The sequence below is a fragment of the Panthera onca genome, chromosome A2, assembly GCF_046562875.1.
Source record: "Panthera onca isolate mPanOnc1 chromosome A2, mPanOnc1 haplotype 2, whole genome shotgun sequence".
NCBI classification, from domain to species: domain Eukaryota; kingdom Metazoa; phylum Chordata; class Mammalia; order Carnivora; family Felidae; genus Panthera; species Panthera onca.
This window is the reverse complement of record NC_138340.1, coordinates 109,547,019-109,691,197: the sequence shown is the minus strand read 5'-3', so window position 1 is coordinate 109,691,197 and position 144,179 is coordinate 109,547,019. Positions and strand designations below refer to the sequence as shown.

The 144,179-nt window shown below is 38.2% G+C and overlaps 1 pseudogene; it reads left to right on the top strand.

Annotated features, from left to right (window-relative positions):
• Window positions 1-41,724: 41,724 nt before the first annotated feature.
• On the top strand, window positions 41,725-105,419 carry LOC132676659 (histone H3.3-like; annotated as a pseudogene).
• Window positions 105,420-144,179: the final 38,760 nt, after the last annotated feature.

Here is a 144,179-nt window from a genome sequence, read left to right as displayed (position 1 = left end):
CTCTTTTCATTCCAGAACGTGTCAATCAAAAGTCACTAATCTGCTTATGTATTCAATGCATTGGTTAGTTTCCCACCTTTGGTCCAAATAACTGTGTTGTAAGACGTGGGGTCATCACATGGTACAAATCATTCAGCCAACTACTGTCCCTTCAGCAATATCCTTGATAAAGTATTTCCATTATAGGTCCCCATGAGTATGGCAGAGTATTGTGCCCCCAGGACTTAAGATTTTAGAACTGTAAAACTGAGACTATGGTGGAATAGTTCTTATCAGAATAAGAATACTATCTTACCCCACTGTCAAAATTATTCTTTAAAAATTAAGAAAGTAATATTGCTTTGTTTCAACTGGAAAGAGATGCACCCATTGTTTTGACAGATTTCTTGATTCATAATGGTAACAATATCCTCATATTTGTGTAGAAATTTACAATTATCAAAGTAGGTTTAGCTAAGTATGAACTGTTACCCCAATTCTAAGTGGCTTAAATACAAAAGGTGTTACTCTGTCACATAAAAGAAGTATTGAGGTCAGTACTCCAAGGATGGCTTGTCATTTCTATTAATTCATCAGAATTAATGCATTATACAAACTTTCATGCCAAAACTTTAGAGAGAAGAGACTTATCCTCACCCTGCAAAATGGTGGCTAGGGTGCCAGCCATTATATACATATTCCAGGAAGTAGGATGGGATGGAGGAAGAAAAAAATAGGACCCTGTGTCCTGCCCTTTAAAGAAGTACTACCTCTAACATCTCATTTGCCAGAACTTTGCCACATGTCTGCATAAGGCTATAATGGAGACTGAGAAATATTATCCTTTAGCTGAGAAAACAGATCCCCAAAATGAAGTTAAGGTTTTATAATTGAAAAGGAGAGTAAAATGGATGTTCATGAGATAATCAGTGGTCTTTGTTACAGTCTGTGTTTTTAGACTTACCTCCATCTATATGTACTCCTTCTCTACAAGAATACACTCCCTTCTCCAGTGGACACAACCCAAAGTCTTCCCCAGCTACTGCTTTGAGTCTAGGATCTCTGGGTGATGCACAATTCCCTCTGTCAAGTAAGGTGGTATTCCCCTTAGCCTGGTGACCTATAAACAGAGAAAAATCCTGCCTCCAACACACTTGAAACACTATGGCAGAAAAGGGACAGCATAACCGCAATAAAACCTTCCATTGGGAAGTCGGAAGAATGGGCCAACACACCACCTTCACAGGTCCAAACAATTATAAAAACAATTATAAAACTAATGGACAGAATTGAAAAGGCACATAGCTCTGGCAGTGGAGTAAGTTCCTTACTTGGTTCCTCTGGAAGTCTCTGGTCTTTCTTTCTGGGAAAACACTCTCATCTTGTCATTTTCTCCTGAGAGAGCTACTCATGTCCACTACCATCACTGGACGTGCTGAAATAGGTCCTGGAGCATATGATCTTCTCGGAGCCTGCACAGCTTTCAAAGCCCACTTCCAGCAGAGCCCAAAGTTCACTTAAGGGTTTGCCACCAGGTGTTGAAGACCCACTTGAGGTTATCTTTGCCAATATCATTTCCTTACATCTTAGTAGGCTTCTTACATACTAGTTTATGGTTAGTTCTACATACAAATAAAACCAAGATTTTGCCAATACTTAGTTTTTCAGCCTGGTAACTCTAACCTTTTATTTACCACCTTCTTTATTTATTGCCCTCTCTCTCAAAGGAGTGAAACTTGGACACCACTTAAAAACTAAGTCTGGATGAGAAATTGAGAACCCGAAGCTAGTACTGTAAGTCAATCTAGTTCTCATTATCTGTTAAGAGCTCTTGCTACGAGCTTTGGTGGTACCATATTATTTTCTGCTAATAGTACCACTTTGTAACCATCACTTAAAAGTGATTTAATTTGAGCTATAGAAGGGGATTTTCTCTCACCTTCAATATCTCATGGGCAATGTATGCTACAGGCTGCTTATGGAAATTCTCTAAGAGAAGAGGTGTTTCCTTCTCTCTGCTTGAAGTCTGACCACCTTGGAGCTCATTTCTCACTCCTTCCAGACTTTACTAAAATGCCAAATACCACCCAACACACACCAACATTCTGAATTCTTCCTGCCATTTCCCCTAGTGCTTTAGCTCCAATTCATATGTGGTTTGTCTTCCAAAGGACGAGTGACAATACAAGAATTTTCTATCCCATTAGAAGAGTTATTAATTGTCCAGCCTGCAATATCTGACCCCTCACTACCTCAATACCTCCTTACCGCCAAGACAGTCATGTCCTCAATTTCTGCTATCGCACTCTACCTCAAGATGTCAAACTCTCTATTAGATAGAATTCAGTTTGGCTGTCTATAAACAACAAAATAAAAACCAATCTATCAGAGTCTTAAAGAAGATATGGAGGCAAATATTCCACAGAGCCTGCTGAAGCAAAGAGTAAGCTAATCTCTCTCTTCTGAGCAAAGGTCAGGCATTCTTATTGTCCATTACAAAATACTTTGGTTCCTTAACTTTGGGGTTCGTCTCCTGTAATGCAACCCACTGCAGGTGCCTGTGTCATCTGATCTGCCTCTTGTAGCCCCATAGGAATTGCAGTTCAAGGACCCAATACAAATGCCGATGATCTGGCTACTGCTGTGACCACGAGTAAGAAAGCTTCCTGTATCTGACCTGAGAGTCATGTATCTTCTGTCAGCATCCCTGAAAATGTGACAGGCTAACTTGTTTGCTTACAATTAGAGTAAAATCTCAGACTCTTCCCAATTCTTGACAGGTAAAGACAGCAAATATTAATTCGGTTTCCTGGGTGAAAATGATGCTGAAGGAAATCATTGGGCTTACCTCAAATCACACAGCAAAAACAGAGTGCATTTCTTCCCACTCGTCCTCCAGCATATGTTGCTACACCCACAGCTGCTCCTAAGGAACCAGGAATGGTCTTGATCAAGGTTATAGTCAGTGGCTGTTTGTCTTACAAGCAGGGATGGGATGAGGATGGTGCAGGTATGGCTCCCCAGGTGCAAAAATTAAGAGGCGCTCACTCCCAGGTGCCCGGTCTGCACTCGCATGAGCCTAAGAGTGACGCCACCTCAGATATTCTCTCCTGAGACACTGTATTATGTGAAATGGAATCATCAAAGAAAGACAAATACTACATGCTTCCATTGGTATGCGGCATCTTTCAGACTCACAGAAGCAGAGAGAAGGGTGGTTGCCAGGGTCTGGGTGAAGCAGTGCTATTCGACGGATATAAAGGTTCAGTAATGCAAGATGGGTAAGTTCTAGGGATCTACTGCACACACTGTGCCAGTTGTTAACAGGCAACGGACACTGCAGATGTGTTAGGAGGATGGATATGATGTTAAGCATTCATACGTCCATTCAGAGGTGGCCAATGCTAGAATGTGAATCACAAATGATAGCTAACCATTTTTCAGTTCTCAAAAAAGATCTCTTGGGCAGCTGTAGGTGAAATGGAAAAGAGAGTTATTCTATTCTCAGCGAATGGTCCAGACGTCCCGATTAGAGCCAAATGGTAACTAAAATAGGCATCTTGATTTTCAGTGATAAACAGTGTAAGGCTCACTTAATTGTGTTTCTTTTTATAATAGATTTTTTTCTAACTTTTCCACCCAGAATTTTTAATGTTTGAGAATATAAGCAATTGATTTATTATATATTGACAAACAATTTGTCCTCCTGCCAAAAATAAATTAAGAAAATTTGAAGTTGTTTTTTTATTAGAATTTAAACTATTTGTATTTTATATACCAACTTTTGACTCCCAACCTATTTTTTTTCGGAGTTAACTTCCTAATGTCCCAGGACTTGTACCTCGCACTTTCCCATAAAGTTGTATCCAGATAAGTCACTTTTGTTTTTGGAAAATATGTAACATAACTTTCATTAATATTTTTTATTAAAATTGGAGCCCACATGGGGCTCCATGCAGACAGTGCAGAGCCTCCTTGGGATTCTCTCTCTTTTCTCTCTGTGCCCCACCTCCGATTTCTCTCAAAATAAATAAATAAAAATGTTTTAAAATATAATTAAATATATACATATATTTAATATATTTATATTATATATTTATTATATTATATATATATTTATTTATTATATTTATTTATATTATATTTATATATAAATATATATAATATTTATATTAATATATAAATATATTTATATAATATATTTTATTTATATATATATATATATCTATAAAATTTAAAAAAGTATGGTTGCATAATTAAAAGTACAGTTAGGACGGGGAAAAATATGTATATATTGGTTATGCCCTGGGAGTCTCACTGGCTTCACTTTACTCCTGACCCTGCTTAGAAGTGTCCAAATCCACTACCTTTCTTTCCTGACTTCAGGCTCATTTTCTCTCCTTCAAACATGCCCTTACTCTTTCTGATCCCACCATTAATTGTCCCCAGAAACTATACTCTGAAAATATATTCACACCAGGGTCAAACAACCAGTAACAGCCTAACAGGATCCTCCCAAGATGGCTGGAATTATAAAAGTAAGCTTTTGGCAAAGTAATGAACACTGAACATAGAATGTCAAGTATTCTAACTTGAATTGTACTCTTTCTATCGGCTTTCTGAGGGAGGATTTCTGTTTGTGAGGAGTACCGCCCAAACCTTTCTGACATGTAAAGTCAGATCGTCCCATATTGCCAGTCACCTGACATGTTTATCACTAAAGTCTGTAGTCTAGTATATGAGGGTTATTAATGGCAAACACTATTTATTTTTTTAAGAAATCATGTCATTCTGGTTCCAGAAGCAGAGATGACTTTGTTTGGCCCTTTCAAAATGGAGTTAAGTGAAGTCCGAGAGGCACTTGTATTCAGTCATTCTTACTTTAGTGAAGCCACCAGATGAAAAGAACGACTTCTCCATCAGCCAGATGGGGCAATCAAGAAGTCAAGTGAAGACAAACCCCTGATTCTCTGTCTGCCTGGAAGCCACTGGCATCTCCTTCCAAGTACTGAACAAACAAGCTTTTGTGTGCACTCACGATGGATCCCTTTGAAGCTCTGGCATCCTGATTGGCAACTTTTCCTATCTGCCCATCTTGGTACAGAGGAGATTGGGAAATGGAGAGGGGACAGACCAAGAGAAGGAGGTGGCATGGTCCTGGCTGCGAGCCCACTGGGTAAACACGTTAGCTCCCTTTTAACACAGATAACTTTTCAAAAATGTAAAGGGAGTGTCCAGCTTCATTTGGAATAAAGAGGAGGAAATGACTCTCAGCTATCCACACACCACTCAACAACTGACCACTCCAGAGGAGTGAGAGCCTTCCATCCAAGGGGAGACCAGACGGGATTTCTTTCCCAGATTCCAAAATGTATGTTCAACAATGTTTATATCGCCCCTGTCTTCAGCAGCTGGGGCCGCGGACATTTTAACAAGAGCGGAAGTCTCTACTTGCTGCAATGAATAACACTGTCACAAACTTACCTTCAGGACAAGAGCACCTTTGCCTTTCGGGATGCTTTTCTTAATCTAAGTATACTGATGGAGGTTGTGTGGCCTTTTGTTTTGAGTTTAGGATTCTAAGTTTGAAAGTGTGAGGTGCAATTTTTTAGTTTCAGGCCTAACTTCTTGTGCGGCCCTTCACAAGCAATTATCTCCTGCCTTAGTTTTCTGGATTTTTAAACGAACTGATGATGATGGGGAGAAGAGAAGATAGGGATATATCCAGATTTAAATATTTTCACCTGTTATCAAGACCGTAATATCAAGTATTTATCAAGTATCTACTCTCAACTTAGCAGTGGACAAAAAAAAAAAAAAAAAAAAAAGATGAAACAATTATCAAAGAAGAAGAATATAGGTAAGATGCATTCAAGAAACTTATAAACTAAACTTCGATATGACAAAGTTAAGTAGTTAATATACATATAAGAATTAGCAAGGCAGTGTCCAATCAAATACATCACTGGTTAACACTGACTATATGAATTTGAAAAAAAGTATATCTCATGATTAGCAGGGTTATTTAGACTGGGCTTTAATGAAACAGAATGGGCTTTAGGTTAACCATAGGAAAAATGATACTAATATTGACCTGTAAAAAAGTTTTTTTTTTAAAAAGTAGTAATATTTTCCAGGTATAAAATAAGGCACAAATAGCTTTATCATGCTTAACATCAAGGTTAACCAAAACATGATCTCATTCTCCTTAGTAATTCAGAGACTCATTACATTAAAAACAAATGCTTAAGAAGAGATAATTTGCTGAATTATTAGGGAGACTATAGCAGGATTATCACATAATAAGTGACTTTTTAAGATACTGAACCATTGCATCTGGTCCCCAGACTCCTAACTTCACCCAAAATAATTTTTTTACCTACGGATTCTTCCTACTTCTGTCTTCTGTTTGCCAAGATGCAGCCTTGTTTAAGGGGTATTATAAAAAGTAAACTTGACCATTTATATTTCATCCAGTATCAAAGGTCATTGAAAGTACCTCTACATGAAAGCTATAGCAACAACACATCATTTCTCCCATTTTCTTGTAACTTTGCTAGAAACCAACACACAGCCTCATTTTGTGCAGATTGGTGTCTTGTGAGAAGTCCTTTTCTTTTAAAGTTGTTATAAGTTTACCCTATTTTCAGTGTTGCCATGTTATCTGTGCCACTCATGTTTTTATTTTTACCATATACAACACACACACACATACACACACCCACACACACACACATATTTTTTTGTCTCAAGTTTAATAGACCTTAAAAGAGCTTTCAGTGGAAATCAAACATAATTGAGAGGAAACATCAGTCATATTCAACTCTATCGTGATACATGAAGCAAAACTTACTTTTAATACTGGATAAGGCTAAACACAAGCCTAGAACAAAGTCAACTGCATTTATACTCACATATCTCCTAAGGACTACTTACCCTAAAGTTTACCCTAATACTATGTACTCCAGAGATTCAGCTATAAAAAAAGAGAGAAGAGAGAGACCTCATACAATGGAGACTATAATTTCAAACTGCAAATTAGGTTTTGTTTTATTTTTGTGAAAAGTCAAATTCAAGACCAGAGGGAGCCATCATGGTTATCAACCAGTAGCTAACTAATCCGAGAAAGACACCTGCACTACCATTAAGGAGACTTGCCAGCTCCCACTGACAACTACCTTAACAATGATCTTCTCTACTGCTGAAGATAGTAAACCCATTCCTCAGTATAGAAGATAATATGTGTCTGAAGTCATGAGAAATTTTTAAGGAGACAGTGATAAAAAATGTTTTCCAATTTAAAATCTATGTGGTTGTTTCCAGCCAAGGTGAAGTAACAGGGACTAGATATACCCTCCTCCTAAAACAACTTCAGAAATGAACAGGGGCTCCTGGGTAGCTCAGTCAGTTAAGCATCCAACTCTTGATTTCGGCCTAGGTCATCATCTCATGGTTCATGAGTTCTAGCCCCATATCAGGCTCTGCACTAACAGCTCAGAGCTTGCTTGGGATTCTCTTTCCTCTTTCTCTCTGCTCCCCCCCTCACCGCTGCTTGCACACACGTATGTGTGATCTCTCTCTCTCTCTCTCTCTCTCTCTCTCTCTCAAACAACAAACAAACAAACTTCTAAAAAATGCACAAAATGTATGAAACAATCGTTTTCAGACATTGCTATCGGGTAGCAAAGGACAGTGACTTAAGGATGGGAAACCAAAAAAGTAATCCTTGTGGTTGCCCTGGCTTAGTATTTGGAGTGAGTTCCTTGGCCCAAGCCCAGGAAGCTGGAAGTCAGGTGGAGCTTGGTAGAGTCCCTGAGACGAGGACGCGGAACTAAGAGTCCCAGAGGCCAAGGATTTACAGGCAGATTCTCAAAGAAGAGAGATACACACACAGACACAAAGAACACTCCAGAAATTTGCAGAGGGTCCCTTTTGAGTCTTTACCTGTATTCTGGTCAGTGTAAGAGTGAAAACAAACTCCCCAAGCTTGGAGGAAAAAAACCATCTAAGGGAACAATCCTCAGAACTCATACAGAGACATGCATAGCTTGCTTTCCCCCCAACAATGGAAAAAAAAAAAACTGTAAAATTCATGGGAGGCCAAATTGAACAGTCAGGAGGATATCACCTCCATGGGGGTGGGGGTGGGGGTGGGGGGGGAATTGGTCCTCAAAACTGTTCTAATCCTACCTAATAGAATTTAAAATCTACATAGTTACATAATTTATTTCTCATCTTCGGGGATGGTTGTCTTTTCATCTGGTGCCTCAATACATTTTGACTTTGTCGCTGAAGAGATGTTGACTTTGTCCAGATTTCAGCATCTAACTTCCTAGTCACACGAGTGCAAACAAAGACTTGGGTGAGAACATCATGCAGGTGCAACAAGGCATATCATTCCATTTGTTCTTTCTCCTCGACCTATCTTGTTTTCCATTTAGCAGCACAGGAATCCAACACTCTGGATCAAGTTCTAAAATCTAATGTCCCCATAAGCTCAGTGAGTGTTTAGGGAACTTGCAATGGCAACACTGGAAACTGTTTACTTCCTCATTTTGAACAATGTACTGATTGTTCGGTAGCAATACTGCATCGCTGTTATGCAATTATCCACACATCATTCAGGCATTGCACTTCCCAGAGACCATGCTGTTGATTTTTCCACCCATGACATTTGCTCCTAGCTCAGTTCCTCTGTTCATTAAAGCATGAATTTGATAAACTTCGTCATGCTGCTCTTGGAGTTGTAAGTTCGTCTTCAAAGGTTGGTCTCATCCACTTTTTACTGAAATGATTTTTTTTTTCATTTTGTAAAAAAGAATCTTCAGTGGTCTGACGAGAAAATCAAAAAAACAAAGTTGTGATTTCCTGCAGGATTTCCCAGCTGTTGTGATAAAAATCTGTGTTCCTCAGAAAACCCCTGACAACACGAAGCTAAGTTGGTAATAATGCCATCTCAAATGAGCATGGGAGGATACAAGATTGCCTGGCACCATGGCTGGAGTTCTCTGGTACCTGAATCCAGTTGTTATGGCCACAGAATGCCTGCTGAACCGCCCCTTGATGGATTCTATTTTGAGAGTTCGCCTGGGAGGCAGTTGCCTACAAAATTTTCAGGGACTGCCTGGCTAACATATGAGCCCAGATGCTCCTCTCTCCTGCCCTCTAACTGCTGGCAATTGTTTACCCCTCCCTGAGGGTCTGCACAGATGACAACAAGCCTTCGGAGAGAACCACATTTTTCTTTGTTGATATTTAACCATCTGATGAAATGTCAACAGGCGGCTCTATTATCATTGGGTCGTGTAGAAAATCACATCCTCATAAGTCCTCCCTGGATTTAGCCAAAGAGCAGATAAAGTCATCAAGTCCAAATACAAGTCGTCACAGGGTAGGGGAAGGGAAATTTAGAAAGCACCCCCTCTGGCTTTAATACACTCCAGCGTGCATTGAGCTCCTATGACCTTATGAGAGGTAACTGAGAAAAGGAAGAACAAATCAGAACCTGTTCACTCCCATCCAATTTGTTTTGAAATGTTGCGCTCACTTGTTCATAATGCTGGAAAGATTGGTCTTCCTTTGTCTATGATGTAATTAGCACTCTGTCTTGCAAAAAGAACAGGCTTATGTTAATTCACATCTACTTAAGAATATATTTCAAGAGCACAGAGTAAAAGAAAAATGTAAAATCATTAATCAAGCCTAGGGGCTTAGGATAAATTGCCAATTTGGATTTGAGTTTCTTCCATAGACTTGTTAAAGTGTATTTTTATAAATATTCTCAAGATTCTTTAGAACTTAGTACCTTTTGTGGTAAAGGAAATTTTATCTGGAAGGCAGAATTTTCTTCAGTTATGCTTTATGTTTTTCTTTTATTAAAGTATAACACTAAGTGTACATTATTTTTAAATAGCATTATAGTATGATCACATTTTATGGTTCTGTCTATGTTTTTAGGGTTTTCTCTGGTTTTGTTATTTAGGAAGCTGTGTAAAAACTAAAAATCACCCTGTTTTCAAATCTTATTCAAAATATAGTGGTTTTATTTTAAGAGGAAAAGCCAACAATTGAATTTTGAAAGTCCTTGTAAAAACATCAAAATACTTAGGGACTCTTTGAAAAATGTGTTTCCAAATACTAGCTAAGGGCTGTAATACTGAATGTAGGTTTGGATCTCTAGATAGATAAAACTGGGAGAAAACCATTTTGAGAGAAGCAGTCACCTCTCTCTTCAGAGAGAGCACACACTCGTCTCAGACATGAGGGCTCTCAGACAAACTACAACTAACTTCAAATGACGTATTTTTTATACATGGCCTAGATCATACCCCCAACATTTCATCCAAAGTTCTCCCCATAAATGGAAACAAAAGCTTAGTACATTACTCAATTATTAATTTCTACCTGTCAAGTGACAATTTAACATCCCAACTGCCTCCTCAATTAATATCTGGTTCAAGCCACTTAAGCTCTGGTACCCAAGAGACTCAGAGTTCTGAGGTTGTCAGTGGTAGTAGATATTGTGACAAAAAAAGGAGAGGACTTTAGTATTACTCTGAGATTCTGGGACAAGCAAAAGAAAAGGCCCTATAGAAATCTAGACAAGACTGGGAGCAGGGTGAAGAAACCCTGAGATGAAGTATACAGAAAAACAGACACTATCCTTATGAAATGAAAGGGCTATTTTTCTAGAAGATATCTATGATCATCCCACATGAAGCTTGAAAGAACCAGGAAATTGCAAGAGTGTGCTCAAGTTTAAAGTGTAAAAACGTGGGAGTCATCATGGGGGTAGGGGATTCTTACATTTAGAAACATATTTTCTTAATTCTGAAGATTTTTCATTTTGAGCAGCTTCCCAGAATTCAGAGAGTAACTAGGAAAACCATGAAAGATGCGTAAGAAGTGATGAAGAAAAAAATGTTAGTACATGTTTTATTCTTTGAGTTACACTGTAAAGTTTTTCAAGTAGAAAAAAACATGTTCCTTGATTCCACACTAATAGGACCACGTCTTGAATTGTAGCACCTTGAATGATCACTTAATGAGAGATCAAATAATCTTAATAGAAAAGCAGAAAACATGAGATCAAACTTGGAGAGAGAAGATCAGATACTACACTTCAAATAGGAGTCTATTTTCAAGAATCAAAAATAAATAGAACATAATGTTAGGTTGTTTACTCCTCAAAACATTTCCTTAAGCACCACAGAAAGAAGGAGCTAATGTATTAAAGGACCGTTATCATCAGGACAATTAGAGAACATTCAGTCGGCCTAATACGTGAGTATCTTTTACATGCATACTGACATATCTACAGCATTAACAAATGTTGGATACCTGTCTATTTTCAGCCAGGGCCAGGAAAATCACCCACAGCCACAGAGCAATCTCTTCCAGTTGTCCAACCTGTTTAAAGGTGGTTGTAATTGGCTGGGGATAAAATTCTGCTCTGACTGAAGGCATGTCCCTCTGCATTTACCACAGAAGTGTTAATTCTGAAGCATGTGGAAGTTTCTCGCTTTTATCTGCTCTTTTCTTCAGATAATTGAGACATCGTTCTGTTTAAGAAAGCTGCCTCCTTTGTCCATTGTAAACTCCAGGAATTCTAATTTAGGCTCAAATCTCTAAGGGAAAGTCTGTCCATCTGCAAAGCATTTCTTCTGTGGAAATCTCTGATAAAGAATCTAACTGGCTCCATTTCTTTTTGAACATTTTCATGTTTATCCACCTAATTATCCTGGGAAAACAGAAATGCTTATCAAATTAAACTAAACGATTACACAGAAGAGACCAATAAAACAGGGTTTTCAGGAGGAGCCACACCCTTATTGGCTTGAGAAGTCTTTGTCTTGTTGAAAAGAGTATCATATTCAGGAGTTTAGGAGTTGAAAAGAGAATTAAATTCTCATAAAGGAAAGGGTACATCACTAAACACAGCTATTAAAATGGAGATTGTTTTATGAACCATGTCATCATTACAGGTTCACGTCTATCACCATAATTCAAATGGAATCAGCATTCATGTAACAACATTTATGAGCTTGTTTTATTCTGATTCCTTTAATAGGATCCCCAAATTACGTTTCGGATACTGCTGTTCCACATTTGCTGCAGAACAGTGCCCTCTGCTGATTACAATGAAGCATTACATTGCAAGGGGACAACCTCAGGGGAAAGGATGGCAGGAAAGAAAAGGGAGAGAAGGGCAGAAGGGAAGAGTAAGGAAGAAGGAGAAGGGAAAGCAAAGGGGGAAAAAAAAGAAAATAAAGTAAATGAAAAAGTAAAATTTCTATTTATAATCTTTAACTGGCTTTGGCATACACGAAAAATAAAGTATATTTGCCCCATAGTTAGGATTGTTAAGGAAAGAGAGACTGCACCTTTACTGCAGAAAGTCTGTCATACTTGAAAGATTAAAAAAATCTTGCTGTTACTGAAACTGCTCTAAAATTACTGTCTTGTGATGTTAAGTTAATTTGAAGATTTACAAATTCAAGAGTTACTGAAATACCAACTAATATTGGTTATGATTACTACTAATTAATATTATCCCTTCCTGTCCCCCTCTAGTGTCACCCCTGAGGACAAGATTCTCACATTTTAATGAGCACCCAGAGCCTCTTAGGGAGATTCTTAAAAATACAGCTGACCATGGGGCGCCTGGGTGGCTCAGTAGGTTAAGCGTCTAACTCTTGATTCTGGATAAGGTCAAGATTTCATGGTTCATGAGATCAAGCTCCATGTGGGGCTCTATGCTGACAGCGTGGAGCTTGCTTGGGATTCCCTCTTTCCCTCTTTCTCTCTCAAAATAAATAAATAAGTAAACATTTTTAAAAATATAATTTATAAAAATACAGGTGGCCAGGGCTCTACCCTTAGGACCACCGTGCACCTGGTCTCTCATCAGGGTACCAGCACCTGAACCTCAGCGCTCTACGGAGATGTACTTTACCCAGGTGTCTGGACATCATCATCATCGCCACTATCCCCATAGTTGCTGTAATTAATTGAATATTTCCCATGTACCAGGCACTATATTCCCATTTTCCTTAGACAGTTTTGGCTTGGAAAATGCCTCTGCCTGCTTTCTTTTTAGCAGCAAGTTCTGCATAAAAGGAACCTGGACCACATTGAAAACATAAATGACCCTCAACCAATGTTAGTTTTGCTTTCCTTCCTTTGTGTCCCTTACTGTCTTAGATTGAAATGACTGTTTAACCATATCAAGATCCTAATTATTCCTGGAGAAATTCAGAGTTGCTTTCCATAGTTGCTCAAAGTCCAAGTTCTAAGGAATAGAGACATCATTAACTGATCCCTGGAGAGGTTTTAATTGCCTTCAAAACATTCTGAAAGAGGCCTACTCCCATGCATTTTCTGCAATGCATTTATCTGTGCCTGTTCTACTTTTCCTCTCTGTGTTCCTTACATGCTGAGATAAGGAGAGGCAGCAGAGATTGAATGAGATTGAGTCCAAGATGAGACCTATTGCTTTATTTCATGTAAACACAGAACCTGATGATTACTCAGAAGCACCATTAAATGGACACTGACAGATTAGAGGTTTTACTATGTAATTATTGCACACCCAATTCATATAATTCAACTAGCCCATGTAGGGTCATCTGTATCAAATAAAACTGGTACATTTCATTTAACAAATAAGGAAAGAGAAGTTGGCTGGTGCAATCAACAAGAATCCAGAAGTGAACAAACTGAATTGATGAGGACTCACTTCAGTACAAATTGCATAAATTGAGCTCAAACTTGCTTAACAGGGAAAAGGATCTTTACTGGCTTACATAACATACAAGTTCAAGAGTAGCACTAGAATTAGGGTAGATTCCTATCCTCAGAATGCTCATTTAATCCCTCTCACTGCTTGGCTTTCTTCTGTGTTGGCTTTATTCTCAGACAGGCTCTCTCTCTCTGTGGGATGGTGGACATGACCCCAAACAATCTCAGAAAGAGAGAAGGGGTCCCTTGCACGGTCTCCAGTGAAACATGTCAGCCAGATCACTTGCCCATGCCTGCAGCAATCATGATGAACAAGAAAGGAGAACATACTAAACTAGACCAGGGTCACATGCCCAGCCCTTACAGAAGGAGGTAGAAGCTCAGGCTGAAACACTGAAACCCTGATTGATAACAGGGCAAAAAAAAAAAACTGGCAGGAAGAGACGAATGCTTCCTACTAGATACAATCTCTTGAAAACTTAGGGAAGATAGCTTTTCAAAAATGAAAAGGAAAAAAAAACTTAACTGCATGATCTACACATGTGGACGTCAACGTGACTCGGCATGGTTGGAGAGCCGGCAAATATGCTGCTCTGATTGAGCAACTGCTAATCTCCAAAGAGGACTAAAGAGAGGAGGAAGCTAGGGAAGCCAGTGTGGAGACACAGACACAGTAACAAAAACAAACATAAAACCTTCTTGAGAAGGCTGAATTTCAAGATACAAAACGTCTACTTACTTCTAAGGTCAATAAAATGGATTTATTGCTGATATCTGCGGCAAAAAAGTAGTCAGAAATACTAGACTTACTTAAGACAAATGTGTTTTTGAAGGACAAGAAGAGACAACCCCTCAACTCCTACTTACTCTATTTTCTAGTTTTAGCAGACATGGCTCCTTGCCACCCAAAAACTGATCTCACTTTCTGAGTAATACAAACCAACTTCCAGTGGAATTGTGGTGCACCTGGTCAGAGATGGCATTTTCCGTCTTCCCTGAAGTTTTGTGTGGCCATTTGACAAAGTTCTGGCAAACAAGGATAGACAAGCTGTTTTAAAAATGCTGGCTCAGCAGTCTGTCTCCTTGCCCCTTTTACTTCCAGCTGCCTGAAACATGTAAGGGATGGATGGAGTTCCTGTTGGACCTTGAAGCTGAAACCCAAGTACTAAAATGACAGAGGAGGCGTATGTAGAATTTGAGAAACTTAACAGATGACCATAGCGGAAGGGAAGGAAAAATAAGATACAAAAAGAGGGAGGCAAACCACAAGAGACTCTTAAATATAGAGAACAAACTCAGGGTTGATGGGGTGGGGGTTTGGGAGGGATGGGGAAAACGGAGGATGGGCATTGAGGAGAGCACTTGTTGGGATGAGCACTGGGTGTTGTATATAAGTGATGAATCACGGTACTCTACTCCTGAAACCAAGACTACACGGTATGTTAGCTGACTTGACAATAAATTTAAAAAACAATAACAAGATAAATTCCCATTTAAAAATGTAATGTGTCATTTATAATAAAATACTATTAAAATCATTTTTATTTAAGAGAAAAAAAAAACAAAAAAAAATGATAGAGTAGAAAGAAAGAAGCTGGTTCCCTGCTCACTCAGGACCATGTTTCCCCTATTTGTTGAAGGTGCTGTGGTATCGAGATAAGGAAAGAATCATTTGTCCAAAATGACAAAATAGGCTTTGTGTCAAGACTTGGCTAAGTCCTGGGGGGGTGCAAGCCCTACACTAGAAGGACTTATACAATTACCTAAAGACTCTTAATTAATTAATTAAGGAAAAGCCCATGAGGGTAGCTCAGAGTCTTAAAATGAGATATGATGATAATTTAACAATCAAAAAGCATAGCAAGATACAGAAAAGCAGGATGTGGGGAATTTATTCTGATTTTTTTTACAACAGAAGAGATAATTTAGAAATGGTAGCTTCGCATGTCAAGGTTCTAAGACAGATTATTTAAATGATGGTTTCTAAACAATGGGCAGGAAGGAACTGATAACTGAAATGCATTTCAGATTTACTAAAGATTAGTTATGAAGAATGATTTTTATTTTCTTCTTTGATAAAGTAATTGGTCTATGGAGTTTTCGAGAAAGGGTATGTATGGTTAGATGTTTCATAATATCTTTTAAGAAAAGATGGAAATCCGGGCCATGTGTTCAGACAACTAGGTGGGTTTGCGACTTATTGGACAACTATGAGTGGCTCCAATTAAAAGGTGGGCATCAACCTGAATGGAGATTTCCAGTTGCAATTCACAGGGGTCCCTTGGGCTCTCTTGGCCCATTTTCATCACTACCTTTAATGAAGTTAGAGAAGACCCATTCACAAAGCACAGAGGAAACATGAAATCAAAAATGATGATGAATATGTTGGATCACAGATTCAGAATTCAAACTATTTAAATAATAGTTCTAAGAACCATGTACAATATAACATGGATGAACATAATACACTGATGTGAAGTTCAGAAGTTCACTATGTGAAATGGAGCAGGAAGTGACTTAGCATGATCTATTTAAAACTGCAAGATTCTATGCCATAATTTCAGTCTAAACTCATAGTACGATACATCCACACACACTCAAAGCTGAATTCATTTTTAGGTTGCAGTATCAAAAGCACCAAGGAAGAGCTGAGGGAGAAGACCTCATCTTTGGGTCTGGACAACACATTTCAGTCAAATTAGAGACGGACTAAAAGAAGAACTGACCAGCCAGGAAATGAGAGGACTTAATATCAAATCAGAGGCAGGACAGTTGGAAGAATCGGCGCTGTGATCCCCGAAACAAAAGCAGCTGAGAATTATGTGACAGCTTTCTACAGTCAAAAGGGGAAGTTTGGGTTGGCGACCTCAAAGGCTTGGCACCGGAGGCGAGCAACGAGGCAAATATCAGTTGAGTAAGAAGAAATTTCTGTCAGGTCTGTGCAAATACAACACAAGCTGCCTCAGGATGTATTGTGTTTCCCATTGTGAGAGATGTTCAAGGAGAGGACATTTGTACATACAAAGGAGAAGTTACCTTCTGGTCCCTCCCAACACTGAGGTTCCGCGATACTTAATTCTGTCATTTTTTAAATATTAAATGTCATTTGGGTTTAAGTTTATAAAGCATCTGATTTTTGTGAAAGCAAACCATGAAACCCTCAGGTCATGATTGATGTCACTGTTGAAAATGTCAGAATCTAAGAAGATCTTACATATTAGAAATACTAACCATTCATTCACATAAGAAAGGATCAAGCCTGCAGAATGGCTCCATGGTTTGTTTGTTTGTTTTTTGGCCTTAGAACTAACTTGCTTGAAAGCCAGGGTTCCAAAAGATCAAATTTCAGCAGAACACAGGGAAGCAGTCCCTGTATGTAGGCATAATCTAAGTGCATAATGATAAGCTACATGAACCTTATGGAGAGATTCACCCAGCACCTAGGAATTCAGATGATGCAGAAGCCTAAACTTCAGCAGTGAGCACAAATTGAGGTAAGAGTCACCTGCACAGTAATTACAAAAGTAAAAGCACCTGGAGAGCTCAGTCACTTGAGCAGCCAACTCTTGATTTCAGCTCAGGTTGTGATCCCAGGGTTCTGAGATCAGACCCCTTGTCAGGCTCCTCACTGAGCATGGAACCTGCTTAAGATTCTCTCTCTTTCTCTCTCTCACTCTCTCTCTCTTTCTCTCTGCCCCTCTCCACAGCTCGTGGCATGTTCTCTCTCTCTCTCTCTAAAAAAAAAGTAACGATAACCACTCAAAGCAAAGGGAGGATGGCCAGAAGGAGGGATGCCAGAGGAGAAGAAAATGAGTAAATGCAGAGTGCCTGAGATGGGGAAGGACAGACTCTATACATCAACCTTGCCTACAGAGGAAATGAACACTGGTCATCTTTCTCCTGCTAGACCTTCTGAAAAATTAAACTCAATGACTCATACATTGGTTATTTTGTGACCTCCCTAACAGATTAATATCAACATCATCTTTTGTGTTTGCTCCAGGATGTCCAGAAGGGAGACAAAATCAACAACGCAGAGATCTGTCAGTGCCTGGAATGGGTCTGCCTGTTCCATTTGAAAACACCAAAAACCATCACAAATTGAAAACCAAATCCTTCAATTTTCCACATATAAGAAATCTAAGCTAAATGAGAGTGACATACAACCAAACAGCAATACTTGCCTAACAGAAAAAGAAATTCGAAAGGCATATTTGCAGGGGAAGAAATGCTTTCCTCTAAGCCTTTCTTTACTTTTCAGATCAAAGCCATCAACTTACTCAGCCATCATGAGAACACACTCCAAGTTTCTAGAGCAGCCAGTAAGCTGAATCATTGCAGATTAAATAAACATGCTGAGTTGAATCAAAAAGTAAATAAAAGTCCTCTTCTGACATAAGTTTGTATTTACAGAAATCCTGTGACTAAAAGCAACTTAATTTTGGATCATTAAAAAAACAAAACAAAACAAAAGAACGTTCCTCAAGTTTACGTTAATTATACAATGTATTCAGAAATCCAGGGCCTGCCAAATTCTAAAAAATCAGGTGATTAATCAAAAAGTATTTTCAAGAAAAATACAACTTTAAAAAAATTAAATGTATTTTCAAACTAATTCTAACTATTGATTAAAAAACACATCCAAGGGGTCCTCGGGTGGCTCTGTGGGTTAAGAGGCCAGCTTTGGCTCAGGTCATTATCTCAAAGCTCTTGGGTTCGAGTCCTGCATCCAGCTCTGTGATAACAGCTCAAAGCCTGGAGCCTGCTTCAGATTCTGTGTCTCCCTCTCTATCTGCCTTTCCCCCACTTGTGCGCACGCTCTCTCTCTCTCTCCCTCTCTCTCAAAAATAAATAAATAAACTTAAAAACATATTTAAAAAATACACCCTCATCATCATTATGGCTCTAATGAGTATGACAAAAGGTAATGAAAATATTACAGTTGCCATTATTTACGAAATTCAGCATCCACTTAAATGAAAACATGTCTGGTTACTTTGCAATAAAATATTACAGTAGAATTAAACAATCTATACCTCTAAATAAAATTAATTTATGGCATATCCCAATATTTAGTAAACAATTTGATCTAACTCTTCAATCTTCAAATATATATGTGTACACACATATATATACGTATATATACGTATATATACACACATATATATACATATATATATACACATATATATACACACACACATATATACATGTATATATATATACATATATATACATGTATATATATTCATCTCTAAAGTAAGAAAAAAACAAAACAAACAAAAGTAGAACCTTCAGAAAATCTGTTGGAGAATCTCAGCTCAGGAAGATCACCCTTAGGTAGGTCTGCCCTTAGGTGCCAAGCAACTTACTGCTCCCTAGAGATGCAAAGATGTTAAGTAAGATATAACACCTAGACCCTATAGGAGTTAGGAAGTGAGGAAACAGAAAACACCAGTCCCTACAGGGAGAGAGTATGATGAAGCCCTGAGGAACTCAGAGTCTAAAGTTATTAATATCTTTTGGGTGTAGTTGAACATTAAGTCATGGAGTTACACTGAGGAACTGACAGTGTCAGATAGACAGGTTAAAGGACAGTGGAGGAAGCAAGGGGGGCAAAACTGGATATGCATGCAAGTATGTGGTCTATTGCGATAGTCCCTAAGCAAGAGAAAGTGAAGATCTGATCTACATACTGGCAGTTAATAGAGAAGGGAGGGAACAGATAGAGGAAAACCATGTATTGGTTGGTGACTTTGGTGCCCTAATACTACCAAACATTGACAGATAGAGAGAGAGAGAGCCCCAGATACTGTCAGATACTGTCAACTGGCTTTACTTTTCTCTTCCACAGTCAAGATAGGTAGATTGTATTGTGCCATAGACTTATTCTTTAGCAGTATCATCACAGAGAATTGTTAATTTGTCCCTCTCTGGAGCTGAGAAGTGTCCTTGGAGCAGAGTAAGTACTAGTAAACACTTACTTACACGTATATTTTCATGCCAACACTCAAAACAACAGTAACATTGAAGCAATCTTGAAAGTGTTCACATGTAACTGCACATATTTACTAATCTGCATCTTCATACAAGTTACTGCACACTTTTGAAAGCTTTGAGGATTTTAAGACTCAATCCCTCAAGCTGTTTGAATGCTATTTCCAAGCAAACAACAACTCAAATCACTTCTAAACCAGTTCCAAGTTGTTAACACAAACTATCATCATAGTACAACTAACTGTCTTTTCTCATTATACAATTTAGACAGCATTAATGGCAAAGCTTTGCCTATAACTCTTGCATGAATGCAAGGAGAATCTCGCGTCCACAGGTTAATCAAATACAAATTTCAAGTTAAGACTGTTGGCAGTATTCCAAAGGATTTCTTCTAACTTTCTTGCTCTTTGGTTTGGCCCAATAAAAAATCAAGCATTTTAGAAAAAGGTGGAAAAGGCATTTTGCAAATTGCTTGAAGAAAACCATCCAACAGCCATCCTTCTTATGAAATGGGAAGTGCACTCTTATTGACTACAGGGGACAACTTTTCAAATGACAGGAAGCCTGCAGGGGAAGGGGCATCTCTCCTTGACCCTCACTTTGAGGAGGTTTACACCAAATGTCTCAGGCTTCTCCCTGTGATCCTAACATTTGGTCTTCCAGAACAGAGGAAGAACTGATTATCCAGAGCTTGACATTTATAAGATATGTTTTATTGGCTGTGGCTTGCAACAGCTCAGAAATGAGAATCAGTGCAGGCATTTCCGCTTTCTTTTTCTACCCTTAGGCAAGGTGTGGCCTCTTTCTTCTACTGGTTATTATTCCAAGTGGTTAGAAAATGTGGACTATGCTTTCTCCATTTGCACTCCTTCCCCTCCAGCCAAGTAGACATAAGACTGCTCTGTGGGCTTGTTTTGACAGGACCCCGAGCCTTGTTCTGCCTACATAGTCTTAACCCACTCCTCTAAGACGCATCCCCGATCATTTTTATTCTAAGATTTAAATACACAACAAGGGGAAGAACATTTCACCTAATCATCAGGTCTAAACCACATTCTTTTTAACCATAAAGCCCATCATTGGATACTTTCTGGTTCTTGCCCTAATATTTTGACACCTTGCTCTTCATTTGATTCATAATCCTTGTGTGCCTTCTCCATATAAAAACCCCAGAGAAGGAAATGCACATGGCAAACCAAACCCAGGGCTAATAGCCTACTCAGAAAAGAGATGTCCCAAAAAATAATTGTTAATAAGAACTCTTGATGGATGGAAAAATGATTTGTAAATTGAAATTAATGAGGGGCACCTGGGTGGCTCATTCAGTTAAGCATGTGACTTCAGTTCAGGTCATGATCTCACAGTTCATGAGTTCCAGCCCTACAATGGGCTCTCTGCTGTTAGCATAGAGCAGAACCTGTTTTGGATCCTCTGTCCCCCTCTCTCTCTCTGCCCCCCTCTCTCTCTCTGCCCCTCCCCTGCTTGTTCTTTCTCTCTCTTAAAAGTAACATTAAAAAAAAAGAAATTAATGAATAAGTTTATTTAGTCTGTTCAACTTCTACTTTGTTTTATAATCTGGAATTACTTTCTTCTTGGATTTTAGATAATAAAACAGACTAAACAATGCATTTTTTGTATCCTTATCTTTGATGCTGACCTGTAGTTGGAAACAAAATATTAAACTCTTTATACTTACCCAGCACCTAGTAATAACCAGTTCCTGAGTTCAAGCCCCATGGAAGTGGGATGCCTGACCAACTGAGCCACCCAGGTGCCCCTGATTCTTTTATTATTTTCTTAGATCAATTTTTGACCATTTGTATTTTGATAGAAATCATCTGTTAAATCCAGATTTTTAAATTTGTGGCTACAGAGTTGTAGGTATCCCCTTAGGCTTTTAAATTTTTCTTTTATCTCATAGCAAATGATTTACAGATAAAATAATATGATGTCTGGGATTAGCTACAAAATAATCCCCAAAAGTGGCTAAGATCTAGGTGAAACAAGGCTGGCTTTGTATTCATAAGTATTAAAGGCTAAGTGATGGATTAATGGAGATTGATCATTCTATTCTAATTTCATATTTTTCTGAAAAATTTCTATAATAAAAACAAACATTTGGGGCAATTTTTTCTTCTATTTTTGTTATAGTAATAAAGCTACTGTCTAGACTTATGCATATCACATATACTTTTTCTAAGCTACTGTCAGGATGAAAATCACAATCAAATGTTTTGCTAGTGAACTTCTACTAAAAAAAATTAATACCAACAACTGTGAATTTCCCAGGCCTTCCCCTATCTACCACCACCAGCATCAATGTTCTTTACGTATTTAGTCTGAGTAAATACTCTTTGCTTTCTGTTTCAGATGATGAGGAGTCTCTCCCTCATTTCCCAACTATTTCCCCCATTTCCAAGAACTTACCTCATTATCCTTTTAGCATTTTACATGCATTCCATACTACTCAGCTACCTGCAAATAAACTCAGGCTAACATAGCTGTGAAAATAATTGCACAATGTAGCTGCCTACCTAACATAGAAGGACAAATGATGAGAGATCATTTGTATTTCACTCTTCTCAATCAGAAGTATCAGAATATCAATGTGAAATGACTGAAGGGGGTCCTCTCCTCCTGGGACTGTGTACATATCTCACAATCAAGGAGGGAATCCCCCTGTGAAGAGGCGGAGAAAGCATGGGAAGTCACTGAGAGTAACTTCCTTTGGGCAAAGAGTCATCCTGTCCAGGCAAAGTGTCATATTCACACCCACTGACATGTACCTTCCTTTATTTCATTACTAGTCTGGCTTGGAGGTGCTTCCATGTGGTCAATATAGTATATTCATTCTTTCTTTTATGTGGGTGTTCTATATATTTATTTTTTTAATATAATTTATCGTCAAATTGGTTTCCAAACAACACCAAGTGCTCATCCCAACAAGTGCCCTCCTCAATTCCCCTCACCCACTTTGCCCTCTCCCCCCCCATCATCAACTGATGAATGGATAAAGAAGATGGGGTTTACACATACAATAGAATACTACTTGTCAGTGAGAAAGAATGAAATCCAGTCATTTGCAGCAAATTGGATGGAACTGGAGGGTATTATGCTAAGTGAAATAAGTCAGTCACAAAAAGACAGATACCTTATGTTTTCACTCATATGTGGATCTTGAGAAACTTAACAGAAGACCATGAGGGAGGGGAAGGGAGGAAAAAAGTCATTCTATCTTTCCTTGCAGGTACAAGCTTTTCCTCTGGATGACTGAACCGTAATTTATTTAAACATATGCTTTGTGCTCTGAAGCTTTAAAGCAGAAAACTTTTGGGGCGCCTGGGTGGCTCAGTTGGTTGGGCGTCCGACTTCGGCCCATGTCGTGATCTCACAGTTTGTGAGTTTGAGCCACGCATCGGGCTCCGTGCTGACAGCTTGGAGCCTGGAGCCTGCTTCGGATTCTGTGTCTCCCACTCTCTCTGCCCCTCCCCAGCTCACGCTTGCACTGTCTCTGTCAAAAATAAATAAACTTAAAAAATAAAAATAAATAAATAAATAAATAAATAAATAAATAAATAAATAAAACAGAAAACTTTTTATCTTTGGGGGAAGATGAAGAAGGAGAAACAGAAATGGACCAGCAAAGGACCACCCACCACCAGGCCTGCTCTGAGAGTCCCGCCGTACAGGATTCAGCTTCAGCCCTGCACCCTATAGGTCAGAGAGAACACTGGCAGTAGTCAGTGCCCATTGCCCTCAGGGATGCCCGTAGCCTGACACCCTGCATTGCACTGTGCAAGCCCTTGAGACTTCTGTATAATTAAAGGGGAAGACTAAGCCTTGAGAAGGAGATACCAGTGTCTGCTAAAACAGCAGGTAGATCCTTGAATAACTTACTGGAAAGGCCAAAAGATGTGACCAGATTGACCCTCAAGAGTGAAGCATGTTTTCAGAGCATTACTCTTTCTACAGCTAAATGTAAGAAATAATACGCCTAAATCTGCTGATTACATTTTATTGTCATTACTATAATAAGATAGAAAAAAATCTTTAGTGACTACGTAACATCTAATGATGTTTCATCATCTCTATTCGCCTTCCTGTCTCTATGGCACTTGACATGCGCCTCTGTTTGGATAGCAGAAAAGCAGGCTGAATTTTCCATCCTGCTTGAAATTCTTCTTAGTTTTACTAATTCCTTGCTAGGCTTATTCTCCTCCTACATCTTTGATGATGCTTCTATTTTCTAGCCCTGCTTGTTCCTCATCCTTAAACTTTGGCTTCCATAATATGACTATGATATATAATATACATGTCTAATGTGTGTCAATATCTGTCCTTATGTATAAAGACACAGAAAGATTGAAAATAAATGGATAGAAAAAAAAGTGTATTACAAATATACCAAACAAAAGAAATTAGCATAGCCATAATGTTATTAAATAAAGTAGACTTTAAGACAAGAAATAGTACTAGAGATAAGCAGATACATTTCAGAGTGATAAAATCTCATTTTAACAGAAAGATATAATAAGCCTAAATTCACTGTACTAAGAAAGTGTCAAGAACTACAAAGAAAAAAGAGAACTAACAGAATAACTAAACAAATTTATGTTAATAATGGGAAAGTGTAACATACTTCTGTCAGTAACAGAGAACAAGCAGACAAAAAAGCATTAAAATGTACCAGAGTTGAACACCATGACTAACAAACTTAATCTAATTGGCATTTATAGAACATTGTCCTCAACATTTCAGAGTATAAATTCTTACACATATTCTTTTTTAATGGGATAGAGCATTTACCCATAAAAGAAAGTTTGCTAGACCATAAAGCAACTCTTAATAAATTTCAAAGGACTGAAATAACACCAGGAATGTTTTCTGACTTCAGTGGGATTAAGCTAAAATCAGTAACAGTAAAAAACAAACAAAAAAAACCCAGCAATCTTCCAAATTTGTTAATATTAAGCAATACATTTCTGAATAACCCATGGGTCACACTTAAAAAAAAAAAAAGTACATCTCACAACTATAATGTTGAGCAAAAGAAGCCAAACACAAAAGAATACATACCATATTGTATGGTTTCAATTATTCAAGGATCTAAAATATCTCTAAAAGAGATCAGAATAATAGTTATTTTTTTGAAGAGAATTATTATGAGAGAGGCTTCAAGGATGGTGGTGATATTCTAGATCATGATCTTTGTGTGTTACATGGGTGTATCACTTTGTAAAATTTCAGTGAGCCATACAATTAAAATGTGTCCATCTGATTATTTATAGTTCACTATGAATATTTATCAAAAAGAAGCAATTACTATTTTTTTAATGGAGCTTCTTTCTAACATCAATCCTTGTTTGTCTTCATCCACCAGTTTCAATTGCTTCCTCTATGCTTTTGCTCCCTAACGCTATTCTATTCCTGACCCCTAACTTCAGTACAAGTTTTCAATGGTTAAATTTATTCCCATTGAATGCATCATTCATGGTCTCAGTTATAACAGACTTAAAACTGAAGTGCACTAAAGTGATTATTATTCTGCCTTATAATGAATACCTGAAGATACCTCCTTTAGATTATCTCTTTCGTACGCATTATTTCCATTTCCACTGACCTAACACAGGACCCATATCTATACAGAGAACTTGCATATATATCATACCCTGCTAGAGCTCTGGAGGAGTCTCCCCGCTGGCCTTAGTTCTCAGCTCTCTTTCCAAAACTTCCTTTGCACATCTATTGTGTGAGTTTTCCTTAAAGTACTGCTGTGATCATTGTTTCTCTAATTAAAAAATGTTTTATTATGTTCCACTAAAAGAAAAATTTAAAAAAAAAAGAGTCTGATATATCAAGTTTTACAGAATATGGCCCCAACGTGTTTTTCCAATTTGCCTACTACCATAGCTAAAGCGGCCTATTCGTTACTTCTCTGTTATCTTCCTAATGCTTGTATGTTCCAAAATGGAATGGTTTTCTGGTTTCTCTCCAACTCTTTGTATCAGATTCATCACTGAAGAGCATTACACCACAGGTGACCTCAGGCTTTGCCATCAAATAGACATGCACAAATCCCAGCTCTGCCACTTGCGGGCATTGAATTTGGGCAAATTACTTAACCTCGGATTGGCAGCTTTCCTGTCTGTAGTCCACCAATAATTACTGGGTACTGTTCATCTGCCAGACACTGCTGAGCCTCAAGAGAGGAAGACGACCCAAAGCAGGTAAATCTACCCCTGTCCTCACAGAGCTTCCAGTCTGATGAAATGGCAGACATTACAATAAAATCACATAATACCCACTTTGCACACTTGTTAAGACTAGACAGAATACGTGCAAAGCATGTAACAGGAGGTAGACAAATAATAATAGTTATCAACATTAATAATCCTTAAAAACCCAGTCAAATATCAATCTTCAGTGACACATTCTCATACTTCTCCAATTCCCTCTGGAAACATAGATGACCCTCATGTTACCATATGTCTACAAAGACTCCCTCCAATGCAAACTGGTGCAGCTGTTCTGGAAAACAGTGTAGAGGTTCCTCCAAAAATTAAAAATAGAACTACCCTACAACCCAGCAATTGCACTACTAGGTATTTATCCAAAGGATACAGCAGTGCTGATTCGAAGGGGCACATTCACCCCAATGTTTACAGCAGCCCTATCAACAATAGCCAAACTATGGAAAGAGCCCAAATGTCCATCGACAGGTCAATGAATAAAGAAGATGTGGTATATGTTCACAATGGAGTATTGCTTGGCAACCAAAATGAATGAAATTTTACCATTTGCAATTATGTAGATGGAACTAGAGTGTCTTAAGCGAAATAAGTCAGTCAGAGAAAAACAAATACATTATTTCACTCATCTGTGGAATTTAAGAAACAAAACAGATGAACAAACATAGGGGAAGGGAAGCAAAGTAAGATAAAAACAGAGAGGGAGGCAAACCATAAGAGACTCTCAAACTGAGGGTTGCTGGTGGGGTATTGGGTTGGGGGATAGGCTAAATGGGTGATAGGCATTAAGGAGGACACTTGCTGGGATGAGCACTGGGTGCTATATGTAAGTGATGAATCACTGAATTCTATTCCTGAAATCATTATTACATTATATATTAACTAAATCGGACTTAAGGACGCCTGTGTGGATCAGTCAGTTGAGTCTGACTTTGGCTCAGGTCATGACCTCAAGGCTCGTGAGCTCAAGCCCAGCGGCCAAGCTTACAGCTCAGAGCCTGGAGCCTGCTTCACATACTTTGACTCTGTGCTCCTCTCCCACTCACACTGTGTCTCTATCTCTCCCTTTATCTCTCTGTCTCTCTCTCAAAAAGAAACATTAAAAAAATTTTAAGAGAGTAAGTTGCCTTTAAATTTTTAAAAATAAAGACAAAGAAAGGATGACAAAAAAAGGGTCCCCTCCCTCTCATAGCTCCTTTTGTTTCTTCTCCATACATCTGGAAACTGAGTGTGTACTTTTTGGACTTATGTGTATCTGGTATGTTGCCATTAAAAGCTGCAAACACTTTATCTCCACAACTGTATCTAAGCTTTTGAAGAGTATGTACTAAGTTTTTCAAGTTCTATGTTGGCTAAAACCCACCCCCCACCCATGCTTAGTATTTGTTGATTTAATGCGTCCAGTCCTATTTGTCTGAATCTCTGTGGAGTACTTGACATGATTCCAGAGTTTTCTCCTCCCACACAGAAAATCAATCTGGCCAAGAATATTAGGAAGTGAAAACATCATTTCTCACCCTCTTTGTGAGCATCTCCCACCCATTCTCAGCCTGCCAAAATGTTTCAAATCCCTAAGAACCCAGGAAAAGGCTGGGCTTTGGCAGCTGACAAGAGAAGGATGAAATGTTGATTAAGATGGAGGAAAAAAATTAAAAAAGGGTTGGAGCCAGAATTCCTTTAAAAAAAATATTTTAAAACTGAATTTCTAAAAGGAGCCTTGATTCTTGAAGTATGTTTATTTCCCCTCCAGCTTGGGAGATTTTCCAAAGGAAGTTAAAACCAAAATACTTCCCACAAGGACTAGGAGAGACTGGCTTGCCAAGTTTAGAATCCACTAATTCACTGGGTCCTAGATTTTGAAAAGCAGTCACAGAGAATACCATTTCACTTTTCCCCTGGGAAATAATCTCCAGTTTCAAAGCCTCTAAGTGTTCTAAGATATTAAGTTATATTCAAATAATACTTTATGAATGTTAATATTAATTAAACACATAAGGGTTTTGTTTCCTGTCAATACATTTATGTTTGAAAACTAATGAGAAGGCTAATTGGTATGAATTTGAAACTGTTTTTTTTCCTGGGAGAGTAAGAAATGTTTTTAAAATTTTGTTCAAATCCATAATATGCAGAGAAAAAGGCAGGGGATGATGTTAAATCTTAAAACCATGTGTCAGCATTATAAGCAGCAATATATGTAGAAGTCTGCTCTACTATACTCCCCTCAAAACATCTGAAACTAATATTCTAAAATATCATTAGAAAATAGCCCCCATACCTATCCATGCACCCACTGTTCGCCAACTAATAAATGCTAACATCAACCATCAAATTTGATTGATCAGCCCTAATTTGTCCTCTGTTTCTATTAAATTGCACAAATATTTTCTGAATGACCGTGGCCTGCAAAGCTGCATGTTAGGTTCTGTGGGAATATAAAAATGAATGACAGCCTCAGCCTTTCTGAATCATAACTTGTTCAGAGAAACAGAACCCTACAGCCATAAAACACAAGCAGAAAAGTGATACAAAGCAGCATTTCAGAAAACATGATTAATGAAGATACATACACTGTGCTATGGGAGAAGAAACTCACGGATGGGTGGATAGGTAAATAGAAAGTCTAAATTCATCTAGGAGAATCTAAGAAAGGCTTCTTGGAGAGACAGCATTTGATCAGTCAATAAGTAGAAATGTTTTGCGGATGGGCGCTTCAGGGAAGCTTCCCAGACAGAAGGAACAGTTAAGGAAAAAACTTACAAAGAAGAAAATACATTTTTAAGTGGGTGTAGGTGCAGAGTCAATGGCAGTACACAGAGACTGGAGAAGAAGCTTAAATGAGAAGGGTCAGTGAATGGCTTAGAGAAACTGCGAAACAATCAGGAATTGTAACCGCGGGAATACACTGGCATCCCAAGAGCCTTATGAGCTCAGGCTGAACCTGGATGCATTGATAGCAACTAAAGGGGCAAGTACAGACTCTGATTTAGGGAGAAAATGAGATGCAGTTCTAGAAGAGTAATGGCAGTTGCCATGTTCAAGGCACAAGCCTAGGAAGGGAAAAATAGACCAGAACCACAGACCCAGAGAGCACACTTGGGGACAGGTGATGGGTGATGGGTTAATATGTATATCCTGATGAACCTCCAGCACCAGCCATGTCCTTGTTTAGAAAGTGACCACAGGGGTGATGCAGCTGATTTTCTGATTCAAGGCCAAGATACAAGGACTCCAATGTCACTTAGACCACTATTTGGAAAAGCAGATGGTTTTCTTGTCTACATAATGCAAAACAACTGGTCACATTAACTTTTTGGCTTTGACTGATTCTTTCAGAATTTTATGGAACTGGCCTTCCTTTTGTATGGATTCAGGAATGACTTAGCAGATGTCATAGCACATTTTGGCTTTAACAACATGCTTTCTTCATAGGAATGGATTACTAGCACATATTTTAGATTCCACACACTGTATCTCAAGCCTTTTTTATATGAGTGCTTTGGAAACTGAAAATACTTTCAAGTACCTTAGTTGATAAACCATTTAATAATCATTTTGCACACCTTTTTGAAAAAAATAGAAGATATTATAGTTCTTAAGCATAGTAATAGGCTGAAGGTAGGGAAACAAGTTGGAAAACCAATACTTGTATTGTACCCGATTTTCTTTTCATCTCTCTTATAAAAGCATTTTCCTTGGTAGTTCATTTTAGAGAGATGTTAACAGAAAATTTCTGCTAATGCCCAAACAAGCGCCCCTTTGCCTCTTCCCAACCCTCTCTCATTCTGCATCCAATCTTCTAGTTCATTTCTACCATTTCTTTCCTCCAAACACTAGCGTGTATTTTCCTGCATAATTTTAGGATGGAATCAGCAACGTGCTTACAGTTCATCAAGCAGTCTATCCCCTCTTTGGGAACATATTCCAACAGAGAAAAAGGAGCAGGGATTATTTGATGAAGAGGCATCTGGTTTTCTAGTAATACCACCCCAAACACTCACTTCTTTCCCTGCATGAATGCCCTAACGAAGAAAAAAAAAAAAAATACAAATGAAAGTAAAGATGAAAGAGTGAATGAAGAATAAAGAGGACTAAAAATGTTTCTCAAAATCCAGCCCACAAAACAGAGCCTGATGGAAAGATACACATAGGGCAAGGTTAATGTAAGAAACAGCAAAAGATGTGAATGACGGGACTTAAGACAATAAATATGAAGAGTAGTGAAAATTCAGACTGGTAATTGGCTATGATTACTAGGATAAAGAGTTTGGCCCTTGCCCTAAGATTATTAGCTGCGTGCTGCTAAGACATTTCAACCCTATTATCCCCTAGCTTTACTGAGATATAAGTGACATATAACAATGTGTGAGTGTGGGTGTACAACATAATGATTTAATATGTGTATATATTGTGAAATCACCACAACAGAGTTAGAAAATAGATAATTATGGTGTATCTCCCGATAGTACAATATCAATCATTAAAAATAATTTTACCAATGGGGATCCTGGGTGGCTCAGTCGGTTGGGCGGCTGGGTTGGGTGGCCGACTACGGCTCAGGTCATGATCTCGCGGTCTGTGTGTTCGAGCCCCACATCGGGCTCTGTGCTGAGCGCTCAGAGCCTGCTTCGGATTCTGTGTCTCCCTCTCTCTCTCTGCCCCTTCCCTGCTTGGTCCCTGTCTCTCTGTCTCTTTCTCTCTCTTTCTCTCTCTCAAAAATAATAAACATTAAAAATAAAATAATACTTTTACAAAGAGTTTCTTAACATCCAAATGTGTCCATAGTATCAAAATAATTGAATAAAGCAGGATAAATAATTGAAGCAGGGGAGAAAAAAGTTTTTGAGCCAGGAGGTAAGAAATGCAGTATGTCTAAGGTGATCCTTATGTTCCTGACTGAGGCAACCACTGAGATAAGAAACTCTGAAAGGGGTCACCTGGGTGGCTCAGTTGGTTGAGCGCCTGACTTTGGCTCAGGTCATGATCTGGCAGTTGATGGGTTTGAGCCCTGCTTTGGGTTCTGTGCTGAAAGCGCAGAGCCTGGGGTCTGCTCCTTGGATTCTGTGTCTTGCTCTGCCCTCCCCCACTCAGGCTTTTTCTCTTTCTCCCCCTCTCCCTCCCTCCCTCAAAAATAAATAAGCATTTTTAAAAAATTAAAAAAGAAAAGAAGAACTTGAGTTTTAGCCCCAGCTCTGCCATTTGTAGAATGTCACTGTTGTTTTAGGCTTCATGTAGACAGAGGCATTTGTACTCACATTCTCCAGCTCTATAATTCTGATACTTTAACCTGTTCACATTACTTTAATCCTCATAGAATGTCTTTATATTATAGGAAACATTTCATCTAAATTTCTTGGGTGGACAAACTTAAGAATCCATACATTAAAATGTCACTGTTTCAAAGGAAGTAATAAGAGCTATCCCATTAAATTCTTATTGTTCCAGGAGGAAAAAAAAAAAAAAAAAAAAAAAGACCCAGCTATCCCCTATTTCATCCACTAGTTCTTGTTAATTCCAAGCCTATGATTTCAACTGCCTTTATTGGCCATCCAAAAGCCTGTGATTCACTACATAGTTTAGCATTTACATTTTAAACTCAAAATAGAACTCTGCCGGGCCCCTCGCTGCAGCTTTCATGTGCCCTAAATTCAGCCCATCCCCAGGACAGCTATTAGTATGGCCATCTGTTTCTTATGTGCTGATGCACACCATTCCCTGAGCTGTATCTCCAGAGTGAGTCAAGTGTTTGTAAAAAGGCAGAAGCAACCGCTCACATTTCACTTCTCAGCACTGCCTGCAACGCGTCTTCTCCCACAGAGTAGCGCTTCCTCAAAGTACCTTTCTGTGCTTATAGTCGTAGGAGATTTAAGGAGCCATTTGTCTAAGTCTTTTTTTCACTTCCCAGAGGAATAGCTTCCTTAAATTCAGATTTAGGGTGTTCCCAACCCCCATGCCAGACAGAACACATGGTTAAAATTTCACTTCTTACTATTTTAAAATAAAAAGCTTGAAATATTTTAAAAATACTATGGCAAGCATTCTCAATTACATGGTTAATATTCAATCTCTGAGACTCCAAATGCTTTCTTTTTTATGTAAAAAAAAAAAGTGTGTATGTTTACTGCTTAAAAGCTTCCAGTTATTAAAATTTTATAACTAAGCTAAGGGTTTCTGGCCAATTTAATCCCATCATTTTAACTTAGAAACGAGAGTAATGAGAAGCTAGTGGCAAGGTTCGAAGAGTAAGCATAATTTTCAGGCTGTATGAGGAGCTAGAGATGATTCTGTTCACCATTTTCTTTCACTTGATAGGAATTTTAGACCTCTTCTTGAAGAAATATGAATACAGGTGATACTTAAGAAAATAAGATAAAAATATAAGCATAATGTAAATAAATAAGTGAATTATTTAAAAACTTAGAAACAGTAAAATTAAGTAATAAACAGTTATTTTTATGTAATGAGAGCAACCATTTTATGTACCTAATAGGCACATAATAAAAAATAATTACTTCTAAATATATTTAGAGGGCACAAAGTGACAGGTGACAAAATGTGCTAATATCCCAGACAGCCTTGAAAAAACAAAAACAAAAACAAAACAAAACAAAAGGGTCCCATGTTATAATTTTCTAAGAGTTCGAATGCAAAAAGACAGGACATAGAGTGAGGCACATGAATCATATTACCAAATTTAAAATTCAGTCAAGGATAAGATTCCCTCCCAAACCTAAATTCTAGAACACTCTGTGCACCAACATAGTGGACCCCATCTGCTAAAGTGGGTATGCAAGTGGAACTGCAATAAATCTATGGGTCAAAGTCAAATACATTGGATGCTTGAGTGACAAGTCTAAGAAAGAAAGCAGTCACCTCCAGGAGTGCCCTAGCTGAATCTGATTCGAGATTCAGGGTCTGGGCACATCAGATAAGCAGATGGGAGAAGCGGTCATGCAGGGTGCCTAGAACATCGGGAGACAACAAACTGAAGCTTTGTCCACAGCCGCACTTCAAAGAGATTTGACACAACAGAAACCTGTTTTCACGAAGGCATATGAAACCCTTGTCAGAGGATCCTTTGCAAAACGAAAAACGGCAGTCAGCTAGTAGCCATTACCAAGTGACAAAACCTTAGTGTCAAAAGGGGTGAAGTCATTTTGAGTATCACAAGGAGGGCGGTTACTTCAACCAATACCTAGCTAGGCCTTGACAGGTTTTTGGTCCTAGTTTAAAAGAAGGTTTTAAGAACAGAAAAGCCAGTTTTCTATATGCCCTGGGTCCATGCAGCATTGACAGAGATGTCTAGTACAGTAGAAATCTAACAGAAAAGAGCCTTTCTTCCTCACTCACCACAAACTACCATGAAATTCTGATACCTTTAGAACACAAAAGACACCAAAGGGAATTGTGGCTGGAGGGGCAAGAAAGGCACATGTAGTACCTCTGTGAGCAGCCAGAGAGACTGGACAGCTACTTTCAGGAATGCTACACACAGGTTTCACCTGCTTCCAAAAGCACCTAGAGATGATGTTCAGGGAAATGGAGTTTCTGCATTAGCAGGTATGACTATTAAACCAACAATATATTAGATAGATGGTCTGTGACCTTATTTTTACCTATAGGCTAATGAGCCGGAAGAAACATTAGTTACAGACAATGCTTTAATGTATCCTATTAACTACTAACAAACAATAAGGGAAGCTACAATCATATATCCTTCATGTCTGCCCACCTTCTTCCTAACACCCTGCCAAAATGTACAAAAAAATTGCTAATCAGATTGGTCAGAAACACAGGGACTGATTGGTCATGGTAACTCTGGGATGGGATCTCACTATGCCTTACAAGGACCTGTGAGCCATCCCCTCTAAAACAGCTCTTGCCCTCCTTTTTGAAGAATTAATGAATTGAGTTGGAGCATCCATTTGGAGACACATTCTCATACTCCCAGATTTCATCCAGTCCCATCTAGGGCTATCCATCCCTCTCTGTGCCTGGGCACACAAAAATATACGAGTCCTGAGTTTTAGAAATGGGTGGGAGAAGGGTAGATGGAGGAGGAAGTGTAACTCAGGCTTCTCATCTAAGGCCTATACTCCAACTTGGCTTTGACCAGAGTTCTCCTCTCAAATAATGGACTTTTCTGTAGCTGTTAATAAACTAATCACTGCATAGCCCTTTCAGCTCACATGGAAGAAAAGTGACTGATAGGCAGGAATCATCTATATTCATCAAACATATCAAGACCCACTGCCCTCATCCCCAACCTACAATGCCATAGTAATTCCATTAGTTCTAAGGAATGTCAAAATCCACATGAGGAAAATTTAAGTAAGGACCTCAGAATTATATAATCACAGAGAAATTATTTATCATCAATCTATATCAAAATATTTCTCCTTTCTCCCTCCCATAAATACTGTGAATGGGAATATGACCTCCTGATGCCTTCTGCTAAGAGAAATTCCCTCATGACAATCTATTTATTTTAATTTTTTTAAATGTTTATTTTTGAGACAGAGAAAGAGCACAAATGGGGGAGGGGCAGAGAGAGAGGGAGACACAGAATCTGAAGCAGGCTCCAGGCTCTGAGCTGTCAGCACAGAGCCCAACGCGGGGCTCGAACCCACGGACCGCGAGATCATGACCTGAGCCGAAGTCAGATGCTAACCGACTGAGCCCCCAGGCACCCCATAACAATCTATTTATATCCACACCTTCGCTGAAAGAAATCCATTAACATGATTTCTTCAGACTGCTTAAGATCCAGGCTCCCACCTGTCACTATGTACCCGTTACACACCTCAAACTCAAGTGCTTTATGTACATCTAACCAGAGTATATATGTGTTTTTGACCACGTGATATTAAAACAGTCTTCCATCCTGGGGTGCCTGGGTGGCTCAGTCAGTTGAGCATGCCACTTGATTTCAGCTCAGGTCAGGATCCCAGAGGGGTGGGATTGAGCCCTACACTGAGCTCCATGCTGAGTGTGGATTCTCTCTCTCTCTTCCTCTGTCTGCCCCACTCCCCAGCTTGCTCTGTCTCTCTAAAAAATTAAATTAAATTAAAAAAAAAGCCATCCATCTTATTTGCTGTTTGCCACATGCCAAAAATACATCTCTACCCCTGTGTTTTGTAAAATTCAACAGTTAGGCAGTGGTTCATGAAATCCTGAAATGCACCTAACCAATGTTGCTCTGATTTGTAAGTGCTAGCCTATTTGTCTTCACCATTGAATTAAGCAAAAATGTATGGAGTACCTGCTGTGCACCTTCTAGACACTCTGCTAACTGTTGTAGGGATACCAATGTGATGACTATAACGCTTTTAAACAGCAGGACTTGCTTAGAAACCATGCTTAGAAAACATGGTGATATTCCACCAAGCTGAGTCACAGGGAGCCTTGCTGTGATTGGTTGGCAGATTTATATGTATGACAACAGCAGCATGTGTACGTCTGTCTCCACTCAGATTTTCACTGTGGTTTCTGGAGGTAACTCTTTAACCGTTCCAGATGTTGGAAGTGTGCCTGCAGGAGATCCATGACTTGGTGCCACCTGATGTGTTAGCCACCATAATTTATCACTAAAGTTGAGCTTGGTCTGGAAAAACTGATTCCATTTTGGAAAGTTGGCACTCAAATAAGAGTAACAAGAAACACACAAAACTTCCCTTCGTTGTGTTTTAAGCTCTTCTACTGGGTCATCTTGTATTCTAACCACCTCATCATAGGATTCGCATTGGGCTTCTGGTGATCCCCAAATCAACTCCCTAAAACTCACCCACTTAGCTCAATACACACCCCCCAAACACATTATGATATATGCTATCATTTTTAGAAGAATATAACAGAGTAAACCCAAAAGAGTACGTGCAGCATAGTATTTAAAATAAATATAGTATGATAAAATATCTGTAGTTGAAATGAAATAATGCCAATGTCTTGGGATTTCTCCAAATAGTCTGACTATATCTGGGGAGATTGGGCAGGGGGATAGATGACAAATGATTGCTCACATCTGAATAATTATTGAAGCTCAGTGATGAGTAAATAAGGCTCATTATCAGGCTTACTCTTCTTTCTTCTTTTCCATGTGTCTAATTTTCTATAATAAAATGTTTTTTAAAAATGTGGGTACTACTGAGACATCTTATCTCCATCTCTACAAATGTTCAATCAAAGGTGCTCAAAGAACCACTTGTTAATTTATCATAAAGAGTCCCTCAGGGCTTGTTTAAATGTTGCTACAACAAGTATGTATTAATCAACAAATGTTTGAGCTGCTATTATGTGTAAGCACCGATGGGAATTAAAGATGAATCAGACATAGATTTAGTCCCCACACAGCTTTGAGCCTAAGAAAGAAGACAAAGCTTGAATACATGCAAGAATAAAACAATTAAGTGGTAAGTGCCACAGGCAAATCTCCATGAGAGAGAGTTACCTGGTTTTAATAGTATGTCCAAGATGAAGAGAGATGGCCAGCATTCCCAACACCACTACTAGGTGCCTGTCAATGCCAGATCTCCGGCCAGAATGAGTCTCTCACATCCTGTACGTGTGTGTGTGTGTGTGTGTGTGTGTGTGTGTGTGTGCGCGCGCGTGTGCGTGCACGCGCATGCATGCACATACACAGATACAGAGAAAGGATAAGGACACCCAAAATCTAAAGCAGAGAATTTGACCCAAAAATATATGAAACACCTAGCTGTGCCAAGGTTGTTAGACTATAGAAGCCAAGCGTTCCTTTAGGCTGAAGACAGTTCCAAGGCCACTCACCTCTACGTGCTCCACTCTAGAAAGAGGTGGAGTAACTCACTCTGCCCCCTTTCCCTCAGCTTACACCCTAACCTAGGCCCACTAGATTGTAACACTTGGAAAGAGAGAAGAACCCAAAAGAGATGAATGCAAGCAAAAGCACGTTGAAGAAAGAAGCCATTTTTCCCCTCAGGCCATGAACAATAGTCAAAACAATTCAACGCAGGTCTTTCTGCTGGACTTTCCCTGAGCTCACTGGGTGGAGGGGGTAGGGAGTAAGTGGGGCAAGTTGTCTACTTCCAAACAGAAGCAAGCCCCAGAGTCCTCTTTAGCTTCATGAGAGAAAAACAGAAAATGAACCCAAAATGAGAGTTAATCACAAGAGAGAAGCCTTAACTCCAAAAAGACAAAATCTAATTAACAAGTCATGTATAAACACTTGCACTTTTAACCTTCTCCATTTTTACATTAAAATGCCTATGCCCAGTGCTTTTTCCTATAATGACTCTGAGGAATCCATTTTGTCCCCGACCCAGGTCACTATCACTCCTCTCCTCTTCTTGACTTAGAAATGAGAGAAAGAACAGATGAAAAGTCTTGATTTCTCATTGCAGGAACATGCAGAGCACTGAATGAGATATTTGTCCCCTCTTGGAATCCTTCATGTCTTATAACTGTTTCTTTTGTGCATTTTTATGCTTCATATAGGCAGTTAAAAACAAAATTTTTAATGGCTACTACTATTTCTGACCTAATTCAGAATCTTAATTCAGTTTTATATACATTTCATCTAAACACACACATTTATTCTATGTGTAAAAATGAACCAAAAATGAACCAAAAGCGATCCATGACTATATCTGAAAGGCTTATAGCCATCCTAGTTTATTTACTGTACAGACTCAGTACGCAACCGTAAATGTATGAAATGAGATCACATATTTTCAGTTACTTAATTCACGAAAATGCCTTTTCAATCACAGCTTTTCGTTGTAAACCCAGCTGTTTGTTTCATATTACAGCTCAAGAGCCAAGTTTCAAGGGCAAGGCAAGTTTTGCTATGCATCACTGTCTAAAAATAATAGATCTAATAACAGATCTAAATAATAGATCAATTAAGTAAAAATCTGGGATTTTACAGGCATACCATAGTGTAAAATCTCCCACATGTCAAGGGTAATATTTTCAACACTGATAATGATGATTGAAAAAAAAAAAAAAAAACACATGTAATTTCCAAACGCTGGCTGAAGGTGTTCTTGTTTTCTTTTGTTTTGGCTATAAAACCATGCCATCAGGAAGATATATAAACCTGCCTAAAATGCAAAATGAAATATAGTGGATCATGCTATAGGTGTTGTCCAGTTCAGACAATTGAATACTGTGACTAGTTGAACCAAAACCTTTAAAAAGAGTAATTCACATTACTGTTCAAGAATATAAAAGGATGGGGAATCCATTTCTGTTTTAGGCTTAAAGCATTTAATTTTACCTGTCATTTTTATTCTGGAACGCAGACAGTGAGAGATGGGGGCAGCCTATTTAGTCTTAGGGCTGCTATCATTGCAAACCCTGTTCCTACTCCTGCCGGAGAAAATCAACTCAAGTCACTTAGCTAGGAGTTGGTGTTCATGAAATGGGAGCCGAGGAAGAAAGGCAGGAGATAAATAGAACTTCCACAGCCTGAACTGGGCACAGGTTACACAGAGCTAGACAACTCAATTGTCCATAGGAACTTGCATGATCTGCCCTACACACATACTTAATTTGGGGGAAATGAGTGTGATGAGTGTAGTTAGGGAAAGCGTTAGGAAGGCACCCCAGGATAAGAAGAAAGGTAATCTAACTCCTTCCATAACTTGGTGAGAAACCCATACAAAGCTACATTAGTAGGTTAAAATAATATGCTCTGGCACCAAGGTCACAGGTAAAATGTCGAGTTTAACTAATGAGCATTTCACTGAGAAAATATTTGTTATAAAGCCACATTCGGTACCTCTGATTTTATTACACTAACACTGAAATTGAGTACTAGAATGCTGTTCATTTTATCAAAGTAAATAATACCTAGAAAATAATTATTCATATCACAAATGAAATTTTGTAATAATCCCTCCCAATGAACCAACTACCTTAAGTCAGTAACACCAATTTTGATGTGACCTGTATAGAAATGAGCAATTAACCATGTCTATGCTAGCAAATTTGCTATTACTACAGCCTGACATTTAAAACTAAAGTAACAGTGCTCACTGTAACTAACCAACCTTGTAAATTTCTCTCAGTCTTTATTTCTGGCCCTGCAGGCAATCTTTTTAAAGTTGCTTGCTTTAGCAGGGTGAAAGTTCAGTTTTATCTCCTGGACTTCTCACTCGTCTCTGGAGACATGCATTCAAATTCTACTCTACACCTGTTCTTTAAAAGCATGTTTTTTTAAACCATGTAGCTGTTCAGTTTTTATCTCCTGGCACAGTCACAAAAGAAAAACTGAGAAAAATAAAACCACAGGAGTTTTCTGGAAAATATGCAAAATCCAATGATGTCTTCTTTTACAATCTAAGACTGTAATTCATTAGTAGGTCTAACCCTTGTTCCAGCTAACCTCCTTTGAATCTTCCTGTTTATATACAAGTTAATATGTTTAGAATGCTACGGATTTCACTTTACCTAATCTTAGCTGAGGAACGAAAACTACATAAACAGGAAGACTGAAAAAAAATCATATTAAGTAGACCAAGGTTAGATGTGCCAATGAAGTAAGCCTCAGATTTGGCAAAGACAGTGACTAGCTATTGTGTATATATGTAAATTCATTTTTTCTTTGTAGACCATGTTATTTTTTTATCATAGAGAGAAAGAGTGTAAGCAGTGGAGAAGGACAGAGGGAGAGAGAGAGGAAGAGAGATGGAGACAGAGGGAGAGAAAGACAGAGAAAGAGAGAGAAAGACAGAATATCTCAGGCAGTCTCCATGCGTAGCATGGGGCTTGACACACGGCTCAATATCACAACCCTGTGATCATGACCTGAGCCAAAACCAAGAGTCAGAGACTCAACCGACTGAGCAACCCGAGTACCCGTTATAGACCATTTTAAAGCAATGTGTGTATAACTAAACCATTTTTAAGAACAGTAGAGCAGTGATTTTTCACATGAATATTTTAATACACATAAAGCCTAAATATCATCTATCACTTCAAAAAATTACTTTAACTACAATATTAAAACATCTGATCGGACTCCAATCTATGATTATGTTTATGCTAAGCCTATGTCAAATTCATCCTAAAAATGACAAAAGCTTTTGCAAGGATAAGCTCCTTTAGACGAGCCCATGACTTTGTTATTGTTACCCCTGGTACTCTTTTCTTATAATGTCTGATATAGCCCATGATGATGTACCAGTGCAAATAATATCTGATATATTTTTAACAGTTGCAATCTACCAGATCATTCCAAAAGCTAAATTCCAGGAATCACAGAGCATGAACCCAACTCCCATTTGGAAGATGTGAAGGGTGACTTATATTTACACTTGCATATATACTTGTATACACAGTGCCCTCTCACATTGTGCTGAGATCACTTAAAATCCACTATGTAGGACGTATGATGGCTGGAGAGGATAGATAGATATTCTAATTTCTTGTTTCAAATGGTGATAGTATCTCAAAGGGTAGGGTCTCTTTTACATTTTCTTTCTCCAAGTTATTTTGTTTTTTTAAAGTACAAATAGCTATGCCATATCTCCAGCAGGAAATTCTGGTAGCACTTGAGAATTTGAGAAAAATAGCAGCATATAAAAAACAAAAGTAAACTGTAAATATATTCCTCGTAGTAATGTGTCAATTCCAAATGTAGAATAGTACAGAAACTTAATTCATTCAAGTCAAGTTTATAATTTTTCAGCCAGTTTCCAAAACTTATCCTGTCTTATATTAACAGAAATAACTTGATTAGAATTGATAATGGAATAAAATTAAGTCTCCTCATCCAAGTAAATGTGATGCATCTCCACTTACTGAAATCTTTTATTCTCCTCAGAGAAGACTTGTAGCATAAATTTAAAATTATTCTTAGTCATTTAATATTTTTAATGTATTTTAACCCATAATATTTCTCACATGTTGCTTATAAATTGAGGGCATTTCTGCTGCTATTTTGTCTTATTAAGCAGTCCACTTGTCTCCTTCTTTGTTTGTTAGTTTCAGTTGATTTCCTTGGCTTTTCAAAGAAGAAAAACACAGGTGCAAATACAGATACTTTTTTTCTCCTGGATCCATTGTTAGTCACAGTTCTTACCTAGTGATGTGAATTTCTCAAATGACATGAAACGACAGTGATGATAAAAATAATACATTTTATGTTTCACTATAAGGTATGTTATTATCTCTTGTTTTAAGGTAAATATTCCTTACATCAAAAAACTCTCTTCCTAACTTACTGAGACTTTTCATCCAGACTTGATACTGAATTTAATCCAATGTTTTCATCATCTGTTGAGATAATTATTTTTCTCATGCAAAATTTTTGTGTTATTTATTTATTTTGAGACAGAGAAAGAGAGAGAGGGAGGGAGGGAGGAGCAGAGAGGGAGGGAGAAAAAGAATCCCAAGCAGCCTCCATGCTGTCAGCACAAACGGTGACATGGGCTTGATCCCACAAACCGTGAGATCACCATCTGAGCAGAAATCAAGAGGCGGACACTTAACCCACTGAGTGACTCAGGCGTCCTATCTCATGCAAATTTTTAACATGACTAAATTTTGTCATATTTTCCTAATGTTGAATTATCCTTGAGTTAATGTGCTTCACATCACCTGGTTCATACACTAACCAGCTTTTGCATAATGTTCTTCTGTTTGGGGAAGTTTACACATTTTTCAAACTGTGAATCCCAACGTTACGAGACAGAAACTCTTCTTCAGCCTCCCTTACAAGGAGAAGTCCCATTATATAACCAGGATCAGTCAAATTGACATACACAGAGAAGAAGCAAATGCCATGGAGAAGCAGCTCCAGTCTGGCAAGGATAGTTGCTGTGAAGGCCAGTTCAAAAGCGGCACTGGCCAGGCTCCTGCATCATCCATATCAGTAACACAGCCATGGAACCCGAGCCCAGTATCAAGACCAGAAAATCTTCCCTGGAGCGGACCTGTGGCTGGGTAAAGCCATCAGCCCCAGCCTACAGAGCCTCTGTTCCCATGAAATTCTTTAAGTTACACTTAAAAACTTCATTTCTGTTAAAGTCACAGTGGATTCAGTTGTTGCAATTAAGATTTGATTGAATGAATGTATTGAGGACTTCAGTTAGCTAACATTTTATTAAGGATTTTTTTTTTTACAAAGTGTTTATAAGAAAAATTGATCTGTGATTTGCTTTCTTGTGGGGAAATAGGGAAGAAGTTCTTTTTTGTTAAAAATTGGTATTAAACTTCGGGAAAATAAATTGATATGAAACTCTGGTAAAATTCAAGACAGTTACCATTTTTTCTGCCTTGGAACAGCTTAAATAGCTTGTGGATTATTTATCCCTTAAATATTTGACAGAAATTCTCTTATACAAATTTCTGTCATTTTTACACCATATATATAGGTCCATTCAGGTTTTTTTAGTTTCTGGAAACATTTTAGACAATCTAATAATTTCTTTTCAAAAGTATTTCATTCACATTTTTTTATATTGGCAAAAAAACTCAATTTTTGATCTTCTGCATATCTGACTATATCTATTATAGAGCATTTATCAATTTACCTCCTTTTTTCAGGTAATTTTTCTGGAAGCTTTTCTATTTTATTGTCCTTTCCCATTTTTAAAATTGAGTTTCTAGTAAGTGGAGAAATGGTAGAGAATTGTAATGATAATAAGGTCATCCCCTTGCAAAATTGCTTCTCACATATATAATCATACTTGATTATTATTCCAAAAGAACCACAACCACCATGTCAGACAAATGTTAAGAGAAGTAAGTTCTCTGGGAGGCCGGAACTTGCCAAGGTGACCAAGATAAACGTACTCATTTCTGATGCAGACTCTTCTCACTCCTGATTTTTGCATGTATATTCAAATAATATTATTAGAGCTACTACTATTGGTTGATATTTCTACATATTATATGTATATGTGTTATAATGCCTTCTCATTTGCATCTCATTTAATAATACCAAAAAAAAAAAAAAAAAACTTTGGGAGTATAACTATTTTTCCCATAATTGAAACACTGAAAATAGTTAATTTGCCTCAGGCAAGGGAAGCCTGGAACAGAGGCCTTCTTGTTCCCAATGTAAAGAATGAAATAATATTTCATGTCTCCAGCAGAAAACAAGTCCAGAATTAAGGTCTCAGGAAATTATCCAGAGAAAGGAAAAGAGATAAAAAGAGAGGAAAGGAGAGGAGAATACAGGAGAGGAGAAGACAGGAGAGGAGAGGAGAGGAGAAGAATTGTATTTCATATACTCTGGTGCAACTAATGTCCTATTTCTTTGTTAAAGACAAAAATTGTACCTGATACTTATTAAAATAGCAAGAAAAACTTTACTCAAGACTATTGCAACAGGGTCAAGACTTATAATAGGGAAGAAAGATTGAACTCAACTTCTTTGAAACAAAAGTCAGGAACTTTTTTAAATTCTGGTGCCAGCTTGAAGAGAGAGGTTGGACACTGTAATCAGGCCTTCTGTATTTTCTAATTGGAGCGTATCGAAGTTAGCTTTCTACCATCACATAGGGACTTAGAGATAGGAGCCCCCTATGTTTCTGATGATTAGATTTCAAAGAACTGGCTCTCAAGTTGGAGAAAGACATTAGTGGATTGCAGAAAATTTACATTTTAAAGGCAGAGAAAGAATTTACAACGGAAAGCTTTCTAACATAAATATTCTAAGAAAAGAGAAGTCAGAGAATAATGGTCTAGACTAAAACTGTCTAAAGTTTAGTCAAGCTGAGAGGAACATTAAGACTGTGTTGGTCTTCTTAGTCTCTCTACAACAGATAAATCTGCTCCACATCTCATCTCCTTGGCTGTCAAAAAATTCTAAGCTATATGTTGTTTGCAAGAGAAGCTTCTTCTCAGTCTTTCTGAAAGAATCTCGAATATTTAGCTAAACTTAGAATGTTTGGGGAGAGGCATCTATGTTCAATTCATACTACACACCACTGACAGTCTTGCTGCCCAGTTTCTCACGGTCACCTACTAGAAACCTCATAGCTCCTCAGTGCCCTTGGCAATCTGTCACCTGGGAATTCTTCATTGAACTTCCAAATCACAGCTCCTGTCAGTCTTCACATTTACCAACAATCTCACTATAGCTCATGATCTGCCACATTCATAAGCCCCATAGGAAAAAAAAAAAAATTCTAGTATCAACCAAAACTACAAGGAACATTTTCTGTCTGAAAAGTTGTTTGCTTTTGTTTTTCACAGCCTCAGCTTTTCCAAGAATGAAAGCATAAGTAAGGATTATTTTCTGAGGAACTGGTAACTTTAGTTCTTGATCAACAGAAAAATCATAAAGAACCTTGGAGTACAACTTTGGCTACCCTGAGATGTAAAAGTGGTATTTCCTTACATTTTTTTCCAGATTCTATAGAAAATAAAACAGAAAAGACCAGAGTACACACACACACACACACACACACACACACACACACACACATGTTTAAGTTTATCTAGAAATAAATAAAATTGATTAGTGGGACAAGGAGTAAAGATGGTGCAGTAGTATGGGGACCCTGAGATTTTCTCATCCCTGAAATGCAGCTCGATCAGCATTGAACCATTTTGAACACCTAGGAAATTGATCTGAGGATTAACACAACAATCTGCATAAATTGAGCCAAAGAACTTGGCTGGTACGTGGCACAGACAGCTGAATCAGGAGAGAGAAAAGCTGCGGAGTCACGGAAGGTAGGGAGCTGTTTTCACAGAAAGAAGACAGAAAGAGCAAGAGCCAGGGGAAGAGTGTGGTGCATTGGGATCAGGCAAGACAATCATTCCCCTCAAAAGGGGAGCTACTCCCCTCAAAAGTAGCTGGAGAGAGAGGAAGGGTGAAAAAATTCACAGGGACTGAACAAGAAATCTGTTCCCTAAAATCACTAACAGGGAGACAGGAGAGGATTTCAATACTGCCAGGATTCTATAAAGAGTAGGGTGCAGAGTCTGAAGGTTTGAAGCTCAGTTCCTGGTGGTGCTCTGGTGAGGAAGTAGGGTGAATCCCTAGGAGCAGGCAGCGTGTTCTGAGAGGCCCGTGTGCCATATGGGGAGAGGCAATTCCCCTGCTTGGACTGTATTTGGTAAAGGCCATACAGCCTCCCTGCCGGCAGAGGTCCCAGTAGACTCCAGAGAGCATCCACTTCTGCTGGTATTGGGACAAGATGCCAGAGAGTGGCAAAATCTGGCACTGGCTGCGTGTTGTGATTTGCCATCATCTCTGAAACTGTGCTGCCGTGCAATTGTGTGAATGTTTTCTGGGAAAAGCTGGCACCCATACATTGCTCGTTGACATCCTCCCCCAGAGAGTTGGCATGGGTCTAAGCCCAGGGGACTCTCGAGTGTGGGGTTTTGAGACACAGACCCATGTGAGATAAAATTCTGGAGGGAGGCATTGCCTGGCTGGCAGACAGCTTGGACACAGACAGGGAGCAATTGGGGAATGGATGGAAGCCTGAGACCAAGGAGGGGTGCTTGATCGAATGTGTGTGAGGGAACGAAATTCCCACATAACAGACTAGAGAGCCAGGTGAAGCCATTTCACCTCTAGCGTGCATGCACACAGATCGACCCCAGTGAGCTAAGCAACACCACCAAGTGGAGAATGGAACCACTACACCAAGACCCACTAAACTACACCCTCCAGGCATATTCCCCAGAAGACCAGCACAAATCCCTCCCACCTGCTTAGCCTGCAGACTACAGTGTTCTACAAAGTTTCAGTTCTAGGGGAAACGGGATGTAACTTCATTTGGGTTGCATTCTGTTTGTTCATTTTCTTTGCTTCTGTTTTTGCTTATGTTGTTCTCTTTCTTCTTTTTTGCTCAGATACACAAGGAAACTTTTTTTTTTACTTTTTATTCTATTTTATTTTATTATTTTCCTCTATTTTATTATTTAAGTTTTTAAATTTTTAATTTTCAAAAATTTTTTTCTTTCTCTTTTTTCTCTTTTCTATCAAGCTTCTCTCTACAAGCAAATGGAAACAAACCTAACATCTAGCTTACTTTATTTGATTTTGTTTTGTTTTAATTTTTTTTATTTTTTATTTTATTTTTTTGTCCTCCTCCAAAATGACAAGGTGGAGGAATTCACCCCAAAAGAAAGAACAGGAAGAAATGACAGCCAGGGATTTAATAAACACAAATATATTTAAGATGTCTGAACTAGAATTTAAAACCATGATTTTAAGAATACTAGCTGCAGTTGAAAACAAGCATAGGAAACACTAGAGAATCCCTTTCTGCAGAGATAAATAAACTAAAATCTAGTCAGTCCAAAATTAAAAATGCTATGACTGAGATACAACCTCAAATGTATGCCACAATGGCAAGGATGGACAAAGCAGAGCAGCGAATCAGTGATATAAAAGATAAATTATGGAAAATAATGAAGCAGAAAAAAAGAGGGAAACAAGTCAAAATATCATGATACAAGACTTAGAGAACCCAGAGGCATATTAAATAGGAATGATACTGGAGTGACTGAGTGGCTCAGTCAGTTAAGCATCCAACTTTGGCTTAAGCCATGATCTCCCAGTTCATGGGTTCAAAACCTGCATTGGGCTCTGTGCTGACACCTCGGAGCCTGGAGCCTGCTTCAGATTCTGTGTCTCCCTCTCTCTCTGCCTCTCCCCTGCTCATGCTGTCTCTCTCTCTCTCTCTCTCTCAAAAATAAATAAACATTAAAAAAAACTTTTTAAGACAAATAACATTCATATCATAGGAGTCCCAGAAGATGAAGAAAGAGAAAAGGGGGCAGAAGGTTTATATGAGCATAGTATAGCTGAAAACTTTCCTAATCTGGTCAAGGACACAGACATTAAAATCAAAGAAGCATAGAGAACTCCCTTTAGATTCAACAAAAACTGACCATCACCAAGGCATATCATAGTCAAAATCACAAAATACACAGACAAGAGTTATGAAAGCAGCAAGGGAAAAAAAAAGTCCTTCACCTACAAGGAAAGAGAGATCAGATTCACAGCAGATCAGTCCACAGAAACTTCACAGGCCAGAAAGGAGTGGCAGGATATATTCAAAATGCCAAGTTGGAAAAATATGCAGCCAAGAATTATTTATCCATCAAGGTTGTCTTCAGAATGGGAGTTTGTGACCACTAAACCAGACCTGCAAGAAATTTTAAGGAGGACTCTTTGGGGGGGGGGGGGGGCGGGGGAGGGGGAGATAAGACCAAAAGCAACAAAGACTAGAAAGGACCAGAGAACATCACCGGAAACACCCACTCTACAGGCAACACAATGATATTAAACTCATATATTTCAATAATCACTCTAAATGTCAATGGACTAAATGCTCCAATCAGAAACATAGGTTATCAGAATGAATAAGAAAACAAGATCCATCTATATCTATCCTACAACAGACTTATGTCAGACCTGAAGACACCTGAAGACTGAAAGCAAGGGGATGGAGAACAATCTATCATGCTAACGGACATCAAAAGAAAGCAGAGTAGCCATACTTTCACCAGATGAACTAGATTTTAAAACAAAGACTGTAACAAGAGATGAAGAAGGGCATTTTATCATAAGGGGTCTATCCATCAAGATTTAACAATTGTAACTCATTATGTCCCTAACTTGAAAGAACCCAAAAATATAAATCAATTAATCACAAACATAAATAAACTTGTTGATAATAATACAATAATAATAGGGAAATTTAACACCCCACTTACAAAAATGGACAGGTCATTTCAGTAGAAAATCAGGAGGAGATAATGGTTTTAAATGACACACTGAACTGGATGGACTTAACAGATATATTCAGAACATTTCAGCCTAAAGGAGCAGAACATCAATTCTTCTTAAGTGCACATGGAACATTCTCCAGAATAGATCACATACTGTGTTACAAATCTACCCTCAACAAGTACAAAAAGATTGAGATCATACCATGCATATTTTCAGAACACAATGCTATGAAACTTAGAATCAACTACAAGAAACAATTTGGAAAGATCATAAATACCTGGAGATTAAGGACCATCCTACTAAACAATAAATGAGTTAACCAAGAAATTAAAGAAAAAATTTAAAAAGTACATGGAAGTCATACAAATGAAAACATGACATTGCTGCACAATTGGGGTTCAGCAAAGGCATTCATAAGAGAGAAATATGTAGCAATCCAGGCCTTCTTAAAGAAGGAAGAAGGGAACCTGGGTGGCTCAGTCAGATAAGTGTCTGACTTCAACTCAAGTCATGATTTCACAGCTCATATGTTTGAGCCCCACATCAGGCTCTGTGCTGACAGCTTAGATCCTGGAGCCTGCTTTGGGTTCTGTGTCTCCCTGTCTCTCTGCCCCTTCCCTGCTCTCTGTCTCTCTCTCTCAAAAATAAATAAACGTTAAATTTAAAAAAAAAAAAAAAAGAAGGAAGAAATGTCTCAAATACACAACTTAACCTTACACCTAAAGGAACTGAAAAAAAAAAAAAAAGAACAGCAAATAAAGCTTCAAAATAGCAGAAAAAGGGAAATGATAAAGATTAGAGCAGAAATTAATGATAACGAAATCAAAAAAACAGTAGAGGAGATAAATAAAACTAGGAGCTGGTTCTTTGAAAGAATTAACAAAATTGATAACCCCCTAGCCAGATTTATCAAAAAGAAAAAGGAAAGAATCCAAATAAATAAAATCACGAATCAAAGACAAAAGTTCCCAATGAACACCTCAGAAATACAAACAATAAGAGAATATTATGAGACATTATAGGCCAACAATTTGGGCAATCAGGAAGAAATGAATATGTTCCTAGAAACATATAAACTACCAAAATTGAAACAGGAAGAAATACAAAATGTGAACAGACCCATAACCAGTAAAGAAATTGAATCAATAATAAAAAATCTCCCAACGAACAAGAGCCCAGGGCCAGATGACTTCCCAGGGAAATTCTATCAAACATTTTTTTTTAATGTTTATTTATTTTTGAGAAAGCATGCAAGCAGAGGAGGCGCAGGGAGGGAGTGAGACAGAGGATCTGAAGAGGGCCCTGCGCTGACAAAGCGAACCCAATGTGAAGCTCAAACTCACAAACTGTGAGATCATGACCTGAGCTGAAGTCAAACGCTCAACTGACTGAGCCACCTAGGCACCCAAATACTACAAAACATTTAAAGAATTAATGCCTATTCTTTTGAAGCTGTTCCAAGAAATGGAAGGAAAACTTCCCAACTCATTTTATGAGACCAGCATTACCTTTATTCCCAAATCAGACAAAGACCCCACTAAAAAGGAAAATTACAGACCAATTTCTCTGATGAACGTGGATGCAAAAATTCTCAACAAGATACTAGCAAATGAATCCAACGATACATTTAAAAAAGTATTCACCACGATCAAGTGGGATTTATTCCTGGGTTGCAGGGGTGGTTTAATATCTACAAATTAATCAATGTGATACACCACATTAAAAAAAGAAAGGATAAGCACCATATGATCTTCTCAAAAGATGCAGAAAAACATTTGCCAAAACAGAACATCCTTTCTTGATAGAAATCATCAGAAGGTAAAGATAGAAGGAACATAGTTCAATATCATAAACATCTCACCAATGTTGTTCAACACAGAACTTGAAGTCTTAGGCTCAGCAACCAGACAACACAAAGAAATAAAAGGCATTCACATCAGCAAGGAAGAAGTGAAACTTTAACTATTTGAGTATCAGATGACATGACACTCTACATGGAATACTTGAAAGACTCCATCAAAACACTGTTAGAACTGATACATAAATCCAGCAAAGTCACAGGATATAAAATCAACACACAGAAATCAGTTGCAGTTCTATACACCAACAATGGAGCATCAGAAAGAGAAATCAAGGAATTGATCCCATTTACAATTGCACCAAAAACCATAAAATGCCTAGGAATAAACCTAACCAAAGAGGTAAAAGATCTATTTGCTGAAAACTATAGAAAGCTTATAAAAGACATAAGACACAAGCTTAAGAGGACACAAAGAAATGGAAAAATGTTCCATGTTCATGCATTAGAAGAACAAATATAGTTAAAATGTGTTTGCTACCCAAAGCAATCCACATATTCAATGCAATCCTTATCAAAATACCACCAGCATTCTTCACAGAACTAGAACAAACAATCCTAAAATTTGTATGGAACCAAGTAAGACCTTGAATAGCCAAAGCCAAGTTGAAAATCAAAGAAAGCCCTCCAGAGGCATCACAATTCCAGATTTCAAGCATTATTACAAGGCCGTAATCATCAAGACAGTATGGTATTGGCACAAAAGCAGACACATAGATCAGTGGAACAGAATAGATAACTCAGAAATAGACCCAAAATATATGGCTAACTAATTTGTGACAAAGCAAGAATGAATATACAACAGAAAACAGTCTCTTCAGCAAATGATTTTGGGAAAACAGGACAGTGACATGCAGAAGAATGAACCTGGACCACTTTCTTACACAATACACAAAAATAAACTCAAAATGGATGAAAGACTTAAATGTAATGCAGGAAACCATCAAAATTCTAGAGGAGAAAACAGGCACCAACCATTTTAGCCTTGGCCATGGCAACGTCTTACTAGACATATCTCCAGAGCCAAGGGAAACAAGTAAAATTGAACTATTGGGACCTCATCAAGACAAAAAGCTTCTGCACAGCAAAGAAAACAATCAGTTAAACTAAAAGGCACCCTACAGAATGGGAGAACATATTTGAAAATGACATATCAAATAAAGGGTTGGTATCCAAAATCCATAAAAAAAAACTTATCAAACCCAACACCCAAAAAACAAATAATCCAGTGAAGAAATAGACAAAAAACATAAACAGACACCTTTCCAAAGAAGACATCGAAATGGCTAACAGACACATGATAAGATGCTCAACACCACTCATCATCCGGGAAATACAAATCAAAACCACATTGAGAGAGCACCTCACACCTGTCAGGCTGGCTAAAATTAACACGGGAAACAACAGATGTTGTCAAGGATGTGGAGAAAGGGGAATCCTTTTGCACTGTTGGTAGGAATGCAAAGTGGTACAGCTGTGCTGGAGAACAGTATGGAGGTTTCTCAAAAAATTAAAAATAGAACTACTCCACAACCCAGCAATTGCACTACTAGGTATTTATCCAAAGAATACAAAAATGCTGATTCAAAGGGGCACATGCACTTCAATGTTTCTAACAGCACTATCCACAATAGCCAAAGTATGAAAAGAGCCCAAATTTCCATGGTAGATGAATGGATAAAGATGAAGTATATGTATTTATATATATATACTTATATGTATATATATTTTTGTGTATATACTTATATATATATACATATATATATGTATATATATACATACATACACACAAGGGAATGTTACTTGGCGATCAAAAAGAATGAATTCTTGCCATTTGCAACAACATGGATGCAACTAGAATGTATTGTGCCAATTGAAATATGTCAGTCAGAGAAAGACAAGTACCATACGATTTCACTCACGTGTGAAAATTAAGAAACAAAGCAGATGAACACAAGGGAAGAGAAGGAAAAATAAAAACAGAAGGAGGCAAACCATAAGAAGCTCTTAAATATAGAGAACAAACTGAGGGTTGCTAGAAGGGTGTTTGGTAGGGGGATGGGCTAAATGCGTGATGGGTGTTAAGAAAGGCACTTGTTGGGATGAGCACTGAGTATTATATGTAAGTGATGAATCACTAAATTCTACTCCTGACACCATTATTACAACATACGCTAGCTAATTTAGATTTAAATAAAATTAAGAAATAATAATAAATAGTTAAAAATAAATACAAACACACATACATAAAAGAAATAAATGAAATTTGAGAATTAAGTCACCAAAAGATTACTATCTCCATCTAGATAGTAATTAATGGCTAATGCTTAAAATTTTTTTATGTAATGATTTTTTTTCATTTGTTTCAATTTTTCTGTGTTTTCTATGATAGCCAAAAAAAATCATGAACTTCTTTTGAACTAGAAAAAATTAAGTAGATCATTAAAAAAGAAGGTGGGAAAAGATATATAGCAACAATTTTAGCACTCTCAGAAAAATTTATCTTTTTAGGAGAAAACTTGAAATGATGTGCTAATATGAGATACAGGCATAGCAAATCAAATTTTTTTTTCTGTATAGTTTAATTTGCAATTGCCTTAGAGAAAATTCCATGGTGACAAGTCACAGAAACTTAAGTGTGGCCCGGGATATACTAGAACAAGAAATCTCTACTAATAATCTTATGTGGGTCTCTGACAAAACAATATCTGTTACACAGATGTTTCCATCTACTGTTGTCCACACTAGGTTCTGAGCCATCATTACAGTCTCATCTATTGGAACAGTACAGTCAATATTAATCTAATAGACTATGTCTTCTCTTTAAAATTATGCTTCAGACAGTGTACAAAGTTTTACATTCTCAGGGGAATTTGTCATATTAAAAAAGCTGCTGAAAAGAAAATGAAGCTACTATATTGTGAAGAGGTTTTTCATTTTCATATTTTCATTCTGTGTCCAAATTCCTTCTTTCTTAGGGCTTTTCCCTGAGTTTTTGTAACAAGGATTCCAATTACCTGAAAGGAAGTCCTTTCTAGATTAGATAATATCAGATTTTTTAAATTCAAAGATAACAGTTCTTTTTACCTCTTCTTAATGTTATAAATATATTTGCTTAAATTTCAGCTAGAATGTTGCAGTTCTTACAATCTTATTCCTGAAACGTGGTTAAGAAAAACAGTTTTAGAATAATTAGTGATACTAAAAACAGCTACTTTTTATTTTTAGTAACCAAGAAACTTGAAAAGCTGATCCCTAGATTCCATTTAGTTAACTGGATAACATATATTGAGTCAATCTAGAATTTAAAATCAGTTCATTTAAAAAATAAAAATAACATGATATACAGCCCTAGAGGATATCAGTGCTATGTCCAGGGTGAGGACAAGAGCTGCATTTCCTCAGGACGTAGGAGACACTGGTGAAACATCTTGGGACTGTGTTCACCGGGAAGAAAAACCTTCCTGGTCATGTCCCTGGCCACTGAGGAGGGGGTTTTGTGACAGTTTCTCCAGGACATTTTTCTTTTTCATTCATTCATTCATTCATTCATTCATTCATTTTGAGAGAAAGCGAAAGAGAGTACACATGCAAGCAGGGAAGAGGCAAAGGGTGAGGGAGAGGGAGAGAGACAGAGAGAGAGAAAATTCCAAGCAGTATTCATGTCCAAAGTGGAGCCCAATATTGGCCTCAGTCTCATGATCATAAGATCATAACCTGAGCCAAAATGAAGAGTCAGACGCTCAACTGACTGAGCCACCCAGGCACCCCTCTCCACAATATTTTTCTAAATAGAAAACACTTCAAGATGTGTTCAAGGTGTAGGAAGATCATGAACTCACCTTTTCCCACAGACACACCAAAACTACAGCTATGTATGTACCAATTCCCTCCGAAAAAGACCTGAAAACCAGCTAAACAGCTCCTCCACTAAAAAAGGGCCACAGTGAGACTGTAGAAGAGGCAGAGACATGCAACCCATGACCAGGAAGGATTTCATAAATACAAGTTTCTCCTTGAGGGGTTAGGGGCTCATACTCCGTATCAGGAAACCAAACCCTTGAGATCTGCACTTGAAAGCAAAGAGCCAAAACATTTGGCTCTGAAAACCAGTAAGACTTATGTCCAAGAGACCCAAAAGGCTGTGAGGAGTGCAAAGTCCAGTCTTAAGGGATTTGTGTGCAGACTCAATCACCCCAGGACCCAGCATAAAAGTAGCAGTGTAAAAAGTGCTTAGACCACGGGCAAAGGAGATTCAGTAGCTTATCCTTAAGTATCTGCCTGAGATGCAGGGGTCTGGTAGGACTTTCTCCAGGGAAGGAGGCACTGGCAGGTGCCATTTTTGCATGTTTACTTCATGCTGCTAGCACATAGGTGTCATTTCTACTCTCTCTTTACCTTGGTAACACTAGCAGGTTTGGTAACACGGGCTCACATGGCCCCACTGCAGCCTACAGGCTTGCCATGACTACATATATTCTTGTAGACCAGCTTCAGCCAGCAGGCTCATTTGAGCTCCAAGCTCCTCTGTGGCCCTGCTGAAGTCAGCCAGTGCAGACAGTCCACCCAGCAGACATACATGAATGCCTGACTCTGATGACAAGGGGCACTTGAGTTGCAGGGCCCCACAAGTCATTAAGAGAGATAATTCTTGGCAAGTCACCAATCCCAGGGCATGTCATAGATAGCAAACTTAAACACATTTGCACTCATCCTGTGAAATAGGCCTGGAGCTTCAGCATGAGGGTCTGGCTTCAGATATGCAACACATCAAGAAACTATGGAGAAACTCTCAGGGAATATAATCCTGGGGATGGCAGCTTGATGCTTTCCTGTGGCCACACTACACCTTGCTTGTATCTCCCGGAAAGGAGCTTATACACCATCCTGGTGCCCTCATTTTTCCAACTATCACTAAGAGGACACCTCCAAATTACCTGGGCTACAGCTCAGCAGGGCTTATGCCCAGTGTCACAGGACAGTATACATTTGCAAACTGTAAAAGGTGTTGCTTAAGGGTCTGATTTCAAATCAGTAAGGAACTAGATTCTGACAGAGATCCCTTTATTTGAAATATGGACATGACTTGGCAGGACTTCAATAACTAGGACCAATCAAGAATAAATCAGGCTGCTTAGAAAAATCCCAAAAGTTTGAGAGATAACAAAGAACTGGGGCAAGGCCAAATAAAAAGACTTATCACTTACATGAGGCCCCTCCTTCAAAACTGGAAGAGGTAGCTGTTTTACCTCATACATAGAAACAAACAGAGAAAATCAAACTGGGGAAACAGAAGAGTATGTTTCAAACACAAGAAAAAGATAAACCCCTGGGGGAGGGGGTGGTGAAGAACTCTTAATGAAATGAACATAAATAATTTACATGATAAAGGGTTCAAAGGAATGGTCATAAAGATGCTCAACAAACTCAAGAGAATATTGAATTAACAGTGAGAAAGTCAACAAAGAGAAAGGAAATAAAAGAAAGATCCAAACAGAAGTCACAGAACTGCAGCACAGAGTAACTGAACTAAAACTACACCAGAAGTGTTCAATAACAGACTAGATGAAGCAGAAGGATGAACCAACCACCTGGGACAGGCCAGTGGAACTCACCTAAACACAGCAGCAAAAAGAAAAGTCAATTTTAAAAAAGGGAAGATAGCTTAAGGGACCCCTGTGACCACATCAAGCACACAAACATTCACATTACAGGGGTTACAGAGGGAGGAAAGAGAAGACGCAGAAAATGTATTTGAAAAAATAATAGTAAAAGGAAAAAAAAAAACAAAACAGCAAAAGAAAACCAACTTGCTATATACGAAGGAACCCACAAAAGACTATGAGCTGATTTTTCAGCAGGAACTTCAGGCCAGAAGGGAATGGTATGGTATATTCAATGTGCTAAAAGGAAATAAAAGTCCTACCAACAATGCTCCACATGGCATGGCTATCATTCAGAATAAAAAAATAAATAAATAAATAAATAAATAAAAAGGTAAAGTATTTTCCAAACAACCAAAGCTAAAGGACTTTGTTTATTACCACTAAACCAGCATTACAAGAAATGTTAAAGGGACTTCAAGTTGAAAAAAAAAAAAAAAGGCACTAACTAGTAACAACAAACCATATAAAAGTAAAGGTTTTATTAGGTAAAACCATATAAAAGTAAAAATCTCACTGTAACAGTCAAACATATAATATAGATAGTGAATTAACCACTTATAAACAAAGTATAGGTTAAAAGACAAAAGGAGTGAAATTAACTATAATTACAGTAATTAGTTACAGGATACACAAAATAAAAAAGATATAAAATGTGACTTCAGAAACAAAACCTGAGGGAGACAGAATAAAAACGTAGAGGTTTTAGAGTGTGTTCAAACTTAAGTTGATATTGCCTTAAAATAGACTGAATATGAAGCTGTTATGTGTGGAACTCATGGTAACCACAAAGCAAAAACCTATGGTAGATACACAAAAGATAATGAGAAAGGAATCTAAACCTAACACTAAAGAAAGTCATCAGACTGCAAGGGAAGAGAGAAAGAGAAAAAAGGAACAGAGAAGAACTACAAATACAGTCAGAAAACAATCAAGAAAATGGCAAAGTACATACCTATCAATAATTACTATAAATATAAATGGACTAAACACTCCAATGAAAAAACATAGAGTGGCTTAATGAATAAAGAAAAAAAACAAATAAAAAAAAACAAGACCCATTTATATATTGTCAGAAAAGACTCACTTCAGACCTAAGGACACACACTGACTGAAACTGAAGGGCTGAAAAAAGATAAGCTATGGAAGGGCCCCTGGGTGGTTCAGTCAGGTGAGCTACTGACTTGATTTTGGTTCAGGTCATGATCTCACAATTAGTGGTTTTGAGCCCCACATTGGACTCTGCACTGACAGCACAGAGCCTGCTTGGGATTCTCTGTCTCCCTTTCTTTCTGTGCACCCCCCCCCAACATAGATAAATAAACATTAAAAAAAATAACCCATGGAAATGGAAATAAAAAGAAAGGTGGTGTAGCTATACTTATATCAAATAAAATAAACTTTAAAACAAAGAATGTAAAAAAATACAAAAAAGGCATTACACAATAATAAAGGGAATAATCCAACAAGAAGATATAACATTTGTAAATATTATGCACCCAGCAAAGAAACAGCTAAATATACAAAGGAAACATTGAAAAAACATAAAGGAAGAAATTGATAGCAATACTGGAATAGTAGGGGAGCTCAGTACCCCACTTAAACGAAAGTATAGATCATGCAGACAGAAAAGCCATGTGGAAATATGAGCCTTAAATGACAAATTCATGTGGAAAACTGAGCCACATAGACTTGGTAGATATATAAAGAACATTCCATTCAAAAGCAGCAAAATACATATTCCTCTCAAGTGCACATGGAACATTCTCCAGATTAGGAGGACAGATCACATGTCAGACTACAAAACAAGTCTCAATAAATTAAAGAAAACTGAGATTAGGGGCACCTGGGTGGCTCAGTCAGTTAGGGGTCTGACTTCGGCTCAGGTCATGATCTCACGGTTTGTGAGTTCAAGTCCCGCATCAGGCTCTGTGCTGACAGCTCAGAGCCTGGAGCCTGCTTCAGATTCTACGTCTCCTTCTCTCTCTGCCCCACCCATGCTCATGCTCTATATCTGTCTCTGTCTCTGTCTCTCTCTCTCTCTCCCCAAAATAAATAAACATTAAAAAAAAAATTAAAGAAAATGAGATTATACCAAGCATCTTTTATGATCACAATGGTGTGAAACTAGAAATCAGTTGTAAGAAGAGCATTGGAAAAAAATCACAAATACATTGAAATTAAACATGGTATTGAGCAACCAATGGGTCAATGAAGAAATCAAAAGGGAAATCAAAATAATACCTTGAGGCAAATGAAAATGGAAATGCAACATTCAAAATTTATGGCACACAGCAAAAGCAGTTCTAGGAAGAAAGCTCCTAGTGATACAGGACTACCTCAAGAAACAAGAAAAATCTCAGGGTGCCTTTGCGGCTACATCAGTTGAGTATCTGAGTCCTGATTTCTGCTCAGGTCATGATCCCAGCCAGGTTCTTGGGATCTAGCCCTGCATCAGGCTCCACACCGCTTGTAATTCTCTGTCTCCCTCTGCCCCACTTCCCCACTCATACACACTCTCTCTTTCAAAAGAAAGAGAAAAATCTCAAATGAACATTATAAATTTACATCTACAGGAACTAGAAAAAAGAACAAATGAAGGCCAAAGTTAGTAGAAGGAAGGCAATAATAAAAATCAGAGTAAAAATAAATGAAGTAGAGAAATAGAATAGAAAACATCAATGAAAACTAAGGGCTGTTTGAGAAAAGAAACAAATTACCAAACTCTAGGTAACTTCATAAGAAAAAAAAAGAGGGCTCAAGTAAACAAAATCAGAAATCAAAGAGGAGAATTTACAAATCATACCACAAAAATACAAAAGATTTTAAGAGACTACAATGAACAGTTATACCCCAATAAAATGGAAACCTAGAAGAAATTACAAATTTTTTAGAAACATACGGGATAACTGGGTGGCTCAGTCGATTAGGTGTCCAACTCTTGGTTTTGGCCCAGGTCATAATCTCAGAGTTTCGTGAGTTCAAGCCCCACAATGGGCTCTGTGCTGGCAACACAGAGCTTGCTTGGGATTCTGTCTCTCTGCCCCTCCCCTATGCATGCTGTCTCTGTCTCTCTCAAGTAAATAAACTTTAAACTTTAAAAAAAAACTTTTTGAAAGATTTTTAGAAGCATACAATCATCCAATACTAAATCATGAAAAGAAAAAAAAATGAATAGACTAATACTAGAAAGGAGACTAAATCAATAATCAAAAAAACTTCTCCCAAATGAAAATACAGAAGAAAAAACATCACTGGTTAGTTCTACCAAATATTCAAAGAAGATTTAACACCTATCCTTCTGAGATTCTTCCAAAAAATTGAAGAGAAGGGAATGCTTTCAAACTCATTTTACGAGATCAGCATTATTCTGTTCCCAAAACCAGACAAGGACATCACACACATACAAAGAAAATTACAGGCAATTATACTAGATGAACGTAGATGCAAAAATCCTCAGGGAAATGTTAGCAAAGTAAAATTAATAATACATTAAAAGGATCATACATCAGAAATGCCTAGGTGGCTTAGTCCATTAAGGATCTGACTGTTGATTTAGACTTAGATCATGATCTCACAGTTTACGAGTTCAAGGCCCTCACAAGCTCTGTGCTGACAGTAAAGAGCCTGCCTGGGTTTCTCTCTCTCCCTCCCTCTCTGCTCCTCCCCCACTCATGAGTGCTCTCTATCTCAAAATCAGTAAACTTTTTTTTTAAAAATCAAAAGGATCATACATCATGATCAAATGAGCTTTACTTCCAGGGATGCAAGAGTTGTTCAACAACCACAAGTAAAACACCATATCTCACATCAACAAAATGAAAGCTAAATATCATATGATCATCTCAATAGATGGAAACAAAACATTTGACAAAAATTCAATATTTATTTATGACAAAAACTCTCAACAAAATGGATACAGAAGGAATGCACCTCAACATAATAAAGATCACCTGTTACAAACCCACAGTCAGCATCATACTCAAAGGTAAAAAGCTGTAAGCGTTTCCTCCAAGACTGGAAACAAGACAAAGATGTCACTCTCCCCACTTGTATTCAACAAAGTATTAAAAATTCTAGCCACAGCAATTTGGCGAGAAAAAGAAATAAAAGGTATCCCGATTGGAAACAAAGAGGTAAAACTGTCACTATTTGCAAACGACTTGATACTACATATAGAAAACCGTAACGACACCACCAAAAAAACTGTCAGAATAAATGAATTCAGTAAAGTGACAGGCTACAAAATCAATATACAAAATCCTGCTGCATTTCTATACACTAACAACAAACTATCGGCAAAAGAGAGTAAGAAAACAATCCTATTTACAATTGCATCAGAAAGAATAAAGTACCTAAAAGTGTTGCTGAAGATGTGGAGAAAAACTCTCATACACTGTTGGTGGGAATGTAAATTGGTATAGCTACTATGGACAACAATATGGGAGTTCCTCAAAAAATTAAAACTAGAAATACCATATGATGCAGCTATTCCACTTCTGGGTATTTATAAAAAGAAAACAAAAACACTAATTCAGTGAAAATGAAAAATTCATTTCAGTGCAACATTATTTATAATAGCCAGGATATGGAAACAACCTAAGTGTTTATTGACTGATAAATAGATAAAGAAGGTGTGATGCACACATACACACACAGTGGGAGAGGGGGGAGGGAAAGGGGGAAAGAGAGAGAGATACTACTCAGCCGTTAAAAAGAAGGAAATCTAGCCATTTGTAACACCACGGATGGACCTTGAGGGTATTATGCTAACTCAAATCAGAGAAAGACCAATACCATATGATATCACTTACATGTAGACTCCAAAAAACAAATAAAATAAAACCACACTCGTAGATTCAGAAAAAAAGATTGTTGACCAGAGGGAAAGGGGGTTTTTAGGTGCACAAAACAGGTGGAAGGGGTCAATTGCATGGTGACAGATGGGAACCAGACCTACTGTGGTGATCACTTTGTAGTTTATGTATATATATATAGATATATATGCTGTACATTTGAAACTAATATAATGTTATACGCCAATTTTATCTCAATTAAAAAAAAATTATAGATGATAGGTGGACAGATGAATAGAAAGATGGGACAGATACAACGGACTATTTCCCAACAATGTTAGAATTGTTAAGTAATTTCCCCCAATATCAATACCTCTCCCTAAATGTTAACAGACCTTCTTTACTGTTCTTTCTTTTTCTTATAACTGCCTGATTTAAACTCCCAAATTTCAAATCTGTATTTCATAGGATCTTAATCCTGTAAAGATATCTGCACTTAGTGAAACAAGAACTGGGAATGCCACATATTTTGTCTTAGATGTTCATGATGCATGTTAGAATTGACTAAGAAATTCTTCATTAAGGGAGTCAGTCTGTTCACATAGGTTTAACCAGCATTTCCTTAACTTACTTGACCTTGCAACTCTCTTTTGGTGCATACTTTGAGAAAGATGGCTCTTTCCTATTTAACTTAGTTTTGTAGAGGCTAGTATATTTAACAGCTCGGAGAAGGCAGAAATCAATCCAATCTGTCTTATTTAAAAGGAAAACAGCAGTAAGTATATCATATTACCACATGGAGGACTTTTGTTATTTTTCTCCACATTATTACTCATTACTATCTTTATAAATTAATACATGCCACTTTAAAACACTTCAAGCACACTCATTTCAACTAATGATTCCTGACTAAACTCTCTTCCCCAGATACCTTCAGATAGTATCTGATCTAACTGGATACATTTGGATCCTGGCCCTACCCAGATATGGTATATGTGCCTTATTGGAAACCAATAGCCAGGGAGGCAGAGCCTGGCACCTGCAAATCACTGTCAGTAACACACCTGCTTCAGGTAAGTGCCTAACATGGTGGTGTAAAAAGGAGACAGAGTTAACTAATTGGAATCACTTGCAACACTGATGAAAAACAAAATCCTGGTCACTTTGATCCAAATAGAGCCAAGTAGTTTTAGTAATCCAGCCAAGAACAAATATCATTAAAGGCGTAACATTTCTTCAGTTGTTTTTTTTTTTTATTTCAAGCCGTATCTTTGAGGATGAGAATAAAAAGAACAGTCTTTTAGATTTTTAATTTTTTATTAAAGCAACATAGGCATATTTTTTTTTTAAAGCAAGCACCGTAAAAGGATTTTAAAGTGAAAAGTGATAGTGTCAAGCCTCACCCCTACCCACCCAACCTCACATACCACTTCCTATTTCTGTTTCTGTTATTTCTTGTCATGGTTCCCTCTCCCACTCAAAATAATATGTTTAACACACATTTTTTAAGCATTTAAGGCATCATCTATTTACTTCTACTCTAAAAAATTTTCATTTATTTCATTGTTTATTTCTATTATGTTCATATCTTTTATATTTTAATCTGTTACATTTGTAATATCTGCTAAACCTGTTATATATTTTATTGTTACATTTAAATCTGTTAATAGTATACTTAAATACTGCATTATTCTGTTTACCTTAAACATTGGTAATACTTATGTACTATAGCTATTCTTTTTTACATCTTCCATATTTTGCCTGTAGGTTGATTCTAAAAATTTAAAATAAACTAACGTCTATTATCCTTAGGGAATGATTTTGCTTATTGGAAATCCACACATATCCTCAATCTGTTTTATACTCCGCCTACTTTTGCAAGGGTAGGACACCTTACAACATATCTCCCTGATACTCCCTCACCAAGAAGGTTTCAGAATAAATTTAGAGTGGTTCAGTGATATACACCTGGGAAAATGTTGGAAGGCAGAAAGGAGGCAGAAGCCATTTTTTTTTTTCCTCAGGCATAGGTGGTGGCTAGCATACCTAGACCTCAGTAACCTAAGTGTTTACAGTAGCTAAGGTAGATTCCATGTCCCCTGGGACCAGCAGAGTGCCCAGTAACTTCTGTGGTGATTCTGCAGCTTTTTCCCCTCTGAAACAGTGGTAGCTTCCAGACCTCTAGATCCAATGAGTAAAGGCAGCACCAAAGATTCTGCTAGCGGTGGCTTTTCACTCTGCTAACCCTTTCTATGGTTAAGCAAGCACCTAATTCCCTGCCATAAACCCCATTGTCCTTAAGACTTTGTCAGTATTTTTTTTTTTTTGTCAATGAAACTGGACTGATTTTTTTTTTAATGTATATTTCTTTCATAGAAGAGCCAAAGAATGTGTTAGGAGTACATTTTCTTCTCCATAGGCCCAATGTCATTACCTCTTTGACATTTAAAGGAGAATATTCCCTTACTGATTAGTTATTCAGTATCACACCCATTGGAGCCATGGCTTTGTTCATCAGGGAATTGGCATCTCCTTTTTTGTTGTGGAAAACTTGACGTAGACTTTTGTCACTATGTCATTAATATCATCCACCATCTTAATGACATCCATGTGAATTTTCTCCTTTAAAACAAGGTGACCTTCTCTCTTCAGAACTGTTGCCTTCTAGGTCTACTAATACAAGGGCCATCCTAGAATTAACTCCAAACTCCTGGATTAGCACCACTGTTTATCACACCCTTTGAAATCCTTCCTTCCTCCCCTCTCCGTTCCTTCTTTCTTTCTTAGGTTATTTCTGTGAGTAACTTCTTCTGAATAAAGGTACACGGAAACTGCAATTTCTAAGTCTCTATGTTTTTGAGACATTGGCCTTCCCACATGATAAAACAGTTCACCTGAACATAAAATCCTAGGTTCACACCGTTTTTCCTTGGACCTTTTATGTTAGCCATCCGTTGTTGTCTGGCATCAATGATTCCTATCTTGTTCGGATTATTCCTGACCTATGTCGATATTTTCCTTCTGACTCACTAGAAGCTTTTAAGATCTTCTGTTCATCCTTAGGATAGGAAATGTCACAGATGTGAATCCAGCTGTGTCTCCTTTCAGTTACTCTGGCTATCAGCAGCCTTTTGCTCCAAAGACTCAGTTCTCTCTTGAGCTGTGGGAAATTCTTCTTGTATCTTTGCAAATTTCCACCCTCCCTTTTTCTTTGTTCCTCATTTTTAGACCTGCACTATTATAAATCTCAGAATGATTTTTCTCTGGTTTAGCTTTTCTCCCAAGTTTCCTTTATTCTTGTCATTGCATTATTTTCCAGGCAACTTTCTATATTATCTTCAAACTCTTGTATAGAAAATTGCAGTTTACTCAAGAAGTATTTAATTTCTAAAACCTCATTCTTGTTCTCTAATTTTTCATAGATTCTTGATTTTTTTGTTGTTACATTATCCTCTATTCACTGAATTATCCCTGTTTCTACTGAAATCTATTTTTTCTTGATTTGTCGCCTTCATACCATTGCTCTTCTTTATATATTTGGGTGTTAAACAAATTTGACAATGCAGGCCTAGTTTCTAATTTCCAAGTGGTTTATAAGTTTCCTCTGCTTGGTATGTGCTGACTTCCTTTACTTGGGCCTATTAAAATATGCATTTATATTTGAACTCTAGTTCTTTTCAGTGTATAGAAATATATATATAAACATGAACAGGACTTGGGACTAGCTACATTTGCTTGGGCATTTAGACAGGAAACCTAGGTTTGGGTTAGGAAGCTCCTCCCAGTGCCAGAATGGGGAAGGTTTTAATCTCCGGTAAAAGCCCCCACACTGGAAGCCTCACATTTTAGAAAAGGAAGTCCCTTTTTTTCCCCTCTCTCAACAAAATGACAAGAATAGGCGTAAGGCAAGGAACATAGGAAGCAGAGCATTTTAGAAAAACAAACACAAAACTAGAGGTCTTACCTGGCGCCAATGTTTAGAGGGAGTTTGGGTTAGAGAGAAAAAGCACAGCCAAAGAGCCCGAGGGTAACTTCGCACATCCTCAACAGAGGTGAATGAGAAAAAAATGCAAAAGGCAAAGTGGTGCCCCAATGAAATAAAATACACTCAAGTGTTGAACCTTTTAAATATTTAACAAACACTAACTGAGCACCCCCTCTATGCTCAGCCTTGTTTAGGTGTCATCTATCCTTCAACATGATTATCTGATTGTCTGATTGCTTCCTGCTTCCTGCCTCTCAAAAGACTACAGTACAGGTAAGTGTGGTCCACACATGTCCACACCCATTGGCATGACCCTGGCACCGGGAATCTTGACATGGTTCATGTCTACATCACCACAGCATTTGAAAGCTAAACTCTATGAGGAAGGTGCAAATATCTGAGCCAGTCTGGGGACTGCTCCTGATTTCCATCATCTTATGCCTAATTCCAATGGCATGCATTATTCGCTGGAATTTTTTGGAATTCTTGTAACAGCACATCAATTTATTACTTGACTTTCATAAGGTTTTACATATACAAGAGGTGTCCACATTATATTTTCTTTTAAATATATATCTTTATTGGTTGTCTTACTTTTTAGGTCCTGGAAAATCTGGCTTTTTTTTTTTTTTTTTTTAGGTGAGTGTTTTTTTTCCTTACTCAAGGTTTCACAAACTGTGGTCTGATTCAAACAACAAGGGGTGCCTGGCAACAAGGTCATCTTCCAGGAAGTTACTCCAAATCTAGGCCATGAAAAATGGGCCTCCCAGGCATCTGCATTTTAACCATGTTCACCCATGGTGACACATTGGTTCTAGAATCTGTGTGCATCATTAAGCATTGTCGGGGATGGGGTGGGGAAGGGATGCAAAAGAAATGACTTGAGCAACTCATGTGCTGTTGGGAGTAGACCCTGGCATGAAATGTCCACAACCATTCACTGTCTAGTGCAAACAGAGTGGCAATAACAGTTGTACCCTCTGGTGGCTCCAACGCCCTTAGGCCTCTTGAATGGAGTTGCCCGTGTGCCAATGTAAGCTTAAAGAACCCCACGGGGACTGAGTAAGTGTTGAGTCTAGGCTTTGTCAAGGGTAAGCCTGGACAGGAATGAAGAAAAGTACCGGTCATCATCAGCAATGGCAATTTCTTAATTAGAAAGCCATCGTCTCCCTTTCTATCTCTACCTTATTATCAACTACACAGAAGCACAAAGGCAAAATCCATTCTTCTCTGCTTGTCAGGTGCATTAGCACCTTATGAATGTTTTCCAGGAGGGGCACGGGTAATTCAGGACTGCCAGTGTGCATACTAAAGAAACTTGATTAGCCATGTATCAGGGTAGGAAAATACTAGAGGATAGCACATATTTGCATTTTTTGGTTTATATGGAAATATTGAGTTTTTTCTTTATAGAGCAGAAAAGAGGTTTGTTTTGACTAACACTTTCTAACTAATGAACTGTAAATGTGCATGAACAGTTAGCATGTGGCCCCACTTTCACACCCACTTTCATAGTTTTATCACCTGCTGTGTTCCAAAACAGTATCAGCAAAAGTGGTACATTATTTTAAGGTACATCCTAATGTAAGTGAGTGGGCACTTTAGGGTCCCACCAACCACCTTATCAATACCTTAAGTGGTTTTTTTGTGAGAGCAATGGTCTTCCCAGCTAACACGTGTGGATGCTGATGAAACAAAAAATGATCTCTCAAATGTTAATAAAATGTGAGTCAGTATACAGTCACAACTTTATGGACAGGGGAAGGGACACGTTAGGAGGAGAAGCCAGAAGCAAAGAGGAAGCCGGTTATCAAAAAAGGGAAGCAGCTCATAAGGAATAGAAAGAGTACAGGAAGACATAGTGGACCAGAGCGGGTAGCTCTTCCAGATGCCAAGCCCACCACCATTGCCTGAGAGACGAACATCTTTCCAGTGGAGGGATAAACGTTGCGAGGCACAGATGCTGCTTCTAAGTGCCGCCATTTCCATCCGCCATTTCCATGGCCTATCCCACAACGCGTGAAACAGCTGCTCTTTTCCCCTTTGGTTTAAAACCTGAGAAAAGTAACACCATGACAATGTCTATTATGTTGACAATGATTTCTGACTCAGATGGAAATCAACAAGAAATAGCCCTCAAGTAAAAGATTTTAGGCATTATTTCTTATTGTTCCATTTTAGTGTTGGCAGGATCAAAGCAAACACAGTTAAGTCTTCCTTTGATCGTACAGTTGGGGTATTTATTCCAATCTCATCACAGCGGTTCTCAAAGTTAGCAACACAAGAAATAAAAAGCCCCATGGCTCCTAGTACTGAGGAGTCATTTCTCATGTGGTCTCACCATCCTAAGTTTTAGGTTGTTTGTTGTTGTTGTTAAGTTCCATTAAGTTCCATGACTTTACATTATCCCAACCCACTGAGGATTGTATTTACAGTTATCTTTGTTGCTCCTCTAGGGTAGGAACCACATCTCCGTTCTTTTTTCACTTTTGCTTAAAGAGAAACCAACCTACCCTGTCCTTTCTGAGAAACACAAGCCATATTCCTCCTGAGACAAGAAGAAATGGATTCTTTATTTTTAGCTCCTGCTTCTAAAATAAATCAGAGCAATATAGAACTATTGGCAGGAAGATATAAGAAGTTATATCAAGCAAAAATTAACTCAAAACACATGCCATGCTACTACCTTTTTCCATCAATCTAGGTAATTGTCCCCCGTGGACAATCTTCCCAAACTAATAACTGTAGTAGAACTCTTGCCTTCAGGTTTTCACCCAGCTCTGCGTGGGAACAACCAAAGAAAATACCTTCCACTATTAAGAATTAGGCAGCTGCAAAGAATAGCAGGAGACATGCAAAGCTTTCCCTAAAACCAAGGAGGCCTCACCTGTTCACAATACTCTGCACGGAGTTATAATACTTAACATACAAAAGAAGCCATATTCTTCATTGTATTTCAATCACTTATACTCATAAGCAACGTATAAACTCAGATATACCCATCATGACCGATGTTAAAAACATAAGCTCAACTGGGGCGCCTGGGTGGCTCAGTTGGTTGAGTGTCCGACTTCGGCTCAGGTCATGATCTCACAGTTCGTGAGTTCGAGCCCTGTGTTGGGCTCTGTGCTGACAGCTCGGAGCCTGGAGCCTGCTTCCGATTCTGTGTCTCCCTCTCTCTCTCTGCCTCTCCCCCACTCATGCTCTGTCTCTCTCTCTCTCTCAAAAATAAATAAACATTTAAAAAAATGTAAAAACATAAACTCAACTAAAGAAGAAAATTAATGCATTTGCCACCTCAACCTATACCAAAAAAATTTTTAAGACTGTTAAATATATGTGTAAGAGAAAATATTAGAAAACATTTTAATATTATGTAAAAGATGTTTTGCCTCTGCCATGTCACTATATAGGTTTTTAAAAAAAAAACATTCTCTATCCTGTGCATGGCAAGCATAAAGCATTTTGAAAGTAATGTTAAAATCAGAAAACAATGATTATTAAATATTGAGATTCCTAAATGAACTAAAAATATTTTGGGGAAAAGAGAAACTGCAAAAACTTTTCTCTCCTTCATGTATCACTTTCACAAGGGGGTCAATACAGTCTGTCTTCACTGTCACAGGACTTAGTGGGAAAACAGATGATCGAATTGTTTTCTCATGATGTTTCTTTCTAGTAAGAGTAAAAAGAGCAATGTTCATTAGATCAAGGGTTTTTTGCAAAAAATAAAGGATGGGACTTGCAATAAAACACTTGCAATAAGGAAGGGAAAAGTAAACTTGTATGTAGGACAATAGAGCATGTGGAAGGGAGTTGACAGAGAGCTGGGTAATAAGAAATCACTGGAAAGGTGTTTCTATGACATCATCAGTTGTGTCTAACCTAATGAGAATTTAAAAGTAAAACCTCGCTTCTTGGAATAATGCATAGGGAATTCAAAAATGTAATCTCAAACTGCTGGGGCACCTGGGTGGCTCAGTGGGTTAAGCGCCCAACTCTTGATTTCAGCTTAGGTCATGATCTCACGGTTTGTGGGTTCGAGCCCCACATCGGGCTCTGAACTGACAGTGCAGAGCCTGCTTGGGATATCTGTCTCCCCCTCTCTCTGCCCCTCCCCTGCTTGTTCCCTACCTCTAACTCTCTCAAAATAAATAAATAAACATTAAAAAAAAAAAAAAAAAAAAAAAAAAAACTAAGATTGCAAACTAGCCTGGACAATCAAAATGCCACACCTGGCAAAGTTACTAAATGCACTAATTCTTTTAAGAATTTCAGGTGCAGATTCAGAAAGTAATAACATCTCATTTGTAAAAGAAATTTTGTAACTGGTAGAAGCAGACAGCAGAACACAAATACCAGATGCTGGCATTTCTATCTGAGGTCGGCACCTGTGGTCTGTAGAACTGGTGGACTGTATCTATTTCTAAATTGAACAGTATCTACTTTCTTCCCCAATTCTTAGGCCCTTTAAGTGTAATGCTTTACATATTTAACTCTCTTTGGACAGGGGTCTGAAATCCCACCAAGAGACATGGAGATTAGGAGGCCAAGAATGTACTATCTATTTCTGAACCATCAGACTTTATGTACGACAAAGAGGGAAAACAGTGTCTTTGGTGTTAGCAGTATCCCTTTAGTACGAATGAAGAACACTGTATTTTACGTATAAAGACAGCTTTAAAATTAAGACAAAAATGATCAATGTTCAGTGGATATCCAGTAACTAAACTTAAGATCAAATCTAGTTAGGATGTTTAAGTAAGGACACAGGTATTATGTAGCACCAAGTTCTTGGTAAATCTCATGTGATTGATCATATGGTAAGTACTGCATGCAAGGTGCCTTCCCCTCATCCCAAGTGTGTAAGAAAAAGACAGGGAATGCCTCTTTGTGTCTTCACGTGTGAATTAAAGGGTATGTAAGAAAAGAACATTTAGGTGGGAGGATTTTTTTTAGTTGCTACAGTTCTTTACAGAAATTGATTTGACCACGAGACATCACTAGAACCACTAATAAATGAAAGGGTGGTAATCATGAGGTATTTATTGCTATTGTGTCCATGACTTGAGCAAAGTCTCAAAATATTATTTCCACATTTTAAAACTCTTTCCATAAACAAATATTTACAGAGCCTATTTCTCTAGGAACTGATTCCTACCAGGTACATACACGTAAGCAGACACAATCCGTGTTTACGTTTTAGAGAGCAAGACAGATGATGATGGTAATGATTGCTCATTCACTCATGCAACAGATCTTCACTGAGAGCCTCATATGTGCCTCTGATGGACCCTTGAAATATAGCAGTGAACAGAATGAACTCCTTCCTTTCATGGAATTGAAATTATAGTGATAAGGAGATATCATCAATAAAAAGGTAAATACATAAAAAGTGTTAAAATGCTATGGAGATAAATAAAGCAGGACAAAGGGACAGTAAATGGAGTTCTGGGAGGGCGTTCTGGCATGAGTTTATGTAGGGTTGTCAGGGAAGCCGTTCCTGAAGGAAGGGAAAGAGGAGAGATACAGTCCTCAGGGGAAGAATGTTCCACCACCCAGACATGGTGATTACGATAGCACTAATTATGCTTGACAGAAAACCAAGCCCTCATTACCTTTCTGGTAGTATCCTACACATTCTGCATGTATTAATGAGTTTATTTTTCATGACAATCCTGTAAGATAAATGCTATGCTCACTTCACAGATGAGGAAACTGAGCTCTAGAGAAGCCACATGCTTGGTCAAGGTCCACCATTCATAATGTGTAGAGACACAATTTGAACTCAGGTAGACGAAGATAAAATCTCTTTTAAAAAGAAGCAAACACTAACAACTGTAATGACATGCTTTGGTAAGTGGATAAATGTTGAAAAGAAACAAATGTAAGTCTGAAAGTAACAGGAGAACCACTTAAGATAAAGTCACAAGGATAAAGTCTCAAAGGAGACATGTCACCTGAACACTGAAGGATGAAGATGAGTCACCTAGAAGAAGAACTGGGGCGGGGGCACAGGAATAGAGAAGAACATGCACCCATGCCCCGCACGCAGAAGGAGCTGGGCCAACTGGGGGCACTTGAGGAAAACCAGTGACTCTGTGGCCCAAAGAATAAAGAGAAGCATCCTGAGAAATGACATAGGACAAACAGGCAAAAGCTGTGTCCTGGTGGCGTAATAGGGAGTTTGATTTTTATTATGTATCAGTGGAAAGCCATTTACTCACGGTATTATCTGGTTTTGCTTTTAAAGAGTATGACTTTGCTTCTACATGAGGAAGGAATTCAGGGTTCATGGATATTTGATAGAAAATATCAAAGAGGTTGCAGAGGTGTGTTAAGACTTACGTTTTCTTTACACAACATAAAATCAAGTAAGGAAAAAGCAAATAGCCTTGGTGGGAATGTACAGATGCATGCCTAATACACGAATCCTGGTCCAGAATTTATAAATAAATCAAAACTTTTTTAGAAAAACTGCCCTGGTTGTGCTCATTTTGTTTTTTTAAGCAGACATCCTACAAGAGAGAGATTCTGACTGTATTCCTTGGGATTTCCGAGTCCTGAGTCTAGTGAGTGAGAGTGAATCTACATAGTCCTGAATCTATGTGTGAGTTCCCTGTTCCTTATGAATTTCATTCTTTATTTTCTTGACCATTTCTCTAACTATGGAAAGTCAATACTGGGTATGACATACTATAATGCTTTTCAGCCACACATTAAATTTCCAATTCTGTGAGAAGAGGCTGCTGACAAAAGAATGTTCTAGAACCGTACAAATGCACTCTACCTCAGTCTGTTTTCATAGGAATGCTCGATGTTTTATAGCACACTGTGATTTTGAATACAGGATCAAATTTGGAACTGAACCACTTTTTGTTCACCAAAGCAGAACTAAAATGTCACAGCTGTGAAGATGTGGTCTTGGTGGGACTTTTTTTGTTTTGTCTTATTTCTTTGAAGAGACAGTTGCCCTGTCATGAGCACCACCAAGTGGACTGTGCTGATCCTACAAGTCTGCCAAGATGTCACATGACTGCAAAGTTCCATGCAAAGACCTAACTGCTGTTTACATGGGCATTGTTGATTTTTTAAGCATACTTTCTAAGAAATGAAGTCAATTACTCAGAACATCCATTGGTTAGAATTCCCCCAAATTTAACTGAAGAATAAAAATTGCTAGGGGCACCTGAGTGCCTCAGTCTGTTGAGTGTTCGACTCTTGGCTTCCCTCAGGTCATGATCCCAGGGTAGTGGAATTGAGCTGCTTGTCAGTCTCCCTGCTGAGCATGGGGTCTACTTGAAACTCAATCTGTCTCTGTCTCTCTCTCTCTCTCTCTGCCCCTCTCGCACTCTGTAAAATTAAAAAAACAAATATAATTGCTGCTGCAATTTGAGGTTTCAAATGTAGCACTAAAGAGCAGTATGTTATGCACTTACTACATTATCAATAATTGTTACCCTGCGAGAAGGAGACTAGAAATGAGTCCTAAGTTTTGGAACATTTCTCTCTCTACTGATGTGGGTTGCTCCCCCTCCCCAACACACAGCTGTAGAATCCTATTCCTGTCTGCTCCTGGGGCATGACCCAGGTTCATTGAACAACTTCAACCTAGGAAAAAGAAGGAGATTAATGGCCATATTCTGTTTCATATTATAACATCTCCCGTGCTATATATGCATGAACATAAAGTTTCAAGATTTTTCACATTGACACCTTGCCTGATTTTTTTTTTAACTATTAAAGAATCTAGGTTTGGAAGTACTAGCAAGTGTGTCCTCTACCCTGAAGAAGATGAGACCCAAAGGGCAATACAACAGCCCCATCCCTTCATGCTAAGGGATATAAAGTGCGTCCCGTGGAGAGGGGGAGGGGCAGGCCAGGTGGTGTTAGGTAAAAAGAGCTAAGAGCAGTGCCTTAGAGAAGGGCTCCTAACACCGCACCCTCAGCCCTGCCCGTCCAATTCCTGCCTCACTTCGATTTTCACCAACAAAATTAAAACAAATTTTGATTTCTTCAATATTTTAGGCCTTTTCTATCTTAAGGTCACAGAGAGTTGTCTGGAAATTGTTTCTGTCAGTAATAAGGAAAAAAATAAGATTTCAAGAAGCAATTAAGTTGCCTGGGTGGCTCAGTCACTTATGTATCTGACTCTTGATTTAGGCTCAGGTCATGATCTCACAGTTTATGAGCTCAAGCCCTGCATTGGGCTCTTTGCTGGGGGTGCTGAGCCTATTTGGGATTCTCTCTCTCTCTCTCTGCCCCTCCCCTGCTCACACTCACTCTCTCTCCAAATAAACTTACAATAGGAAAGATTCCATGAAGCGATTCAAAACAAATGTCATCCAAAAAACAAACAAACAAATCAAAAAACAAATGTCATTATGGTTGATGAACACACATCTTAACGCACCTGCATAGTATTTATGAGTCTGAAATATTGCTAAGCAACACACACACATACAGGAGTATTAACTGATTTTAAACCAATGGTGATTAAATGTTCCAGCAGGCACCAGTAGAAATCGAAAGGCCTGAAGGTTCCCAATTTGCCAGAGGACACCGAGCAAGGAAGTGGCACAATTCTCTGATGCCACCTTGGCATTCATGTGGTATTCTGTAGTTTACAGAATGCTTTCAGATCTTTGTGTCTCCTTCATTTGAGCCTCACAAAAAGCATTGCCTTTTCCCACTTTGAGTTCAGAAGACTGCGATTCTCTCAGAGAAAGAAATGATTTAGTAATGGCTGTGAGCTGTGGTCTAGATCTATGCCAGGCTTGCTTCAGTCAGAAATAATTTGCAATGACCTTAGACTTTTCAAAACTTGTAGTGTTTCATTTATTTCTCCCAGGAATGCCACAAGATGGGTAGAGCAGACTGCATTCATAATTAACAAGTGAAAAAAACTGACATCAAAGGGGGAGGGGAAAGGATTTGCTCAAGGTCAGGCAGAGCTGGAGCTGAGGGTGGAAGGCAATCTTGAGAATGTGCACAGTTTCCTTCCTATTATTTTCTACTGCTACCTGTACATTCCGGCAGTCACCTACTAGGAGAGTGAAGGATGAAGTGAGTAGAGACCCTGAAGAAATGCAGAAATACAGTTAGATGAAAATTTTCTAAAGAAAAAGTGCGCCCAGAAAAGATTATCTACATTACAGCTTTTATTTATACATAATTGTTAGTACAAAAAAGGCTTAAAATGCACAAAAGTCATACCCTCAATAAAAAAATGTCTGTGAGGGGCAATGAGTTAGGAGAAAATAAAGTAGGGGGAAGTAGGAACGGGTGAAACCTTATCAGTGAATTTAGACTTCAATTGCTACTTCGGGTTTTTTTCACAAATACTGACCTGAGAAATATATTTGGTCTATAAAAAGCCAGCTTTCCAGAACCTTTTACACTTAGTAGTGAAAGGATTCAGAAGAAATGGAAATTTCAGCACCATGTCTTCCTCTCTGATGAATAGTCAGGTTTGGAAGTTAGCTTTGCACTTTGTGTAAGGCAAAGTAGGGTAATGATAAGCAGTTCTGGACAAAGAAAAGACCCTCTGTCTGAAGCTCAATGCCAAAACCCAAGACTGCATAGCTCTTTCAGAAACACGGTCAGCAAACCTGGTTCCAGTTTGAGTCTGCCACTTGGGAGTTAACCAATACTCTCAACCTCAGTGTACTCAATTGTAAAATGGTGTGAATAATGAACATGGTAACAGTGACCCCATTTATGCCCACCAAATGCCTGGCATAGATTCTTACAATCATTCCGCACATGACCTTGTTATCTAGGTACTATGCTTATCCCCATTTGACTAAATTAAGGCCTAGCCAAGCTGTTAATGCGTGCAAAGCTACCACCGGTCTGATTCTAAAGGCCTTTCCCTTAACCTGTCTTATTGGAAACTATTTTTTTCCCATGGTAAAGTTACACACAGGCATTCTGGTTTTGCCTATTAGTCTTTCATGAGCTTTGTTTATGGGTCTCCTCAAGTTCAGCTCCAAGGATGATGTCAAATTTCTGACACTTCAAAGTTGAAGATTGGATCCCAAACTATGTGAAGAGTGAAGCTTTTGGATAAACATCCAGAAAGCCAGTCATTGGAGGCATCCTTCTAGGCCTATTTCCAGTAGAGTTTTCAGCAATTTCCCTCACATTGCCATCACCTCTTTTATAAACTGTAGTTGGATAAGGAAAAACAATGGGATTCAAGTGGAGCTCCCATTCCTGGGAGGGGTCTATTAGAACCCACAATTATCATCCAAAAATCTTTAAGAGTTGAAGAAATCCCACACCTTGAACTTACATTCTAAGGCTCTATGAGACCTCAGAAAGGATAGCAGATAGATAGGTATTAAAAGACTTCTTTGGGAAGTCTTTGGGAGAGACCTGTACTACCATACTTTATTTTGTGAAAAACTTGCCAAGACAAGTTTCGGGTCAAGTGAAGGAGGGATTGAGGATGTCTCAGAGGGTAAACTGCATTGCTTGGAGAAATGGATCCTAGCTGAAGTAGCAGGAAAAAATGCTGATCGTACAAGTCATGCTCAGTTGACTGGCAGGCCAAGCACCCCAGCTTCCATTTGCTTGCAAAAGACAGGGCTTTAGAGACCAAACCAAGGCCCCAACTATTTCGCCTCCTGGAACAGAGGGCCCAAGTTCTGCATGCACACGTGTGGGGTTAGGCAGGTAAAAGCGTGCAGAGGACAAATGTGAGCCATATGAAAGGAAAGCATGTGTGTGAGTGTGCTAAAAAACAAGTGCATTGGACTTCAAGTCCTGTAGTTCTAGGGAGTAAAGGTGAGGTGATATATAAACACAAACAAAAAATAGTTCTTCACTAGAGAAACATTTTCAACTCATAAGCTATTTCAGATAAAACACATATCCTGGCTACTCCCTTGGTAAGTATTTTAAACAAACAAAAAGAAGTGTTTTAATCTCTCTTGTATAGGTAACACTCCAGTCCATTTCTCCAAGGTAAGTTGGCTCTAGAAAAGGTCTAACTAGTTGAATATTTATCCATGTACTCCTTATATAATTTGACCCCATCTCTTCATGGCTTAAATCTTCACCTATGTGATGGGGGGGGGGGGGTGGGGGGAATCATGTGGGCAATGATTTCCTTGAGAAACTATACCTCAGTGGGAAGGTAACATTTTGTTTTTTAAGTAGGCTCCCCACCCCACATGGGCTTGAACTCACAATTCCAGGACAAAGAGCCAGATCCTCTGACCACTGAGGCAGCCAGTTGCCCCTAGGAAGGTAACTTCTGAGACCCTGGACTACTTAGCTCTTTCAGAAAGATCTACAGTAAGACTCTGTGCCTCCTGCAGGGTGATTTGTTAAATATTAATGAGTCCATGAGCTATAAAGAACCCCTGGGGTGGCCTAATTACTTTTTAGAACTGCTTAATTCCTGTAAGTAATCCATTTTATTAATTGTGCCAAGCAATACTTTGTGTTTGACCTTTCGTGGCTCATTTCCAAAATGTTAACATTAAGGCAACAACATTATTTGCACACCACAGTCTGGTAAATGAAACACTAAGAGAAACACTAGAAACTTAGAATTATGTTACTCTCCTGAATTGTTCCACTTAATGTTTTAAAGACCAAACCCCCTTGGTCTAAAATGTGTAGTTTTTCTTCATTATGATTCCATGATAGACAGAATGTAACTCCCCCAAAAGGCATCCACCTAACTTCCAAAATCTGTGTACATTACCTTGTAAGGCAATAGGACTCTGAAGGTGTTATTTAGTCAAGGATTTTGTGAAAAGGAGATTGTGTTCGGTTATCCGTGTGAGGATATTGCTATCCCAAGGGTCCTTGCAAGAACACAGACAGGTCAGGTAAAGGAAAAGGCAAGGTGATAATGGAAGCAGAGATTGTTGTAGCCACAAGCCAATGGATATGCAACCTCTAGAAGCAGGAAGAACCCAAGAACAAAAAAATCTCCCCTGGGGCCCTAGGAGCAATCAGTCCTTCTAAAACCTTGATTTTCACCCTTAAGACTCACATTAGACTTCTGTCCTCCCGGACAGTAAGACAAGACACTTGTGTTGTTGTAAGCCATTTAAGCCGTTAAGCATGTGACCATTTGTTACAGAGCCACAAGAAAACTAAAACAGATCCACCTGTACATGTATGCAAAGTGTCAACTATTACATTTAACAATCCATGAAAAACCTCTATGTTTGCCTCACCTTCAGCTACATTTTGAACAATGTTCAGTGAGTTGCCTGGGTATAAGCTATCGGGCTATCTCTGACAGTAGAACCTATAATTACACTAATGGGGGCCGAAGCTATAAAGAAGCCTTTTGTGAGCAGGTTGCCTGGCAAATACTCCATCATGGAACACAACCAACCAAAGGCATCAGATCCTCTCCCAGAAAGTTTTGAGTGCAAGACACGAAGAAGGCTATAATAGTACAAAAAAAGAAAAACCACAGGAGTGTCAAAACATTAAAAAAAAAAAAAAAAAAAGATAGAAAAGCCAGGGACAAAGTGGACAGAGTGAGCAGGAAAGGGGGCAAATAGACACCAAATTTTGGAGATCGGGTTGTCACACTCCCACAATGGCCCCCAAGTGTTGAATGTCAGTAAGTACTGAATGGATAACCGGTGGTAACCTGCATTCCAATACTTCCTAAGACCTGGATTGCTGCTGAGATTGGTTCTTATGCTGGTTTCCTCATGTAGCCTAACAAGAACCACAACCTACCTGAGGTGAACTGAGGAGGTTCAGTCCTTTAGAATTTTCAAGAGCCTACTCATGATTCTCTCTGCCCTAGTCTGATGCTTTTCAAAGTTCATTAAGGTCAAAGGACCTCACATTTCTCCAAGGAAGACACACAAATGGCCAACAAGCACTTGAAAAGATGTTCCCTGTCATTAGTCATCAGAAATGCAAACCAAAAATGTAACGAAATGCCACCTCACCCCCATTAGGACAGCTATATTCAAAAATGCACCAGTAAAAATGTGAAATTGGAACCCTCCTCCATTGCTAGTCGAATATAAAAGGGTGTAATGACTGCAAGAAACAGTGCAGTGGCTCCTCACCGGATTAAAAAGTATTACCCATGACTCAGCAGTTCCACTCATAGACATACACATAAAATAATCTAAAAAATAAGTAGTATTATTCATAATAGCCAAAAGGCAGAAACAGCAAAAAAATGCTGATGAATAAATAAACCAATTTTGGTAAATAGATAAAATGGAACATTATTTGCCATAAAAAGGAATGATATATGTCACAGCATGGATGAACCTAGAAAACACTATGCTAAGTGAGACATGCCAGACAAGAAAGGCCAGATATTCTATGATTCCACTTGCATGAAATATCAATAGTACGCAAACCCATGTAGACCAAAAGGTTAGTGATTGCCAGGAGTTGTAGAAGGATGGGAATAACTGCTCAATGGAGGTGATGAAATGTTCTGGAAATATATAGTGGGAATGGGTGCACTACATTGTGAATGTACGCTTTAAAGAACTGTGCACTTTAAAATGGTTACAATGATAAATCTCATCTTAAGTGATTTTGAAAGAGGATTTCAACTACCTCCATTTTGACCTCAAACTTTCTAATTGATTAAGTTCTTCTTTCCAGCATATCTCTTAACTCAGGAAAAAGACTCTGAGGGCCAAGTATGCTCTGGTAAGAATACAAACTACTGCCTCAAGGAGTAAAGTCTGCCTGGAGCCACCAAGTCCCCTCATGATTGAATCCAAGACAACTCAACTTAACCTTCATGGCTCACCTGCTCATACCCTCAACCTCTGTTTCACATTTACCTTATATAAACCTAAAAGTCTTTTTGGCACCTCAGGGACAGTCTGTGAGATGCTAGTTTTGGCCTCACTGAAATACCTTTCTGGTTTCACCATCACTGCTCTCTCTGCCTATAGATTTTGTCAGGGGTTAGTGCCTGCACTTGGTTTGTTTTGGACCCCCAGAGCCAGATGCTCTTGCACCCCTATACCCCAGCTACAAATTTTACCCCAATAAACACGACTAGAAAGGTGTGTCGTGTGGTATGTTCGTTTATTTGCCACCTTTTATAGATAAAAATCTATAGATTTCAATTTATGGTTATGCTAGAAGACACTCCAAATCATGCTCTTGCTCCAAATGACCCTGGGACTCGGGTTATCTTTTTGGGTCAAGGGTCCAGTCTAGGATATGTAACACAGACATCTCTGCACAATTTGTCAGTCAGACCCAGGAGTCTTTTCACACTGGCCTCTGTAGGCAGCCTACTTATTTGTGAACGTATAGCTCATTTTGTAAAAAGGAGAAAAATGCCAATCACTAGCATTTACCCACATTAATCTGATCCTGGATGAGCCTCTAAGTGAGCAAGAAAACCTACCTGAAATTTAGGTTCATGAAGATGTTATATTTCACAATTTCAATAGATCATATCATGTTAACATTTAAAAAAAAAAATCCAGTAAGAGAAGGAAAAAGTAATTTTCCCTATACCGTCTAGGTTCTTGGCTGAGACCCCCCCCCCCCAACCCCTGTAACTAAAGACAGATTAATACGAGAAAAACAGAAATTTAATAACACGTATACCTCCTGTCTTCAGCTAAAGACAAAAAAAGATACAAAGGGGTAGGGAGGCCAGTTATGGAGGGTTATGAGGAAAAGGACAGTAAACGGGAAGAAGGTTGTTATGCAGATTTCAGTTCAGTAAGATTTCCTAGAGATTAGGAGTCATCCTTGTTTTCCCAGCACAGAGAGGCAGACATCCTTACAAATGGAGATTTCTTTTATAGATATAAATTCACTTAGAAAAGTTTTAAAGCTTCTCCCTGGTTGGCAGTTTCTTCAAAATAACTAGCCTAAAATAACCCTTATGTCAAAAACCCTTATTTCTAGGTGCCAAATTCTGTTTCTCTTTAATTCCTTGATAAGAGTCAGTCACTAAATGGATTAAGAAGGTAAAGGTTAAAGAAGGTAACAACTTTAGGCAATCATTTCCTTGAAGACAGTGACAGATACTTGAAGAGAATATTCTGTGTCACCAAGCTCTTCAATAAAATTACATTTCCCAAGTGAGGAAATGAAAGGTTGGCTTCCCTTGCTGGGAAAAAAAAAAAAATACAGAAAAGAGACCAAATTGAATTTCTGGTCTTTCAACATATTCCCAAAGTTGCTTTTCCAATCAGCAGATGGCGCTGTCAACTTACCACTGAAATCAAAAACCTAACAATGGCCACTTTCTTTAATCTGTTTCTTCTACAAGAAATTTAAAATAACTCATTAATTTTTGTATTCATACCTTACTTATAATAAAGCTCACAACCCTTGGCATTAGTTGGCTACCTACGAATCTCTGAAATGCTAAGATATTTAATTCAATTAAAACATAGAAGAGACCTTTAAAACATTATCTTTATCATTAATAATGTTAACTATTATGGACAGGGTATTACTTATGGAGTAGGCACTTAACTGAGTTCACATAAGCATCTTACTTAATCATAGTGTAGGGGCCAAGGGCAGTCTGTCTCAAAATGCACCCCTTTGGCGTACTGATTATTTTAATTACAAGTTACTCAGGACATACCCTGTGCAACAATGACACCCAGACCCTCCTCTGTCCCCCTGAGAGCAGGAAATAAATCTCCCATGTGAATGGTACTCTCCCTGGATCAGGAGGTACAGACATTCTTATCACCAGACATAGGAAATTCAGGGCCAAGAGGTCTATATAAACAACCCCAGCCCAAATTCTGTTCATCATTACTTATTGATGGAAGGGCTCAAAGCTAAGTCTTGTCTTGTCAACTTCTCACAGATGTATTGTCTCTTTGTTTAGCATAAAACTTGTCTGCCTTGGTCATTTCCTGAGATCTCCATTTCATTACTGGACCTCCTTGCCCACATAAAACTTTGTTGTTGTTGTTGTTTTTCTTCTGTTAACTGGTCTCATGTAAGTTTAATTCCTAGTCCAGCTGGAAGACCTTGAAGGGTAGAGGGAGAATTTTTCCTTCCCTACACTAACAAACTCAAAGGGTATTATTTCCATCTTAAAAGGAGAGTCTAGTTTCAAAATGACATCTGGCCCCCCAAAGCCCATGTCACCCACATTACCCCACAGTACACATTGTGCTCTAGTATTCCCAGCATTGTGGAAAAGACCTTTCAAAGACAGGCTTAACAGAAGAATGCAGAGATGGGTGGTTTAAGATTACCTAACACGCAGATGACCCTAATTCACATCATTAAGAAAGCTAATTGGATTTCACTGCTTTTTTTCTGGAATTCATTCAAAGCTTAAAACAAGTTTGACCTTATTTCTGTTTTGAGAAAATTAAGAATGAAAAGTGATATCCCATTGAGTCCATTTGCTGGGACAAGGCCTTTGAACAACGTTTATAATAAAAGGCAACCTGAAACACAAAAACTATATAAACTTCATTTATGTGTGAACAAAAAGCATCTAAATTACTGAGATCTTTTGTCAAGAAGCAAAGAAAGGAGAAAGAAGTATGCTGTTGACACATTTAAAATGTGACATTTTCATGATCAGATAATTTCCTGAACTGCTCAGGGGAGTAATCTGTGGTTTGTCTGATAGTTATGACACCATCCTAAATAAAAAGTTACATACAGGATGCAAAAGCTGAGGAAAAAGCAAGTAAGTACAGGAGTAAGCATTCCAGATTTTTCTAATAGACAAATCAGTCTAAAAAAATTGTTAAGTCATCTCTGAAGTAAAGATAAATTGGGGACCAACGTTACACAGCACTTCGTATTTCCATTCAGTCATTTCAGGCCATACCCTTCAGAAGAAGGGACATTCCAGAGTCACGAACACTGTTTTAATAAATTAAGCTTTTCTTTTCAGGCCTCCAGGAATGGATCCTAGTGAGCTAGACTGGACCTTGTCGTTTCTCTTCTTTCTCTGGCATAACACAAAAAAATCCATGACTCCCTTTACCAGAAGCTACACCTGAATGTTGGCCTTCATATTTACCTTCTCAGGAGCAAATTGGTATCCAGGATGAGAGAATTCTTCCACAGGCTTTCCCAGGACAGCGAGGCCTTCTATGCATGACAGATCACACAAATCAAAAGGGAGGGACATGAGGACAAAAGCAACCCCAAAAGGCCCCAGCCAACAAAAGCACAGCTTCTAACTTATTCATTCCTCACAGTGTCCTCTGCACCCCTAACACCACAGCCCCTCAGTATTTTTCTCCATACTATTTGTGGTATGCTGACCATGCATGACTCCAGTTGTATTCAAAACATTCAAAATGTATTTCGTGAGGATAATTCCTGATCTACAGCAGGTCCAGTGCCTTTTTGCTCACTCTTAGGTAATGCACAGTTCTCTATTTCTGTACACACTGGAAATTGTAAACTAATTACAAAATTAAATTTTCAGTCCATAATATGAATCAAAATTCCTTTGATTAACCACCAAAACCTCTTCCTTTCCCTGGCTTAGGCTACCTTCTGGCAAAGGTGGTGGAGGGATGGGCACAGCTGGATTGTTTTTTACTCCTTCCACTTGCCCGTATCTCCTTTTTGTCTCCTTCCCTATTCCTTAGCTATTTTCTTCTCCCTCCTGAGGATGGGAAGGGGTGAGCATGGGCAATGGGGGCAGAGGAGTAGGTACACGATGAGAAACAATTAAGAATAAAATGGATGGGAAATCGTTTACCTGAAATGGTACTATTTTGAGCTGGCATCCCACACTCTATGAAGAAATTTAGGGCTCTTTCTGGAGGGACACTTTTATAAGCTCCTCAGAGTAGCTCATCACTGGTGACTTCTTCCCTAAAATTCCTCTTACTAAGGAAGTCTCTCTCTCTCTCTCTCTCTCACTCTCTCTCTTTTTATTTTTTTAAATGTTATTTTAGTTTTGAGAGAGAGAGAGAACATGAGCAGGAGAAGGACAGAGAAAGAGGGAGACAAAGAATTCAAAGCAGGCTCCAGGCTCTGAGCTGTCAGCACAGAAGCTGAAGCAGGGCTCAAACCCACAAACTCTGAGATCATGACCTGAGCTGAAGTCGGATGCTTAACCAGTGAGCCACCCAGGCACCCCAAAGGCAGATGCAACCACGTAGGGTGGTCACTTGCAACCCCTTCCTTGACACTTAAATGTTCAAACTTGTCTCCCAGTATGTTGTTGCTTCCATCCAGGCAGCTTTACTGGATGCAAGATGTACCTGACTGTCGAGTTCTCACCGAGTTCAGCACAACTCTCTTTGTTTCATCATCACCCCAGAGACCTCATCCAAATAGCTTATATTCATGAGATACTAGGGTTACAGAGTTGCAGACCAGGTTCTGGACCACTGTGTACCCGGAACATATAGTGTATGTTACAACACATATTTTAACACTTTCTGATGATGCTTTTGGAAATGTTTTAACCAGTTCTACAATCCCTCATAGTAAATAGCCATGACTTCCTGGAAACTGCTGGAGTAACATAGTGAAGACTGAAATCACCCTGGCTTTGGTTTCGTTATTTTTATTTACCTCATGACATCACGGGAGTAGTAAAGCAAACATCTTAATTTCAGCTCAAATAATAACATTCACCAAAGTTAACACAGTTTAAACTCCGCTCTAGTTTACAGGATTGTTCACACATCTCTTTCCCCAATAACTTAGACACTAAATAATCAGAATCTTAAAATAGGGATTTTGAGAATTGTACCTCAGCAGTATCTTCTGGTGATCATAGAATCTTTGAGGTGCTAATGTAAACAGCAAAAATCAATGAACATTGGGGAGTAGTTGAGCAGAACTAAGTGCCCCAGATCCCTTGATAAAGACACTGCTCAGAGCTAGAGGGTTCTTCCCAACATCTTACACCAGTAAAGGCTAAAGTTAAGGAGCAGTGTCTGCAGAGGTAGCGGTTGGAGGAGTGGTAGTTCTTGTGCAGTCTAATTACTAAAACTGACGTGAAAGTAGAGTATTGAGTCAACCATACACAATGGCCGACTGTGTTATATGAGAGAAATTATAAAACACAGAGAAAATAGAAGGACAAAAAGACCATGGTTTTATTTTTGGTCAGTTTAGCACTAATTCCTAGTTTTCCATAATCTCCCAATCTGTAAATTCGAATGAATTTGGACTTAAGAGAAATCTCCTATCAAGAGGTAAACAGGGCCGCTCTGATTTTACATTTACCTATCCAAGAAAAAACAATTTCACTGCCATCTTTCAGAATTTGGCATCCAAAATAATAGTAGTTTTCTCTTCAAGTCAGAATTAGCAATGGTGATACCACTGATCCCAGTTCCCAAATTTCCTTCTCAGTATTTAGTAACCACTCCAGATATTTAAAAATATTTCCTCATTTTCTAGTTATGCTTTTACTCTTGCATTTCAACTACTTCAATATTCAGTTAACAGTGGATTCCATTCAGGAATCTAGTGTCAATCTCTTGTGAGCAGATTACCGTGTTTTCACCAGATATTGTTCAAAAAGAGAGAGAGAGAGAGTTATGACAACCCAGTAGGCTCCACACTGTCCCTCTCAAGCCTCTTTTGTTATGGGCCATGAGAACCAGACTGACCTTTATCATATGTTCCCTCTCAAAGATTCGCCTTTCCTTAACCCTTCAATTCTGATTTTGAGTACTCGCCACTTCACTCAGGGACATAACTCAACCTTAATGAGCTTCCTTTTTCTTCAACAGAAAGGTTGAGCATTTCTTCTGATAGTCCAGTGTTTCCCCTAAAGCCTTTAGTTGGTTGTAAAAGATATTTTAACTTGCTTCTTGTACTGTGCAAATACTGTGGGTTCAGTCTAAGTATCTTTCTCCTCCTTCCTTTTCTTTTTCCCACAGAACCACTTTTAATTTTTAACTTTAGGTTTACTATCTGTCAAGTTTTTCTTCTACCTCTACTCAAAGTAGTATAAACATGGCTGGTATAAATGCCCTCACACTTCTTAACTCTTTACTGATCAGCCTCATTATCCCTAAGTGGCTGGCCTAAATTCTGGAGTCCCTGAAAGGACAACCATGAGCAGGTCTTCATAAATGTCTACTAAAGGCCCCTGATCAGAAATGGAATCCTTGAATATCACATAATCAAACCACTCAGATCACCACAGGTCGGTTCTATTTCTTCTCTGTTCACCTGTACTCCTATACCCAATTACAGAAATAAGAAATATCTAAGAAAGAAATCAGAATTAACCTGATAGCACATGGAGAAGGGTGGGGGAATTAGAAAATTATTCTTTCTTTGACTGCCTCTTGGGTCCTAGATGTTGGCAGGTGCTTATCAATCACATTGATATAAAGGAAACTGAAGCTAAACCTGAAACAGAACACTCCAGGTTAGCAAACACTGTACAACCCACCAATCGTGGCACCATTAATTTAAAACCCAAAACCTACATAATTAAATGCTATCTTTTTTGAGATGAGCCTTTTCTGTCCTCTCCCCCAAATATTTAACTAGCATCATCTTTCCACTAAGAAGAATCAGGAATCAAAATGCTCTCCAATGCCAATCTTGCTTTTCCACATGGGAGTTTGACCTAAGAGTTCAGAATTAATATTTCCATCAGCCCAGATTTCACAAATTCTACCCAGCAATTAAAACACTTGTAGGTTATGGTATTAACCAGAGAAGATGCCTCCAATGCTGGAGTTTTAACCTATGAGGGACTTTGCTTCTCAAGTATGTGGATCTTGCCCGTACTAATAGCAATCTGTCATAACTACACCACAATTTACCCATGACTCCATGGGGGAAAAAGCTATGAAAAAGATTTTTGGAATGCTAAAACTTTGACCAACCCATTACCATCTGCACTGGTTTGTAAAGAAAATTCACAAAGTAGACACGCCTGACAATGTATATGTTTATTACTGCAAGGCATTGAAGTCATGGTCTCCTATAAAAAAGCCAGCTCTAGTGAGGCGTGCAAATGTGTTGGTGCTTTATAAGCCTAGATAAGTCTTAACCAATGGCTTCTTAGTGTCCAGACTCACATCCTTACCTTGACCCTTATCATTTTGCCACTGTATCAAGAGTTAAAAAAAAAAAAAATCCAAGGAAAAATGCACTAAGTTGGGGAGAGCTAAGCCAGTTCTCATGGTCTTCCTTGATAAGGCTTTTCCAAGGAAGAAACACGGTGGGCCCTTTTACCATGTCCGCTTCATGTAAACATCAGGAGGGTGGTAACCAAACAGTGTACCTTGAGGAAACAAAAACTTAGAACCTCTTTAAACTTCACAGAGAAATCCCCACATATTTAGTACCATAGCCCGTAATTTATTTATTTTGAGAGAAACAGAGACAGTGCAAGTGAGGGAGAGAGAGAATCCCAAGCAGCCTCCACACTCAGCACAAGCCTGACACAGGGCTCAATCTCATCAACTGTGAGATCATGACCTGACCTGAAATCAGGAGTCAGCCGCTTAACTGACTGAGCCATCCAGGTGCCAGATAATTATTTTTCTTAAATGTCAGCCAGGATTAGAAAGTCACTTATAGCAGAAAAAAGAATTGATAAACCCAGAATAATTTTATGAATTTACCTTTGAAATAACCTGAATAACCCTTAGAGGAAAAAATCCTGGCAGTTACGCTTAGCCAAAAATCAATGTACCATGAGCATGCCATGGATTTAATCAACTAAAATATTTCAAAGATCTTCTTCCCTTATATCTAAGAACAAAGCCACTTGCTTACATCTGTGAATGAACAGATCGCTCTATAATAGTTGTCATCACAATCCTTAATACATACTAGAAAAACTTATGCACAAAACATAGCATCGCTGAAGAGAAGAAAACAAATGTGATGGAAAAACATGTAAGCTGTATCCAGTATAGGAAGAAATCTGTGAAACAGATAGAACAAATGGAATAAGCAAGTAGCACATGTGTGTTTTTACCAAGATTTAGAAGGATGGAAAAAAACAAGAGCATTACTTGTGGATAAGGAGAAATGGAGAGCTTAGTAAGCATTAAATATTCATAAGACACAGAGATTGCACTTCTTTCCAGAAAGGAGTAGCTGTTACAAGACTTAACAACAAGACGTGGAAATTATAGCAATGTATTATGTGACTAAGACATATGTGGAAATAAAACATATGGCCACAATAAAACAAAAGTTAGAAGAAGCAATGTTAGTAAACTGATGTAAGGCTCTTACATTCCACAGGAAGTGGTATAATATATGACGGTAGGCTGTGATACATTAGATAAATGTTGTCAACACTTGAACAGAACTAACTAAAAACTAATATAAAAAACAGAGTTCATAAACCAACAATAAAGAAAAATCCTTAGTTGGGAAGGAAAAAGCAAAAAAGAAACCAGTAACAGATGGATCAAATGGATAACAAACAATAAAATGATTGATTTAAACCCAGCTATATCAATAAACACATAAAATGAAAGTTGTCTAAATAACCCAATTAAAGCAGGCAATCAGTCTAGATTAGAAGAGTAAACAACTGTTTCCTCTATCCAAGAAACTCACTTAAACTATAAATATTTGAAGTTTATAGTATAAAGATAGAAATAACATATGCTATACAAACATAAATCCCAGGAAAGAGGTGTTATATTAATATCAGAAATAGGAGACTGCAGGATAAGGACAGAAAAAGTAGACTGGAGGATAGATGAAGAGAGAGAATTCATAACAACAAAAGGCCAATTTGTCATAAAGATGCAACTATCCTAAATTATATGTGTATGTATATGTATGTATACACATATACTACATATATACACATATATATGGAGTTTCATACCCATGAGGCAAAAAAAGTGACAGACTCAAAAGAGATAAATTCATGATTATGAGGTATTTCAACTTTCTCTTGCAATAACTAATAGATACGAGGACAGAAAATTATTAATTTTATAGAAAACAGAAAGAACATACAGAAAATACGAACAACACTATCAACCACTTTGATCGAATTTATACTTATAGAATACTCTGCCAAGGAATAACAAAATATGCATCTTCTCAAGTGCAGGGGGAACATACACCAAAATAAAGTAGATTACAGGCCTAAGCCTACAAGCTAAAACAATACAGTTTCTAGAATATAGGAAAGAATATTTTGCAATACTGGAGTAAGTAAAGATTTCTTAGAACAGACACACACAAAGTTAGAAAAGGGAATTTTTAAAATGTCTGTTCATAATTAGACCTAGGAAAATTAGGGGCGCCTGGGTGGCTCAGTTGGTTAAGTGTCTGACTTCATCTCAGGTCATGATCTCACAGTTTGTGGGTTTGAGCCCTGCATCGGGCTCTGTGCTGAAGGCTCAGAGCCTGGAGTCTGCTTCAGATTCTGTCTCCTTCTCTCTCTTCCTCTTACCCCCTCAAACTCTGTCTTCTCTCAAAAATAAACATTAAAAAAATTTTTTTTGACAATGAAATAAAAAAGACCTAGGAAAATTAGAAAATAAGCTACACACTGGAAGACAATATTCTCCATTAAAAAAAAAAGTTGTATTCACCATATGTAACTACTCCTAACAACTTAGTAACAACCTCATTTTTAAAAAGTAAGGAAAATACATTAATAGAGTTTTTACCAAGGAAGATATACAAATGACAAGTACATGAAAAAATGCTCTAAGTAATTTGTGATTAGAAAAATAAAAATAAAACTATAAGGAGGTATCACTAAACATCCTTTGAATGTCTAAAATTAAAGATTCACAATAGTAGGTGTTGACAACTGTGTGGAACAAGTCATGTCAATAGAAATTAGTGCAATTTTAGACAATAGTTTGGTAGTTTCTTATTACACTAAATACACACTTACCCCATGACCCTGAAACAGTCGTTTGTCCAAAAGACATAAGAACATATCCACACAAAGCGTGGCACTTGGATGCTAACAGCAGTTTTATTCATAATAACCCAAAGCTACAAACAACCGTAATGTTGAGCAATAGATGAATAGCTAAATACATGGACGTATAGCAACACAATGGAATAATATTCAGCAATCATTAAGAATGGTTTACTAATGGAAGCAACAAAATGGATGAATCTCAAAACCATTGTGGTTAGCAAAATAAGCTGAACACAAAAGACTACATCATATATATGTTTCTTTAAAAAGACAAAATTAGAGGAGTGCCGGAAGATGGCGGCGTAGGAGGACGCGGGGCTCACAGCGCGTCCTGCCGATCACTTAGATTCCACCTACACCTGCCTAAAGAACCCAGAAAACCGCCAGAGGATTAGCAGAAGGGAGTCTCCGGAGTCAAGCGCAGACCAGAGGCCCACGGAAGAGGGTAGGAAGGGCGGCGAGGCGGTGCGCGCTCCACGGACTGGCGGGAGGGAGCCGGGGCGGAGGGGCGGCTCGCCGGCCAAGCGGAGCCCCCGAGTCTGGCTGGCAAAAGCGGAGGGGCCGGACAGACTATGTTCCGACAGCAAGCGCGACTTAGCGTCTGGGAGGTCATAAGTTAACAGCTCTGCTCGGAAAGCGGGAAGGCTGGAGGACAAAGGGAGGGAGAGCTGCTGAGCCCCCGGACGGCAGAGCTCAGCTTGGCGGGGAACAAAGGCGCCAGCGCCATCTCCCCCGCCCATCCCCCAGCCAAAATCCCAAAGGGAACCAGTTCCTGCCAGGGAACTTGCTCGCTCCGTGCAAACACCCAACTCTGTGCTTCTGCAGAGCCAAACCTCCGGCAGCGGATCTGACTCCCTCCCGCTGCCACAGGGCTCCTCCTGAAGTGGATCACCTAAGGAGAAGCGAGCTAAGCCTGCCCCTCCAGCCCCCGTGCACCTTGCCTACCCACCCCAGCTAATACGCCAGATCCCCAGCAACACAAGCCTGCCAGTGTGCAAGTAGCCCAGACGGGACACGCCACCCCACAGTGAACCCGCCCCTAGGAGAGGGGAAGAGAAGGCACACACCAGTCTGACTGTGGCCCCAGCAGTGGGCTGGGGGCAGACATCGGGTCGGACTGCGGCCCCGCCCACTAACTCCAGTTATACACCACAGCACAGGGGAAGTGCACTGCAGGTCCTCACCACGCCAGGGACTCTCCAAAATGACCAAACGGAAGAATTCCCCTCAGAAGAATCTCCAGGAAATAACAACAGCTAATGAACTGATCAAAAAGGATTTAAATAATATAACAGAAAGCGAATTTAGAATAATAGTCATAAAATTAATCGCTGGGCTTGAAAACAGTATACAGGACAGCAGAGAATCTCTTGCCACAAAGATCGAGGGACTAAGGAACAGTCACGAGGAGTTGAAAAACGCTTTAAACGAATTGCAAAACAAAATGGAATCCACGATGGCTCGGCTTGAAGAGGCAGAGGAGAGAATAGGTGAACTAGAAGATAAAGTTATGGAGAAAGAGGAAGCTGAAAGAAAGAGAGATAAAAAAATCCAGGAGTATGAGGGGAAAATTAGAGAACTAAGTGATACACTAAAAAAAAAATAATATACGCATAATTGGTATCCCAGAGGAGGAAGAGAGAGGGAAGGGTGCTGAAGGGGTACTTGAACAAATTATAGCTGAGAACTTCCCTGAACTGGGGAAGGAAAAAGGCATTGAAATCCAAGAGGCACAGAGAACTCCCTTCAGACGTAACTTGAATCGATCTTCTGCACGACATATCATAGTGAAACTGGCAAAATACAAGGATAAAGAGAAAATTCTGAAAGCAGCAAGGGATAAACGTGCCCTCACATATAAAGGGAGACCTATAAGACTCGTGACTGATCTCTCCTTTGAAACTTGGCAGGCCAGAAAGGCTTGGCACGATATCTACAGTGTGCTAAACAGAAAAAATATGCAGCCAAGAATCCTTTATCCAGCAAGCCTGTCATTTAGAATAGAAGGAGAGATAAAGGTCTTCCCAAACAAACAAAAACTGAAGGAATTTGTCACCACGAAACCAGCCCTACAAGAGATCCTAAGGGGGATCCTGTGAGACAAAGTACCAGAGACATCACTACAAGCATAAAACATACAGACATCACAATGACTCTAAACCCATATCTTTCTATAATAACACTGAATGTAAATGGATTAAATGCGCCAACTAAAAGACATAGGGTATCAGAATGGATAAAAAAACAAGACCCATCTATTTGCTGTCTACAAGAGACTCATTTTAGATCTGAGGACACCTTTAGATTGAGAGTGAGGGGATGGAGAACTATCTATCATGCTCCTGGAAGCCAAAAGAAAGCTGGAGTAGCCATACTTATATCAGACAAACTAGACTTTAAATTAAAGGCTGTAACAAGAGATGAAGAAGGGCATTATATAATAATCACAGGGTCTATCCACCAGGAAGAGCTAACTATTATAAATGTCTATGCGCCAAATACCCGAGCCCCCAGATATATAAAACAATTACTCATAAACATAAGCAACCTTATTGATAAGAATGTGGTCATTGCAGGGGACTTTAACACCCCACTTACAGAAATGGATAGATCATCTAGACACACAGTCAATAAAGAAACAAGGGCCCTGAATGATACGTTGGATCAGATGGACTTGACAGATATATTTAGAACTCTGCATCCCAAAGCAACACAATATACTTTCTTCTCGAGTGCACATGGAACATTCTCCAAGATAGATCATATACTGGGTCACAAAACAGCCCTTCATAAGTTTACAAGAATTGAAATTATACCATGCATACTTTCAGACCACAATGCTATGAAGCTTGAAATCAACCACAGGAAAAAGTCTGGAAAACCTCCAAAAGCATGGAGGTTAAAGAACACCCTACTAACGAATGAGTGGGTCAACCAGGCAATTAGAGAAGAAATTAAAACATATATGGAAACAAACGAAAATGAAAATACAACAATCCAAACGCTCTGGGATGCAGCGAAGGCAGTCCTGAGAGGAAAATACATTGCAATCCAGGCCTATCTCAAGAAACAAGAAAAATCCCAAACACAAAATCTAACAGCACACCTAAAGGAAATAGAAGCAGAACAGCAAAGGCAGCCTAAACCCAGCAGAAGAAGAGAAATAATAAAGATCAGAGCAGAAATAAACAATATAGAATCTAAAAAAACTGTAGAGCAGATCAACGAAACCAAGAGTTGGTTTTTTGAAAAAATAAACAAAATTGACAAACCTCTAGCCAGGCTTCTCAAAAAGAAAAGGGAGATGACCCAAATAGATAAAATCATGAATGAAAATGGAATGATTACAACCAATCCCTCAGAGATACAAACAATTATCAGGGAATACTATGAAAAATTATATGCCAGCAAATTGGACAACCTGGAAGAAATGGACAAATTTCTAAACACCCACACTCTTCCAAAACTCAATCAGGAGGAAATAGAAAGCTTGAACAGACCCATAACCAGCGAAGAAATTGAATCGGTTATCAAAAATCTCCCAACAAATAAGAGTCCAGGACCAGATGGCTTCCCAGGGGAGTTCTACCAGACGTTTAAAGCAGAGATAATACCTATCCTTCTCAAGCTATTCCAAGAAATAGAAAGGGAAGGAAAACTTCCAGACTCATTCTATGAAGCCAGTATTACTTTGATTCCTAAACCAGACAGAGACCCAGTAAAAAAAGAGAACTACAGGCCAATATCCCTGATGAATATGGATGCAAAAATTCTTAATAAGATACTAGCAAATCGAATTCAACAGCATATAAAAAGAATTATTCACCATGATCAAGTGGGATTCATTCCTGGGATGCAGGGCTGGTTCAACATTCGCAAATCGATCAACGTGATACATCACATTAACAAAAAAAAAGAGAAGAACCATATGATCCTGTCAATCGATGCAGAAAAGGCCTTTGACAAAATCCAGCACCCTTTCTTAATAAAAACCCTTGAGAAAGTCGGGATAGAAGGAACATACTTAAAGATCATAAAGGCCATTTATGAAAAGCCCACAGCTAACATCATCCTCAACGGGGAAAAACTGAGAGCTTTTTCCCTGAGATCAGGAACACGACAGGGATGCCCACTGTCACCGCTGCTGTTTAATATAGTGCTGGAAGTTCTAGCATCAGCAATCAGACAACAAAAGGAAATCAAAGGCATCAAAATTGGCAAAGATGAAGTCAAGCTTTCGCTTTTTGCAGATGACATGATATTATACATGGAAAATCCGATAGACTCCACCAAAAGTCTGCTAGAACTGATACATGAATTCAGCAAAGTTGCAGGATACAAAATCAATGTGCAGAAATCAGTTGCATTCTTATACACTAACAATGAAGCAACAGAAAGACAAATGAAGAAACTGATCCCATTCACAATTGCACCAAGAAGCATAAAATACCTAGGAATAAATCTAACCAAAGATGTAAAAGATCTGTATGCTGAAAACTATAGAAAGCTTATGCAGGTAATTGAAGAAGATATAAAGAAATGGAAAGACATTCCCTGCTCATGGATTGGAAGAATAAATATTGTCAAAATGTCAATACTACCCAAAGCTATCTACACATTCAATGCAATCCCAATCAAAATTGCACCAGCATTCTTCTCGAAACTAGAACAAGCAATCCTAAAATTCATATGGAACCACAAAAGGCCCCGAATAGCCAAAGTAATTTTGAAGAAGAAGACCAAAGCAGGAGGCATCACAATCCCAGACTTTAGCCTCTACTACAAAGCTGTCATCATCAAGACAGCATGGTATTGGCATAAAAACAGACACATAGACCAATGGAATAGAATAGAAACCCCAGAACTAGACCCACAAACGTATGGCCAACTCATCTTTGACAAAGAGGAAAGAACATCCAATGGAAAAAAGACAGTCTCTTTAACAAATGGTGCTGGGAGAACTGGACAGCAACATGCAGAAGGTTGAAACTAGACCACTTTCTCACACCATTCACAAAAATAAACTCAAAATGGATAAAGGACCTGAATGTGAGACAGGAAACCATCAAAACCTTAGAGGAGAAAGCAGGAAAAGACCTCTCTGACCTCAGCCGTAGCAATCTCTTACTCGGCACATCCCCAAAGGCAAGGGAATTAAAAGCAAAAGTGAATTACTGGGACCTTATGAAGATAAAAAGCTTCTGCACAGCAAAGGAAACAACCAACAAAACTAAAAGGCAACCAACGGAATGGGAAAAGATATTTGCAAATGACACATCGGACAAAGGGCTAGTATCCAAAATCTATAAAGAGCTCATCAAACTCCACACCCGAAAAACAAATAACCCAGTGAAGAAATGGGCAGAAAACATGAATAGACACTTCTCTAAAGAAGACATCCGGATGGCCAACAGGCACATGAAAAGATGTTCAACGTCGCTCCTTATCAGGGAAATACAAATCAAAACCACACTCAGATACCACCTCACGCCAGTCAGAGTGGCCAAAATGAACACATCAGGAGACTATGGATGCTGGAGAGGATGTGGAGAAACAGGAACCCTCTTGCACTGTTGGTGGGAATGCAAATTGGTGCAGCCGCTCTGGAAAGCAGTGTGGAGGTTCCTCAGAAAATTAAAAATAGACCTACCCTATGACCCAGCAATAGCACTGCTAGGAATTTATCCAAGGGATACAGGAGTACTGATGCATAGGGGCACCTGTACCCCAATGTTTATAGCGGCACTCTCAACAATAGCCAAATTATGGAAAGAGCCTAAATGTCCATCAACTGATGAATGGATAAAGAAATTGTGGTTTATATACACAATGGAATACTACGTGGCAATGAGAAAAAATGAAATATGGCCTTTTGTAGCAACATGGATGGAACTGGAGAGTGTGATGCTAAGTGAAATAAGCCATACAGAGAAAGACAGATACCATATGGTTTCACTCTTATGTGGATCCTGAGAAACATAACAGAAACCCATGGGGGAGGGGAAGGAAAAAAAAAAAAAAAAAAAAAAGAGGTTAGAGTGGGAGAGAGCCAAAGCATTAGAGACTGTTAAAAACTGAGAACAAACTGAGGGTTGATGGGGGGTGGGAGGGAGGGCAGGGTGGGAGGGAGGGCAGGGTGGGTGATGGGTATTGAGGAGGGCACCTTTTGGGATGAGCACTGGGTGTTGTATGGAAACCAATTTGACAGTAAATTTCATATATTAAAAAATAAAAAAAAAATAAATATAAAAAAAAAAAAATAAAATAAAATAAAATAAAAAAAATAAATAAATAAAAAGACAAAATTAGGGGTGGCTCAGTTGGTTAAGTGTCCAACTTCAGCTCAGTTCATGATCTCATGGTATGTGGGTTCAAGCCCCCCATCGGGCTCTGTGCTCACAGCTTAGAGCTTGCTTTGGATTCTGTGTCTCCCTCTCTCTCTTCCCCTTCCCTGCTCATGCTCTCTATCTCTCTGTTTCAAAAATAAATATTTTCTTAAAAAATGTTTTAAGACACAACTAATCTATAGTAACAAAGTTGACTAGTGGTCTCTTGGACCAGGTGTGGGAAATGGCCTAAGGGAATTTTGGAGGTTGATGGAAATATTCTATATCTTAACTGTGCAGATGGTTACATGAGTATACAGTTGATCTTTGAATAAAGTAGGGGTAAGAGGCACCAACCCTGTGCACAGTCAAAAATCTGCATTTAATTTTTGATACCCCCAAAACTTAATTACTAATAGCCTACTGTTGACAAGAACCCTTACCTATAACATAGTTGGATAACACATATTTTGTGTGTTATTTGTATTATATACTATATGGTTTTGATAAATTAAGCTGGAGAAAATATTAAGAAAATCATAAAGGAAAAGAAAATACATTTACAGTACTATACTGTGTTTATCAAAAAAGGAAAAAAAAACCACTCTGCATATACAAATAAATCAATGATATACAACACATTAACAAAATAAAGGATAAGAACCCTATGATCCTGGGGCACCCGGGTGGCTCAGTCAATTGAGTGTCTTACTCTTGATTTTGGCTCAGCTCACAATCCCAGAGTTGTGGGGTCAAGACCCACATCAGGTTCCATGTTGATCATGGAGCCTTCTAGTAATTCTCTCCCTCTGCCCCTCTCCCCTCCCTCTCTCTCTAAAATTATTTTTTTTTAAAAAAGAACTATATGATCATGTCAATAGATGCAGAAAAAAACCTTTGAGAAAATACAGCATCTGTTCCTGATAAAAACCCTCAACAAAGTAAGTATAGGTAGAATATACATCAATATGATAAAAGCCATATATGAAAGACCCGCAGCTAATATAATCCTCAGTAGGGAAAAACTGAGAGCCTTTCCTCTACAGTCAGGAACAAGACAGAGTTTAACACAGTACTGGAAGTCAGCAGTCAGCAAAAAGAAGTAAAAGCCATGGAAATCAGCAAGGATGAAGTCAAACTTTCACTATTTGCAGACGACATGATTCTCTATGTTAAAAAACCCAAAGACCCCACCATAAGATTGCTAGAACTAATAAATAAATTCAACAAATTTGCAGGATATAAAAATCAATGTACAGAAATTTGTTGTATTTCTATACACCAAAATGAAGGAGCAGAAAAAGAAATCAAGGAATTGATTCCATTTACAATTGCACCAAAAACCCTAAGATACCTAGGAATAAACCTAACCAAAAAAGTGAATGATCTGTACTCTGAACACCACGGGACACTTGTGAAAGAAATTGAAGAGGACACAAAGAAATGGAAGAGCCTTCCACGTCCATGCACTGAAATAACATTGTTTAAATGTCTATACTACCCAAAGCAATCTACATATTTAATGCAGTCCCTATCAAAATACCACCAGCATTTTTCACAAAGCTAAACAAATAATCCTAAAATTTGTACAGAACCATAAAATACACCAAATAGTCAAAGAAATCCTGAAAAAAGAAAAGCAAAGTAGGAGGCATCACAATTCTGGACTTCAAGTTTTTTTTACAAACCTGCAGTCACCAAGATAGTATGGTACTGGCACAAGCACAGACACATAGATCGATGGAACAGAAGAGAAAACCCAGAAATGGACCCACTATTATATGGCCAACTAATCTTCAACTTCATTTTTCTATGCCATACACAAAAATAAATTCAAAATAGAAGAAATACCGAAATGTCAGGCAGGAAACCATCAAAATCTTAGAGGGGAATACAGGTGTCAACCTCTTTGACCTTGGGCAGAACAACTTCATACTAGACATGTCACCAAAGGCAAGGGAAACAAAAGCAAATGTCCACTCCTGGGACTTTCATCTCATCAAGATAAAAAGCGAAGGAAACAATCAACAAAAGTAGAACGCAGCCTATGGAATGGGAGAACATATTTGTTAACAATGTATCTGATAAAGGGTTAGTGTCCAAAAATCTATGAAGAACTTAATCAAACTCAACACCCAAAATCAAATAACCCAGTTAAGAAATGGGCAGAAGACATGAATTGACATTTACCAAAGAACACATCCAGATGGCCAACAAACCCAAGACAAGATGCTCAACATCACTTATTATCAGGGAAATACAAATCAAAACCACAGTGAGTTATCACCTCACACCTTTTAGAGTGGCTAAAATTAACAACACAGGAAACAACAGATGTTAGTAAGGATGTGGAGAAAGTGGAGAACTCTCTTACATTGTTGATGGGAATGCAAACTGGTACAGCCATTCCAGAGAACAATATGGTAGTTCCCCAAGATATTAAAAATAGAACGATCCTATGATCCAACTGGACTACTAGGTATTTACCCAAAGGATACAAAAATACAGATTCGAAAGGGTACATGCACCCAATATTTATAGTAGTGTTATTATAGCAACATTATCAATGATAGCTGAACTATGGAAAAAGACCAAGTGTCCATCGACTGATGAATGGATAAAGATATGGGAAATATATATAGGAGTATTATTCGGGCATCAAAAAGAATGAAATCTTCCCATTTGCAATGATGGGGATGGAGCTAGAGGGTATTAGGCTAAACAAAGTAAGTGAATCAGAGAAAGACAAATACCATATGATTTCACTCATATGTGGAATATAGGAAACAAAACAGATGAACATACGGGAAGGGGAAAAAAGAGAGAGGGTGGAAACAAATGATAAGAGTCTCTTAAGACAGAGAACAAACTGAGTGTCAATGGAGGGAGATGGGTGGGGAATGGGACAAATAAACCCAGAAAATGTGCTCCTGGAATTTGGGTCACTTTCTCCTAGAGGTGAATGTCCCTTCCACTAAGAAGAAGCTGGATAGAAAACAGAACAAGAAGAGTTTTTGACAGATTCAAAGGACTAAGATGACAAAAATGATAAAATGTCCAAAAGAGGAAATGGAAAATCTGAATATTTGCCTTAAAGAAATTGAATCTGTAATGAAAAATCTTCACACAAAGAAATAAGAATGCCTTGGTGGCTTTACTGGAGAATATCTTATAATGTCATTTAAAGAGGCATGAGGTTATTATCGTAGATTAAAGAAGGCTACAGGCATATACTTAAATGTAATGTACTACCCTTGATTGAATTGTCAATGAGAAAAAAAATAATAAAGATATTTTGGAGACAAAAAAAAAGTCATTGAAGTGTAACCTAAAATAATTTGCATACAATTAAGTGATTTCAAGTCTCAACTAAGGTGCCAAAATTCTTGCAAATTTCCTAGGTTCCAATCATGCCTCCTTCGTTAATGTCATGCTTAAATCAGTCACCTATTGACGACACTCATACTGGCTCCCCACGTTTTCTACCCCACACAAATAAAAGCCATTGCTCTTTGTTTAGAGCTACCGGTCCAATGTTTTGTCCTATTTCTCTTCAATAGGACAAGTTGACTCAGGTACCTTTCTTCTACTGATCCCCTTGCCCATCTCCAAATTCCATTATCATAAACCCACTATTAGCATGGACGAGCTATCTAGCAGAAAGGGGCAGGAAGTACAGATTTTATATATAGCACAAGATTTAAGCATGTGGCCTTCCTCTCCATTTGCATTCCATATAAGTCATGTTAATTATAACATCTCTTTCCCCTTGCTTCTCTCTGTGTGTTGATCCAATAAGCCATGTAATAGGAGCTCGTCAGTTTGGTCTGTGACACTTTTCATACTCCAACCTCTAAACTCATTTGCGGGTATCATACTTAAAGCTACCATAGCATCAAGGTAATTTCACATTTTGAGAAGAGTACAACTAACTTATACCATGAAATCCATAAATGTATGATGGTATCAATCATAAGAAATAAAATTGTCAAGGAATTGGAACAAAAAGTATGCAGCTATCAATGAAATTTAAAGAAACAAACTAAGTAAATGTGGGTAAAGAATACTAAACTGTGGAATTAAAAGAAATTAATTTTTGTATAGTGTAAAATACAGCATATCGTGACATCAGTGGCTTCCTCATGTTGGTAGACAAGGTCCCTAATTATGAAGATAATCATTAATTCTTGAAGCCATAGTAACTGGTATATGTTCATAGTTTTAACATTTTATGACACATCCATACTTTTGGCTGTGAACATAATTATTGAAACAGCTTGGCAGAGGCAGATTGAGACATATTTAGATATTTCATTCTTTCCAGTTATAAAAAATTAGCAATTCTAAGGCATGCTAATATAAAGATTAATATAACCTGGATAACTTAGTTGTAAGTTTGGTTGTGAATCATCAAGATAATACTGAGAAGCACAAGAACAGTTTCAATAATTACAGCAGATTCAAAACAATACTAAAATCACTAGTCTGAGATATGTCATATATCCATTTCTTTTCAGAGAAGAAAACCAACAAAATACAAACCGTCAATAAAATATCAAATAAGAGTTGGACAATTACTATGGGATCATAATCTAGCCATTGCAAATGATGCAGAAACACCTTGCACATGACAGTAGCCTGCTCTCTAGACCATACCGTCTGGTCTTCTCTCTCTGACCAAATAAATGCAACAGTTTTCATATAATGCAAGCTGGTATATTAGTTATCAAGTGGAACAAAGAAAGCAGTGTTCAAGACACCTTAAATTGTGTTTATCTCTAACACTGAGAACCCCACTTGTATCTCCATCATCAGTATACTCCCCAGCATCACCAAAGTAATGTACTTGTGTCAGATACTCATCTTTCTAAATCTTCAGTAAACCAGTAAGCTCATAGTGCCCAAAAGAACCTTGAGAGGGGGTGAATCCAGGCCTCCATCACAGCTTGAGGAAGAAAGAGTTACAGAAATGCACAGACCAATCTTCCCTCTGGATCTTTCCCACTTTTTCCCCAGGTCCAAACTCCCAATCACTAAAACCACTCCCATTCAAAATCTGTCAGTAGAGACCATTATCAACAGGGAAGGAAGACTGAACTTTGGTACTTGTTTTGGGAGTCTAAACCAGAGATCCTGTGGACCCTTGGTAAGTTGAGTTATATACATATGAAGCTGATACTCAATCCAATACTGCCATTCCAGTTGTTAGTATGTTCAATTACTTCATAACTTTGATTCATAAATAGCTGCTTCATGAAATGCGCATCATCAGTCCTACCCCACATACAAATGGAACACTCTTTTTCCCCCTAGAACCCTCAGACATCACTTGAGTTAGCATCCATTTGACTCATCAATACATATGACATTAGAGTCGTTAATACTCTGAATCTATTCCAACAGTGTTTGCCAATGCATACACATGGGAAAATTAATTTAATACATCTCTTAGGAGTATGAACTTTTCAGACTTTTCAGTTGACCATGTTGCCTAACAATTAGGGGAAACATTAGATGGGCTCCATTCTCTCCAACTGTTTACAAATATTTTCCTTAAACAAATGTGAATGTATCTGATAACTATACACTTAGCACACAAATGGCAGTGACATGGAAGAAAAAAAAAAAAAAAACCTTCCAAGTAGGAAATAAATTTTTAATTTAAGGTCCTTGAATCTTAATTTCAATCTTTAAGGTCAATGGTTGATAACATCTTTATCAAACAAAATGTCTTTTGAAACATCCAATGTTATGTAATTAAAATATACTTGAAGCTTAAACTTAAAATCTTCCTTTAAGTAATTTTAAGAATTAGACTCTTAAGGTGAGCTGGTCTCATTCATAACAAATTAAAATTATCTTTTTTGACAATTCCTGGCAGCCTCTGTCAGTTTTACCATCAGTTGGGGGAAGAAATAGCAAGATATGCAAAGTATCAGCAAGTATTTCTTATGAGTTTTAGGAAAATGGATGCTTTTACATCTATTAGGATGTTCTTTTCTTTCAATGACAATGTGAATATGCAAACCTTGAAGTCATAGGTTCTTCTCCAGATACTTCACACCACAATTTAAATGTGTATCTTTCTCCCTCCATATTACAATTCCACTTTGCTACTCCTTTGCTTGCTCTGCTTTCCCTTGATTGTAGTGACACCTAATGTCAGAACCAGAGAATATATTCAGCTCAGCCTTTGTAGTTTCCCAACTACCTGGAGTGGTCAGGTTATAATCTCACCTTCTCGGCAGACAGCATTCACTAAAGTAACTTGGTGAGCCATGAAAACATGATGAAGACACAATTAAATTTGCTTAAAATAGAAGTGGAATTAGTACTTGAAACCTGTGAATCATCTTTTTTTTTATACAATTTTGGAAAATCCCTAAACATATGTGAATTTTTGAAAATTCACATCCACTAATTTTATTGATAAAGAGTTTTCTTACTTAGTTTCTGGACTTAGTGGGCCCATGTGAAGAATAGTTATAGTAATAAGTAAGGAAACTAATATTGGGAATTCATCCAACATTTTTTTATATGCATTTATCATCTCTCCCAAAAAGAGACCAACTTGACATTGGTACTTTCTATGTCATCTCCAGTAACAATTACAGGAGCCTGGTCCACAGTAGAACAACATGTCTGGGAAGGCAGAGTTCCCCTTCTGTCACTTTTCAGGTCCTCACTCATTCATTCTTACTCATTCAGGTCCTCACTCATTCATTCTTACCTCACTCATTCTTACAAGTCTGTAAGATGAACGTTATCGTCTTCGCTACCTATATTAATGATTTAACTTGGGTTGCAGTGGCTACGAATGAGGTATTTGAACCTAGACATTCTGGGCCTGGAGCAGGACAATGGGAAGGTGGGTACAGAGGACATACGGCTCCATGATCATTATTTCTCAAATGAGTTCTGTAAGTCATCAGTTGTCATGACAATTGTTAAGGCAATGATGAGAATGTTAAATGAAGCATGATCAAATACATGATTAAAATCAGTGGTCCCATTGTAAAGAAGACAGTAAAAGGGGAAATTCCCCTTGCAGGTTTTTGCTTTCTCTCCAATCAGCCCTGGAGACTGAGGTCCCCAAAATGGCCCATTAATGGGCCCATTCTTCCAGATGTTAGAACCTGTCTATTCTTCACTAGGGCCTCCACTCTTAAGCACTATGTGTCATGTCTCCCTTAATGGGGAAAACATAAAATTTGGGTTGAATAGATCTAAGTTTGAGCCACCTAATGTGAGCCTGGCCAAGTGACTGAACCCATTTTAGGCTCAATTTAAAGTGAGGTAAATGACATCTTTCAAATCAAGATGGCAACTGAAGTCCACATTCTTCCAAACTCTCCTCTGAGAACTACAGGGAAAAAGAAAAAAAATCATTCCTTCTTGGAAACTACAAAAAGGTGCAGTTAGCCAAAGTGAAAATTCAAGTACACTCAAGACCAGAGTGAGAGAGGATTGATATGCCTATTATCAAGGTGTGCCTTCAAGGCAAAACTGAAAAGAACCACCATCCAGGAGATTTGCAGTAAGTCCTGCACATAGGCTTAGTCATGACATGGTAGGTGGGAGTAAATTTAAATTCTGCGGGAGTTTTCACGAAGTGCAATCAAACTTTGAATCTTCATGGAGTAGGAAGCCACAAAGACACTCACTGTATAAATCTGGCCCAAGATGCCAGCTTAAGAAACAGAGGACACTCCTAAGGTTTAATATCTGGCTTGATACACCTCTACCAAGTCATCTTACTTTACTTACTTTACTAATCCACACTCTCTCCAGTTCTTCAGTGGAGCCAGCTGTCCCATACATCATCCAGGAGCCCTGTCCCTGTTTGCTCCCCAGACCCACTGCTTACTCCTCTCTTCCTTTCCTGTATGGGAGGAAAAGTGCTGTGCCTACAGGGCCCACAGGGCAAGTACCAAGGAATGTCTCTTTTTTATCCATATTGTTGAAAAAAAAAAAAAAAAAACAATTGTTTACCAAGTGTTTAGTTGTAGTATCCTCAAGACTTAGAAACTTGAGAGGCTTAAAGGAAATGAGAGGGATATTATTTTGTACCAGAAAATGCAATCATTCTTGACATAACAAGAATCCATAGGTTGCAGATGCTGAACATGAGCAGCTTATGAAAACCCTATGCGTTTAAAATGTTTGATATAAAATAACACTGCTCACTAACGAATTCTGGAGATATCTACTCCTTTAAACCAAAGAGTTTGTTTTTTTCCAGAAAACACTATTTTTAAAATTATTTGCTCTACAGGATTTAGAAAATAGAGATGGATAAATATTCTCTCCAGGTCATTCTTTCTCTTCCATTTAGTGAATAGTTGCATAAGTACCTATTCTGATATGGTACAATATTCATTATTAGTAAATGAAAATGGTACGTTCAGAGGTATTGACAGAACGGCATCATTTATGTTAATATAAAAATTTAATAGGCAAGTGTATATAAACCTGAAAGGCCACCAAGAAAACTACTAGAACTGATAAATTGATTCAGTAAGGACGCAGAATACCAAATCAGTATACAGAAATCCATGGCATTTCTATTCACTAATAAGGAGATAGCAGAAAGAGAAATTAAGGTAACAATACCATTTATAATTACACCAAGTATAATAAAATACTTAGAAATAAACTTTTTTTTTTCAACGTTTATTTATTTTTGAGACAGAGAGAGACAGAGCATGAACGGGGGAGGGTCAGAGAGAGGGAGACACAGAATCCGAAACAGGCTCCAGGCTCTGAGCTGTCAGCACAGAGCCCGACGCAGGGCTTGAACTCACAGACTGCAAGATCACGACCTGAGCCGAAGTCGGCCGCTCAACCGACTGAGCCACCCAGGCGGCCCAGAAATAAACTTAACTAAGGAGGTTTAAGACCTGTACTCTGAAAACTATCCAACATTGATGAAAGAAACTGAAGATGACACAAATGGCCAGATGTTCATGTTCATAGAGTCGAAGAATAAATATTGTTAAAATATCCATACTACCCAAAGCAATCTAGAGATTTAATGCAATCCCTATCAAAAGAATGCAACTAGAGGTATCCTAATTCCAGGTTTCAAAGCTGTAGTAATCAAAAGGCACAAAAATAGACACAGAGATCGATAGAAGAGAATAACGAGTCCAGAAATAAACCTAAAATTATGTGGTCAATTCACCTTTGACAACAAAGGAAATAATATGCAATGGGAAAAAAAAAAACTGTCTCTTTAACAAACAGTGTGGGGAGAACTGGAAAGCTACATGCAAAAGAATAAACTGGAGCACTTTCTTCCATCCTATAAAAAAATAAACTCAAAATGGATTAAGTACCTAAACCTGAGACCATAAAAATCCTAGAGGAGAGCAAAGGCAATAACTTCTCTGACACTGGCCATAGCAACATCGTTCTAGGTATGTCTCCTGAGGCCAGGGAAACAAAAGCAACAACTATTAGGACTACATCAAAACAAAAAGTTTCTGTACAGCAAAAGAAACAATCAATAAAACTAAAATATAATCTACTGAATGAGAGAAGATATTTGCAATGATATACCTCATCAAGGGTTAGTATCCAAAATCAAGACACAAATGTACACACACACACACACACACACACACACTGGAATGTTACTCAACCTTAAGAAAGAAAGAAATCTTGTCATTTGCCACAACGTGGATAAATCTAGAGGGTATAATGCTAAGGGAGACAAGTCAGAGAAAAAACAGTACCATATGATTTTACTCGTATATGGAATTTAAGAAACAAAACCAATGAACAAAGGAAAAACAAAGAGACAAACCAAAAAGCAAACTATTTAGAGTCTGTGGAGAACAGACTGATGGTTATCAGAGGGGAGGTAGGTGGACGGATGGGCCAAAAAGGTGATGGGAATTAAAGAGTACATTCATCATGATGAACACTCAGTAACGTATAGAATTATAGAATCACTACATTGTACATCGAAACTAACACTGTATGTTAACCATACTGGAATTAAAATTTTTAAAATAAAAAGTAAAAAATTATCATAGGTAGGTATATACAGAGATGATAGTGAACGATAAATGGGGACATTCTTGAATATAGAGAACGTATTTCTGGAAGAAAGCCTGAGAAGTTGGTAGTAACTATTGCCTCTAAGAAAGAGACCCGTGCCCTGCAATATGTAAGAGGCAGACCTATGTTCCACTGTTCATCTTTCATACTGTTTATTTTCTCTCAGTTCAAGACTGACAAACTCAAACAGCCAGATGGACACAGGCATGCAAATACATACACACATTATATATGGATAGGTAATTCTAACCCTACATTCAATTTATGTGACCAAATAATTTTGTAAAAATGTGGTTATTGCCCTGGAAAGAATGAACCCTAAGTGGTACTATCTTGATTTATTAAAAATATTTATTAACTTGGATAAATTTACATTTTGTTCCCCAATGGAAAGAAACTGAAAAACCTACAATAGCTTGGAAATTTAATATAACATTTTAAATAATTATAAAAAGAAACCATTTATACTGCATGTTTCATAGGATAAAATTTGCTTTTGAAGAAGTGACCCTAACTGAAATGAAGTATTTGAGATCATTTCTCAGTAAGACTAACTATGATTCTAAGATTCAAAAGATTATCCTCCACTGAAATAAAATTTCTCACTTACCAGGTAACCAAGCACCTATGGAAAGAGTATTTTCTTAATTAAAAATGATAGAGTCGAATTTTCCTGGCAGCCGCCGCCTACCGACTGTAGCTCGCAGAGCTCCAGCAAAGAAGAATGGGGGTGTCAGTAAGGAGGTTTCTGTACCATGGCTCGTAGACTGCCTGCAAATCGACCGGTGGTCAAGCACCGAGGAAGCAACTGGCTACAAAAGCCGCTGGCAAGAGTGCGCCCTCTACTGGAAGGTGAAGAAACCTCATCATTACAAGCCCCGTATCGTGGCACTTGGCAAAATCAGTCAGAAACCCCCGAACTTCTCATCTGCAAACTTCCTTTCCTACGTCTGGGGCGAGAAATTGCTCAGGACTGCAAAACAGATCTGCGCTTCCAGAGCGTGGCTTTTCAGGATGCAAGGGAGGCCCACCTGGTGGGCCTCTTTGAAGATGCCAACCTGTGTGCTATGCCAAACATGTAAGTAACAATTATGCCAAAAGACATCCAGCCAGCATGCCGCATACATGGCGAACGTGCTTAAGCATCCACGCTGATGGAAAACATTTCACTCTTTAAAAAAAAAAAATGGATTGCAAACGGAAAAATAGGGAAGAGATATCAAGTATTGGCAGTTTTTCCATTTTCATTCGTGTGTGCATTTTTAATATAAATGCGGGGACATCAAGCGTTCAGGCAAGTCAAAACGTTTCAGTGAACACATTTCAGCAGTTTAACTTTATAACAATGATAAATAAACCTGTTAAACTTTTCTGGACAATGCCAGCATTTAGATTTTTTTTTTTTTTTTAAACAAGTAAATTTCTTTTTGGCGGCAACTAAATAGTGTCTGCAGCATTTTTATCATCCAGTAGATTCCATCCATTCACTATACTTTTCTAAATGAGTTGTCCTACATGAAAGCACAGGCTTTTAATGCTGTCTGTCTTCTGTGCTGTTCCTGTAAGTTTGCTATTACAATACATTAAACTCTGAAAGAAAGAAAGAAAGAAAGAAAGAAAGAAAGAAAGAAAGAAAGAAAGAAAGAAAAAATAGTCTACAGAGAAGTGCCACTTAAAACTTATGATAATTCTAACTGTATTAACCACAAGGAAAACTGAAGGTAATTGCTGTCATTTATATGAGAAAAAAGACCACATTGAAAAGTTATTTCGGATGATATCAGAAAAAGAAATCTTCAGAAAACTACCAGGTACCTGGTGTAAGAGACAAATACTGTTAAGAATCCAATTAACGTAGGTGTGCCTGGCTGGATCAGTCAGGGAAGTATGTGACTCTTCGTCTCAGGGTTATCAGTTCAAACCCCACTCAGGGTGTAGAGCCTAATTTAAAAAAAAACTGATTAATGTTCATATATACAAAGAATATTTTTTAAAATTTTCGTATAATGTACATGAATATATTTTAAGTAATTTTACTTTAGCAAATCATCATTAACTGAACAATTTGTGATGTGTTATGCAATAAAACCAATTTGGGCCAACAAACATTTTAAATTATTATTTCAAATTATACAATTCCAATGGCTTTTATTACTTCCTTTTATTCCCAGTGTCGTCCTTGTTTAGAGCACATAGTATATGATCACACTACTGGGTGAGAACCAAAGACATTAATCAGCTTAGATAACACGGACCTGATTTTGTTACCTTTTAGGCAGTACCACCATCTCCGTATCTATTATGATAGATAATATGTGAGGAGTTTAATAGGGATGTCAGAGTATTTTGAGATTTTTCCATAAATCACTAGCCATCAAGAACAAGGTAAAAGCATTCCAACTCTCGGTGAGAAAAATATTTAGGGATCACTGCCCATCTGTTTCTTTGATTCATAAATGCTGGATTTAAAATTAAAATTGTAGGGGTGCCTGAATGGCTCAGGTCATGATCTCATAGTCAGATGGAGCTCCCTCAAGTCATGGAGTCTTTGGGCTCAGCGCTGACAGGTGGAAGCCTGCCAGGGACTCCCCCTCTCCCCTCTCTCCCCCTCACAGGTACTCACATGCTCTCAAAATAAATAAATCAACTTTTAAAAATAAAATTTTTAAAAAAGGTAAAATAAAATTAAAATTGTATGTCAAGTTGCTTCATCTTCAGCAGGATTCTATTTTTTTTATAGTTTATTTATTTTTTCGAATTTACATCCAAGTTAGTAAGCATATAGTGCAACAATGATTTCAGGCGTGGGTTCCTTAATGCCCCTTACCCATTTAGCCCATCCCCGCTCCCACAACCCTTCCAGTAACCCTCTGTTCTCTATATTTGAGTCTCTTATGTTTTGTCCCTCTCCCTGTGTTTTTATTATTTTTGCTTCCCTTCCCTTATGTTCATCTATTTGACAACACCCAAAGTATGGAAAGAAGGATTCTATTTAAAAAGCATGTTCCAAGGAAGATTCCCTCGGAGAAACCCATGTAAGGAAGAAAGCACAATTGAAGAAATACGTAAAAAAATGGTATAGTTAAAGAAAAATACAACCTGGCTACATAGGGTTTCTCTTAGGACCACAAGGAAGGTTCAATTAGGAAAACTATAAATTTACTATATAAAGTGAAAAACTTCATATCCATGTTCATAGGACAAAACCAGTATTCTTTCTTTCAAGAGATGCAGTATAGGAAAAATGTTTATGTTAACATGGTAAATCAAACCATCACTAGGTCTAAAGTTAAAATACTAGAAGCACACTTTAACGTTGGAAGATAAACATCATGCCCACTCTTTAACAATTCTCCCACTCTTTAACCGTGTATTTGTTAATATATTGAGTAGACAAAAACAGAGAAACAAGAAAAGAGGGAGATCGAGAGGAAAACTCATGGAACAATACCCTGGTTTAGGGGTCACCAAACTTTTTCTGTTAAAGAACATATAGTAAATATTTTATCTTTGACACTCCCTGTCAGAGTACTCAACTTTGCTGTTAGAATTCCAAAGTCACCATAGACAATACATAAGGAATTGAACACAGCTGCACTCCATCCAGCAATCTCTATTTACAGACACTAAAATTTGAACTTCATCTGAGTTCTACATGTCAAAAAATATCATTTTTCCCTCACTATTTACACATGTAAAAATCATTCTTCATTCCTGAGCTGTATAAAACAAAACAAAATGAAACAAAACAAATAAACAAACAAAAAAAAACAGGTAGGTCAGATGTGGTGAAACTGTCCTGCACTTTAATAGTAATTAACTCAAGGAAGTAGAACTCGGTCAGAGCTGTATTTTGGAGGTGGGGTGAACAGACAAAGACAGGGCTGGTGAATGACGAACAGAATTCTACTTTTTATTTTGACACAGCACTGTACTTTAAAAAATGTTTTACCACAACCATGTACTGTAAATTTTTTTTTTAATCTATTAGATAAATATCAACAAACTCATCCAATTGCCTGTTTTCCTATTTTTGGCATAGTAAGGTCATCAATTTATAAGATTAGAGAAGTGTTAAATCTTAAAACAGCATTTTTATTTCTCTTTCTCTCAGGAAAAAAAAAAAAAAAAAAAGATCCACACTCTGTTAATTATTTTCCTGTAAACAGAGGAACCCTGAGGAATTTCTGTGTGCTTTCTATCTAATCTGCAAGCCTCAGTTAACTTCCAGCAGGAACAAGAACAATGGCAAACACACAGTACCTACATTCATACAAGTTCCTTTCTTCCTTCCCCCACCTTTGGTGTTGAACTCCAGCCACACATTAAATTACCTTGGGAAGAGAAAAAAGGTACAAGAGAAAAAAGCCCAAAGACAGTATCTAGACTCGTTTTACGACGACATTCAATCTTAATTTAGAGAAAAAGAAAAAAGCTTTCTGGTATAAGAATCCTGAGAACTGCAAAGTAATACCGGTTTTTCAGACAAGCCTATTTTTCTAAGTTTGCAGGTGACTGTGATCTTGTTTCAATGCAGGTGGGGCTGTTGATCAGGTGTGTGTGTGTGTGTGTGTGTGTGTGTGTGTGTGTGTGTGTGTCTATAAATGCACACCCATTTTTAACCAGAAATATCCAGAATATACTTCCAACAAGACCACATGCTAGTTCAGGTAAGCAAGCAAAATTTCCAGATTAATTAATCTCTGGTCAAGCTCAGTTACGTTTACATGATCAATGTGTCACTATTCCGAAGTGAGGTCTTCAGTTGTGGGTGAGGAAAGTTAAATGAAATTGTAGTAGTCTTCTTTAACTGAACTGGATTTCCTCTGCTAACTTCCTATTTTTATTCTTTACTTTCATTAATGATAGTATAATAAACTGACATTAGCCAAAATGACCCTTTAAAAACTATTCTACAAATAACAACTGTTCCTGTTTTTTAATTGTTTTATTTTAAAATAGAGATTTTTAAATGTAATATTTAAGTAAATGACTTGTATTAAAATACTTTTGAAAAGTAAAATACTAGAGGCAGAATAAACATTCTATTTTACCAAGTGAAGTATTATGAATCCAAAAATAGTAATATATGAATTGATTTGCTCGGTCATAGAATGTATTTGACATCTGTTTTACAACTCATCAGCATAAAATGAAAAACCACTATTTTAATTTTTTAAAGTGTAACAGTCTTTGACAATAATACAGCATAACTTCAATTTTGAAAAAAAGATGGTTTCCCACTCAACTCTAAATTTGGCAGCTTTAAAATATGAAAACAGTGACATTATTCTTTCTCTCTTCTGATATATCGATTCTGATAGAGATTTAATACAGATTTGATATAGATTTCGCCTACTTAGCTCTAACTCTACCATCGAGAGCCCTTTTTAAGTGTTTTCGCCTCATTCACTTTTTCTTAACACTTCTTTGCATACAAAACCCTAGGAAGAATCTTAAGGCAATTAGGAGCTTTATTCCCCAGGACAATGAACAGAGGCACATAGAAATTTGCATACCATTTCACGGCTTTTTGAGCCTTCTACCGCAGCTCTGACACAGACCATCAAGAAGCCCACTGGATCCAGGTAAAGACTCTGCCCTTGATGACTGCTTCCCTTTCTCCATGGCAACTTAAACTTGACAGAGAGCCTGCGGTCTCCTCACACTGGGCTTTGTGCTCCAGATTCAAGTGTCCCTACCCCCTACTAAATCTACCCTTTTATTTCTGTCTTTAAGGTATAAGATGACCAGTCCATAAGGTAAAGGTGGCATTCTGAAATGTATGGTATAGGTTATAGAAGCCAAAATGGAGATTCTTATCAGGTGTCATGGTTACCATTTAACAGGGTTTTCCGATGTTTGAACACAAAGAAATCATGTTCAAATGCAGGCTCTGATGCAGGGGTGCCTGGCTGGCTCAGTTGGAGGAGCACGTGATTCTTGATCTTGGGGTCATGAATTCAAGCCCAACATTGGGTATAAAGATGACTTAAGTCAACTTAAAAAAAAAATGGGTCCACTGCAGATTAGGGACAGAAGTAATTTAAATAGAGCCAATCTGGAGTGGTGACCATGTTCAATCTGGAGGAGTTCTAAAGGGATTCACTGCTGGCAAGGGGAGATATTAGAGTGAGAAGAACAACTTTAAAGAAGGACAGCATTCTAAGTCGAAAAGGCAAAGGCTGAGTAACTGTTGGAAGGATTACAAAGATAAGTGACCACAAAAAAACTCAAGAATGACAGTCCTCTGAATTCCATTTTAAGCAATGTTTGCTCATGCCTACTCTTATTATCTTGGTATAGATTTAAAAGGAGGTTTTAATCTATTCAATCAAGAAGAGTCAAAAAAAAAAAAAGTCAAAAGAGTGTTTTTGCATGCCAGGAGTCACCTTTGCATTGCCCCTCACAGTTGCAAGGCCTTTAATAAGCATCATCTTATTTGAGTTTCATGCCTTGCAGCCAGAAGCAAACTTTTGGTGTCCTGGTTCAGTTCTCTTTCAATTTCATTGTACTGTTCCCAGCAATCCCAGGATGTGGCTTTTCACCAAGTGGACTCGAACTGAGCTGATGATATTTTTAAAATACTTTTTAACTAAAATGTGAATCCAAGTTCTAACTGGTTGCTCCATGTCAACTGACATAAACAGACCCATCTGTCACCATAGGTTTGTTCTGACTTTTAGTCAATGTCTTTTAATAACAGCCTGAAGTAACCTACTAGATTCTAACAATGATTTGCTATCATCTAGCTTCTTGTGAGAAATTTTTGGACCAGATTTTACGTTACATGTAGCTTCCTTCCTCCGCTTCGCCCTCATCACACTTCCTTCTAACTTTGTCTTTGCTCTCAGTAAGGAAAAGAGAACTCCCCTGACACTCTCAGGTGGTATTGGGATCTCATTTTATTTTCTCAGCTATGTCATTTAGATTGTTTGAAGATACCTAGTCTCTTATCCATAGCCTACTTAAAAAGAAAATTAACTGGAATAATGTGTTATGTACTACCTCCAAATGGCGGGGGGGGGGGGGGAGGCAGAAATCAGAAGTCAGATGTTTTTAAAGGACTGATCAACAACAATTGAAAGACAGTAACAGTTTGTTCCATCTTTGATAAAAATAGGGAAGAATTGATTTGTTTGCCTACAGCTTCGGTAACCAGAGTCCTGGAAAATAATTATTGACTGGCAGGTCATAATGATATTCTAAAACCAACTAAGACCCCTGAAAATATGCTCCAATTCCCTGACCTGTATTTATTAAGAAAATACTGTAGAATGATTTTATAGAAGGGTCTGGAGGGAATTATCCTTTATCCACCTGCTAAGAATTTCAGTTCATCAAGTATTTGCTGTATTGATTCCAGTTAACAGCTGCAGTGATTTTCGACCTCATAATCTAAATTTGTCATTGGTTCTATGTTTAGAAATCACTTGTTTTTTAAAAAGGAAAAAACAGGGGCGCCTGGGTGGCTCAGTCGGTTAAGCGTCCGACTTCAGCTCAGGTCACGATCTCGCGGTCCGTGAGTTCGAGCCCCGCGTCGGGCTCTGGGCTGACAGCTCGGAGCCTGGAGCCTGCTTCCGATTCTGTGTCTCCCTCTCTCTCTGCCCCTCCCCCGTTCATGCTCTGTCTCTCTCTGTCTCAAAAATAAATAAACGTTAAAAAAAAAATTTAAAAAAAAAAAAAATAAAATAAAAAAATAAAAAGGAAAAAACACTTCTATTTTATACTTAGTGTTTTACTTTGACCTAGGCAACAAACACATGAATCTTCATCTATAAAGAGATATTATATAAAGAAAATTTTCAAAATTGATTCCTACATCTCCATGTAAAAGAAATAGGAATAGAATCATTTGTCTCCACATAGCCAATTCAAAATCAGCAGTATGACATAAAACACTTGACCACTCCTTGAAATGGTAACATCAATGGACCAAAGAGAGAACAACAATGGCATCATTTTAAATTCTAAAATACTGACTTTCTTCCCAAGTTCATTCATTGATACAGCTTCACAGTTGTATTAATCACAAGCCAATTATCCATCTGTGTTCAGCCATGTTAATTCTACTTCAGTTTAACAGCCACAGAAACTCCATACTTAAAAAAGCAATAAACTTTTGCAAAATAAATTCAAAAAGGGAAATACTTCCCTAAGTATAATTTACCAGGCATCTCTGTATATGAACACAATAGTTTTAAAACTGTGAGCTCAGTAACCTTAATGTACCAAAGATTAAACTAGTTGTTACCCTTAAAGACCCCCCAGGACAGAGTTAAACTGCATGGGGTAACAGAGGGCACCAATATTCTGCGTATTCACTTTCAAATGTCCATTAAACTTTTTGGTAAAATTTGTGAGTAATACATTAAAAATGTGCCATAAATCTTAAACAACTTGATGAGTATGCTATTTCAATTAAGAAAGTATCTTACTGGAAACAATGCCTGACATCATCTGGAAACTCCATTAAGAATTGTTTGGGTGAGGGGGGCACCTGGGTGGCTCAGTTAGTTAACTGTCTGTCTTGGTTTTGGCTCAGGTCATGATCTCACAGTTCCTGAAACTGAGTCCTGCATCGGGCTTGCACAGACAATACAGAGCTTGCATGGGATTCTCTCCCACATGTGTTCTCTCTCTTGTTCTCTCCAAGTAAATAAATAAACTTTAATTTATAAAAAGAATTGGGGCAACTGGGTGGTTCAGTCAATTAAGTGTCCACCTCAATGTTGGCTCAGGTCATGATCTCATGCTTCATGGGACTGAGCCTTTTGTCAGGCTCCAGTGCTAATGGCACTTTTAGCTTGGGATTTTCTCTTCCCTCTCTCTCTGACCTTCCCTGCTCATGTTCTGTCACACACCTGCTCTCAAAATAAATAAAAAAGAAAAAAGCTGGTTTACATTTGGTTGAGCATTTTACCATCTAGCAGCATGTAGGAAACAAATGACAAAATGAAGCCCAGAAAGCAGAGTCTGAGACAGTGTACAGAGTAGCATATGGAGACCCTCAGTGCAGAGGACAGCACCCAACAGTTATGTATGTTAGGGAGAAAATGGAAGATTAATTGGAAAAAGGTAATAACTGGTTCAAGAAAAAAAATATTGAGCCCCCAAATCCTAACTTCCTTTTGAATCAAAAGAACTGCTCAGCACTCGGCCCAGCATAAAACAGGTACTCAGGAAACACATACTAGAAAATAAATAACATCTCAGAAGACAGATCAGCATAGCCAGAGATGGAGACAGAATTATGGTAAAGAACAGAAACTCTGTACCACTTTCAGCCTACTGTTATTATGAGATACAGTGTATAAATATAATTATACTACAGTATGGCTTCCCTACAAGGCCATGAATGAATTGAGAGAAGACATTATATTGTTTTACATTTGTACACCCAGTGCTAAGTGGACTAAGGCCTATGGCAGACATTCCTTTAATGTTTGTGGAACTAAGCTGAATAGGGAGCAGAGAAAATTAATTCTTTTCACTGCTGAAGTTCCAGCAATGCATAAGATTTGCAACAGGACAGGGAAAGTAAGTAGGAGCACAGTCTTAGAGGCTATTTCAAGAGTAACGCTTACCTAATGCAAAATGTGATGTGAAGTTACTACAAAGGTTCAAGTAAAGCTGTGAAGAAAATCTTCTGGGATTTGTACAGATAGCAAGGAATTTTCATTAAGGTGGGGCACTAAACTAATAGAAGAGGTCTTGCAATGTTAAGATTTTGAAATCAGGTAAAATGAACCAGTTACACTGCTAATAACAGAGTGTAAAATAGTGTAACCACTTAGAAAAATGGTCTTTTCATTTCTCCAAAGATTCAGTGTAGACTTAGCATTTGATCCAGCAATTCCCTTGTAGGTATACACACAAGAGAGAAATGAAAACATATATTCACACTGAAGCTTGTACACATATGTTCACAGAAGCAAGATTTATAGAAGCCAAAAAGCAGGAAAGAAGCCAAATGTCCATTAACTGGTGAATGAATAAACAAAACATGGTATATCCATATAATGGATTATTTGGCCATATAAAGGAATTAAGTCAATATGAGCCACAACACAAATAAACCTTGGAAACATTCCATTAACTGCAAGTGCCTGTCACAAAAGACTGCATCTTGGGAGATTCCATTTACATGAAATATCCAGAAAAATAAAATCCATAGAGACAGAAAGTAGGTTAGGTGTTTCTTAGGGCCAGGGGAAATGCAGAGATTATGTAGTGATAGTTTAGGAGTACAGGGTTTCTGGGGCCCCTGAATGGTTCAGTTGGTTGGGCATCTGACACTTGATTCCAGCTCAGGTCATGATCTCCTGGTTCCTGGGATCGAGCCCTTTGTCAGGCACTGTGCTGTTGGCATGAAGCCTGCTTGGGATTCTCTCTCTGCCTCTCTTCCTCTCCCTCTCTCTCTCTCTCTCTCTCTCTTTCAAAATAAATAAACTTAAAAAAAAGAGTACAGCATTTCCTTTTAAGGTGACTAAAATGTTCTAAAGTTATGACAGTGATGGTTGCACAACTCTGTGAATATACAAAAAAAAAAAAAGCACATACTTTCAATGGATGAACTGTATTAATGCATGATTATTTTAATAAAGTTGTTGCCAAAAAAACAAGGAAACAAAAACAAACCCATCAGCAAAGTTAAGCAATCATATTTGCCTTGCTTCCTAATTCTGCTTCTTAATTCCTGGCCATCTTTCAACCTTGTTATCAAAACCAGAAAGCACAGTTTGACAACAATTAAAATATACAGTTGGGTGTCCAAACCAGTCTGCAGCTCTATTTTCAAATTAATTCAATGTTTCTCATCTGTAGTTCGAGATATTTCCTGAATATACTGTGCAATATTTTTGAATGTTTTGTGCATTCTTCTCAATGATTTTATTCTTTAATCTCATAACTTTCCCAACTACTTGTTTCACTTTTTTAAAGCCTAGTGGATTCTCTCTCTCTACTCATTATGTTCTGTTTCCCTCTCCTCCATTCTTCTGGAGGCTTCTGAAGCATATTTGTTTATTGTGTCTCTCAACCATGAAATTCCCTCACCAGACTTTTTCCATGTCAGAGCTCAAAGTAAAATTAGGAATTTGTTTCAACATTATCTATTCTGACTTTGAAAGGGCCAACATCTCTTGTCACTCAAGATATAAAGGCACTGTATAGTATAGTCCAAAGCATTCATGTTTACCAAATATGCAAAGATTATCTGTTATTTCCTCCTGTACATTCTGAAAGTCAGACCTTCTGCATGGTCCAAAGATGTTCTCTCAATCACCACTAATTCAAACAGCACTGAATGAGCACTGACATGGGCCTGGAGATTTGAAAAAGTCAAAAACCTCAGCACTGTCATCAGCAAGGACACCATCTCTTTCTATCTAGTTATAATTATGTATCCTCTATACCATCACACAATTGCTTGCTAACTTAGTTAACTGTCTGTAGATAGACACCTGCTTATCACAATGCCCATTTCAGAGCTCTGCCGTGGTCCTGAGTTAATGTATTTAGTTCTCTATTCTGTTTTAGGATGGAGAGATGGCATCACTTGGATATAGTCATATGAAGAAGGTCTTTTCATATTCAAAAAAGGTAAAACACCCCCAGTTATTTTTGGTAGATGATGTAACACACCTTCTCATACAACAACTAAAAACTAGTATGTCCACTTTTAAAGGGATACAGGTATTTGCTCTGCTATAGTAAGCTGTTTTGACTAACAGTTGCCACTGGCATTTTTTTTATAGACAAGCTCTCTATCCACATTTGTCTTGATTCCTTAATTACCCAACAAGCTTTTATTCAAGTATAGTTGACATAATATTATATTACTTTCAGGTGTATACAGCAATGATTGAAATTTGTATATAACACAATAAGATCACCACATCAAGTCTAGTTAACACCCAAGAAGCAAGCTTTTGAATATAAGGTGCGTAAACAAGACAGCATCATTCAATTAGGGATTATGCAAGCTTAAATAGAAAAATAGTTTCTGGGGCGCCTGGGTGGCTTGGTCGGTTAAGCGTCTGACTTCGGCTCAGGTCATGATCTCACGGTCCGTGAGTTCGAGCCCCGCGTCCGGCTCTGTGCTGACAGCTCAGAGCCTGGAGCCTGTTTCAGATTCTGTGTCTCCCTCTCTCTCTGCCCCTCCCCTGTTCATGCTCTGTCTCTCTCTGTCTCAAAAATAAATAAACGTTAAAAAAAAAAAAAAAGAAAAAGAAAAATAGTTTCAGACCAGCAGTTATAAAAAGCCTGTCTGATCATCAGAACAATTCAGAGAGCTTTCTCTCTAACTGATATTCAAAGTAGATCGATCAGTCAAGTACTTACCGAGTATCCAGTGCTATGTGCCAATCACTGTTCTCTGCTCAGTGACTAAGTGACACCATTTTTATCCCTGAAGATCAATTAAATGGGTATGGAGATAGGAAACTTTCAGTTTGAAAAACTCCAAGAATTTATCAAGTATCCAAATAACACTCAATTTCAATACTCTTTAAGTGTATTTATTTATTTTTGAGGGATAGAGAACCAGCAGGGGAGGGGAGGAGAGAGGGGGGTAAGAGGATCTGAAGGAGGCCCTGTGCTGACAGCAGAGCACCTGTCATGGGGCTCAAACTCATGAACCGTGAGGTTATGACCTGACCTGAAGTCAGACGCTTAACCGACTGAGCCACCCAGGTGCCCCTCAATTCCAATAAATGAAAAGGCATAGATTCCAAATGAGAATTGACTAAAACACTGGACAATATTACAGAAGGGAAAAGGAGAAGTCTATAGAGTCATCTCATTTTCAAATAGGTATGTAACAAAGAACAATCAGCATGGGAGGGCAAGTATTTCTTTGAGATCCTAATTTCATTTCTTTCAAATATATACCCAGAAGTAAAATTGCTGGATCACAGAGTGACTGTTTCTTGTAAGAAAGTAAAACTACATTAACTTCCTTCCCATTAAACATATCCAATTCCTTCCCATAATTTACACATTTACATAAACACATAAACACACCCATATCCATTATTATATATACAAATCCATATGTACATTCAGTTATGTGAACTGACAACCTCTGGAAGGAACTGTAAGAAATGTTAACATCGCTTACGCTTGGAAGGCAGGAATGGGAAGAATTTTCACCATTTTAACTTGAATTTTAAACTATCTGCATTTGTAACCTATTTTTCATGTAAGAATTTTAACAGATAATTCACCAAAGGATGCTGATAAGCAACTAGACTTGACAAGCTCTAGTTTTAGACCCTCAGATGTTCAGCCACCAACAATTTTTGCCCTTTCTCACAATCTGCTGGGCTAATTCATGAGATGTTAGATGAGTGGCCACCTATTTTTATTTAGTTTGTGAGCTGATAATGACAAGTTTTGCCTTAAATTTTTTTTTTTAAATCAAAAGAACCCAAGGAATATAGTCAGTGATATTGTGGTAGCAATGTAATGGGATAGATGTAGCTACCCGGATGGTGAAAGTAGCAACGTGTAAACTTGTCACATCACTAAGTTGTACTGAAACTAGCTTAACATTGTGTGTCAGCTACACTCCAATTTTTAAAAATCTAAGATTTTTTTTGAAAAGAATATTTTGTGGCACATGAAAGTTACATGTGTGACATTGTGTTACATGTGTAACAAATCCTTTTACTATAACAAAGTAACACTCATGTTGTTAAGTATTGTTCATGGCTGCTTTTTTACAATAATAGCAGACGTGAGTAGTTGCAAATGGGACCATAAGGACCTGTAAAACCTAAAATATTTACTATCTGCTTCTCCACTTACAATGTTTTTAAGCTATTTTTTAGACTTCTCTACTTCAATATCTACCAGAAATAGAAGCACTTCTTGCTTGTCCTGAAATGAAATAGAGCCTAGGTTTAAATATCTGAACAACCCATTGACAGTTGAACTCTTAAGAGTGAGTAGGACGTGGTCTTGATAAATTTTTTCTTGGACTCCAATTGCCCAGAAATCTGATGCTGAAATTAGTTCTCCAAGAGTTACATCAGTGCCTTTTCTTTGTATACAAGACACAAGACACAACACCGTGTTCCCGGCTGTGGGGCACGTGCTGGGAAGAAATGGTAGCTCAAGTTCAGGAATCAGACAGCCCCATGCTATCACACTATTCTGTGCCTCAAGACACCTATATCTACCAAAGCTTAACTTGAGAAAGAATTATCTAGTAGAAAGATTACTACTTAATGTTTGGGAGGTCTGAGTTCTCTATTTGCCTAAAACGTCAATATATATTCTTAGGCTTAGTTAAAAAAAAGGGGGGGGGGCAGGAATAATATGTCATTCATCAGATTTCCAGGCTTTTCACCCGTAAGTTTGAAATTGTTGGCAAATGCTAGCTTTCTTTTCTTTTAATTTTTTTATTGTTTATTTATTTTTGAGAGAGAGAGAGAGAGGAAGTTTGACCAAGGTAGGGGTAGAAAGAGAGAGACACAGAATCCGAAGCAGGGTCCAGACTCTGAGCTGTCAGCACAGAGCCCAACGCGGGGCCTGAACTCAAGAACTGTGAGATCATGACCTGAGCTGAAGTCACACGCTCAATGGACTGAGCCACTCACGCGCCCCGGCAAATGCTAGCTTTCTATCTACATCATAAATCTGAAAAGCTAAGTTGTAAGATTCATTCTTAACTAAAATTTATTTTTGCTCCAAGTTACAGAATTAATTATCAAGAATTCAAAGTTTCTTATTTAGAAATTTAAAAAAATTAGGGTTACTAAATTAACTAAAAAAAAATTAGACTAAATTAAAAAAATAGGTTTACTAAATTAACTAAAAAAAATAGACTAAATTAAAAAAAATAGGGTTACTAAATGACAAGTCATTTATGACTACTTCTGTTATTTTTGAAGACTTATGCTTAAAATATATATACTCCACAGTCCCTTTTTGTACCCAGAATGCCGTGAAAAATAAAGAAACATTTTTGGGGCATGTGGGTGGCTCAGTTGATTAAGTGTCCAACTCTTGATTTCGGCTCAGGTCATGATCTCACAGTTCATGAATTCGAGTCCCTCCTTGGGCTCTGTGCTGACAGCAACAGAGCCTGCTTGGTCTTCTCGCTCTCCCTCCCTCTCTACCACTTCTCTCACTCTCAAAATACATGTAAATTTTAAAAAAATAAAAAAGCATCTTATATATGCAAATCATTCTTTCTTTATCATTTGCTATCGTTAAAATTCTCATCTTTGTGTTACCTTAAAGAGAAGGATAGTCAGTTAGCTACCAAAAAATTCTTCAGGGATGCCTGGGTGGGTCAGTCAGCTAACCATCTTACCCTTACTGTCCCTAGCATCTCTCTCTCTCTCTCTCTCTCTCTCTCTGCCCTTTCCCCATCAAATAAATAAACTTAAAAAAAAAAAAAAACTTTTCAGAAGGCTAAAATCAAATGGATACTGAAAAATGTCTAGAGAAATAACTGTTACTGAGACTGCTTCTATGTTGTGAGTTGTTACAAGAACGAAAACGTGAAAATCATCAGCTGTTTCGTAAAAACTTTTTTAAAACCCCAAATAAAAACTCTGACTCTTGAAATCTTACACCAGATGTTCAGTGAAAATGATTATTTTGTTCATATCCTTTCATCTCTGGAGACAGATTTGATTCTTATTTTTTTTTAGCTGTACTACAGGGTACTAAAGAATGACTGGGGTGCCTGGGTGGCTCAGTCAGTTAAGATGGTGACTTCAGCTCAGGTCACGATCTCATGGTTCAGAATTCAAGCACTGCATTGGGCTTTGCACTGACAGTGCAGAGCCTGCCTCTGATTCTAGGTCTCTCTGTCTCTCTCTGTCTCAAAATAAAATAAACTTAAAAAAAAAAAAGATAGGGGTGAGGGGTGCCTGGTGAGGGGTGCCTGGATGGCTCAGCTGGTTAAGTGTCTGATTCTGGATTTTGGCTCAGGTCATGATCTCAGGGGTCATGAGTTCGAGCCCCACATCAGGCTCTCTGCTGTCATTGCAGATCCCGCTTTGAATCCTCTGTCTTGCTCACTCTCTGCCTTTCCCCTGCTTGCCCTCTCTCAAAAATATAAACATTAATAAACAAATGAATGAGTGAATGAATGAATGAATAAATAAATAAATAAATAAATGGAATGACCTGGTGAGCTTGTGAAGCTATAGATCCCTAGATCCTTCCTCCAGAGATCCTGATTGGGTGCGTCTGGAATGGAGCCAGAGAACTTGCATTTCTGATGAGCTGTGTGGTGTTAACTCCCAGTTCTGGGGCCATGTTTTGAGTACCACTACAACAGACTACATTGCTATGATGTGTCAATCAAATTTTACTTTATGTCTTGTATGAAGTACAAAAATTTAAAACTTCATTGTACATTTTGACTCAAATTGCTTAATTCTATACTCTCGGTTCAATAAGAAGGCACTAATGGTTATTCACCACCTGGAGGTTTGTCGATACTGCCCAAGATCATTTTAGCTCCTTCTATCTTATGGGATTTCCAACATGAGTTGGAAAAAGTGACCTCATAAGAATTGTTAAGAAGGCCCTCACCAAACCCCCCGCCGCCACCACCACCGAAAAATGGCAAACGCTAAAATACAACCATTTTACTAAGCCTCCTCAAGACTACAATGATTGTTAGCAATCTATTCAATGTATTGATATTACATGTCCTTAGAATTTTATGTCAAAGTTTAAATGCAAACAAGTGCAAAATACTAGTTTTATTTTCCTGTTATATTCAAAGTATCCTTATTCTGAAAACTAACTGGCATTTTGTTTCTCTCCACAGCACTAAAAAAATTGTTTGCCCAAAATTAAGAAACACAAGAAATGGCTCAGATTAACAACATCATGCTGAATATCATGATACATGACCTCTACAATCTTTTCTTAATATCACAATTCAATGGAAATTTTGAAAAATGTTTTGCTATTATTAACCCCCCCCCAAAAGATACAAAGTGTGGGTTAATACAGAATGACAATTATAATTGTCAACGGTCAAAATATACAATCTACTTAAAATTTTGTTCACATAAAATATTTTCAAAATGAATTGTCAAAAACAATCCAATCCAATAACATGTTTTCCTTCTCCCACTAGCATGAGACCACTGATAAGAATTTATCACCTGATGGACAATATGTGCCTAGAATCATGTTTGCAGTTATGTATGTGATGTCTCATTCCATCAGTTTTACAAACTCAGTAGCATCATGCTTTTTTTTTTTTTTTTCATTTTTAAATGCTAGTTCAAGTACTCTTATTCTTGGAGAGAAGATATTACTAACCCAGTCATTAACAGCTATTTTAAGTTCTATAATCAAAATTCACTGTGTCTGTAATGTGCAAATTTCAAATATATGTTACATTAACTGATGCTATTAAATCAATATCCCAATGTACTTTCAGTCTAGTTCCCAAATTGTAGTGAAGGAGTCAGGACACAATCGAAGAGGATGCAGGTTAACTCGTCATGAATTCACATGCATGAAAACTGATTTTGCTTATATACTGGCCTAACATTTGTTTAGAATAAGAGGCAAGAACAATTTTAGGAACATTTTAAATACTGCATCAGTGGCTTATTTTTTCTTGGCAGACCTTTCTTTAACAATCAGAGCTGATATAACTGGAAGATACTCTCATAGATTATATACATGTGAACCTCAGGACTCACAGTATCTAAGTCTTCACAAGTTATCTTAAACAGGCCACAAGCTAGTACTGGACTGTGACAGAAGGGTCAGTACTGCCCCACTCACCGGACACTCACAAAACACCATCACTGGAATTGGTGGTCGTGGTGGAGAATTTCTGAGACACCTCCTAATTTTGTTTTTTTTAACAGAGAAATCCAATACGTTTTATGACGTTTGAATTTGGGACCACCAAAAAGAATAGAGCACGGGTTGGAATTAAACCTTAAGGGAGCCAGTCCATTCTTGTGGTATCAAAGGTCACATGTGATTTCCTCAAACTAATAGTAATTTGATCTTTTTATCACTATCAAGTATATGTAGTGACAGAATAATGCCAGTCAGATCCAGCAATAGTGGTACAAATGATCTGTTAAGACAGATACTCCCTCAAAACCCCTCTGATGAAATTGTTTAACATAAACAAAGTTGATTATCAACTCTGAATGGTCTAATTGCTAAATTTACACGTATGCCATTAGCATAACCTTCTTTAATGCTGTGGGTAAGTTCCCATGTTCTTACAGCTCTTAATGTAAATGGGCCAGTTTCAGATGAAGGTCATATTTGATACTTTCTTTTTACTGATAAAAGTAAATAGATAATATTCTATTTCAGTGATAGAAAAAACATGAACAAAGCATTAAAACATTCAGAGTTGTAGAGGATTACTTTTACAAGGTCAAAAGTCATGAAGAACACTTTGTGGGGTTTTTTTGATGTTCATTTTTTTTTAATTTTGTTTTTTTAACGTTTATTTATTTTTGAGATAGAGAGAGAGACAGAGTATGAACGGGGGAGGAGCAGAGAGAGAGGGAGACACAGAATCGGAACCAGGCTCCAGGCTCTGAGCCATCAGCCCAGAGCCCGACGCGGGGCTCGAACTCACGGACCGCGAGATCGCCAGATCGTGACCTGAGCTGAAGTCGGACACTCAACCGACTGAGCCACCCAGGCGCCCCTAATGTTCATTTTTTGAGAGAGAGAGACAGAGAGAGAATGAGTACACAAGTGGGGGAGGGACAGAGGGGGGGAGAGAGGATCCTAAACAGGCTCCACATTGTCAGCACAGAGCCTGATGTGGGGCTTCAAGTCATGAACCCCAATATCATGACCTGAGCTGAAGTCAGATGCCACCAACTGGACCACCCAGGTGCCCTGAAAACCTTTGGTTAATTGACTAATATTAAATGTGCAAAGGTATGGATTTTGTAGCACAACCATTTAGATTTTTAAGGTGTTTGCAACATTCTTACAAAGGTAAATGTTTGAGAACAAATGTCAAGATCTGAGCATGACAATTCAGTAGTTTGACTTCTGCCTGCGTTGGTAGTAAAGAAAGTGTGTCATGAGCTGAGGGCTGTGGTAGAAACAGACCCGAAAAGGAGAGGTCAACACTGGCTCTTTCTTTGTCACCTCTCATTCACTCCACCAAGTAATCTCATCTTAACTCCGCCCCTCCACGGTATCAAACCTGCTACTATGCGTCCTAAATGATCCACATGTTGCCAAAGCAAAGGAGGGCTTCTCTTTCTGCTTATTACCTGAACCTTTAGCAGCTTATGGCAGAGTTAACCATGACCTCTTTTCTTATTCTGAAGTAGACGCTTAAAAACTGATTACAACAAATTAAAGTATGTTTTAAAATTTTAACTACGTATTTATCTTAATTATTGGGTGGGTATTTCCTACTTTTGATGATTTTAGGAAAAATGTACCTGCCTTTGGAATATTAAAAACTTTCTTCAATTACCTAGCGGGAGAGGATTATGTCCAATCTGAAATTATCAAACATCCAACCACCAACTCAATTCTTCACACGAAGTTTCAGGAGGATCACTACCATGTCTTTCATTCCTTTAAATAACACCCTCCAAAATTCTAATTTTTTATGGGAAAAAAAAAATCTCATGATCAGCTGGGAAAATTCTAATTACTAATGGAAATCTCATCATCAGCTGGGAGTAATTTTCCCAAGAAAGAATGCTTCCCATGGGCAGAAATTTTCCTAACCTATAGGGCTGAATTGTATTAAATCATTTGAATTTGATATGAAAGTACACCTTTATATAATATAGGTATCTGACTAGTTTCAATGTTTCATAAGTTTTTTCAGGTTTTATTTGATCCCTATTCTGTTCTTTTAAGTAGACTTTTATCAACTAATCTACTTGGATATAAATGCATTACAAGACCATGAGTACTAGATATCCATGTGTCCTATTTGCAAAACATTATTAAAAATAAATGTTAAGATATCAGAGTGAAATGACATTCTTGGATTTAAAAATTTAACATGAAAGCTAAAGTAATATAGCTGATTCCATTGATGCATACAAGAGTAGAGAGGTGAAAAATGTGAATGGTTGTCTGCAACACACAAAGAGATGAGTTGACAATTTAGTTGCTGTTTTAAAATTTTTTTTTAATGAAAAAAAACAAAAAAATGAAATTAAATTTAAAAATTTTTAAATTAAAAATTAAAAAATGAAACTGAATAGTCACTTACTTTTCTTCAATTGGTGCAAAAATGTTATTATGCAATAAATTATTCTTCATCATAAAAATGAATGTTTCTTTGTAGTTTAATACACATAATTATGAATATAAGTATAAATATATTAATATTCAAATACATATACATATAATTATTTGATCATTAGTTTTATTGGTGTGGCCTATAACAAATTTAGCTTCCTTCTCTACCCTACCTGCTTTAACAATTAAATTCTATATCCTGGTTGATGTTTCTATCTCATCTCATTTCTTAACCTTTATAAAATTAGTGGTTTAGGTTCTATTGCTTCTAATGTTATCCTTAGCTTTGAAATGAAAGAATAGGCTTAGAATACATATATTTATGTATAACTTTATTTCCATTACTTTTATCCTTATAACCTCCAAAATATTCTTCATTCCTTCTTTAACACACTAAATGTTAATTATTACTAACATTGACTACCTGAAATAGTGTGCACAATTCTGTATGTACAGGCAGGTTTATAAATGAGCTGAGCTCTTATCTGCATTTCAAAGAGATAAAACAGTAAAAACATGACATACTCCAAAAGATATTAGAATACGGTTGTAAAGGACATCCCGTTAAATATAAATTAGAAATAAACAACTGTTTAGTACAAGTAGGTCTATGCAATGTTTGGGACATACTTCTAAAAATTTATTCACTGTGTATGTGAAATTCAAACTTATATCAGTGACCTGTGCTTTCATTTGCTAATATTGGCAACCCCAGTTTAAAACTACTAAGGGGGCACCTGGGTGGCTCAGGAGTTTTAGCTTCAGCTAAAACTTCAGACAGACTTCCGACCGACTTCAGCTCAGGTGATGATCTCACAGCTCCCGGTTTTGAGCCCCACATTGGGCTCTGTGCTAACAGCTCAGAGCCTGGAGCCTGTCTCCCTCTCTCTCTGCTCCTCCCCCTCTTGTCCTCTCTCTCTCTGAAAAACAAACGTTTAAAAAAAAAAATAGTAAGTGCTCCTTCTCCACTGTTTTCCCTTTCTTTGTCGTTTTGTTCTTTTGCCTAAAATGGTGACCTTTCTTTTCTATTTCAAATCAATTTCACAATTGGAGTTCAAAAAAACCCCTCATTTTATAGTATTTAAGATTCCCCAGTTATTCAAACATTTAATTTCTATTTTTCATCAGTTACGGTGTTTGTATTGTGGCCCAAAAGATGGACTAGGTGAAAATAAGGCAATTTTGTTCTCCTGGGGAGTTCCTAGTCTAGTGATCAGACAGGTGATGGGCACTAACTTGCTCAGTGGTGTAATGGGATGATGCGTGAGCAGAGAAGAGATGGCCCCACCTGTAAGTAGAGCTGTCCTTACACAAGATGCAGAATTCGTGAACCTTGAATGATACAAGACTGTGTTCCACCATTATGGAAATCAGTACGATTTGCTTCATATTTTACAGTTCTACTCCTTAGAACATACTGCAGTTAAATTGAAATAAACTACACAGTCCGTGCATTCATAGACGTCCTAATCTGGACACATAAGCCCTTTCTGCTGTGTTTAAAAATTGTTTTTTATGCAAGGTCTTCTCTTTTTCTTTCTCTCTCTCTCTCTCTAAATGGAAAGACTTTGAAAGCACAAAACCTAAGTCTCTCTGTCTTCCCCTGCCCTCCACTGCATAATCATGCATACACACACACACACACACACACACACACAAACACCCACTCACAAAATAAATTGTCTCAGTGTTGGGCAAGCATCAACAACAGGATGCTATTAAATGTGTAACTCCCCTGGTTTTTGCAGTGATTAACTTGACAAACACCAATTTATCAACACTTTTTGGTAAAAGAACAAACAAACATGCTGCCCACAGCTTTGAAATCAAGCAAGTAGATTTTTGTTGAGTACTGGCTACTGTAAATTTTATAACTCTACCATAGTATTCCAGGATAGGATACTGGTACAGGTCAAATTTTATCTCCCAAAACTCACAGGTTGAAGTCCTAAACCCGCAGTTTGCCAGAATGTGACCTCATTTAGAAATAATTGCTAAAGGGGACCTGAGTGGCTCAGTCAGTTGAGCATCTGACTTCAGCTCAGGTCATGATGTCGCAGCTCAAGGGTTTGAACCCCACCTTGGGCTTTCTGCTGTCAGCACAGAGCCTGCTTCAGATCCTCTGTCCTCCTCTCCCTCCCCCTCCCCCACTTGAGCTACCTCAAAAATAAACATTAAAAAATAGTCACTGAATAATTCATTAAGAGGAGGTCATAATGGAGTAGGGTGGGCCCCTGAATCAGTATCACTGATGTTTTTACAGAAGGGGGAAATCTGGACACAAACATGCGCACAGAGCCAACTCTGTGACGATGAAGACAGAGTCTTGGCCATACAACAGAAGCCAAGAGACACCAACTATTGCCAGCGAACCATCAGAAGCCAGGAGGGAGGCATGGAACAGATTCTCCTTCACAGCTTTCACAAGCAACCAGGCTTGCCAACACCTTGATCTCTGACTTCTAGCCTCCAAAGCTAGAGACAATAAATTTCTGTTGTTCAAGCCACCCCATATGTGGGACTTTATTACAAGAGCAATGGCAAACCAATTCAGGTTCTAGCCTTTCCCTCCCTTACTTGCGGGATTTCCAAGACTGGAAAGAAAACATCACAACTTCTCGTCACGCACTTACCAAGAAGCCTTGCCAGAATGCAAGAGTTGTTTATTTACAGTAAGTTTATTAGATTCCAATTCTACCCTCCAAACACATTTCTTCCCAGTGAAATGTTATTTCAGTACTCAAGACGGTTTATAAAATTGATGAAGTCGTGCGATGAAAGACCCAAAGTCAATGCTGTGGTTTCAATCCAAAAGCACAAGTCACACCCCGAGAAAAAGCCATTATTTTGGTACTTTCAGTTATGATGAAAGCAGACAGGAACAGAACCTCTCCTGCACTCTAGGGCTGTGCTGAAGTCTGTTCCTGGATCATCTCCTTAATTGATCACAAATATTGTTATCCTCATTTTACTTCTGGGTTAGCCAGGGCCTGAAGATGTTTAATAAGTAGGTTTAAAAAAAAAAAAGTCACACAGGTAATTAGTGGAGCCAGTAGTCAAACCCAGCACATCTGGCTCCAGAGTCAACACCCTGAAATGCCATGCCACTCTGCTTTGGATTTGCAGATTGTGAAAAATGCAGTATTTAATCAAAACTAACATCGTGTCACAACCAAAAGTCTTCAGAGTATGTCCTTTATAAAAGAAGGGCAGTTCACATGCTTTCAGTTAACTTTGTATAGAAAAATCACAGGCAGTCTCACTCACCCTTTCCAGCATTGAGATTCCACCCCCAACCCCAAGGACAAGTTTCTGCCAACTTTTGGTGACTCAGTGAGGCTCCATCTGAGAATTGTAGGAGCCATGAGAGGAGGCACAGGAGAGCATGACTCCAATACCCTCAACACACTCCCTCGATAAAATCCCTGATCTAAATGACCCAGTATTTTTACTTTATACACTATATGCACAGGAAAATTGTAAAGAGGACGGTTACCTTTGGTAGCATTCTTCCCTTCTCTTGAAGACCTCTTCCAGAGTTACATATTGCCTTCAACATCAACTACTATCCAGAGCCCCTCCTTGTAGAACGGCTCCGGGGAAAGCCTTACTTCAGCAACTTTGGCTCTCGAGATGTTTGTGATTAATACTTCCACCTGAGCTTCCATATTTAACAAGGGAAACCTGGAGATTTCAAAGCGCTAAAGGTTCCAAATACTAACAATAGTGGGCTTTCAACTACTTCTTAAAATCACCTGTCTACCTAAAAACATTATCTTTTATCATATTGAAGTAACTTCTTCCCGTTGCATTAATCCTAAGGGGCACTTAAGAATTTTATTTACATTAGTCATGTAACTCTTTGGTCTCCTAAGAAAAAATTAAGAGTAAAGCGATGTGTGCCATAAGAGCAGGTTAACTTGATTTGCTTTTGTACTTCTATTTGGCAAATAACCTGTACAAACCACCCAATCATCATAGACAATCCTGTCTCTTGCTTCAGTCATGTTAATACCAGTCTAAAATCTTCATAAAAATTCCTTGGTAATTTGTTTAAAAATTTTCAAACTCTAAAACGTAATGACTAGTCATCTTTCTATCTTTGTTTTGTATTGAAGTCTTCCCAAAGAAGGGCAATCTCAGAGGCAAGCCCTTCAGGGGAACGCTTTATGTGATGTGAAATTCTGAAATCCTGGTATTTTTATCTTCTGGAGAGCTGCTTCAAAAAGCAATGGCAGCTCCTTCAAGAACGATGCTCCACTACAAATTCATTTTCCAGATTCTATACATTTATGTTAAGTAGCAAAAGCAAGCATTTCAAGGAGAACCCTAAATGTCTTGGTCAGTTAAAATGAGAACTTATGGTGAATTAAAAAGACAAACCACTGGGGTGCCTGGGTGGCTCCGTCGGTTTAGCGTCCAACTTCGGCTCAGGTCATGCACGGCTCTTGAGTTCAGGCCCTCGTCAGGCCCTGTGCTGACAGCTCACAGCCTGGAGCCTACTTCGGATTCTGTGTCTCCCTCTCTCTCTACCCCTCCCCCGCTCATGCTCTCTGTCTGTCTCAAAAATAAATAAACATTACAAAAATATTAAAAAAAAAAAAAAAGACCAACCACTTTGAGTAGAGCATCCTTTTTTGCTATCATTCTTTCTCCCAGTAAAGATCTCTCAGCAAATGTGGCCAGCCAGTCCTGTTGTGGTCATTGCAAAACTTGAGGTGATTTATTCTTTTGTTTCATTCGTTGCATTAGATCATTAATGTGAAGAATTCAAACATGCACCCATATACCCAAAGCTGACGGTAACTTATAGCCTCCGTTTGACCCAATTACTGTAAAAAAGATTTCTCTAAGAGAGCCTGAAAGTAATCTTTACAGGTTGTGAAAATGTACACACCCGTATGTAATTTTATCAGGAAATCTTAGCAGGGGGCAGCTCAAACAAAGCAGGGCTCCTTAGCGTCAGCTGCCTTCACTTAGGAGCAGGAGGAACAGGATACCAGCCTGTATCCGTCTCCTTCCAGGTGGGTGTTGACTCACTGTAAGCAGATGGTGGGTTTATGATTCTAATGTATTATACATTTCTCAATAGACAAATATTTGCACTGGACCAGAATAAATAAGAAAAAAAATTCCTCGGCTTAGTTTCTAACGAATATCTGAAGTTTTAGGACACCTCAGCATTCAAACTATTGTACGAGGGGGGTGAATGTGCCGCAAGTCCTTTGCTTTCTCTCGTGTTTAGATCCTGCCCTAACCAATAAAGGAAAAAGGCTGGAAGGCAGAAGTGTAGTGAGGTGTATTGGGGAAATAGTAGATTTCTCCCATTTGGAGAGCGATTTGTAGTGTACAGCATAAGCATACTTTAGCTCTAATAAAAGGACACTAGTCAAGTTCCCAGACTGAGCCAGAGTGTGGCCAATCTAGTTTTCTTTCTCTAATAATTTATGTCCTTTCTTTGCACAGTATGACATGGTCATTTTTCATCCTAAATGTGAATGTACTGATGAAGGAACACGAGGAAGTGCTCAATGGATTTAACAGAGTATTAGTTTCACGTTATATCTTTACAACACAAGTATGCACTCGTCACTTGTCACTTCCGTGTGGGCCTGGTTTGTTTTGTTTTGTTTTTGCTTTTGTTTTTCATGACTTACTGAATAGGTGGAGATTCGTATTTAGTCTAGCTTCCCAGCTGAACTTGAAAAAGCTGTCCCTCTGTAGGGGGGAATGAAACAGATGGATTCCAACGGGTGATGACATGATAGAAAACAGATAACCTTCTCCAAAGCAGCCACAAAAGAAAAGCAAGAGTCAGCCATTGGAATGAAAATCAATTTCACAAATGCCGTGAACTTGAAGTCCTCTAAAATGTGGTACTTTAACGTTTGAAAATTAGTAGCAGTGGGAAAATTTCTTTAAATGAATACTCCTCTAAAAAGCAAAATAATTGGACCCCTAAACCTCCTCCAGCCTGAGTGGAAAATTAGATTTAAGAAGGAAGAGAATTTGATTCATCTGAATTTCTCCACAAAGAAAAAGCAATCAGAGTGAGATACAATTTCCCAAAGACTTCTTGCATTTCCCTTCAGAATGAAGGTCCAGAGAAATGCAGTAATTGGATCTTCCAATTATCCAAGAGTGGCCTGAAATGGCTACTACTGGGACCAAAAATCTCAGCAACCATTGGGAGAAGGCAATGTGGTGAGAGGTGGAGGAAGGTAAAAGAAAAGAGAAAGTCAAAGATGGGTAGCTGGGAGAGATTTGGTGAAAATACCAGGAGAGAGAGACACACACACATTTTCTCCCTCTCCCTCCCTCTCTCTCCATCTCTCTGTGGGTCTCTCTCATTCTCGCTCTTTCTCTTTTTCTCTGTTCTGCAATTTTGAGAGAATTGGAAGAGCAAAGCAAAGAGAATTAAAAAATTGGGGGTTATGAGTTATTACATGAATCTTCATTCGTGTTTTTTGAGAAGTGCAAGTGAAAATAGGGATCATTTTTAATTACTTTTGTTGGATGAAGCCTTATAGGACCTGGGAGTTATTTGAGTTAAGATCATTACTTACATAAAACATTCTGCTTAATTAGGATTCATAATCCATGAAATACTATGTTTAAAGCATAAAAATGAGAATATATCTCTCTTAAATAAGAAATATATATTCTTTGATTATTGAGTTTTCTTCTACCTCACATTTCCATCATGCCCAAATAAATGGACAGTTCTCTCCCTACTACTCTCAGGAGAAATCCACAGAATGGATGCCTCTCTTGAAATATTTTCTTTTTTTGTTCCTTAAACTCTCCATACTGCAGAATTTCCACTTGCCTTCCTGACCAATCTTCCCCGATATCCTCCCACGCGCTCTAATCAACCCCCAAGCTTTGAAAGCACTAGGACTCCATACCAGGCCCTCCTTTATTCTTTATCTACAATCTCTTGGTAACTTAACTCATCTAACTGCATTTTTTAAAAATCCGCCACTGATAAGCTAATGACTTGCAAATTTGGTTTCCAGCCCAGATTGCTCCACTGTATGCCAGACTCCTATACAACTATATGTTTGATATCTCCCCATTAGAAAACAAACAAGACAAAACAAAAGAAACAGTTACCTCAAAATTTAACATATCCCAAACTAAAACTCTTGTTTTCCACCCCAGACTCCAATTCAGCTGCTTGTCCATTTCAGTCAATGGAACCAACTTAATTATTACAATCAAAACCTTGGTAGGTAGAGTTTGGGGGAAGTCATCCAGAATTATTTTGTTCCTCATCCCCCACAACCCTTCAACAAGTCCTGTTGATAGTACTGCTGAAATGACTTTCTGTATAGCCTTGCCTCTATCCCAATGTCACCCCCTAGGTTTATTCTCTGTAATGTTTCACATAGACTATTAGAGTCGCCTCTTACTATTCTTCTTCCTCTAGTTTTTCCTTCTGTAAATTAATAAATCTAATTTATTGTTTAATCTAAATAATACCTTTTTAAAAAATGGAACAAGGGTAACCCATTCCCTATATCAAGCCACTTAATGGCTTCCGGGTGAACCATTGACTGTGCATGCTGAAATTAAGTACAAAAACAAAAGCAAAAAATCATATTGGCTTAAACAGCAAAGGGAATTTATTGATTCACATTTTAAAAATCTAACAGTGAAGCAGTTCAAAAATGTCATCAAGGTTCCATTTTCTGTGCTCTTCTACTGTCCTCCGTGGTCAATATCTCCCGGTAATAGCTCATAAGAAGTCTATAAGACACAATCAGGAAAGTAGATTTTCTTGTTTGTGTCCAAAAGGAGGAGGCAAGAATCCAGTGGTTTGCCCCAATTTGGTCTCTTGGGTCACAAGCCCACACTTGAAACAATGACTGTGGCCAGAGTTATTGGAATAAGCTGATTGGCCTAAGCCAATGATAACCCAATTACAGAGCTAGAGATGGGGTTAGCTTCCCACTGAAGTGCAAGGGTAATGCATGAAGATAGACAAGAGCCAGAAAATCAGGAAAATGGAAACGGGATGCTCTGCCTCAGACTACTAAGACAGAACCACAGACAGGATGACTTCAACAACACTCATTTATATCTGACAGTTCTGGAGGCTGGAAGTTGGAGATCACAGTGACAGCATGGCTGGATTCTTGGTGAAGGCCTCTTCCAGGAAACAGCTGTCTCCTCCTTGTATCCTCACATGGTATTGAAGGAGGGAGCGAGGGAGGGGGAAAGAGGAGCAAGAAGAGAAAGAAAGAAGGGAGGAAGGGAGAAGGCATTCTCGGGTCTCTTGTTATAAAGGCATTAATTCCAGGGGCCCCTGGGTGGCTCAGTCGGTCGAGCATCCTTCAGACTTCAGCTCAGGTCATGATCTGAAGGTACGTAAGTTCGAGCCCCACAACAGGCTTGCTGCTGTCAGCGCAGAGCCCACTTCAGATCCTCTGCCTCCCTCTCCCTCTGTCTCTCTCTGTCTCCCTCTGTGTCCCTCTGTCTCTCTCTCCCTCTGCTCATTCTGTCTCTCAAAAATAAATTTTAAAAGGGGCTCCTGGGTGGCTCAGTCAGTTGAGCGTCCAACTTCGGCTCAGGTCACGATCTCACGGTCAGTGAGTTCGTGCCCCATGTCGGGCTCTGTGCTGACAGCTCAGAGCCTGGAGCCTGATTTGGACTCTGTGTCTCCCTCTCTCTCTGCCCCTCCCCTGCTCAATGCTCTGTCTCTCTTCCTGTCAAAAATAAATAAACATTAAAAAAAATTTTTTAATTAAATTTAAAAAAAAATTAATAAAATAAAGGCACTAATTCCACTCATGAGAGCTCCATGCTCATGACCTAATTACCTCCACAAAGCCCCACCTCCTTAACACTTGGAAGTTAAGGTTTCAACATATGGATTTTAGAGGGACAAAGATATTTACTCCATAACAAGGGGGAATTGGAAGTTAGGTAGACAACCAACAATGTCCACATTTCATGACCTGTAAGATACTAATGATCTATTTCCCTTCTCTGGGCCTTCTCTCCAGCAGTCTTGTTACCAGTCTCCTCTCACTCACCATATCCAGGTACATTGGCCCTCATATTGCCCTCTCATGCCAAGAAGCTCTTTCAGACCTCAGATAATTTGCACTCACTGCTCCTGCCTAAAATACTCTTCTTCCGGCAGCTCTTCAAGTGGCTGATTCCTTTTGTTCCTCTGATCTTAATTCAGAACACTGCATCTTTAACTCTGGTTTATTTAATAAACTGTGACATTATATATGCCAGCTATCTACCCATGGGGTCTTGGAAATCACTACGTTTCTCAGAGACTTCATCGCATACAGTATAATGACTTAAAAGTTCTGTCTACTTTTAATTATAATGATTTATATAGTATTAATTGAAATAGAGGTTTCATTTAATTTTAAAATAATTAGTTATTAGCCATTTTCTCCTTCAAAAAAAAAAAAAAGAAAGAAAGAAACTCTCAGAGAAGCATGAAAAGAATGAATCTTGAAACCTTGCTTTTTTGAGTAGACAAGAAATTCTGTTATTTTAGCAACTCCACTAAAGGAAGAAATATAAACTAACACATTTGGAGCTTTGGAGCCAGAGACCTATTTACAATGGCCACAGAAGATGCAATAACCCTGATTACAGGCAGACATGTTGCCACCTGATCAGAAGCACTATCTAAAGCACTATATTGTAATCATTTTCTTATGAATCGCAAGAATTTAGACTGATCCACTGTAGTAAAGTAACTAAGTTAAACTTTTAGAAGTATGATTAATCTTTGAAAATTAGATACTGTAGATGAAAACAATAATCTATGTTTAGCACAGTTACTACAACAAGGATGGCAAAACTAAAAATTGGTATAAAAGCTTGGAGATATGCTGTGATATTTTGGGAAAGTCTAAATTTATGATAATTAACTTAGAAGAAAGTAAATTTTACAAGAGAAATGTCAGGATACAACAAGGTCCCAGAGACATTTAATGCAGGAGATGCCTCTATTTGCAGAAGGGGGGAGTAATGGGTAATACCACAAGCAATTGTCCTAGTAAATTTCACTGGGTTTTGGCTGTATCCCTATGAGTCTCATTCAGTAGAGACCCCGTTAATATTGATTACCAAGTGAGTATGTGATGACAGTTCTCTCAGTAAAAATACATGTATGTACATGGCAAAAATGGGATGCTAATGCTGGCCTCATTTTAGAGCCTGCTAGATCTTTGACAGTCTTTAACTATTCAGTTTAGCATTGCGTCAGCCATTTCAAATGGTTCTTGAGTTATATATCATTTCCTTGTATATGTATGCCATTGTTGCAACAACAGCGTATGGCAGATTCCAGAATCTGATAGGTTGAAAATATAAATGAAAACGTAATATGTGCATTTTACCAAAGAAAGATACAATCTATTATAAGAAAGATTTTTTTTGTATATATAACACTATAAACAATTAAAAGTGTTGCTAATCCAACTACAACACATGATCAATTATAAAAAGCATGACCCTTTCAGGGCTGGTAAAACAATAAAAAATGTGCATCTTAGAATAGAAATGTTTGTCAAAGACAAAATGTGGTGCTAATCTTGGTTTCTAAGCTTAGAATTACTAACTCGCATTTCCCTGGATCTCAGCAACTAGTTAAGTTACTGAAAGAAAAGGTAACTTCTGGTATTTTGCTTAAAGTTCAAAAGGAAGTAGTTTTATTTTTTTTTTTTAATGTTTTTATTTATTTTTGAGAGAGAGAGACAGAGAGTGAGCTGGGGAGGGACAGACAGAGAGGGAGACAGAATCTGAAGTAGGTTCCAGGCTCTGAGCTGTCAGCACAGAGCCCAATGCGGGGCTTGAACTCACAAACCATGAGATCATGACCTGAGTTGAAGTTGGATGCTTAACCAACTGACGCACCCAGGCACCCCTAAAAGGAAGTAGTTTTAAATGAATGAAATATTTTTGGTATATTTGCCAATGAACATTTTCAATCTATACACCCAAAAAGTAAATCAAGCTCTCTCTGACCTTGTATTATATATTATTACTTTCAATTATGTTCTTTTATAGTATTATTATAAGGCTTTAGAAAAAAATTTTTTAACGTTTATTTATTTTTGAGAGAGAGACAGAGAGACAGAGCATGAGCAGGGGAGGGGCAGAGAGAGGGAGACACAGAATCCAAAGCAGGTCCAGGCTTGCATAGAGCTTGATGCGGGGCTCCAACCCACAAGCGGTGAGATTATGACCTGTGCCGAAGTTGGACACTCAACCGACTGAGCCACCCGGGCATCCCTAGTATTACTGAAGACTTAAGTAAGATGTGTAAAGTGGTTGGGATAAATGGAGCCTAGCACGTAGCAATCACTGAGTAAATGTAAGCTATTATTATAATTTTACATTCATTCAAAATATATATACATAAGTAATATAGCACCAAGTTCTATTGACATGCCCATTGGAAGGCATGTGGGAAAGGAAAGCATTCTAGATACTATTGCTAGTTTACAAACTACCTGAAAACCTGGTTTCTTAAAAGAGCTATTTTGTTATGCACCCTGATTCTGTCAGTCAGGACTTCACACGGAGCACAGCTCCATGATGTTGGGGGCCTCAGCTGGGAAGACTTGAAGGTGGGGAAGGGGAACTCATCGAGGACCGTAATCATCTTCAGGTGTCTTTACTCATATGTCTGGCAGCTGCTGCTGGTTGTCACTGGAACCTCAGCTGGTCTGTCAGCCAGAAAATGTGCATGTGCATTCTCCTCATGCTCTGCCAGTAGGCACTAATTGGGTTGTCCTCTCAGTATGGTGGCAGGGTTCCTAGAGCAAGCATCCCAAGAGATTTTATTGCTTTCACGACCTAGACTTAGAAGTCACAAAAAGTCACAGAACACCACCAGATTTACAAAGAGGAAGCACAGAACCCACATTTCAATGGGAGGAATGTCGTAGTCACACTGAAAGAGAGCGAGTGGAAGGGGAGGTATTGTCACAAGCTGTTTGGAAAATGCCATCTGCCAGAGAGAGTTAGATAAAGTGGAAGAGACAGAGACCAACATTAAGACAACCCGGAAGACGAGTACCTCTTTCAGCAGAGTCATGCACCAAAACATCTGGGAGAGACACTTAATCTTGAAACGTCAAGTACCCACTGCCCATGCGCAGAAACCCACTCAGAAACGTCAAAAGATCATTAGGCTCATAAACTTGGAAAGAGAGCCAATGCTAACAAAATTTTCAAACTTGCTTCTCTAGCTACATCGAGCAAAGCTAACAGAAAATAAAGTTGTCAGAAATACCAACACTCAGGACCCATCACAAACTGAGTAAGGAGAGAAATTCAGTAGAGCTAGCATGTGCCTAGAAAAGCAGGCAAAAACAACTCTGCTTATAAGCATTCTGTTTAAGATTAAAGAATTCGTATGAGTTAAAAATAATGACTTTTCTTGTGCCTTTATATGTAGTGTGGTCTACAGAGTATTTGCTTTTTCATATCTGTGAAACATTATGAAATTAGTATAATTGCTCCCATTTTATAGGTAAAAAAGCTGAGGCTCGAAGGTATAACCAATTTGCCCTTCTACCTGATTCCTAAGTCTATGCAATTTCGATTACTATACAATGCTTTTGATTTAATTTATCTTGTAGAGGATTTTGAAAGTACCAAATAGACACTTCTGGCCGGAGTTGGAAATAGGGAAATAGAATTCAAAGTACTATGGGGGTGCCTGTAGTACTGTAAGGTTCTTTGTACTATAGTACAAACTACTATAGGGTGGCTCAGTTGGTTAAGTGCCCGACACTTTGATTTCAGTTTATGTCTTGATGTTAGTGTTGTGAGTTCAAACCTGTGCTGGGCATGAAGTCTGCTTTAAAAAAAAAAAAAAAAAAAAATCGAAGTATTATAGAAAGCTTTATATTTTTAACATACCAAAAACATTCTAAAGAAGAGGGCATTTAATGTCCCAGTCAACAGCCACGGGTCTCAATGGGTCTTTGAAGCAACATGCTTTGAAAGGAGTATTTTTGTGAGGAACATGAGCCAACAAAGAAAGACAGAAACAGATAGAAAACAGACATCTTCAGGGAGACTACCTAAGGAGACAAGACATTAATTTTTGAACAAAAAAGTACAAATATTTATAGGTAGTTTCAGAAATTATTAGGGGTCATGCGGCACCTGGGTGGCTTAGTGGGTTAGACAACTGACTTCGGCTCAGATTATCATCCTGTAGTTCATGAGTTCTAGCCCTGCATCAAGCTCTGTGCTGACAGCTCGGAGCCTGGAGCCTGCTTCTGATTCTGTGTCTCCCTTTCTCTCTGTGCCTCCCCCACTCATGCTCTGTCTCTCTCTTTCTCAGAAATAAATAAACATAAATTTAAAAAAAATTTTTAAAGAATAACACCAAGGTCAACAGGATCCCCAAGTATAGGGAAAGGAGAAAACCTCCAAAATAACAAAGAGAAGGTAAATGTCTCCTATTATAAAATGGAAAAGGGGTACCTGGGTGGCTCTGTCAGTTGGGCATCCGACTTTGGCTCAGGTCATGATCTCATGGTCCATGAGTTCGAGCCCCTCGTCAGACTCTGTGCTGACAGCTCGGAGCCTGGAGCCTGCTTCGGATTCTGTGTCTCCCTCTCTCTCTGTCCCTCCCCCACTCATGCTCTGTCTCTTTCTCAGAAATAAACATAAATTAAAAAAAAATTTTTTTTAAAGAATAACACCAAGGTCAACAGGATCCCCAAGTATAGGGAAAGGAGAAAACCTCCAAAATAACAAAGAGAAGGTAAATGTCTTCTATTATAAAGTGGAATAGGGGTACCTGGGTGGCTCTGTCAGTTGGGCATCCGACTTTGGCTCAGGTCATGATCTCATGGTCCATGAGTTCGAGCCCCTCGTGAGACTCTGTGCTGACAGCTCAGAGCCTGGAGCTTGCTTCGGATTCTGTGTCTCCCTCTCTCTCTGCCCCTCCCCTGCTCGTGCTCTGTCTCTCTCTGTCTCTCAAAAATAAGTAAATGTTAGAAATCATTAGGGAACAAATGAGTAAGAGAAATACAGACTTGTGCTAATTGGCTAGAAAAATAAATATAAATGTCAAATCAATGCTTCTGAAGCTCAATATGCCATTAAAAAAATCAACACTGACAGCAAAATATTTCAAAAGTATTGACATGGCAGACTCTTCAAAAGGCCCTTTATTTATTTTCTTTATTCTTTAACTTCTTAAGCTATAACCTGAAATTTCCTTAGAGACACAGTCACGTTGCATTTTTTCTCACTGTCTAATTAACATGACCTTCCAGATTTCTGTCAGATAATAAATTATTTTAATGAGCTAGTGAAACTTTTTTATATAGAAAGCTTTATTTCCAGACAGTGCCATAAGGACATTTTATTGTGCTACTTAAACAAAAAGGAATCTTGGGTGTTTTTTATTTTATTCTTTATTTTTTAATGTTTATTTTATTTTGAGAGAGAGAGAGAGAGAGAGAGAAAGTGGGGAAGGGGTAAAGAGAGAGAGAGAGAGAGAATCCCAAGCAGGCTTTGTGCTGTCAGAGCCCCATGTGGGGCTCAATCTCACGAACCGAACTATTAGATAATGACCTGAGCCAAAATCAAGAGTCGGCCCACTGGGCCACCCAACACCCTTGGGTGTTTTTTAATTTTTTTAAATTTTTTTTTTTTAACGTTATTTTATTTTTGAGACAGAGAGAGACAGAGCATGAACGGGGGAGGGGCAGAGAGAGAGGGAGACACAGAATCGGAAGCAGGCTCCAGGCTCTGAGCCATCAGCCCAGAGCCGGATGCGGGGCTCGAACTCACGGACCGCGATATCGTGACCTGAGCTGAAGTCGGACGCTTAACCGACTGAGCCACCCAGGCGCCCCCTTGGGTGTTTTTTAAACATATGTATCACAACACAAAACAAATGATAGAACTTAACTTTTGAAAAATAATCTAATCCTTATACTTTTCATCTAAGGAATGCATTAAGCTCTCCTAGAATGTTGGCTATTATCCAACATCTTACTGAAGAAGGTAGGTGAAATTTTCATTCTTAAATTAAAATATGGAAACACCTCACAACATAAAGGTCCATAGTAGAGAATGGAAAAGCAAATTAAGAGTAATTAAACTACATTCTTTCCACAAATAAGCCAGTTCTGACTATTTAAGGGGGGGGTGGGGGTGGGGGAAGCCCTTTATTGAAGTCTCTGACAGTAAGTGCTTACATAATACCATTTTATAACAAAATGTCAAATTGACCCAAGCTATTAATTACACAAATTTGGATGTCTCCATGTAAGAGTAATTTTAAATGCTGCATGTGCACACGCACACACATACACAGACACACAGTGAAGTGAAGAAACAAAAGAAGTCCTCTCTCTCTCTCTCTCTTTTAAGTATCTTTCTATATTACCTACAGCTAGTGCTGGTAGTTTAAATCCTTTCCTATTCAAAAGCTTTTATATCAGAGATATGATTTTTTCAAGCTTTAGTTTCAAAATCTAGAATAACCAATTAAGAACGTGTTTTTTTACCATTTTACCATAACATCATCATTTGGGGGTGGGGGGAAACGCAGCAGATAAAATATTTCTGCAGCTAGCAAGGGATTACAGGGAGATCTGTCTGCCATTTCCCTCTGGGTCATTTGACTCAGGACGGATAGACTTGAACAAAACCACCAGAGATCAAGCCAGTGCTTCCTGGCTTATGTAAGTGCTCTGGCTGCTGTAACCTAGTCCCTAAAAAGAGAAGAAATTTCAGATCCTGATACTCGGTGAATGTTCACCTTCCTTTAAATTATAGGTACTCAAAGGACCACACTTTACCATCTTCAACTTACCTTCAGAAATAGGAAAAATGCTGTTCGGGAAATGAACCTCATTATTCATTTGCACCTAAGGACTTAAATTCAAATCCATCATTGAGTTGCACATACTTTGAGCCATTTTTTCAAGCTTTGATCTGGAAGTACAAGTGGGACCCAAGGCGATGATAACTGGTTAGTAAGCCCAAGCCCACACTCATATGTTGAGCACAGCATCATAAAAGCCCGAGAATTTTTAGGAAGAGTTTTTTAGAAGGAACTACATATACTTAAGGGTGTGGAAAATCCCCTTGGATTAGAAACAGTGCCAGGCTTTCCAAACCATTCCCTACAAGTAGTCGTTTGTTGTTTTTGTTTGCTACCTTCACAGCTCTCAGAGCCTCAAAGACACCCATCAAATACCACCAGTCAGTAGATTCACAAACACTGTTAAATTTGTTGAAAATCTGGACACTTCGGCACCCCCACCCCCACCCCAGGATCCTTTGTAAATGCCTCATTCCTACTGCAGGACACAGCATAAAATAGACTAGTTAAAAAGAAATATAGTTTATTTTCAAGTTTAGATAATAACTGGATCCTGTTACTAAATGGTTAGCAAATGGATAAAAAAAAAAAAAAAAAAAAAGTCTGTTTTTAATACAGGAGGTAAACTGTGTAAGAAGCATTTATTTCACTAATACTAGGTTTTATGTTAAACTGCTCAAGGTTTTAATTAGTTCGTTTTCTTAAATAGGTTAATGTTCCCACTGGAAATCTTATTTATACCATTTTTGTTGGCGTAGGCTCCCTTTCCCAAAGGCGTATCAAAGTTTAACGTCAAACTAGCCGGATATACATTATCATAAAGTCCGAGTTAATGATAATTGGCAGTATGACTTCATGGCAACACAAAGGCACTGTTCCAAAGGTGAACTTACCATTTATGCAATTGCATTATGAAAGTGGTCCATACAAAGTTACCTGTCTCTTCCTTCTACTGTACCTAAAAACTCAGACTCACCAATGGCCAAGATTTGGATTAAAAGAACAAAAAGGGACCAGAGAGAAATAATGGTATGTAAAAATGATGCCCTTGGGCATCCCTTGGGATGTCACGAAGCTATTCTAGGGCTTTCTAGAAATAACTAACAGACTAAGATAAACTTGGGACACATGTCTTTGGGTCTTAGCATCAAAATAAACCACAACCCTCCCTAAAAGGTCAAATTTGAAGTGCCTTCCTAAGTGGCTGGACTGACAGCTGTTAATTAATCACATAATCTGATTCTTGGCTCGAATAAAGGACAATTTACAGAGATGCTCTGCTCCCTATTTGAGTCATGGTCATACCTCTGGCTTCTTCAGCCCTCCTTAGCAGTGTGGGTTGTGGTCGAGCACCCATATTTTGAGTGGTGTTAGACTCAAATCCTCGTTCAGCCATTTTTAACCTATGTTAGCTTCTCTTTTTTTTTTTTTACCTATCCTACTTTAGGTAGGTCACCTAATTTGTATCAAAGCCTCTGCTTCTTCATGTAAGAAATTGTAATAATAAGAATACCGACTTGACATACTATTGCAGGGGAGAGAAATACTGTAGCAAGGCAACTAGCTCAGCGCCTAACAAGTGTTTGATTATGATGATTGTTTATTCAATAAATGTGGATACAATACTACCAATGTTATGATTTTTGAGCTACAAAGAATTATGAGTCATACAAATGGAAGGGAATCCCATCCTAATATTCGTATATTCAGAACTCTTTACTACAATGATCCAAGTACAAAAAGAGGGAATATTGCATTCTCTGCCACTAGTGGGCATATTTTCTTCCAGCCTGTTCATGTACACCAGCACACTAACCCTAACCCTAACCCTGACCCTTTAGGGAATATTTATACTTTCACATTTATATCGCCTCATACTTGTTTGAAACTTGGGGTACTCGTTTCTTTTCTGTCTGCAGGTTCAGCCTCCATACCCACCTCATCTGTATATTTTGGTATATAAACAAAAGCTCAGCCTTTAGGATCACAGAGACAAGGACTTGATTCCTGGCTCCAACATTTATGAGTTGGGAGACCTCAGGCAGATTACTGACCTCTACGAAGCTATTCACCTCATCTACAAAATTGGAATAATAATTGCCTTATCATGGTATCATAAGGATTAGAAACAAATATTGTATGTTCCTGGCACAGAATTGACTCTGATAGATGGGAACAACATTGTTACAGTTCTTTGTCTTAGTTCTGCCTAATTCTAAGCTTTCGTCTTAGACTGAGTTATTTGAGTCTTTGTAAGGATAAAAATCTCACTCTGAAATTCCAGTTTGGGACAGGATAAAGTATATCCTTCCCTTAGACCTCTTATTCATGGATGTTATGTTTTAAAAGGAGAAAGAGGCAGAGAGAGACAGGGGGAGACCAAGAGAGAGAGAAAAACAGAGATAGAGACTCTCAAAAACAGAAAGAAGAAAGCAAAGCAGGTAGACACCTCAGGACCCAAGGAATGGCACTGTGTTGGGTTCCCTGGGTTTTCTTCTTGCCTCAGACATCCTAAACGTGGGACTGAAGAAGTTGGCAACCTGAAACAGGTAATGAATACACGCAAAATAATCTCCAAGAAAAGCCTGCACTTCTAGTCAAAAGAGCAGGAAAGACACAACCCAGCAAGACAGAAAACTTTTAGACAATAACCATTCTACTCTAGGCACACACTATGGGAAAATTTGAGGCTTCCCCATCACCCTTGTCAGCAAAGGCTAGGCAGAAAGCCAAGAGTTCCACCACCATTTGGTGGTAATATGGCACCCCTCCCAGGTGCAATGGTGTCAAGGAGACCAAGCGGAAGAGAAGACTTTCGCCACTTCCCAGCATTAATTACACCATCTCTCCACCCTTGGGTTGTCAGTAAAGGTATGCAGGGAAGAGTAACAAGGCACCCCTTCCTTTCTCTGGCAGGATGTTATCCCTGTAGGATATCCCCAGTGGGAAGTCAGAAGTCCCACCTCTAATAGCACTAACAAGGTACTCGGCCCCAGAGGTTGGGTCAACAGAGGTTGATGAAAAATCTGGATTTCCATCACCACTGAGCAGTAAGGAGATAGTTCCCCACTTCTATCATCAGTATGGCATCAGATGTGTCACTAATAAATCAGATTTAAATAAGACCCAGAATCTCATAATATCAAAAATGTCCAAAATCCACTAAAAAAAGTTAAAACTCTCAACATACCAAGAACAAAGAAAATCTCAACTTGAATGAGAAAAGACAAAGTGAATGAAAACAGAGAAATAATACAGTCCTCTATTTACAGGGATATAATGATTGAAATGACAGCAGATTTCTCATCAGAAACCATGGAGGACCAGAGAAAGGGGACATTTTTCAAATGTTGAAAGAAAAAAAAAACAAACTGTAAACCCAGAATCCTGTATCCCATGAAATATTCTTCAGGAATTAAATGGAAATCAAGATATTCTGCAGTAAAGAAAACTTGAGAATTTTTTGCTGGCACCTACTCTAAAAGAATGGCTAAAAAAACACTTGAGGGGTGCCTGGGTGGCTCAGTCAGTTGAGTGTCTGACTTCTACTCAGGTCATGATCTCACGGTTGGTTCATGAGTTCAAGCCCCAACTTCGGGCTCACTGCTGTCAGTGCAGAGCCTGCTTCAAATCCTCTGTCCCCCTCTCCCTCTGCCCCCACCCCCTCACTCACGCTCACTTGCTCTCTCTCTCTCAAAAACAAACAAACATTAAAAAAAAAAAGAAAACATGACACAATACAAATGTTAAAAGAGAGAATCTTGAAACTTCAAGAAGGAAGGAAGAATAACAAAGAGTAAAAATATGGATAAATGCAATGAATGTGCTTTCTTCTCTTGAGTTTTCCAAATTATGTTTGATGCCTGAAGCAAAAATTTTAAGATATCATTTGGTGCTCAAGATGTGTAGAGGA